Consider the following 131,219-nt stretch of genomic DNA (forward strand, 5'->3'; position numbering starts at 1 on the left):
TTTCTTATAATGAAAATTATGATTTTTATCAGTGATATGATCTTAAATGAAAAACTAAAGAAAACTGATTGCATGTTTAGAAATGTTATTGATGTTTTGCTATTTTTTCCACTGTTTGTTCCCAGAGAGAATCAATGAATATAAGGAGAAAAAAAAGATTAAATGTGCACTCTAGAGTTATAAAGGAGGTTTTTAAGTAAGTAGTGTCCTGAAGAAGTGGGAATATTTTTCAAGAATATTAAAGCTTTCCAAAATAAAATGCATAATAAATAGTTTTTATTTTAATTATAATGCTTATCGCCATTACAGAAGTGCCACAAAATATCCATGTATATATCCAACATAATTAAAAATATCCGATACAAGTCCCACCACTATCTATAAAGCTTCAAATTAACGTCACATTAAGCCCACAGTGAGTATATGTAAACCTATGGCCAGGACTGTACTTCACATAGGAAGATAAACAGAAATGGATATTGAATTGAGGAGTTGGGGAGTGAATTGGGAAGGGGCTGCCTGGTCTTTACAGACACAACACAGACTACTGAATGGGACTGATATTGTCTCGAGTTAGAGCCGGACAACAACACATGAGCTCCACTGGTACAAAGCTTAACATTCTCTGACTAATAAAAAGATACATGTAATAAAAATATAACCTCAGTGAGAAAAATTACACTTAATAATAAATATGGCAAGTAGATTTAATATGATAACGAGAGAAAGTAAAAGATATTACAAAAAGAGTATCAAAGTGTCTGAAATCATGTTATGTTTGGATGGAATGTATAAAGAACTACAGATTAAAAGTTAAAGGATGAAATGCGAACAGTTCACGCTATCAGCACCTCACAGTGACTTTAAGCTGTGCTGATTATGCTCAAACACTTTCAAACCGAAACTCATCCAAGGAGACAAAATATAGACACCGACGATTATAAATATCTTATTTTTGTGTACAGTGTGGGATGATTATTGGCTACGTGACATTTTCTTATCTAACAGATACCATATGCATGTGGTTTGATTATAACTAACATCACCAAATTCATCACAAAGTAACCAGTTTCCCTAATAGTGCAGAAAATGTCAAACTGACCCGAATCAACGAAGTTCAAGTACACCTGCGCTTCTTTACGCACAGGCATTTGTGGCTATTCTCATCCAACACATGTATGCACTTCTGTACAACACAAACACACGATATGCACACAGGCCTGTCACCACAAAGGCCCAACCTGATTGCACTACTTTCATCATCATTTTGGCTTTGAGCAGATGTTAACATACATGTCTAAGCTATGTATATATTAGTTTTCTTATCTCCTGCTGGAACCTATTAAATTATCTTTGAGGCTGGAAGATTTCAGCTCACTCGCCAAGTAACGTTTCATTGCTGGAGCGTACTTTGAGTCTTGAATCTATTGCTCAATCTCACACAAACACACTTTTTGGGCTGAGTGATAATATTTGACCTTTCTCATAAATTATCAGTTGAAACTCCCCTTTATCCACAAAAACAAGGAAATAAGCAAAAACTACACTAACAGTCTGTGTGCTGCTTTCAGCTACACTGATATCACATTTTGTAATGTTTTACCTGGAATGATTTGGATTGGAAGGTGTGAATATTTAATTAAATATTAAAACAATTAAAGAAAAGGGAAAAAAAAAATATTGCAAAAATACAAGTGCAGCGATTAAATTTGAAAAAAAAGATTTGCAAAACACAGTGACTAAATATCAGAGAAGTGTTTTTTTTTCTTTTTCTTTAGCCTTCATGCAGATGTACCATTCTTGGAGTGGATATTACAACTGCTTAATGGATTAAAGTAGTTGTACTGAGCTACTGGCAAGGCAGCGCTTATTTGTAAGCAAATATCAAAAAAGTAAAAGGAAGAAGACTCATGCCCATCATCGGAGTTATTTTTATAAAATATAGAAGAGCACTGCTCTGCAGGCATGCGCTGGGCAACGTGACTGACGAATAAAAAGGAACAGAAGTCAAAAGACTTCAAAAGCAATTTCAACTTCTCCCCCCAAGTCTTTAAATTTCCATGATCTTTTTCATTCTCTTCATCTTGATCTCTTGTTTCATCTTTTAATATTTCTCCACCCTTTGAAGTTGCTTTCACTATGAAAGAAAATCAAAATGAGGATTTCAGTGGCGTGTCCAGGCTGCCTTTTACTCGCGCTCCTTCAGGTGCTTGTAGGAAAGTGGTGTGACAGCAGCGATCTGGAAACAACACAAGACGACAGACTTTTACTTTGCGCTTTCAATCAGGAGCTGGAGACAACGGGAGAAAATTGAGCCATGTAACGAGCTTAAAACACCACAGAATCAACAGTGAGTGGCTACAAAACAATGAAGAAGGAAGCTACAGTGATTACAGCATCACCACCACCGATAGCTGACACACATTAGTAAAGAAAATCATCCCATTTCCCCCTCATGTCAGCTGATCTATTGAAGCTCAGATGGCAGATCACGACACATAGCTAGCACTGCTGTTGAGGTTTACCTGGATGCTTGTAGGAGGCCACCCTCTGCCAGCTACAGGGAGAATAAAAACCAGATTAAAAGTCAAACATTCTTACAAGAAGCAGTGTGCTACTGCTAGGCAGCCACTGGTGAACAGTGGCAGTGAAGTGTGACCAGGAGCATTATGCTCATGGGACAGACGGGTATCTAAATGTACAATGTCCTGTTAGGTTACTGACTGATTTTTTTTTTAACATTTTGTCTTTTACAATCTTCTAAGAAAATTATTGTGATTTTATGTAAGAGACCAAATCAGATTAGTGCAGAACTGGGATGAGGATGAAAAATTGCTTTGGACATTGGATATAACTGAAAAACGTTTCACGATATAAAGGTTTCACATCAGTCGATATCAATAATTATTGATTAGATTTTGTTTTAAACATCTGAAACTCTGCAAAACTGGTGGCGTAATCTTTTCAATGTTTTATCCACTTTCCTCTCTCGCGGCTGCACTCATTTTCTCCCTTCACTCCACACTGTTGTTTTAAAATTTTTACAGTTATGAAGCACGGAGGCGAAACCTTGAACTGCTGCTGCGCAAGTTACTCAACAGGTTGTTGCTAGGTAACCAAAGAGAGAGAGAGTGCGTTCATGCCACCAACTTTGCTCAGCTGGTTGTGAGAAGGTTAGTGGCTAAAGTCTGTCCTATGCCTACATCCCCCAGAATAATTTGTGGCTCTGGGTCAGAACTCAGTGAAATTATTGAATGTTCTATCAAATGTATTATTATCTACCAATATTGTTTATCACATCTATCCAAGTTTGGGACGTCGTCTCATAACACGAGCATCTCTCAAAACACGCCACAGCTATTTTCCTGACCTGTCTGGTGTCCATCAATGTCCTCTAACAAACCTCTGAAGACTTCACTGAACAGCTGAATCCTAACAGTAATTGGCTGAAATAGATTTCACTTTGAGGTATCAGAGTAAAAGGGGAGCAAATATTGTAATACAAGTTTCTGATTTTTATCGGTGTAATTAAAAACAGGGTTTCCTTCCAGTGTGTAATCATGCTTATCTTTGTGTTACATACAATCTTTAAAGACTTTAAAGTTTGTGACTGTAAAAAGACAAGATGTAAAATAATTCAGTTGGTAAAAATCCTTCAGCATGGCTCTATGAAAACACATTGAGGGACAAAGGAGTTTTCGGAAGTTTTCTCCATTTGTTTTATTTGTAATTTGGATGTCTGCACCATATAATTCAGCAACATTTAGGCTAGGTTTGCGTCAACTTCATGCACCAAACCCAAGGATAACAAGCACAAATGCATCCATTATTTACCAAACAAATAAGCAGATGGTGAATAACAGAGACGACCCAACCCAAAGAAACAAAGGCAACATTGCAAATGGCACATGAATGCCACAGGGCAGTGACCAGCCCTGTGGTTTGACACCAGGAGACAGGAAGGAAAAAGAAGGACAGCTCAGACTCCAAATCAGGAAAACAACTGACCGGAAGAAAGTAAATAAAGACGGAGACATAAGAAGCACATGCAAATAGAAATGTAAGCTTTGCATCGAAAGGAAGGCTGAAAGGAGCATGTGTCTGTGCAAAAATGTGAACCCAACTTTCCAATCATAGATGAAATACATGCATTATTTAACCATATCATAGAAAAGTTTTGGTCTAGAATGACAGAAATATAATAAGTGCCTCTCTTCAGCCAGCCTAATCCAGCTTACACAACACACACAAGAAGAAAAACACTTGGTCATTATTAAATATGGTTTATAGGCCATTTGGGTTTTGATTACCTTATTAGAACTTAGCATTAAAAATAAGATGGGCAGCGAGAGGGGTTTAAAATCAGACGTGAGTCCCTGATTAAGTTGAATGACCTAAAAGTGGGCTGGTACCTGTTTAAATGATAGTATTGGATTCATCTGAAAAGGTTCTCGTGAGCAGGGGCCTGTCTGTAGACTGGGGAGACTGGGGGTCCCCCGCACTGGACTTTTTCTAGAAGGGTGAGGCAGAACACACTGTTGACTTCACTACGCCGCCAGGCACAAACATGCTTCTCTTTCTCCGTATTCTCCTTCCTCTAGCACACTTACACACACACATATACATTCACAAGAGACTAAAAGAAGACAAATGGGCAATAAAAGTTAGTCTATGTGTCTTACTAGACAACTCTGGGCAAAAAAAAAAAAAAAAAAAAAAAACTTCAGTTAAACAATTTTGTAATGTATTTTTTTCATATAGTTGGATATTTTACAAAACAAAATTCATGAGACTAAACACAGAAAAAGCTGTGGGCTGTGGGTTGAGGATCCAAGATGAGGTTGTGGACTCGTGCCTCATGCAGTTGCATTTGGGTGCTTTGAGGTGCTGCAGTCACCCGACGGGACATGCAGAGGCAGCAGGCATTGGAGCAGCAAGGCAGCTGGGAGGAGACACTGAATAATAAAACTGGACAGACAAGGATGAAAGACTGACTGCACGCTCAGCACAGACTCCCTGTCCTACTCCACACTGCAGGAAGAGCTGGCAGCACACCACTCCTCCCAATTTAATAAATTATAACTAGATTAAGCCATTTGAGTCAATGTTTAAAACAGAGGCTTCCAAGACAGCTTGAGTAAATTAATATCAGGAAGGAGACAGTGGGAGAGGGAGGACACAGTGAGAAGGAAACAAGCACGTTTCCAAGCAAACAGAAAATCCTCAGAACGAGAATAAAGTTTAAATGTCAACAGAGAGAAAACAGGAGACCTCAGTCGCTCCATGAGAAGCTGTGAGTGCTAGCTGTCTGAGACAGCATGAAGATAGTAGAAGTCCCCGAGGACGGAAGGCGATGCTTCATCTTTGGGGAGGAAAGTACAGAAAGGAAGAGAAGGAAAAATAGGAAGGTGACAGGTAAGAATCTGTGAAAGCAGAGAAGTCAGATTGGAAACTAAAAAAAGTCAAGGTAAAATGGAGAACCAAGAACTTGAAAATTAGACTGGAAGAAAATCAGTTAATCATAGATGGAACAGTCCTACAAAATCAAGCAAATCTTACATTTTCAATGATGGTTTTTAAGAGTAAAAATGATAAAATACCCCAAAGACTCCAGCAAATGTAACCTGTTATTCCAGTGCAAACATAAGGCTCTCAGGATGGAAACTGGAAAGATTTGTGGACATTTACTTGGTTCAATCAATTACTATGAGTGACTCTTCTCTGCATTTTGAAGGTCAAAAAACTTTTAATAATGCTTTACCTCCTACAAAATTTCCAACAAATTCAAAATTACTCAATTTTCCAGGCTCAAATGTAGAAAGTACCTAATTTTTCAACAAATACAGTTTTTACTGCGAATAATTTCACAGAAACCCACTTTGAAAAAAAAAACACACAAACTAAGTTGATGGGTGCATTCTGCACAATTATGCAATCTAAAAATATATTAATTTAAAAAGATCTTCAAACAGTTTTTCATGCTTGATTTTGCTACATTGAAAAATACAGAAATGGAAAACTATCAGAGATTTCAAATCTGAAGTCTGATCTTGATACATGTGCAAAAAGTATTCGAAAATTTGAGCCTACTGAACTCGTAGCACTAAATGTTGAAATAGATGAATTGATTGTGTCCAGCAGGTGGTTATAAAACATCAGTAGATGTCAGCAACCAAAATATTACATCAGCAAAGCTGATGTAATATTTGGTTTTCTATCTTAAATTTTAAAACTGCAAGTAAGTTCTGTATTATGTTATGCATGTACTTTAGAGATAGCTAGTCATAACAGCTACATGTGAAACTTAGCATTAGCTGTAAATATCACTCATAAATCATCCTTCAAAAAGTTTTTCAAATGACTCAACTAGAAAATGTACCAACATAGCCCTGAGAGAACAAATTCATTTGCTAAAGTGAGCGTTGAAAGTACACAGAAAATGAAAATCTATGTGTGCGTACGTGCAGTTCAGCGTTACCTGTCGAGCGTGGGGTCCACGGGGCTTGCGGAGCACCACAAACAGGATCTCTGGCAGTAAACTGAGGAGGATGAGCAAGATGATGACGAGCCACGCTGACACAGAGCTCAGCATGTTGGCGAACACAAAGTACAAACGCTGGTGCTTCAGGAAAGGCCTGCAGAAGAATACACACTTCAGGTCACATTATTCGTTTCTGATAGCTGACTAAAGGTCGGCTGCAACAAACTTTTGCGTGAATTTTCTGACCATATGATTCCTCCCCAGAAGAAGCTGAAAAACACATAAAAAGCCAGGGAGCCCCATATTACAAAGTGGTTGATCCATGTCCAATGCCGTGTGTCCAGAGCCAGCTGTAAAAAACAAGAGAAAGTGATTAAAAACTACACAGAAAATACATGTTTACGCCACAAAATCCTAATTTCACTCTACTTTCAGTCTCTTGTTTGTGTTAAAGTTACAGCGTAGAACAGGGAATACATTTACCTTTAGCGTAACAGTGAAGACGAGGACAGTGAACACAATCGTTCCATATGACCAGTTTCCAAAAACCTGGATCCAAAAAAGACAAACAGGTTTTGGTGAGGAGACGGAGATTAATCGATCGGTTTGTCTCATTTATGTTCAGCAGTTGAGAGAAATCAAACCTGGCCGTTGTCCTGCAGAGCTGGGTTACTGAACAAAAACCGAACACCAAAGAAGAAGACTAATCCGTGGAAGACTCCAAGCGCAGTCCAATAAAGGAATAGCTTCCACCGCAACATTGCATTCTTAGCAATGTCTCTGAAATGAATTAAAAGGGAGAAAAAAAACATCATCCAGCCCCGCTATAGAAATTTACAAGAGTGAGTCCAGGGTATATTGTTTAGAGTTAATTAAGTAGCTTTTAAATACTTGTAAATATATCTTTCTAATTGTTTTTTTTTTTATTAGAAGCATTATAAAAGTGGAGCTGAGGGACAAAAACCAAACCTTTATTTTACAAAGGCTGAACTTAAAGCTCTACCCAAAGGTTTACAAGCATTCATCTGCATGAATATGAAGTTTTATTGTTAAATTTGAAAAGTTTTTCAGCATAAAATTAATGAATAGACAAGATAAAACTGCAGTGATTAAAAAAAAAAAAAAGAACTGGATGAACAAGTTTGAATCTTTGGCGTATTTTCTCAAATCCACTGCCAAAATTATATATTAAGGCTGAAATATACACACACTCCCACATCTTCTTAAATGTCCTATGTCAACCACATAACTTCTGTAGCCATCATCCAGACTCATCATATTTAACTACTCTTACTGGGAGAACTGGTAGAGTTAATTTAAATTGGTTGCTTTCCTGGCATGGAAAACACTTTCAAAGATGAACCAAACTTCAATAAAGTTCACTGCATGGTTACGAGAAAGGCTTTCATTTATACATTTATTCAGTCGTTAATAAACTCAGTAGTTAGGTATACTTAGTTAAGCTTGTCTGTATAATGGATTTGGGAAAATTGTTAAAGGCTGATTGTTTAATTTTACAAGACCAAGACTTTTAAAAGGTGCAATACCACCAACTTACCTGTAGAGGGTGGAGTGTTCCAAAAGAACCTCAATGCAAATGTGCTGCTCCAAAAGGCTGTAAGCCAGGATGGGCATAGAGGTGAAGCAGATGTTGTACATCGTCAGATAGGCTGCATCGTACAGGGGCTGGGGAGGACGGAGCAGGAGGAAGGGTTGAAGGGGAAGGACGCAGGAAGGAGGAGAAGGGGTGGGGTGACTGGGGATTAATATAAAGGAGTAGAAAAAAACTCAAAACATCTATATGTCTTAAAAGGAACCCATCCGAGGAAGCATGAATATTACTTTCAGGAACTTATAACAGATCTGTTTGTGGGTCACAAGAAAGAATAGCAGAGGAAGGATTGGGATGTATGAATTATTATTACTATTTCAACAGAGGTCAAAGGTCACAGGGCCAGTGGGGGTGGGGTAATTTGAGGGAAACGGTCTCAGCCACATTTTCAAACCTCATTGTTGAGAAAAAAACTCACTTGCTGGGAATATCCACAGAAGAACTGGTACAAAAACTGAGGTAAGATGAAGCAAAGATTCTGTGGAAAAATTGATAAGAAAAAGTTGTTCAAAGTTATGAGTAGTTTGATTTTAACTCAAACGTTTCTTGTTTTGTTATTTTTCGCAAAAAGTAACTGATAAATTCATGTTTTAAAGATAAATACAACAAGTCATTAGAACATTAAAAAGGCAGTTTTGGTTACCTTGTAAAAGAAGTACTGCACTAGGTGTGCAATGCGAACGTAGTAAAGATGTCCATGAGCCAACAAAAGTTTCTTGAGGTGTTTGAGTTTGGGTATAGCGTAATCACTGTTCTTCACTGCCTGCCGACCCTCTTTTCCTTTAATACCTGAAACACCAGGGCCAAACAAAGACAAAAATATTCAGAGGGTCAACGTAACCTGCACCAAATGATAGCAGTTCTCCACATTTACATTGATTTCTTACCAATGCCAACATGAGCTTCCAAGATCATGCTAACATCGTTTGCTCCATCACCAATGGAAAGAGTAATTGGGTTGCCTTTGGAGTTCTTCACCAGTTTAACAATCTACAGATGGGAATAAAACAGAGAGCTACATGTTGCCAAGCGTTTGCTGTAAAACTGATAAATCAAGTTTATTGAAATAACTGGATCTGACCTGAGCCTTCTGCAGAGGGGCCATGCGGCAGCAGAGAACAGCCGTGCAGTTCTGACAGATCTGCAGAAACAGGTTCTTGTATCTTCTGGAGTTTGGTTCAGAGGAAGAGCTGAGAACCATCGACAAAGAAGCTCCATCGATGATGAAACCGTAATCATGTCCGGCTACAGACCAACTCCTGCAACAAACAGCAGGGAAATAAGGAATGAGATACAACTTCTGATACAAAAACCTTTTGATAACTTTACACAAGCCAACTTCTTCACATTTTGTTGCTCCACTAACATAATATTCAAAGGGTTGCTATTTTTTTTCAGTGTTGCTGAGAAGATGCATCAAAGTGAAAATGGGAAAATTTGAAAAATGATTTTCACAAGCACTTTCCATCCAATCTGAGCTTGAGCTTCATTGCAAATAAAAATGGGACAAAATGCTAGTCTTTAGATGTGCGCAGCCGTCTTAAAACATGTATAACTGTATTAGTGACTCTGGATATAATCTCACTTTTGAGGTGTTTATTTGTAGAACATTTAAGAACTGCAAATCATTTTCCTTCCACTTAGCAGATTTGTGTTGGTCTGTCGCACAAAATCTCCATAAAACACATTGAATTTTGTGGTTGAAATGAGACAAAATGTGAAAACGTTTAAGGTCTTTCAGGATTTCTTGCAAGGAACTGAATAGGGGTTATAATTTTGTAAGATACCAACCTAGTAATTCCTAATTTCACGGGTGGGGCATCTTGAACAGCTTTCTTATGGTACTCAAGTAACAGGTCATGCAGCCTTTCCTCACGACTCCTTCCTCCATCCTCAAGCGTGCGCAACGTTAGCTCCAGCAGTTCTGTGTTTTTCTTAAACAATCCACAAGCGTAGCAGGTGGACTTAGCCGTCTCCATCTTGTCCCCCGTCAGAACCCAAACCTTCATGCCTGCTCCCTGCAAAGCTTCCATGGTCTGTGCTGCCTCATCCTGAAGCCTTTTGGGTAAAAAGAGACACATTAGAGGAGAATGAGCACAAAAAAGGAGTTACAGCTATTTATGTCAATTGTGCCCAACAAGTTGAGCTAAATTGATCAATCAATATTTTGGAAATTTTGTGTTATTAATGAAAATATGTAACATATAAAACCAATAATTTGTTTTAGCATCTTGAAATCTTAAGATTGTGAATCAGTAAATAACCACATGGTGGCAGTGTAAGATGATGGAGAGTTAGGGGCACAAGATAATGCTAAAGAAAATTTAACAGAAGGAATTCCTAACTGTAAGATTACAGAAGGGCACTTCTATTGAAAACTGTGTCAGTAGCTTTGGATTTTAAATGAGATCATTTGTAACTTATAAAACCTTTTAAAGTAAAATATGATCTGGATGACAGGACATGCATTTTAAAACGCGACTTCATCAGTGTTTGACTACAGTATGTGGAGTTAGCACCCACTGATCTTCCACAGCAGTAGCTCCTATTAAAATCATATCGGTCTCCACTCGGTTGTAAACAGCCATAAGCTTCTCCTCTCTGTCCTGGAGAGCCAGTCTAGCTTCTCTCAAGTCTGCATCCGCCCTGGCGTACTCCTGTGCGCTGAGATGTTTGTAGGCTACACACAATGTGCGATAGCCCTCCTGAAGAGAGAGAAAAAACAATGTTACCTCAGAAAACCTTGACATTGTTAGGAGAAGAAGCTACAACAGTTTCTTTTTCACTCACGGTTGCGTTGCGTTCCACATGCATGCGTATCGTCTCCACCTCCTCCTGCCTGACTTGAGGGAAAATAGAAGAATCTGCCCCCTTGCAGAAAAGCAATATTTCACCTGAACACAAACATAAACAATTACAGACATGGTGAATGTAGAAAATTAACAGTAAATCAAATAAAAATGCAGCAAATTAAAGTCTTCAGCTCACCTGTTTTGGATCTGACCATTACACTCATCCTCCTCCTCACAGGGTCAAAGTTTAACACATGAAGTAGTTCATACCTTCAAGTAACACAAAACTGAAATTAAGTTTAAAAAATACACAGGCATCAATTATGACTATCCAAATGTTACTGGCTTACGTTTCAACATCTTTATTCCTGTTAAGAATTTTCATGTTTTTACTTTCAAGGCCCAGAAACGTGAAGCCGTACCTGCAGATGAAGGTATGAAAATGTGCCATTTTTTAGTCATGCATTTGTGTGATTTGTGCTTTACTTTGACCTAAATTTTATGATTAAGTCTTAAAACTACTAAACATTCAAAGTATCTTAGAAAACATACATATTACACACCATCATTCAAGAGTTTCTCAATGCAGACATATAGTCGTTTTAGTGAATCACATGTGAAACTGCTGACTTGACAGTAAATAGTCACAAAACCATATTGTTTAAGACGCTGAGTGTTCAGAGTTCAGTATAAAAGCATATTAATGCAAAATTAGGAGGAAGGAAAACTTGTAACAGCAACAAATCCAACTCTGAAAGGATTGCGAAATGAAGCCCGGACAAGAATAATCCTTTGTTGTTCTTTGATCAGCTTAACTTTGTGTTTCATTAGCAGTCAATCATCTAAATTACTTGAAATTAACACTTGAAATCTTTATCTAATTTGCTGAGATGCAACATTACATGGAATTTGTTACTTTTTCTTCAAGAATTATTTATTAGTACAAAAACAACATCAACTCAAATTGATCATTTCACAACAGCTCATCTTTTTTTTTACCTCATAGCTCCCTTAACCAGAGCAATCTCATCGGGCGAGGAAGCTATGAAGCCCATTTCCTTCTGTGGCGGGTCCAGAAATGCCTGATCAACCCCTAAGCCATCGACCTGGTCAATTTGGTCAATCTGGTCAATCTGGTCTTGCCTATGCTTTGTAGACTCCTTTACCTGGACAGTGTGGCACAGACAGAGGGCACGAAGGAAAAGCTCCTCCCTCTCCTAACAACAAAACAAAAATACAACCCATTAAAGGAAACTAGAATCAAACAAGTTAGCTTACTTCAATACGATACGACTGAATTTACTTTTTACCAAAACAAATAATTATCAGGTGCTTCTTTACAGAGCAAATATTTTTCCCACTTCATGTTAACTGCATATGTCGACATGTCAGAGGCTACACCTGGGTGACCTATGAAGGGTCTTTCTGACCAATGAGCTATGTAATGATCATATGTTCATGCCCGCTTGACTTCTTGTACCAGATGGTGGGGCAACACAACACTCACCCTGCCAGCTTTCTGCTGGATTTTGTTTACAGGCCCATCTGTGACGCAAAACCCGTCCAACTCTGAGCTCCCGTCCCCATGCTTGTACTGGAAGCCGTCGATGCAGCACTCTATGAACTCCATGTTGTTCTGAGTGAGAGTGCCAGTCTTGTCTGTGAAGATGTACTCCACCTGCAGTAAACACCATGGAGAAAGCACAAAATATAAAACAATAAAAAATAACATTAGAAAAAGAATTGCACAGCATGTATCAAATTGGTAAGATGCAAATTCTTGTATTTATTTTAAATGCTAAGTGTAGCTGCTAAAAAAAAGCGCTTTTTGTGATGATCATATATAAAAAGAAAATGAATTGTGTTGCAAATCTACTGCTATGCATCTGTTCTTTTTCTTTTCTTTTTCACTGTAACAGGAGTCACTCATAATTCAAGTTAGATTTTTTTTTTCAAGTGTGCTAATTTTCTGAAATCTCTGCAACAAAAGTTGAGAAAACCCAAATGTTTTTATTTATTTATTAATTTAATAGAAATATTGATACAATATCCTCATGGGAATGCAATAAAGAATTTGACATGCTGCACAATATAATGTATTAATTACAAGGAAAAAATGCTTATTTGTTGACAAGCTACTCCATCCAAAGTACTAAATATTAGTCATTACAAATATAACCATAGATTAGACAGAATTGGTAAAAGTAAAAATAAATGAAAATAATGAGACTGAAGCTGTATAGTGCATTACCGCACTTGCTCTACATATTGCTGCACACTGCCAGTCTGCTGGCTGAAAGAGGAAACGTGCATATATAGTTTTTTCTGCTTACACAAATTTAAACCCAGTTATAATGTGTAAAGAAGTGAAACATAATCTATCAGTCCTGTTGTAGTAACATTGTTATAATGTTATATCTGGCAAGCTCCTACCTGCAGGTTCTACCAGAGCAGGTAGCCCTACTAATCGACAGTTTGTTTTACTCCTTGTGTTACTTTATTAAAAGCAAAGTAGCCAAAAGTAAAATTCTTTGCCCAACACGACTAGTAATAAATGTCTATCACATGTGTATTCTTTCATTTTACTTAAAAATGTATGTTTGGATAACAATGTTACAAGAAATGACATAAAAAGAAAAACGGTCAATCAAAAGTGTTATTTGAATGTGGCTTGCGGCCTGACCTGTCCCAACTCCTCATTAAGGTCGGATGTGTTGACCAGCGCCCCCTCTTGGATTTCAGGGTCGAAGAAATCTTTGTCCCATGTAATGAAAAAGGATCCCAAGAACTTTTGCATCTCCACCGTGACGTACATGGACACCGGAATGATGAAGTTGAAGAGCACCATGAAGGACAGGAAGTCTGTGAACATTTTTAGGTACTGTTGATAAAAAAAAAAAGAATAAATAAAAAGTTAAGATGAGACACATTTCAAAAACGTTAAAACTAACAACTTTTCTACGGTTGAAACTCTCGCATGTTAGATTTGATCAGTTACAAAACAAGATGATACAGATTAAAAAGTAGTGCATTTAGCTGCGATGTAAAATGCAAACAAAGATGTTGTGTTGAGTTGCAATTTTAATCCATAATGTTTTTATATGTTTGTGTTTTAAAAATATTAATCATAAATGTTTAATTCTTTATTAATCAACTTTTTTTTTATTATTGCAGCACTTTTAATATATATATTTTGCAAATGCAAATAATCACCATGTCCCACCACTATTTTTTTTTTACAACTACAATATTTCTATTTTAAAAGACTGATTTGTAACACTGCAAACAAAAATTCACAAACTATAGCATTGTTGTATTATTGGGAAACGGGAACAAGACAAACTAAATCCTGCCCCATTTTCAAGATAATGGCACCATGTTGGGTAACTTGTCTTTATAAAACTGACTTTATAAAACTGTGGGCCAATACCAATGACAAAAAATAAAATAAAATCGGCACCATTCAGTACAATGTCAAAGAAAAAAGTACAGTAACGGCACTTGATTTTTTTTTTTCATGAAGTTGACTTTGTGAAATTTTGATTGAACTGTGCTCGGTGTTGAGAACAGATTGTTTTTCAGCTGAAATCAGCTCCCCCACACAAAGGTTTATACAGCAAATAAGGACCAACCTTCACAGTTAACTAAAGAACAAATACAGACAGGAGGCTGTTGTGATATAGGCAAGCAGCAGCTAATTCACAAGTTTTCTTTGCGTCACAGCGTGTAAAACATTACAGATGGAGCAGTGGCCTAAAGGTAGAAGCAATCATCAGTAAATATTTAACATTACAGAGCTCAACAACATTGTATTAGGATTTGATGTTTCAAATTTGCATTTAGAAGTTGAAGTGAAACCAAAGCACCTGGTCAGGACATCTGCAGTCTAGAAAGTTTTATTTAACCACAGGGTTAATAAGAGTGACTAAACACAAATTTGAAGACTTTCCAGAAGGTTGCATTTAGGTGAAAATTACCCTGAAAAATATAAAGTTTCAGTTTAACATTTAATTTATTTCTTTAGCAAACAACTTGCCTTGCAAAATTACTCAACCGTTTAGCTTTTTTTTTCTCATTATAGCCCCAAACTGCAACACATTTTGTTTCGATTCCATGTGGTCGACACACACATCGTTTTCAAACTGTCTAAAACAATCTGTGTTTCCATCTTAGGCAATAATAATTTCTGTAAATGCAACTGAGTCATACAGACTTCTAAACCGAGTTGAAAAATAAACAATTTTGTTTTGTTTCACATAATATTTTTGTCTTTCAAAAGAAAGCTCATTTTCTTATACGACAGTGTACAAAATGTGAAACTATAACTATGTCACCTTGTTATAAAGAAACTAGTTATTGACAGGGCAGATCTACACAAATCCACTGTTAAGTTATAGCTTAAAACATAAACTATGTTTTATAAATCATTTTTGGTTGACCTTTTGTTGCAACAGTTTTAAAATCGTGTACAGACGTTTTTCACAACAGGGTTAACAGTACCTGATTAGTGTCCCTCTCCTTCTGCGTTTTCTCGTTGTACCACGGCTCATCGTGTTTGCTCTGCCACACATACTTAAGTGTCGTGCACACAAGCGCTTTGCTCACCAGGATGAAAAGGTAAACCAGAAGGAAGGCGTTGATAGACCTGAAATAACAGCATTAGTTACAACAAGCAGTAAACCAGACATGTTTAATCCCGTCTACAGTTCTCGCTACAGACATACTTCTCCACAGCGGAACGTTTTTGCGATTTTCCCTGGTAGTTGAGAGCCATTTTTGTCTCCATTCCAGTGTAAACTGCAACACCTTGAGAAGAAAAACAAGAGAGAAAAAAAAGGATCAGCTTTCAGCATAAAAGCCCACTGAGTGACACCACTTTCATTTCACTCACCACATATCTTCTGAGTGTTCTTCAAATTTGCTCCTTTCAGCAGCAGGTTTTCTGGGCCTAAAGATCTGCACAATCACATCAGTGGATTAAACACTTGTGTTGCAATTCAAGAGCTGTGGAATCCACACACTCCTCTACTCTGCAAATGGGAACCTGGCAGGGCATCTGGCATCTGTTCTAAAATACGCAGTGACAGCGGGGCTGCAGTCCAGGTTTACACCCGTCCCAGTGCTCTTCAGAAGGACACTGGAATTTGTTTGTGGCTATTACAAAGTAGTCAATGAGAAATGCCAGTGGGAGTGCTTTGGAAGCAGTGGCTAAACCCCTGCCAGCCTGTTTTAATGTTAATGCTTGTTTGCAATGAAGGATCAATAGAGAAGTGATTTGTTAGAGATGCAAAGGGAAACAAATGGGTGCTTAAGGAACCATGTTTTGATTTTGCCTCCATTTAAAGTGGATTGAGATTGCTGTGCAAGAGAGCTCTCACCTCACATCAGGCTCCTGACTGTTTCTGTAAATGTGCATACGGCCGACAAATCTGAAACAGAATAACAGATTTGTTATTCTGCTGAAACCAGATATTTAGATACACTGCATAGAAAGAGTGATGATCTTCTTCTCTCACTATCTGACATTAAATCGAACTAAATCTTTGCCAATTATCAGCACAATGAGAGAACATTTTTATGTATTTATTAAAATTTTATGTACACTAAATCTACAATGTCTATGAACAAATTGGGAAAACCCTACTGATGATGTCATGGACTGAGAAGCCACCCAGAAAGCAAGAAGACATAACTCTAAAAGCAATCTAGAAAGGTTAGCATTTGTAAAGGGACTCACGGACAAGAAACTTATGTTTGAGCAAAGCAGCATAAAACATGGAGCTGTTTTATGCTGCTTTTATTTACTTTGCCAGTCAATCGTGACCGGCAGAGTAAGAACTGCCAACTATGATTGAGTAAGGTTTCTCAGCATAAAATATGATTAGTTTCACCAGTTCTGTCAGGAGGAATGGGTCAAAATTCAAATAAATTATTGTGAGAAGCCTGTGGAAGGAAATTCTAAATAGTTGACCAAAGTCACATAGCGTAGAGCAATCGTTTCAAAGAAATCTCTAAAATGTTTTGTCAAATTTTGTGGTATTTAGAAAATAAAAATAGTGTTTGTTACCAATCTCAAACAGAAAGTTGAGCTTGAATTATTGTCAAATAGTGATAAAAAAGTTATATTTCTTTCCATAAAGAGCATAAAAATATCTGATTCCAGCTGTTGGTGTATCATCTTCATCTTATTGTTAGACATCAGGCTAGCATTTTCAAAAGACATCATAATCATGTAGTGTAGATCTGTTGAGGCCACCTGGTGACTGACTTACTTGTAAAGGTCAGGCTGAGGCTGTTCACACTCAATGGTGGCACTGAGATACTGCAGATCACTCTCTAGGTCTGCCACTGTGTAGTGTGTCTAGAAGATGGAACAAACAAACGCAGAGTAAGAACCGAAAACCAGTTCTGAGTAACGTCAGCCGGAGAAAGAGAGGGAGTTTAAAAAATACATGCTAAAATGCTGTGACAAATGAATATGAACATAGTAATGCAACAGATAGGAGAAGTATGTAATGACTCAATGATGTTACATTTGTAACTCTAAGACCTTCTGAAGATACAAGGTATATATATATATAGTGCAGTGAGATGCACTGAGTAGCAGTGCATCTCACTTTATGGTTGGACTCTCCATCCAGACTTGCTGTGGTAACAAAACATGTGCCATCATCTCGGCTGGACTGCAGCAGTATTAGATCACAGGGAAAGGTCTCATCTTCTTCTACTTCCACAATATCTCCAACCTGAAGGCACAAGACAACAAAAGACCCAACAACAATAAGCAAAACACCAAAATGAAATAGAATAACAGACAACATGCACAACGATGATTAATGTAAATAAAACAATAGACTGGATTGGAAATGCAATAGGAATCATAAATGTTGGAAAGAATCATAGATTTCACAGGGATTTAGCAAACTGTAAATATCAGTGACTTTGCATTTCCTGTGCTTAATATTCAGAGGCGTGTAAGTGTGAATGTTTGCAGGCAGTAGACCCATGCTTCATTATTACAAAGAATAGCAGAACATCTAAAATAAATTATTTCCTGGAAGTTTAATTTTAGCTTAGCTTGCTTACTGGAAAAAAAAACAGTAGTGTGACAGCTTGAGACCTGGGTATACCCGCATCTGAAGCCCAAGGTATAAACAATACCAGTTTGTCTTGAAACAAACATATAGGTTGCTTAACAAACAGAGCAAACCCAACTCTTCATATTGACATTAAATGAGAGCGAACAGCAACAGAAGACATATTGATATTGATCATCATCAGCCCTCTCACTTTAACTACTGCTCACTGCAAAAAGATTATTATTTTTATTCCTACTGATCCAAGTTAGGATGTGTGTGGAAAAAGTTACCTTTATTTTAGCACTCATTTTCCGTATCCTCCGGCCATCCTCTAGTACGGACACCCGGTACTCATTCACCTCACGGTCAGCCTTGTGCCGCAGCCAGTCCTCATATCCCTGTGGCAATGAGTCAAAAAAAAACTAAATTGGTTTATCTGCTGAGCAAACAGAAAATGTTAAACTTTCACTGACCCATTAATACCCACGAGACACTAAGAGCTGTGAGATCAATATAAAGTCACAAAATGTGGAAAAAGTGGCGTATGAACACAATTATGACCTCTGAACATGACAAAAGAACAATTTCTGTTAGGTGACTGGTTAATTGCCCAAAATAACTACTAAACAGCAGATCATGAAGATATACTAAGCCAGGTACAAAATAATGCACATTCTGCAGTCAAGCAAGAAATTAAATCTGGTTTATTCTTAAAATACAGTGATGAAAGTACCAGAGATACTGAGAGTAGAAAAAGAGTTCAATCCCTGCCAACACTGATCTCGAGCCAAAATGTGAGATTACAGGGAAAGGTGATGGGAGGAGAAAGTCTGGTTGATTAACATAGAGGAATAATGCCAGGGAGAGAATGAAGAGCGGGAGCAGAAATCACTTCAGTCGCAGTAATAAAGTTGGGCAGACCTCCTTGGAATCTCTCATCAAAACCTGGCTGAAAGTGCTCTGCTAATATGAGTGATTCCCTTTTATTTTTGCAGGGAAGTCCACTCATTATTGTCCATTTCAAAGTCCCAGCAGTGGAGCAACTAAAAAGCTGATCCTAAAACAATGCATCTGACCCTGGGATGTTGCAGCAACAGAGAGGACACTCCCCCTGATAATTTGTATCTTTGTAATAGCCTGGCTCGCTCATTCTTTCTCCCTTTACTCACACGGCCCAGGAGCCCATTTCATCTTCGCCCCAATCACCAGCAAAGCACATTAATACCGAACCCAAGAGAGAATTAGTTGAGTACTTTATACAAAAAAACAATGTGGGAGTTATAAAGACAACAGAATTTAATGTGTTATATGGAGAGTGGGGGGCATAATGCAGCAGAAGACAATGAGAAAATGAGGGCATTGCAATGGAGAGCTAATAACATTTCTGTTATCAGCACTGATCTGCCTCATTAGGCAGAGTATTACCTGTTTGACAGCAGTTACTGTGATGACAAAAAATAACGGTAGGCCACTAGTGACTGGGCTGGTGGGAGTGTCCACTATCACCTGCAGGGAAAGACAAAAAGGAAAACAGCGTGCAATTAAAGCTTTAATTATACATTCCTACTGTGGCGTGTTATTTCTATGGCAGGGACATTATGTGGTGATAGTTGAAAGGATCGGGTTAACCCTCTGAATTCAGGGTGTAATCCATTTCTCTAAGATGCTTACACCATACCACAAATTTAGCCATATGGACAAACATAAGGGAGACATTTATATTTTGGAGGGAAGCAAAATATGTTCTGGGCCAAAGAACTTTTAATCAAGAGAGCCTGGGACAGAGTGCTTAATCTGCAGACATGCCAACACTTTTGTGTCTCTGCCAAGGCATAGTAGAAGGCCAGCAAGGAGCTTTGTCAAATTCCCGTTACCTCGCCCTCCCACCCCCACCGAGCAATGTGGAGGGGAATACAATGTGTGCTTCCACTGAAGCTCTATGCATCTTATGAGTTTTGATCTGGTTATATCCCAACCAACCACTTCAAAAAAACTAAAGTCTAATGAGACAATCAGTTCTATGTACTCATGTGTCCCTATAAACCAACTAATGGATTTACTCTGGCATTCTTGATCCCGCATAATGCAGATTTGCCCCCTACGTCGTGCCACCTAAGTCTCCTTTCTGGTGGAACAGTCGGTTTCATTATGACAGGGAGCACAGACATGGCATACTCAACTAATTTATATTCTGGCAACAACAACTAGAAAGTTTTATGCTTCTGTGTTCCTCACTTGCATGAGCTAACACTGGAGCAACATTTCCAAATCAACAGGAATGCAAAACCACAATAAATACGCAGCAAGAAACCTGTTCACATGCACACGCAAGTAAAAACATTGTCAAGTCCAACAGAAATAACAAATAACTTGGGTATAAATTAATTTGACATACAGTGGTGCCAAATTTATAACAGCAGACCTCTTTGTTCAAAAAGAACTGAAGTAAATACTCATAAGTCATCCAGATGTGGTAGGTATATACAAAAACACTCCAAACTTATAGAAAGCAGTTTGAATGCATGAAAATGATACGCATGTATCTGCTTCAAGTGTCTGAAAGCTGCAAGTTACTGTAATCTGGTGGATTACTGAATTGAGTAACGCATTGTTTCCTCTAATCATTTCAGTTATGCACTGATTAACAAGCTCATACGTCACGTTCTGAAACATTATTGTGTTTAAAGCAGAAGCAAATGAAGCAATCTATACCCCCTTTTGAAATCCAACGTTTCTTCAGACCATTTTTAGCACCACCAAACTAACACAAACAAACAGGAACAACTCAAACAAATCTAAAAGAGTTTGAAAGAGGAGTACATCAAAAACATTTTCAGATGCCGGCTGCTGAAAATGTTCCTTCTTATGAGAAATTTTGTTGCAGCAGGATGAAGCACAGCACCCAAAATGTACAGTTTAAAGGCAGTTCTCCCAAATAATGAATTAATTTATGAATTGATTGCAAGCAATAAATTATCTCTGGCATTTACCAAGAGTAAATGCTTCTGATCTATAATGTTTAGGTCAGTTAAGTGTGGTTTAATGTCTGATGTCGAGAAAAAAGTGGTTATTTCTAGTCTTTTCACACAATATCAGTAAATAGAACTTATATAACAAGATGTGATGTTTTATAAAATAAGCTTCACTGATTCACACACAAAGCATTTTAGACATGCCAACAAACAAGTTTGCAAGACAATAAAGTAACCTAAAGCTTCAACAATGAAAAAATACCCCAATTTTCAATAACCCTTCACAATATTTAAATGTCAAATAAAAGTGGGAACAACCACAATCACAAGAACCAAAAAGAGGATACCGAGACGATGATGCATTCAGAAGGCCACACACAGCTCAGACTGAAGCTAAAGCATGCAAGGCAATCTTTAGACTGCACTTTGCATCTTTTAAAGCTATTTTTAAAGTACAGTACTTTGGTCAGGAGCAATAGTTTATAAATAACCTTTACTTGAACAATCTCGACACTACTTTGGTGCATCTCAAGTGTACAATAAAGGACTAAAAAAAGAAACTGTGGATGGTAGGGACTTTTTTTAGTGTCTGGATGTAAAAGTTAGATCTAAAAGAGTACTTTTATTCTCTTTTCGCAACAAAACTGTGAGAAGCTTGAGTTGACAAGCTTCTCACACTCAAAAGCATCATGAAAGCTTTAATAATTCAAACAGGAACAGAGGAAACAAGGCTGTGGTTGGTTTCCATTACATTCATTTGTTTGTTAATGCATGCAGGTTTTTGATTTAAAGGTTTTCTGCAGAGGGTTGTTCAGTCCTTGTTGTAGGGATAGACAGTCTGAACAAGTTGAAACTAAAAAAAATATCTTAAAGAAAAAGGTCTTGGAAAGAAAGACAATAAAACAAAGATTATTTTTAGTAAATAACACTGTAATGAGTAAACAGGTGTTGTAAGTTGTACATTATCAACAGTTTTCCTTGATGAGCTGGGCAGTAAAGCTAGAGCTAATAATCCTCAAGGTTGAATTTAAAGTCTGGACAATAATGAACAGCAATGGAGCCGAGTTGCTGCCACATTGTTGCTTACTGTTGAAATTAGGTTTCGCTTCCTTAAATCTCTCTTAACGACCTAAAATTCAGATACATAAATATCTGTGTATTTGAGGTAGAAGAAGTAATAAAGTACATGAGAAATGCTCCTTTTCAAGTTTCAAAGTATTATTAAAAAGTAAGCTTTTCCATTGTTGAACCATCTAACATGCAGAATGCCTTGCTCAATTTAACCCGGCCTGGCTTTCAGGCAGGTGTTTTAATTTAACAGCAGAATTTAACTGCAGTAATATGGAAAAACACTTTGCATTTAAAATAGCTTAATGGTGACGACCGTCACCACTCATGAGTGGATAATTCAATCCATTCATTGGTGTAATCAATTTTCCAAAAAATTGTTGTTCTTATTAGTTTTCACTGAACTCCAAAGATGAACAATGCATACTGTGATTTTCTGACTGTATTTTTGTAGCATTTTATAACTGTGTTCAGTGAAGAAATTATCGTTACACAACAAATGTTTAGTTATGTTTTTAACAAGTTTTGAATGAGTGGTGATGGTGACTGATGATAAAAAAAAATGTAAATTAATATGGAGTTGTCTAAACAGAAAATCCTGTGTTTGAGCTGTAATTGAATACAGTAGATGGAGGAACTCGTCTACACTTTCACTGGCTTGTTCATTATGCCAAGTATGTTTACATTTCATTTGAAGTGAGACAACTGCATGTGTTACTGCTGTGGGTAAAGAAAGACAAAGCTTTAGTTCAGTACACCTTTCTTTCTCCACACATTATCTTCCAAGATTGAGACATTGGCAGAACAGGTCAAGGAGGGAAACCCAGTTCTCTCCCTATTGACACTCCAGTCCATTCCGGGGGATCATAAGGCATTCACAGGTCAGAACAGGCTGTCCCTACAGTGGGTCTGCACCAATGAGTCCTGATAGGACATGTCTGGAAATCCTGATCAGATCGCCGAATAACCTCATCCAGTTTATTTAAATGAAGAGGAACAGCAGTTCTGCCCCAATAAGGAAAAAGATAAATCCACCTTACAGAAAAAAGTCAATTTCAGCCATTTGTATCCGGTATCTTGTTCTTTTGATATCTCAAGGAGGAAGGCGGAGCGCAAACATATCACTACATCAAGATGTTGTGCCATTTTCCATGTCACTGAGAAATTGTAATGCCAAACAAGAGCCCTTAAACTCTGGCTTAATTATTCCTGTTGAGTTCTGGTTTCACTCCAAGTTGCTACCTTTTAAAAATAAAATTGCACAATGGGTCTTGGAGTTTTACGTTAGACTTCCCCATCAAAATTTGCCCTCCATGATTAGAATTATAAAGAAATTGAGTTTGTATGTCTGTATTTTAGACCACAATGCAGGATTTATAACAATTAAAATGTACAAGGCTAAAACCTTCATTGTTGCACAAGGCTTGGTGAATTCCACAAAAATCTAAAAGTTTCGAGCATCATGGTTTCTTTCAAAGTTAACTTGGGCTGCAACAATCAACTGATAGGTGTGAAAACTATCACTCTGCTCTGTGTCAAACAATCCAAACCCTTTGATAAACCTTTTCACCAATTCTGGCGCTGCATCAAGAACTACTGAAGTAAAGGACAGCCAAACGTCCAAAGAAGACATGTACTATTCCTCTTCACCAAATATAAATAAAAATGGAGTGGGGTCAGATTTTAATGGTTGTTAGGATTTCTCTTTTATCTTTGGTAAAAGACCACGAGCCATTTCTTCCATCAGCACAAAACTAGCTTTTGTTTAGGTTATATTTACCCAGAATGGACTGCGCTGCAGTTCACATCCTGCTTTTGGAGCAGAGTCCGGTCCACTTGTCATTCTCATATGCATTCAAACCGCACCAGATTTCACTTCAACCAAACTGAGACAGAGGCTTTTAGGTGAACCAGAGTGTGATTGCACTTTCACATCTCCTCAAACAATCCGGACTTACTACGTAAACAAACTAAATTTGAATTGAAGCGGATGAAACGGGGCTAGTTTAAATGCACTCTACGAAAACTAAAATCTACACAAGTCTTTCAAATAGATCCTTAGGCCACACAGTCCTCAGTCGTCAAAAACGTTACGCACATCATGTTTCCTGCACAAAAAACACTTTCAGTTCTCCCACCACCTTTCTCCAATGCACCAAATGCAATGCCAGAAAATATATAAATAAGTAAAGTAAAACTCTGCAGTATGAGTGAACTGTGTACTCCTGCTGATATGCGGGTGTGATTTCAGAGCAGCAGAGCACAGCAGCACTTCATCTGATGCAGGAAATGTGTCAGGGTGAGCAACAGACAGCAGGTCTCCGGGGTCCCCATTTCTGTGCCGTGGGTCTTGATGTCCTCCTACCCCGGCACCCCCCGTTCCCTCCCGCTCTCCCGTTCTCATTTGCAGTTTCTGTCTCTCACAGTGCTCTATTCCTGTTCGACTGAACTCTCAGGCAAAGACACTCAGGGGCTATTTATAGAAGAGTGGTGCTTTTTTATCAGCCAGTGTCTATTTGTGTCGCTGTGAAGTACAGAGGGCTCCCTGGCTGCTGACGTCAGCAGTGCAGCGCTGCAGAGACATGGGGGGCTATGTGGGATAGAGACTGAAAAAGAACGACGGCAGCCCTGAAAAAAAAAGGGCATACAAAAGGTTGATGGAATGGAGTCGGGGGTTGGATGGCATTAATGTTAGGGTATTTGCATTACAGTCTCTCTCAGGGGATGTGAGACGGTTTATTTCTGTCAAAAAAAATTTAAGTGCGAATCAGCGGCACGACGTGTGTACCTGTTCCTCTCTGTCTAAAATCCCGGTGAAACAGAACCGAGGGCTCACCATAAGGAGCTTCCTGCAAATGACAGCTTTAGCAAAGAAGTGCCGATCATGCTTCAATAAACGCCGTTAACAATCCGGGGACACCCACTGACTCATATTTCCAGGGGGAAAAAAAGCAGAAATGTTCCTCCACTAATATTCTACATGTGGCAACATGCAACTGAAGAAAGCATTTACACACAGACATGTTGAGCACCCTTTACACCTGCTTTTTTTCCCACGAATTCGCCTGGGGAAAAAAAACAACTGCTTCAGATAAATTTGAAGCAAACTGACAAACTGAAAAGCATAAATCCAGAGGTGTTAAAGATGTTCAAAGGGTTGGGAGAATCTTTAATTATTTGGCTCAATTTAAGATAGTGAGAAATGTCAAAAACAGAATGATGATCTGCCTCTTTTGGCTACAGACCTGGACTGAAAGGAGCTGTCAGTTTCAGCACATTTATTCAGTATGACACCTGAAAAAGAAGATCCAGCTCCATGAGCAAGCCCAAATGAGAACCTGTCTACCTGTCCTTATAAAAGGAACCTGAACCGTCCTTTTGTTCAGGGATCAAGTGGGATCCCTTAAAGTTCTGATCCCACTTTAAGGGATCAGAAAAAAGACACTACAACTAACAAAGGAACAAAGGCAGATGCACTTCAGTTCTTGATACCACACAAGAGGAGAACAATAACAACTACACAAATAGATTCTTAGGTTAAAAGTTATTCAGAAACTGTTGTCACTAAAACTTCTAAATCAGAAGTTGCAACAGAATACCACCTGCAGGTAAGCGAATATATTTATAGATAGTAAACAGATTTTTATTTTCATTTTTCATTTGGCTCTCATATTAATATTTACTAAGAGCATTTACTTCTTGACACATATTTCTCTTAAAACACAAGACGTCAAAAATATCCAAGGTTAAACATACGTGCTGAATAGAAACATTTGTGTTTCTGAACCATTACAGAAGTACACATTTCACACATCTTGTAAAAGTAGGTGTTAGTGTTTATAGTTGCAACAACCTGATACTGCTTCACACCACTTCCTTGTGTAAATATACATTCTGCACCACAACTACAGTGTAACAGGATTCACTGAGTCCTTAAAGGCACAGAGTCACCCAGACACACACATGCAGTATGAAACCTTTTCATTGGTCACTGAAAGTTTGAACTTACCTGTACCAGGAAGATGATAAGGAAGTAAAAATTGGCAATTCTTCGAAATTGTTCAAACAGGTTCTTTGGTAGAAAATTCCAAACTGTATACTGCAAAAGAAAAACATAAATGCAAGTCAGATATTTTACTTATTGATTTAATTTTTTTAGTGTTTTTATTTCATATAGCTAAAATTTCAGCAGAATATTTGAACAGACTTAATTTGGTAAAAGAAAAACCAGCAAAGGAAAGTGACATTCAAAACATTGTGTGGTTATAAACCCTCTTGATGTAGTCATCAAGAAAATAAGACTCCCAAATAATATTCAGTTTTTAATTAAGAAATGTTGATATATAGATGTGTCTTATTTTTATTCATCTCTGGAAAAGAAAGAAAAGAAAATGTAATTGCAGAAATAAACAAAATATAAAATCTATTAGGACTGAAGGTTTGCCACACTCTTCACTTTCAGCTGTGTTGATGTTTTAAGGATCTCTTGCATGTAAAGCCTCTTCGTAACGACACACAGCTTCTCATTAAGATCAAACCTATTTCTCAGTCAGTAAAAAGTGTTACCAAAACAAACTAGAGAACTCCCAGCTATAAGAAAAATCAGCTTTTAGGAAAAAGAGTGATAAATGGAGAACAAAGGTGGGGTGCACCAAAGCTTCATGTCAGGGTTTTTCATGATTCTTTCTGCACTGAATTTCAACATTACAGGTACAGAGAACAGAACAGATCAGAACACATACTTCTGGCATGCAACCTGCCTTTAATGCCAAAGACATGCTCACAGAGGCATCGGCACTATGCCAAGGCAAGTCTGTCAGACATATCGTGGGAAACAATAAAAGCAATAAAAAGTTTGTCTAAGGTTTTTAATTGTGTTTTTAGCTGCTCTATGTGCTATATTTAAACTTTTAGCATTACTTTTAAACAACTTTGGCTCTGTAAAAGACATAACTGCAAAGCAGTGACATTTGAAATGATAAATTTCCATACATCTATGTATACGTTTCTTGTATGGGAGTCAGAGAAATAATTAGCTTTAGTCACTAGCTGGCCAAACAAAGACCTAGAAGGACATCACTGATTTTGATTTCTGATTTATGTCTTTTACTCTTCGATGTGGAGCGAACCACAGCATCAAGTTGTTTTTGCTCCTGTTTAAGTGGCCATGACCACTGATACCACTGGCCATAAAGAAACACATTTTATCTGCTTGACTTTCTGTGAACAAGTCTCAACAAGAAGCAACTGATCTGCAAAACAATGTAACACAAATGCTAACACATGCCTGCAAATACATCTACAACACACTTGCACAGAAACAACACGGAGGCACTGATTATATAGGAAAAAGTCTGCTTGGGGAGTGTTGGAATGCAGTGGCAGCAGAATGGCCCATCTCATTTTGCGAGAGAGAAAAGAGAGTAAAAGTAATGAGAAAAAAGGGGGGTTGGCAGCAGTGGGTGGGGGCTGAGTGTGGTGGTGCAGAAGCAAAAGCAAAAGAGGAAACGCATGTTTTGGTCACTGCAGAGTGCAAAACTAAAAAGATGATGGAGTGCAGAGGAAGCGGTGAACATAAACACTACAGCCGGAGTAATTAAAGGCCGTTTATCTTGACTTGCTGGCAGGAGCCAATTGATTGGCCCCTGTACACTGAAACCGTCTGCACCACCATAAATCCCATGACTGTCTCTCTCACGCAGACTTCTCCACCTCCCCATCCCTGTCACTGATGATGCTACAGAGCCAGTCAGCGATACCAGTCTAAGCTTGCTGTTGATACAGTAAAGGTAGAATATAGGTGGGTGGAGTCTAAGTATGTGGGAAAACAACCAATTTCCCACACTTCCAGTTCATTATAAGCATTGGAAATTGTGAAATTTTGTATTTCACTGCCAGTCAGTGCCCCCTTGACAGACAAATGATCCCCCTTGGTTGGGAGCAAAGACAACTGTGAGAACGATGAAAGATGGAGAGAGATGGAGGCGGAACACAGTCATGGGAATGCCTTAAGTTGGGTAAAGCACAATTCACAGTCAAGTACAGGAGAAAATAAATATGCTTGGTCTTGCAATGGCACTAAATGTCTTGAGCAACTTGAACAAGTCATTATAATTCACGTAGCATGGTAAAGAAGAGTCAGTTGTGGTGGAAAACAGGTTAAAAAATCTGTTAACCAGTGTATTATAATCTAAACGTACTACCTCCTAATGTGACTTTGAGCTGACAGTATTCTTTGCATCATAAAGGATCTTTGGCGCATTCAAACTAGAGCTATTTTCACGAAGGATCGGCTCTTGTAAGGTGAATGTTAATGCTAGTTCTGAGCAGGGCCAAAGTGTGTTTCTTACCTTAGAGGACACAATCTTGTTATCGCAAAACTTGGGCGGGATATAAGCCTCATTGGGGGGACAGGACTTATGGCCAACGTAGATCGTCCTGCTGTGAACTCGTCCCTCATCACCACCAAACTACAGGTAAAAGTAGGGGATACAGGGGAGGAGAGGAAAAGAAGCAAAACAGAAGAGAAGACATATTTATAATTGATAAGTTTAGGTACTGAATAAGCAATGTGAATAACAAAGTTCAGCTTGCTTGAAAAAAGTTACAGAATTGAGAAGTGCTTAACTTATTTTGAAAGCACTCTATTGGAAATCAGTTTGACACAAGCCAGGGGAGTATGACAAAGGACAGTGGGCCAAAAATACAATTTGTATGGGTGTTTAATTTATTTTCTCCCAACTGGTGACTTATCAATGCAAAGAGATATTAAACTGAGGAAGCCAGGCAAAACAATACTGCTTAGATGTATGAGTAGAGTTTCTTTTTCATGACGCAGCACATTTTATATTTCCATGATGCATGGATACGCTAACCTATCGACCTTTCAAAAAGTCCTTTAGGAGCTCCAAACATGCCATGCTCTCCACAGAAATAATTTACTGTTTTGATTGATTGATTACCAAAGCAAAGTGACCAGTATCCAGCTCTTACTACTGGCAGAAATGATTTATATATCTCACGTAATTGTTTTTTTGTTTTTTTTAAATGGCAGCATCAGATGTAATGACTTATTGCAGGAACAAGCTTAGTCATGTGCAATTTTAATTTAATTTCTATTTAATGGAAACACAGCAATTGTTACATTTGTGGGGGTTTTCAATATTAGTAGAATTTAGACAAAGATTTGCACACATTTTCAATGGAAACACAGCTTCTCTTACAGATAACACAATGAGCAGGATGTTTGACTTTGCTTGTACTTAAAAGCACACAGTGTATTTCAGCAACCAATATAAACTCAGTGACATCTTACAAAGTACAGGGGAAATCCATAAAACAGAAGTCACACCTAGCGCTTATTTCAGTGCAATATATTATTCATCACACCCTTTTGCAATATGCCTCCATGTTTTGCAAGCACACAGTTCTAGGTTGAAAACAAAGACAAAGTGAGCTTGAAAGAGGGCTTTATGTTTTCGTGTTTATCACATAACTTTGATCTAATGGTAGCCTGTGGTAACCTTCCAAGATTTTGGTGTATTATGCAAGTCTCAAAGCAAAAACAAGTTACATAAGCAGCCTCAAAAGAACATGAAAATTCTAATGAATCAAAGGAATCAATTCTTCTTTGTTAATCTGTAACCAAGCATAAGTTCTTAACTGCAAGAGAAAAGATCTGATTAGTTTCTAGCCATTAAATTAGCAATTCTGGGGAAACAAAGACAATTTACTGTAACTGCAGAGGAAATGGTGAATCTGCATCCTAATTCACAAATGAAAGCAGAGGGTCAAGTGTCGAGTATTTATCATTATTACACCATTTAACACAGAAAGGCAGCAGAATTAAACAAGTTTAGAAGCAAGGATTGAAATGTGATAAAGGTAAATGTGAAACAACATTTGAATAATGGGCACTTCGAGTCGTTAACTGTATTTGACTTTTGGAAGTCAGTAACAACCTGAGTTCGTTCCTCAGGTGACAGGTGAATTTAACTAGATGTTTATTTGCATACAGGCATGAACATTAAATGTGATTACAACCAACACAGGTGGCATTTAGCTTTTTATTGTCAAGGTCAGGGCTTAATCCATACTTTGGTAACATAATTGTGTTTGGTAAATAATAAATATAATCTTTTTTTATTCAGATTGTCCTTTCTAATCACTAAAACATAAAATGAATGAATGAAATGAGCTTTGGGATTTCTCACACAGGTAGTAGTGGGAATAACAAAAACTGCCACATTAATGCATTAAAACATATGCACAGCTCTGCAAAAATGTTTTATTGAACACAAAACCATATATTCAAATAGTTTGCATTTACTTTATCGCCTTTATATCTTTGCCTTTTGATAGCTTTAAGAAAGCGTCACAGTCAGAGGATAAAAGACAATCTCAAATAAAACAACATTTCAATAAACTTTTTCACAAATTATAAAAGAAAAGTGAAAAAAACGGTGTATTTTTTGCTTGTGAGCATATTGCTCCAGTGAAATGTAATCTGCTTAGACTGGGATCCACATTGTAACTCCTTCACTGACAAGTTGGAAAAAAAAAAACATTAAAATTAATGGGAGTGCACTTTCAGAAGACTTGTCATGTTTAGAATAAAAACTAAAGATGAAAGAATAAATTTAAATGGTAATTACTCAAACACATCCACTGTTGTGAAGGACTGAATCACTTTCAGCAGGATTAGCTTATTCATGCTGCAAACAATGTCCTTCTGTTCAACTCTGACAGTCAAAACATTATCCAAGTAGCTGCCACTCACATTTCTTAAATAATGATATCACTTCCAGCACAAGCTGTACTGTACAGCAACTTTTGTGTTTGAATTATCATTATTATTCTACTGGCAGGGGATCTGCAGCATGTGGGGTGAGAGGACAGATTACCATGAACATCTGATCCTGGACAAACGCCAGAGAAGGTGCGAATGGCGGCCACCTGGACTGCAGGCTGCACAAAGGCTGTTTCTGACATGAGGTTACATTAAAAAATATCCTCAAACACTTGGAAGAATAATTCATACACAATAAGGACACTGCCAATATGACCTCCACTAAAACAATTACTTAATTTTAATTCTAAGCCAAACAACATCAAATAAATCCAAATTAGTAAAGCTCATTTTAAGACAATTCCTCCTTTTTCTACAGATCAGGCTGGAGAAGAGAGCCAATATGGTTGCATAATGCAGCCATGTTCACACCTCAGTATGGATGTCAAGATTAACGTCCAACTAAGTATACTGTCGCTCCTTCAGCAGGACCGGATGGACCTGGCTGCCAGAAAAGAGGGAAGGAAAGAAGAAGTGTGAGGAAAAAAAGAAAATGTAACAAGATCTGACAACTCATGCATAACCAGCTTTGCTATGCAAAACGGCAACCAAGACCAGCTATACGGCTCACAGCTGATCCACTGATTGACTGGACTCGGATTTTATGAACTTTTGAATTTCTAGGGCTCATTAAGGGATGCACTGATATAATAAATATGGGCAGAGTGCTGTAACTAATATTAATAATGCTTTTATGGTTAACTGACATTTACCAGTAGTCTTCCTAACCTTTCCGCATCATTTCGACACACCCCCAATCCTGTAGCGCATCATCAAAACACAAACCACAACAAAGCAAAACAAATATTAGTTGTTATTATCAGCCCTGTTTAGCTTATGGGACCAAAATAGGGTGTAAAATGTCGGCTTTTACTAATATACAGCCTGTATCTCTACTTTTAGGGTGTTTTCACACCCTAAGACAGTCAGGTAGACTCGGTTAGATTGGGTAACAAAGTTGTGGGTGCCCAATCCAACCACTTGTTACAGTTTCAGGTAGTGCGGTTCACTTTCTCGCTACATTAAGTCAAAAGAACCAAGCCTTTGAAAAGTCTGTCCCCCCCTTGTTTTATTTGAGATTGCACCAACAACCAGTTGGTGCAATCTCAATAAGATGAAGACTACTGAAGAAGACACTCAGAGCAACTTCCTTCTTCACAAAATGTAAGATGAAGAGGCATCAGATTTAAGTGGTTGTAGGATTTCTTCTGTCTTTAGCAAGAAACGAAAAACCTTTTGTCCTGCTAGGGCTAAACCAGAATTTTTGTTGTGCTGATATTTACCCAGAATCCTTTGCATTATAGTTCACTTCCTGCTTTTGGAGCAGTTTAAAGTCGGCCTGCATTATGCATTCGAAATGCACCAGAGTTCACTTTAACTGAACCAAGACCTAGGTTTATAGGTGGACCTGAGGTTTTCTGGTCCGCATCAAAGTTGGATGCAGATCACTCTAAAGGAACCAAACTTTCAAAGCAAATATAATAGAGTTCACTAAAAGCTGACCAAACAGGACTGGAGTGTATGCATCCATAAGTTAATATAGCTACTAATAAAAGCCTAGAGAAGAATTCATCATTCACTGGGATATGATCTCCAAGCTTAAGCCTACAGTTTCAACTGTACTGCAGACTTACAGGTCAGGAAGCCAAAATCGGTAATTGGCTGGCCTTTACAAGTTTCAATTAGTCCTTAACACCTAACACTAAAAACCAAATAGAGCAAAAGCCATGCTAATGTGCTCTTGTTCTGAAGTTAAGAGTCTATCTAGTAGAGAGACTGCATTTAAGTGGATTGGGTCAGCTCCAGAGATGTACAACAACCTCCAGATACCCCCCATCTCCATTCTCCTTCAAAAAAAAAAAGATTTGGGTAGCAACCAACTGATGCTGAAAGCAGAAGAAAACGAGGTAGTACTTGTTGCAGTAGGCCGTTAGCGTTATGAGAAGAACCTTTCAACAGACATGTATTCAGTGGTGCATTAACTGTGAAATATAATGAAGGTCAAATGACAGGCCACACTTCATTTTTAAGCAAATACGTGAATCCAATACACATGTGAACACAAACTAGCTGAGAGACAAACATGAAATGCTAATGTAAGGGGAAAAGCTGCACTACTTTCTTCATATTTGCTTCATCGTCAAAGGTCAAACAGAGCCACTCGAAGCCAATGACATTAGCAAGTAAGAAAAAGAGTCAGCTGTCAGTATGTCAATATCAGACTGTAGATTCATTCTTAATGAAACAGCATCAGCATAGATCAATAAAGCAAGCATGAGCCAGAAAAATGGTGCATTAGAAAATTGACTGAGGTTGAAACTTTACATTGAGTTATGCTCTAAATTGAATTATGAACACATTGTGAAATGAGCAGGGAGCAAAGGGAAGAAGGAAAGATGCTCCACAGAGAGCTGGGAGAAAGCAAAGCTGCTCTGAGCTACTGCCAAACTCCTGGTGATGACTCCGGTCTGATGACACTGCGTCCTGTCGCACCATCTCTCTTTTTTCCCCTCACAATACCCATTCATTCAGTTACCAACCAATAACCGAGGGGAAAATGTCAAAGCTTTCACTGTTTAATTATCCATAACATGTGCAACTTTGATTAGGATTTATTAAATTCATTAACACGCCATCGGCTGACCTGCTCATGCATCCAAAAAAACAAAAATTACTGATGATAGATTACAGCAATTTATTGGGAAAACCTGATTTATGTGAAGATTTATATTATATTAAGGCAGTCAACAAAAAACCAGTGGTCCTAATAAACAGCATACTGTAGATTAACTACCACTGGTCAATTTTATCTCTGCATACATATCAAAATTAAATCTATATTTATTTTCCCACCATGTCACAACACAATTTACTGGCACATTTTGCACACCTTCTACATGATAGTTACAAACAGCTAAAGAGCACTGGAATAAAAACATCTAAATAATTTCAGAAACTTAATGACTGGAATAAAGTTCAATATGCAAACCTCAATCATATTAAACTGAAAATATTGTTGAACACTAACAGAGGCTTCCTAATTTCCCCGATTGGAAAAGAGTTGTCTAAGAAAAAAGAAATATGAGCATCACTACTTAATATTAGTTATAGATCCCACAAACTATTTGCTGGCCTGGGAGAAGAAGAAAAAACAGCCAAAGATAAAAGGATATTAAACCAATAAGTCTCAGTCCCTTTAGTCTCAACCTACAATCTCTTGAATGTTCATGTATGACTCCCTGAAGCTGGGAGTTTTTTTGATTCAATCTAGTTAATGTAGGAGATCTATAAATTTGATATCCGAGTCCCAAAATCTCCCCTGAGAAAGTTTAAGCACTCCTGTGCGATCTTAACAAACCAACCAACACAAGCGCAAAACACTGCATCTTATTGTCGCAGTTGTCATGTAAAGATGCACACAATTTGGTAATTACGGTCTTCAATTTGGCAGAAAACATTTTATTATGCTTTTTATAATTTGCATGTTTAATGTTTTGCTGAATGTCAAGATTTACATGGATTTGGCTCCTTCAGTTTACATGTTCTGGTTTAAAATTGACACAAAGATGTGCAGATGGAAAACAAGCTTAGTAGCAACAAGTGTGACAGTGGTATATCATCATTTAATCTGACACTTATAGATTTGCGGCCAACCAAAAATTGATTTTCGCAGCATTTTCTGACGAAAGTGCTGAATCAAATTGAAAATTGTAAGCCCAGAAGAATAGAATGGACCCAATTTTGCTCTCATCAGTCTTCTTTTGTGGTTTTGCAGTCGTGTGTTAAGGAAAAAAAAAAAACAGGCTTCAACAAAGTACAGAACCTACGCCATTAAGCGTCAAAGAAAACCACTCAGAAAAAAAAAACTACTTCAACACATTGAATTAGGAGGGAGCAGTGTAACGAACAGTCTGCACGGATAAACCCTCTTTATTCCCTGCACATGTACTTACAACACTGCAATGAGATGAGTCATTAATTATTAGGTCATGTTGCCATAGGAGCTTAGAATCTGTGCCATTCAATTCTATGCTAATATGAACCAGGCTGATAACGGATAAAAGGTGAGAGTAAATGACCGAGATCTTTTATGGTATACAATATCTGCTCCAGCTGCTCCAGGCTTTTTCATGATGATGCTCTCAGTTCGAGAGGATTTCTAACAGGTCAACTCTATCTGCTATTCAATGTGGCATGAGACAGTAATTTTTTAATCTTGTTGAACAGGAGGGACGTTTCACAAGGCAACGCCGATCTTTGATGCTGGATATAAAATGCAGGTAAATGTTTAATGGCGAGAAATTAAAAAATAAAAATGGGATCAAAGGTCCCAAAAATTTTGTTTTTATTCACAGGGAATTGTGCATTGTTTGGAGTCAGAGTACTGATGAATATTGCAGTCTTCCTTTGTTTCTCCCTAATGATCACTTCTTATTACTTTTAACTGTGGCTAAGTCATATGATAATATAACGAAGAGTGTGCTGACAAAATGCCTAATGAAATTTTCTGATTCTGCTCTGTGCTATTTCCACGCTCTTGTGAAGATGCATCACTTCTATTTCCTTCCTTTCACTGGATCTTCATATCAGTTTACGTGAAAAGTAGGTCAACGACAAACATTAAGACACACAAAGGTTTTTAAATTTACAGATTCAAAACTACAAAAGTTTCCATTATGCTGTTCCTACAATGAAAAGTCCTTTTCATGAGATGTCATAGAAAACGAGTTTTCTTCAGGTGACCCTCCCACACCTATTGCTGCAAACTGCAAGTGAACTGGCAGTAAGCAGACTTTATCAAATTTCGTTTGCTGTACAAGATATACTTAGGTAGTCAAAACATACCAACTTCAAACATTTCTGATTTGAGAAAACTAGCTTGCAGGGCATTTAGCCCAATTACTTAACTCATAAATTTCTTTATTTTGATCAAGTATGCAATATAAATATGTATGTTACGTAAAGAACACCATGACAAAAAAGTGCAATATTTTGTGCAAGAACAATGCAAGATTCCCAATTAAGAAGCTGTTGTTCCATAACTTACCTACCTTTAAGAATAAAAAAGTAATAAATGTTATAGTTTAAGAACTAAGCACAAATGTAACTAACAATGTTAAGTTATTTAGCTGTTTTCAGAGTAGTATTTGATTAACAGCGATTAGATGATGTTATGGATTTTGTCTACTTACCATGCGGTACTTGAATGGATGTTTTTCACTTTTTAAATTCAAAATAGTTTTTCAGTTAGTTTGATGGTATGGTAAAAAAGAAGGATTTTCAAAATTTCAACTGTCAAATTTTCATTTTTTTCCTAAATGTGATGCACTTTTGTCACATTGACGCACCAAATCATAAGTTTATTTACTAAAATAACTTGATTTATATTGGACCTCAGCAGGAACAGATTACATCTATTGTCTGGAGACAATCAAAAGTGAAAAAAGGAACTGCTGACAAAGACAGGAAGCATGAACAATAGCTCCATTATTCACCTGTAAATCGATCAAACAGTTAAGGCAGTCCTCTTCATATTTGACATTTGGAAAAAGGCTCAAAACTTTTTAAAAGTCCTATTATGCAAAAGATCTTCAAATAATACACAGTGACAGATGGTAAAAACAGTTATGATACATAAATATAATTTAATGGTATTACAAAAAGGATCAACGTCAATAAAACACCAAATATGAGATTTATAGTGCTACTATAACAATGTTTACCTTCATTCTGGATTCACCAACACCTGATCAGTGTATAAAAGCCACATATCAAAGCCAGCAATCCCTGCCGTCTGCTGTCTGCACACAGTGATGAATAACCTCACAGAGGAGCGACGGTCCAGCTTGAACTGAGAGCTGATCCGAAGGAGCTGTTGTGGATAGGCAAAGGCTCATTGTTCTTCTAGCATCTCTACAGCAGCACAAAACACAAAGTGTACAGTACCATGGGCTGGTACTGGCCTACATTAGAATATGTCCCTCGACAATGTGGAGGAGGGGAACTCATCGAGACTTCACACTGCAACTTGCTTGCTCAATCATTTGGCTGCCTCGAAATGCCACAGATATGTCGTAAATTATTTCTGCCGCACCTCGAGTTAGAAAGAAGTTTTGAAGAGTCAGATGACTACATGGTACAACCAACGGCAACAAGTGGAAATATGCACAACTTTAAGCTACAGTTGAAGCCAGAAGTTTACATACACCGAGAAAAAAAAAAACAGACATGCCATTTTATTCCTCTGTCTGAATTCGGTCAGGTACAATTAACAAGATTATTTCTATTTTCTAAATACCACAATAATAAAAGAGAGAGATCAGTCGTTTACATAAAGAATAATTAATATGTCTTTAAATAATGAAAGAAATTCTAGATGATCTTATGGCTTTGGAAACTTCTGATAGGTTAAATTACACATTGAGTAAAGTGGAGACACACCAATGTATTCCAACTAGATTTGTCAAAAATAATATTTCAACACAACTGAAACAATAATTTGCATTAAAATTAATACAAACTTTGCCCAAATGGTCACATTTCCTCCAACAACAAACATTCACCTACTGCGGTACGAATTAATTCAGAAAAATGTTAAATCGGCTGACAGCTCAGTCAGTTTCTACTTACTGAATCAACTACACAAACCAGTGCAACCTACCCTGGTGCTCTAGTTGATCTCTAAAAATATGCTTTCCATGAGGCAAGTCCATGTTTCTTTCAAAGTTCAATTCATTTATAAAATAACTTCCATAATATCTGTTGAGAGGGAGAAGATTATTGTTACTGAATTGCTGATTGCAGCTGAAAGAAACTCCGATCACGCTGGCATCTCAATAAAAAGACTCTAAATTGAAGGAAAAGTATTTTGAAATGTTCTTGCAGTTTTGAAATGCCGACATTTTAAAACCTTGATTTACCTTCACAGCAATATCCATACTTATACATGTTTCAAACTTTATTCACATGCAAGTTCAGAGATTTGTTATCCCAAAAAGTCCTACATGAATAGCTTTCACAGGCTATTTTCTAGAAACTCCAAACATGTTGTTTTAAGGTCATGAAAAATTAGACAACTTTACGCTGCAGCCTAGTAACACTTATCTATAATTAAAGAGAGTTTAAAGCGGTGTCGTCTTAAATGGAGTATGGCATTTCCAGGCAAGTGGACACAGTTTCTTCCCTCCATTTGTGTGTGTATGGGATAAACTCTGGCACTTAGACAAAGGTGCTTGATCTGGCCGCTGTTTTCATGTGGAGCCTGGGTTGAAACTTAACTTAACTGCACACTACAATAGCTTTCTCCTCCCACCGGTGGCTGGCATGGAGCCATGCAATACCAACAAGAAGGCAATTACAGTACATCCCACTGCTGACGTGCTTTAAAAATCTCCATCTCAGCTACAGCACTACTGATGACATTATCTTTAATAACGGGCTGTGCTACACTAGCTGTAATTGCTATTCAATTAATTATCCTTGGACACCACTTTGGAGGGCAACAAGACTATTGACAAAAATCAATGTGGCTTTTTTTTCCTTTCAATACTAAGGGTATGTGGTCGATTTTGGTCTTCTCAGCAAGAGTTTCCTCCAAAAAAAGTGTGACATCAAAAAATGAAATTTTTCGCTGTGACCAAGCTACAGTCCATGCTTGGCTGGGAATATATTGTATGGCTGTATAATTATATCGATTCTACGATATTTATTGCTTTTTTTCTGCCTTGGGAAGGCATCGATTTTTCATCCGCGGGTATCGATAAGTTAAACCATAGAGGTCCACAGGCTTGTACCATCTTTTTAACATGTCTGGTTTGTGACGACGTAGAAAGAAAGACCCTGCCTCCCTCAGTCTCACTTTCAACTTGTGCTTAAAGTGCACATTATAAACTACACATCAGTTTTTAAATTGTGTTAATAGGCCAAGTAAAACCGGAGTTATGCTAAAACAAGCAAACCATATTTTTCCGAATGTCAGACAAATGTCAAAAACCGGCTTTTCCGGTTATGTGAAAAGCTTCCAAATGTAAAAAAAACGATGACGATGGCAGATAGATCATTCTTATTAGCAACTGACAAAGAGTATGAGAGACTGAGTACGATGAGATCCTGGCAGTTTGAGAGGCAGATACTCAGAGATTCAAGCAGGGGAATAGCGGCGCTGCGCAGCTGCAAGGAGTCGATCACTGGGGACGAGGCAGAGCAGCTAGTAGTAAACAGCTTACAGCCACAGCTAACTCCAGGAGCCAGGTATGAAAGCCTTTTTCCTATAGTCCAAAAGATTAGTTTTATTCCAAAATGCAGCCATAGTATGTCCAAAAACAGAAGTGCAATCATTTGCATATCGAGAGTCTAAAGAGGCTGATAATCTCGCCACTCAGCTCCTGGATCACAGTTGAAACTTTGAGTTTTATGCCAAATCCACATAAATTAAATGACAGAAACTAATTTTCCCACTGCAACTGTTAGACTCTGTCCAATCAGAGTCAGGTATTGTATAGTCTGCTTTTAATCAGTTTTCATATCCAAATCTATGAAACACAAAATGTCACTAAAATCACTCACTCTGTCATTCTAAAATATTTCAGAAAATCGTAAAAGTGCATTGAATCATATTGTTTGCCAAATATTGTGACATATATCGTGATCAGAATATCGGATTATTGTATCGCTACAACCCTACTATTTTTCAGAGATAAACAGTGCAACATACACCGGGTGATTTTTTAAAAAGAAACATCTCAGTGTTCTCCATTCTTAAATCCAGACAATGTCTTCATTAGATTGTTTCATCACTAGAATGACGAAACGTCACAGTTGTTGACACCTCTATCCCATTTCAACATCCTGAGATGGTAAGAGAAATAGCTGCACACAGTCCAAACACACACAGCTCAAAATTCTCTTCACATCTCACTGCGAACCCTCCGACTAACGCTGAGGCTGGAGTCGGCAAAAGGGAATCTCTGGACGACTGTTTATACATATATGTATGATTTGGAGGACTTCTAAGTGCTACGAGTTTGAAGAAAATACAGACTGAGAAAAGGGTGGAGCAATGTGAGGGGAATTCAAAATAAATGAACTTAGCTGAATTATTTAGAGGTACAAACTGAGAATTCAATCTGGCTTCTGGTTGGAAGTAGAAACTGCCACAAAAATCCATCTTTGGTCACTTAACCAGAACTGCCCCACTCCTATGTTATTCACATATGAAAAAGTCTGTCCATTAGGCAGAAAAAGTGACAGAAGAGGTGCAAAAAGGCAAGGGTTTACCCCTCTGGTTTTCCACTTGCTTTTAAGTGAGTCAAGCAGGGCTTTGCAGTCTCCTCCACCATATTTCATCCGGTTTTTTCTTTACACCGCCTTCCTCACCACACTAAATATATTTATTATCCCGCTGCGTGTTGCAGATGAGCTCCTTTGGCTGCATTTCCATTATTGGACAGAGTGCAGGAGGCCAGACGGAGAACGGAGAGAAGAGAAAGAAATCACAGTAAGCAATTCTGTTCGCCAGCAGCAGGTTCACAAGATTGGCTGCAAGAATGATGGCGGAAAAACTGTGCATGGCTCTGATCAATACGCATTTTTCCTGATCAAACAGGCCGGATGAATCAAGCACCTCTACTTTCCAAGAATGGTTTGTGGCCCCACAAATAAGCTATTATGTGCTCAACCAAGAGACTCAATCAGGCTCGTTTCCAGTAACAAATAAGCATTTTTTAGCCCACTTTCATTTCTAAATTTGCTTAATTTTAGCCACAAAATTTAACCCGTCCTCTCCAAAATTACCTTCTCCTTTTTCAAAGCCACTTGTGAAGCTGCTTAAGATTAAAGTAAGGAACTGGTGACCTAAAACTGTCTTTTAAGATTTTCTGGTAGAGAGCAGGACTCATGATTCCAGTCCCAGAGCATCATACTACCACCACCAGGTGCGTCTGATGCCTGACGTTCTTTTTCTAAAATGTGGGTGAGTTTTACAATCGAAGTGACACAGATCTTCAAAAAAAGTTTTTCTTGTCTATCCAAAGGATTGTTTAATTGGTCTTAATTTAATGTTTTTATTGTTTGGTGAAGCATGAATACAATTTTCTGCTGTCCAGCTCTTCATAGTGAATGATAAACACAAAGTAGGTGAGGCCTGCAACCTACAATTTGAGCCATCCATGCACTTCTTAGAGTAATGTTAGGAGTAAAAAATGAGAAAAAAGTCACATTTTCTCAATGAGTGGAAAATGGCACTCATTGTGGTTTGCTGGAGTCCCAAAGCCTTAAAAATGGCTTTGTAATCTTTTCCAGGTGACAGATCTCAGTTAAAGCTTTTCCACCAGAGCGGTTCAAGGGCTTAACCAGAGTTTATAATTTAACAACCCGAGAACCCACTCGGAGTCGCGTGATTGTGTCATAAACACCTCATCCAGTAAATGTTTGTACCAAATCAAAATAACAGACATATACAAACTATAAGATAAAAACTTTGTTCATTAAATGGAAATTTGGTTTAGATAATTTGTAAGATGCCTCCAATAAAAACAGCCCATATAAAACATCATAAACATTGATTACAAAAAAACTTTTTATCAAAGATAGGACAACTAATAATATCTTATAACGTATAGGTTTTTATATTATTTTTGCAGTAATAATAGTGTGTTAAAATAAAGCAATTAGACTGTTTTACATTTGTTTAGTGAAAATATACTGTGAAATGGTGGTAACAGGAAAATCTTTTGCTGGTCTAACATAGTCAGTGTAATGGAGCCTCCAGTCTTTCATTAAACACAATCATCACCGGTTTATTTAGTTTGGTTGTTTACATAAAAACTGATCACTCTGAGAAAGTTTGTTCACATGTGCACCTCGCAGTGCGGCGCCACTCAGCAGGCCAGATGGTAAGAAATGAAAACAATCCTACCCCTACTGCTTTTCTGGCAACTGAGGTTGCAAGAAAGTAGCTAAGAGTTGTCCAAAAAAGAAAAAAAACACGTATTTTTGGATGTGGTAGATGTGGACGATCCTGCAGCTTGCTAGGGTTTTCTAGCAAGCCAGGGTGAAACTGAACTGAAAGAGAGGAGAAGCATACGCTGCAGGGAGACAGTGAGGGCTGACAGAACTACAGTGCAAGCAAAGTAGTTACCCATTGGCAAGCTTTGCTGTCATATTGCATCAATAAGATAAACTACAACATTAGTTGTAGTTATGTTTATTGTAGTATATTTGCTTTGCATACACGGCAAAAACCAGTATGTTAGCAAACATGCACACACATGCGTTACTCTTTAAAATGTAACTGGTGTCGTCCTTCCTAGCCTGAATGAAACGCATAAACTTTGAAATACAGGCCATTCTTCACACTTTTCCCACAAACACACACCTTGTGGTAAAACAACATAATTTAAATGCCAATCTCCTCAGCATGCATTTCAATCATTCTTGAAATGAATCATCTCTTTCCAAACAGATCTACTGTTTTACAGTGCAATAAAGTAACATAATTATCGGAATAAACAAAGTCCATCAATTGCAAATGTATGATGTGACCTAGATGTGGACATGGATGGTTGTGATTTAATTAACAAACAATTATCTTAATGTTCATTTATGACCTAATTATAAAGAAAATTATGAAGAGCCAAGTGCAGTACTCAGGCATGCACAGAAAAACCACTCAGATAAGATGGGTGCCATATGTAGGGTGTGTGAAACCAAACCACAATCTTCAATTTGCTGCACTATTGCATGTCTGAACCTGGATGTGCAAAACAGAGTGAACTTCATGCCTTCATCATAATTAATAAATATCCTTCACAAAACTTATATCAAACGGAGCTGGAGGACCAAACCCCCCCATAGCAGACACAGAGGAACACAAGAACAGCCAGATGCAAACGGACAAATACATTAAAGAAAACATTTTGTGTAAAAATAAAACTATTAATATAGACCCAGTTACATTTACTTTTCATAAGGAAACAGCACTTTTCACTTCTTCAGTTTAGAGCTGCAGGTGCTGCATGTACTTTGTGTCTTGTAAAATAAGCACGTTTCCACCACAGCTTACTACTGTTGATGTGAGGAGCAGCCATATTGAAAAGTAAAGTCTTACAAGTTATAACTGTCGGTAGTTTTTCACACTTTTTCAGTGGGATATCAGACTTGGAGTGGCGTTCCAGCTGATTTTTCTGACTGGAACGCAGCATATGTCTGCCCTAAGTAGCCTCATTTCTAGCATATCCACACAGATCTTTTTCTTTTCTTTGTGACAAATAATATAGACCAAAAGTTGGGCAATGACTGATTCAAACAGCAGCAGTCTATGCTCTTTCGCCACCATCACATCGCTGAATAATTTGTTTATGCAGCCCAAAAATCCATGTGATCTGCTGTGCAGTGAAAGAATGTGTGTGTTCGGTGGATCTCTTGTTCAGGACTTCAAAGAACATGTTTGGTTTCGTAGTTATGTTTTTGATAATCTTCACAGCTTCACACCGTATGAGACAAAGATTTGGAAAATGAACCCAAACTGGTGAGATTGGCTTCTCAAACCAACTATAAACTCTACAGATACCATAATGACTAGTTTATCTCCACAGTTTTACAATGACTAGTTTATTCCACGTTTTACAATGGAACTGGGAAGACATAAGGACAATTTCTGTGGGGACATTTTCTGCATTTCCTATTCTCACATGAACTCTATAATAAGAGTGTTTCTGCCTATAGCACACAAAAGGAAGGACATGATGCATGAACATACTGTACAGAAATAAACAATTGGTGGAAACAGCAGCTAAGACTTTTTGTGTTGGTTTAAACTATAGTTTATTATAAGATAACAGGGTGGATTAGTTTTACAACAATTAGATATGTTAGGGACATGTGCTTCAAAATTTATATGTTTCTACAATCCGTCCCTTTTCTATTAAATGCAAAATTGCCTCCATCATGTAACGTGTAGCACATTTTCTTGCTGTTGAGAATGTTTGTTACAGCTATAGGCATGTGTTAGTAGTTGTACTTGCCAATCAACAACAGTACTTAGAATAATCTGGAGGGCAAATGTTAAGAAGCAACATGATGATCCAATTTACTCCTGCACACAGAATTAGGCAAGAATAGGTATTCCAGACTTTACAAATAACTATTAAGTGGATTTTTTTATAGCACAATGTTCTTTTTTTTTACTGAAAACAAACATCAATTGTGTTTATGTCAGACAATTTCCTACCATTGTGCACAAGATGAAGGCACCTGAAGGCCAAAAAGGCCGAGTCCAACTTCAGCACTAAGGGTACAATATGGCCCGATTCACTAAAAATTGAAATATAAAGTAGAAACTTGATGCATAATTTCACTAAGCGAGTGAGTAGGAGGTGATTTAATATTTACTGTGCTGCAAAAAGAAATAGTGTTTTTATGTGAATGTTCTACAATCCAATGACTGAAGACTGGGGCTCCCACCAAGAATACTATCACATTTCCACCAGGCTCCACCTCTCACAGATCACACTGCTGCCTTCAAGGCCTTGAACGAACATCAAAGGAAGCTGTGGGTTTTTTTGCATTCCAGTCAAGAGCATTACAACCGCTGGAGCCTCCCTTCCTCTCAAGGAGCCCTGCACCACACATTCCCTCAGCCATGTTTCATGAAAAGCGTCAAGCAGGACACAAAAAGCTTCCTCTGTTTCATTCGGTTTCAGCAGTCACTCTCGATCTTTCTACCTCTTCGTGATGCTTGCGCACCTCCCGTGGGCAAGGGGAGGGTGCTGTGAATCAAGACGAAGAGAGTCTGAGATAACGGCACGGTGCGCATCAGTGACAGTGTAGCTGGCTGCTCTGCACAAAATATTATTTACAGCTCACACTGAGGAGAAATTACAGGAGCAATCCTCTTCAGAAGCCGGAAAATCAGCTGACCTGGCAACACTTAGAGTGGGGCTAGGAGGAGGGTCAGGCACTATAATTATTATATTGCCTCTCCTTCTTCACTGTCAGTATCTATACTGCTCACACAGCGTGCTCGGGGGTTCAGCCCACCGGTGACAACAAGTAACTGGTGCATTAGTGAATGATAAAGTGGCAGTAAAGGGGCTTTAGCATTCATAAACCCTGCAGATAGTTACCGACTTTCAGGAAGCATTCTAATGATTACCACAGGAGATAGAAATGGCTTTATGTTAATTAAATCTTTGTGTACATGATACTGTTGGCTTAAATAGGAAAAAAGTAATTAAGCGCCTATAACAAACCATTAGACGCAAACATAAAGTCATAATAGCAATAGCCTCTTTTTCCACTAAACCACTATCAGCCTTTAAAGTAGAATAATAATGTCTTGTAAATGATAATCTAGTTTAAATTGCAATGCAGTTGTTTTTAGAACTGCTACAAATTCTATGATCTGTGTCTCATAATTATCAAATCTAAATATGAAATATGCTGAGCTACAGCAGAGAAAAATCTGCAAGAAGTCAAAGAAATGTAGATGTAGTGTTAAAAACACAATGGTTTCAATTGGTTCAATTACAGACATCTTATAAGTTTAAGTAATTTACTTAAGTCTCTGCAGCCTAAAATGGAGTCGATGGTTTTGCTATTGCTTGTGGTTTATTTCACAAATAGTTACGATAAAGAAGAAAAAAATACCCTTTATGTGCAATTGATCAACTTTGTACTCCAATTTTGATTTTCTTAGAAAATAAAACAAAACACAGTTATTTGAATTTACTGTTTGTCAACGTGTAGAAAACATAGATAAAAAAATTCACTGTAAAATTAGCCTATTGCAATTTTCTTTTAAATAATTGGATGTAATTTTACAAACGGGTTTTCCAAACAGATGAATTGCTTATCCACACAGTGTCTAAAACATCAATCTATAAAGTGTTTTCCAGATTGTAAAATATTTAAATTTACCAACAAGTGAAAACTAGATGAAACCCCAAATACATGCAAAATCTGAAAACTACATTTAAAAAAGAGGTACACTTTCTTTTCATTACGAGTGTGCAAATACACCTACACAGATTATGAAAGATCTGCATGAAAGAGCACATAAAGAAAACTTACATGTAGTGGGTGAGAAGCTCTGCAGAGCATCATAAAACCTGTGCTGCCGTCTGGACACAGATATGAAGTTTTTAAAACAAAACGCAAAACACAACATGTGAGGGTACAATCATTTCTCCACTGGTTTCTACATCAGGCTATGTGAGCTCCTGAACAGCTGTCAGACACTGACAACTCCCTGATAACCCTCCACTCTTCCCACTTTGTTCTGTGGAAATTATGCTAGGTGTGGCAGCCTTTTGCAAATCAGGTCATTTGCATCACTGCTATGCATGGGTAGCAAACTCCACCCATAACAAATCCCCCTTTTCTGTCCTTAGCCTACTTTGCAAATAAATATATGAAGTTATTATTTGTTATCAAACAAATGCTACACTTGGAAGGGAATTATATGTTAAAGGCTGGTTGAATGGACACTCATATACTCTAATAAAACAGAAATATTGATACTTATGCAGAGTGGTGCTGGAAACGTGATCATGGAGAAAAAGGACAAAGACAAATATGGGTTCATATGTACTGATAACAATATTGCAATACTGAACATCACCACAGCTCAATGTTTTCTTAAAATCTTGCAGCCTAAACGTAAATACACAGGTATAGTCCTCTCAATTTCCGGCACAAACTTTTCATTAAAACTAATGAAAGCCAACTTATATCAAAGTGTAACATTCACTCTTTAAAATGGAGAAAATTCCACCTGGCATGCTTCACTTTGGGGATTGATAATCTTTGGGAGCAGTGATTGTCTGCAGGTCTTATATCATCTAACATGGTATTAATTTGTTGTCTCCTTCTGCCTTCCTGTTTGTCGTTTTAGCTGCTCTCTCTTCTTTCTTTGCCTGTTTTATTTTCTCTGCTACATCTCTCTGACTTCATAACACATGGGTTTATGAAAGCTATTGAGGAATAAATGGTACTACAGTTTTACTTTGGTTGAAGACATTTATTTATGTTCCTTCTTTCTCTACTTTTTCTGTAATCGTCCTTCTCAGTTGTCTCCTGTCCATGACAACAACTTTGTTGGCAAAAAAAATATTTTACAAAAGTAGGCAAATTGTGATAGATAAGTTAAAGTATTCACATTTCTATTTTATTGCCTTTTTCATCAACTCTTTTGGTTGCCTTTATTTGTTCTTTCTCACTCCCTTGCATCATTTCTTTCCAAAAATAATTGTTTGTGCAATAAATTAGCCAGATGCTTCATTGCGACTATGGAGGACTGATCCTGCCAAAATTGGCAATAAAACTAGGAATAAGTAAAGAGCTTGATAATGCAATTAAAGCAGCAAGTATTGCATCCAAAAAATGAAAACTTTCCCAACTTAGAAGCTGACTCTGAATTTCCACCCATCAAGCTTCTTTTCCCAACACTTCCCCCCTTTATGACTTTACCTGCTATAAAGAAAGAGGTCAGAAGGAAAAACAAAAGAGAAGAAAGGAAACAAAAACTACAAATTAATAAATAAACAGAGAAAGTGGAAGGAGAAAAAAATCACGGTGGAAATAAATCAATATATAAATGAAATAAGTGACTAAATCAAAAACATTTTGACTATAAAATACAGGAAGTTAGCTCAGGTAAGAAACGTCTATCAGTTGTAGCCTGTCACCTGGATGTGTGTGTGGCTGCTGTTTGTTTCTGTAACTTATTCACCTTTTTTGCTTTACTTTATCCTTCCACTAAACTTTCCTTTCATGTGTCTGGATGCAACCCTCTGACTACCCGTTTTATTGAGCAATAACCTGTTGTGGCTGACATTCTTGTGGATTGACTGTCAGCAGAGTAACTGTCAAGTCAGGAGTTTTCTTTGTGATTTCGTTGGCCTTACAATAACATTTCTGGAACATTAAAAATCTAATCAAGCTAGAGTTAAATTGACCAGATATCCTTCTGATAGTAAGGACTTAATTTGCTACAAGTTTCTTTTTCTTAATTTAATCACTGAAATAAATTAACTTGTTTAAGTTGGTTGTGGATGCACATTTTTAGGTGAAGAAGCTGCGCTATCTTGCGTCACCTGCTGCCTGAGTTAAATGGTCCTTTACTTTAGTATGTGCTGTTTAATGGAAAGCCTCCAGGGAGAACTAAAATCCCTGAAATAAAAGTAAAACCAAGTTCTTGAGAGAGAAACTTTTCAGAGCCAGATGAGCCCCTTCAGGAGGTCCAAACGAAACCAAAGCACATGGCGCCGGAGAGAATGTCCACTCGTGACCTGAGTGGACGGACTTCACTTTAGTTGTGCTGCAAAATTCCTGGCAGATGAAAGGAAAATCGCATAAAAGCTGCCTGGTTGAGAGCCTGCAACAGTGTTTGCTGTAAAAACAAGCAGGACGCGTTGTGCCATTGTGGCGCGTTTTAACGAGCCTCTACAGCTGGAAGTCCAGTCTGAGCTTCCTGCCCTTCCAGATTTTATCTCTGGAGTTCAATACATCTGGGTGTCATGAGCGAATGATGTGTGCGTAATAATGATGTCAATCACACATACCAAGCGGTTCAGTCTCCTCCGAAGCATCCTCTTGTTTCCTGTCCGCACTCCTCTGATTCAACAGACTGGGCTCCGCTTCAGCTCCTCCGGGGAATAACTTTACATGTATATATGTTAGTTCCTGCGCTAGCTCCTTGGCTATCTACTCTCTCCTCTAACGTTAGTTCTAGCTATATGGAAGGCTGGAGCGATGCTACATGGTTTCCATTTTGTTTGGTTTCTGTATCTTCGCACCATTCGCATTCTCTCCGCCGCGCTGACTGTTTTCCGCGTTGCGGTGGACTAGTCGCGCTCTCCGCGGCTCGGGGCTGAAACAGTCGCTGGCATTTCGCTCCGTGCCCTGTTGCTGCTTGGACAAATCATTTGTCGCTCCCCGGGGTTGGCCTCGCTGCTGACCCGAAAGCTGCCCGCCGACGCGGTGTTGCAACAACTAACTTATCGTGTCGGTCCCCTGAGCGCAGGTCTCCTCTCCTCCTGTCAAACAATTTTCACTCAGCAGCAACCCACGGACGTTCCCTCGTTTGCAAGCTCCACCCGGCGAAGGTGCGGTGACTAAAGCGCGCACTGCATTCTGGGTGATGTAGTCCACACTCAGGATTTCCTAAAGCAACTTTTGGCTCCTGTGGCTCTAAAAAAAACTAAATAAGAAATGTGTCAGGGATGGTTTTAGCAATATTTCTGCACAAAATATCTGAAACAGAAAGACTACAGTAATGTACAAAGCTTCAAACTATGTGTTTTATATTTTAAAGTGGGCAGTGTATCTTTATTTTCTTTACCATAGTGACTGAAAATACAAATGCAAATTATTTGTTTCCCCTTTAAAAAGATTAGATTATTTGTTTTCTAAAGTCTGAAAATAGAAATCCATTTTAGTTTAGCTTCCTCAGTTGTAAAAATAAATATTTTATTCAGTAGAAGTTGACAAAATCTTTTACGGCTCTATCCAGTTTTTATTTGGTTGCATTGGGGACAAAAGTGGACCTGAAATTAAATGTTCGCAGACAAATTAAATAAAAAAAAGCAACAAGAATTAATCAAAAAGGATAATAACATGAAGCAGTGTTATTTGAAAAAATAAATATAAATTCTCAAATTGATCAATAAAAGTCAAACTCAAAATGCTGAATGTTTTATTGTTCTAAAAGTATTTCCCAAATGCCTGAAACAGTGGGAAGAATTTGAATACATCTTATTTATTTTTAATTAACATTGTACATTGTACCCCAAATTATTTACACATGGCATAGCAAATTTAGGACTGAATTAATATTTTTGTGTTACCAACATGTTTCCTCTGACTGGAAGTTTTTGGATGTCCTGCCTTCTCAACTTGAAATACTTGGAGCTCATTTCCAAAGATGAAAAGCAAAAAGCTGGTCAGCAATCGAAGGGTTTGCAGTCATCCCAATATGGATTTTTCTCACTCATTATTAAGAAGGATACATTTTGATATACCATTTTTTTAAGACATCAAATTAGAGATTTTTTTTTAACTTAAAGCTTTTTTTTTGTGAGAGTATTTGGAAACCACAATCTGTCTTTTTCAGTTGACTTTTGAGTGGGATGGTTTTGTTTCCACTGAGAGCCTTTCAGAGATCAGTTTTCACTCATATCGAGGACAAAAAGTACAATGACTCAACATTGCCATGCTGTTTATGACTGTATGTCCAGTAATTGTTTGAAAAGATGAATAAGGCATCTTAAAGCGTCTGGAAATAGTATCCAAGCCTGAACTGAACTTAGGTTCTTAGTTTTGCTTTGTAAATCACGTGGTGTCTAATTTGCATCCACAGGTGTCAGAGAACTCAGATGCTCTGAAAGAGCCTATTAGAAACTTAGAAAGCCATGACGTCATCCTCCGGACTTTCCCGAATAGCTTCAAGGCGCAGTAATCTTTCGTGTTGACGAAGAAATTCTTACATATAGCAAAAACAAATGATGTTTCTAATTATAGCTGATCTAAAACAGAAAACTTTTAGTTTGATTTAATGACAAATTAAACTAAACCAATATCTGTTTTTTCAATTGTATGTCTCAAATTCATTGTATGTATTTTAACTAATTAGACATTTCCAGGCACATTCAACCAACAAACTAAATGAAAATTACTGAAGCAATTCCAAATTCCAAACATTTGTTCTAAAACAGTTTTGAACCTGTTTATATTTAAAATACCTTTTACACGTGGTGCTAATTTGAAAAGTACTATTCAATACTTTTTTACGCTATCAATAATTTGAGGCGATTCTTACAGGAAATTGCATGAAATACCACATAATGGTGTTTCTGTATTAAAAATTAATACAAAGTTAAGTTTTTTCTACATCAAGTTGATTTGATTGTTGCTCTTGTACGAAAATTGTATGAAAATTATTTAAGTATATATTTTTCAAAACTTTAAGTGCCGAAAATATATACGGAGGGGAAAAGCAGCTCCAAAAATGGACTTATTGCATAACGAGGAAACGTTACGTCACGCTACATCCGCTGAACTATCTACACTGTAAGGCTAAACTATATCCCCATCTAGTGGACAGAAAAGGCATTGCACTCACCTGTTGGTAGAGTCAATATTGTTTCAAAAATTCCTGTTTTAGGAGACTGGCAGATTGTCACAATGTTACTACAGGGGGACAGCTAACTCTTGAAAAATAGAAGCTTGCAGTCAATCAGTTTTTAATCACCAATTTATCTATAAATGAGCACAGTTTTACACAGAATGGCATGGGCATTGTTTCATCCCAAACCCTGAGAAAAGCAGTCTTGTTTTGTTTTTTATCTGCTTACTTCAACAAACAATTAGTTAGACTGAGTTTATTTATTTATTTTAAATCAAGAAACAGTCATAGTTCTAGATTTTAAGTTTCACACAAATATTCTCGTAGTTACAAGGTGATGTTTGGCCAACAGGTCTCAGAAAATCCTATACATCTCTTCTTTAACCCGACCTGCCTACATTTCTTTTAAAAAATAAACTACATTTTTCTTTGTTTTTTAACTTAGAAAACCTTGTATGAGGTTTTCTAAGTTAACTAAAGATTAATATTAATTGAATGTAGAACAAAATAGACATAGACATATGTATATTTTGATGGTATAAAATGTTTTAAATGTAAGAAGTATTGATGATCTTCTAAAGCACATTGCAGCTCCACACACATGCTCCTGAAGAGTTATCCAACTATTTATTCATTTTTTTTAAACAGATGAAAGTTTGTTTCATTGCACATAATGTAACAAAATGAAGAGATTCAAACTGGTGATGGGGAATCCCATTAAGTCCTATGTCAAAGAGTTTGACGTAACTTTTTCACAGCCAAAACTGAAATAGTAATAATAAATTTAACACAATAATTTAAAAAAAAGTAAAGCAAACATTATGTAAATTATTTTATTTGAAACTTTTTTCATCACAGGAGAAAAAAGGTCATTTCCACTTACAAAACTGGTAATACACTAATAAAAAGGAAACGTCAAAAATATTTTTTTGCTGTGTGTAAATGTATAATTTGGTTTTTCTTTGCAGATAAATTATGTGAAATGGTTGTAGCTCAAGATGTCCACATGGTGGCACTCCTGGAACATCTATGAGAAGTCACACACTTGTTGCACTGAGGTTAGGACCAAAAGAAAAGGGCTGATTTTTCCATACTTAGTTTTATTATTATTATTATTATTATTATTATTATTATTATTATTATTATTATTATTATTATTATTATTATTTAAAGCTAAATATGACTGTGGAATGTGGAGTAAATGGAAGATTTCCCTGAACAGAGTGTAGCTACATAAATGATGAAGTTTACAACACCGAGCTTGTGAGTTTGTAGATAAATCTCAGTAATTCAGTTTGATTAATCTTTGCATGGAAAATGACTGAATGTAATCTGTTATACTGAAAGATTGGAAATATATTTTGACCTGGTCATGTTAGATTTTTATGTTAGAAACTTTGAATAATACAGTTTTTTTTATTATTTATAAAAGACACCACGTTTCTGATGAATTAAATAAAAGGCAAAATCTAGTTTTTCATAAACAGTCTGATTCATTTGAACATTCATATTCTGAAACAACTGAGCAAACAAGCTTTTATCTCACTCTGTGATTTTAAGTGAGGCTAAAATTATTTTCACTTGCTAAATGAAATTTAAAAATGTGTATTTTTTTTTTTAGTTCCTTTGGAAATTCAAACCTTCACATAGACAAGGCTAATCCTTCCTTTAAAGTTCTTCAAGGTTAATGAACAGCATTTGAGTTAATTGGAGACAGACTTGTTGATATATCATGCACACCTCAAACACAGCTGCTTCCGTCTTTGACATGAAAAAAAAAAAGAAATCCAGTAAGATATCAGTAACTGTGGATTCTTGGAAGCATGGGCCAACCTTGGTTACAATTTCCATATGTTAGAAGATGTTGCATTCATTTGATGAATCCCTAATACAAGTAAAAACACAACTGGATTGTCATGTCATCAAATGGATCAGGAAGGAATCTGCATGTACGTCACTTTCTGTATCTGAGATATTAATATCAACGAAACACAAAACAAAAGCAAAAGACTGCGGAGATGTTGACTGATTCAAAATAGAAAAACAGTCTGCAGATCCACTCAGAAACCAAGACTATAAAGTTTAGAGGGACGTACCAGAATTTGGCTATAAAGGTGATTGCTGCATTTGAAAGTAAGACATTTACCATCCTGAGAATATCGTCCTGACTGAAATAAGAGCAGTAGAATAAATTTGTGACTGCAGGAGGTACTGGTGCTCTTTACAAACTGGACGGCATTGTGACGACAAAACATAATTCAGAAGTGCTAAAGAAACATCTAAAGACATCCTCCAAAAAGTTACAGCTTGAGAGCAAACATGTCTTCCTAGTAGATAGTGACTGCAAACAAACTGCTAGATTTGTTAAAAAGTGGTTTCTGGATCATTAGGTCAAAGTTCAAGAGTAGACACCACAAAAACTTTAATCTCAGTTCCATACAAAATGAATAAATAGACAAATAAATAAAGTGAAATGTTGAGAAAAGATGTTTGTAAGCAATGAAACCTAAAGACCTGACCTCTCTGGAGAAATGGGTCAAAACTCCAACTTGTCTGAAGGCCAAAATTCAAATCTACTGTGAGAAAATGTATGAGACGTTCCTCAAAATGTTTTAAATGCAATTTTAACCAATACAAAGAAAATGTAAACCTTACAAAAAATATCTTTAAGAAATTCTTTCTCTTGTAATTTTGAGGTTTGGTAAGAACTTGAAAAAATGCAGTTTATTTAAGTCAAGAGAGCAAAAGTTACAGTTTTTACAGAGTGCAAGTAAATATCTGGAAAGTAAAGGTGTTTCAAACAGCTGATCTCAGACAGATTTACCGCTCCAATGTTCAGACCAGCGCAGAATCTGGTTCTGTTTGCTCATTTTCTGTGTTTTATCACTAAATCAAAGCACAAATCTTTTCTCCAGGTTTGATGATGATTCTGTTGAAGCAATAATCTAAAACAAGGGCAGAGAAATGAAATGGTGTTCCAACAATATGACAAAAAGGAGGTGAGAATCAGCGTCTTGAACAAAAACTTAGTCCTATATTGGAACACTTCACATTCAATTTCTTGAAGATGATAAAAGAAGTAGCATTTCTCAGCAGGTCTTTTTTTGTTATTGGACCAACTTGCCAGGCCCAAAAGGCAGCTTAGAATCAAGTAACAACTGCTATACCTAACCATGTGGAAATTTTTTATTTATTTAATCATTGTTGCTTTATTTCATTGCATGGCTTTTTTTATGTTTTCTTGGGAAATGTCCAAATAATGCCTATTTTTATCATCATGCATTGCAGAGACAAATTAGCCTTTCAAATCAAGATGTAAATTGTTTTCTTCATTCTATGAAATAATTCTAGAAACTATGAGTTTCAGTCAGTATCCCCTTCTCAACATATGTCCCACACAAAGTTCAGAGACAGCAACAGGCTGCGTTTTCTTTTTGGCGAGGACTTCTGGATGTAACGTACAGGAGCTGCCCGGGTTGTTGGGCATTCCTCTAGTGGTTCTAGGCCCGGTTGTCTCATTCGTAGATCTGAATTCAAACTGACAGCCCCTGCAGAGGAGTCGGGAGACTTCCCCAGCCATCTGTCTTAAAGTGGCCCCCCTCTTCTCTCCCTCCACACATCCCTCATTCCCACACTGGGTCTTTGTCAGCAGTTCCTGTCCCTGGACTAGGCGTGGCGTGCGCTGAGGCCAGGGCGACCGTGGGTGCTTTCAGAGGCACCTGCAGATGGGACAAAGGGCCAAGGGTGCTGGGGCTGAAGACAGATTGATGCTTTGTGCACTGAGGATGGAGAGAGCCCGAGTGGGAGAGAGGGGGGATAGTTAGCTGAGAAGTTTTCAGGGAGAGGATTTTAGGGGGAACAGGGGCGAAGGAGGGGGGAGGTCTGTCACTCTGGTCTGTGTGAGTCCAAGCTTTGGAGGACCCGGGAGAGATTGACAGCTTTTGTGGACTGCATCCCTGCACAATGGTTGCGCTTTAATGGGTGGTAAAGCAGGAGCAGGGCTTTGGAGAAGGTCCGGAGGGGAGGCGTTTTTCGGTCGTGGTTGTGATGGTGGCGGCGCGGGGAGGCTCAGAGATGGGGCGCAAAGGCTTTACTGCTTTGCTTGGTGGAGACCAATTCATGGGTATTCAGTCCAAGGCTCGTTATTCACTGAATGCATCCAGTGGAGGAATGCAGTAGCATCAATTAGAATGTGTTAGCAGATAGCAAAGCAGAGAAGAAAAACCTTTCTTTCCCTTTTGCTTGCAGGACAACACGGTCCCACTATAGGAGGTGTCAGAGCCACAAAGCCTTTTTTTGGGTCTCTCTCCATTACACTACCACCGCAATATGTAAGGTGGGGACTCTTTTGATTTAAATTAAGTGGAAAAAACACTAAACCCCATTTTTATTCAGCAAGGATAATGGTGTTATACTCTATAAAGGTCTTTAACTACTTATGTGTGGCTTAAAATCTTCCCCGGCTCCCTTTTCACTCCACCTCAGTGTCTTATTCTCATTGGGGGCATTATATTTATTCAGTGGTGGAGGGTCAAAGACAGACTGTTAAACAAAGTTGCTTGTAGCCTTAACTGCCGCATCACTTCTAATTGTGTATCAGTGGGTCAGCGGTTTGTTGTGTTGTCCCGCAGTAAGAAAGGAAGAGCGGATATGAATTTAAACAGTGTCTTGTAAGGTTTTGTCTGGAGTGGGCACAGGCTGCCACTTCAGACGCAGAGGGCCTTTTAGAGGACAATTTTCTTTAACTTTTAGGACAGTGATATAAAAGAAGAGGACGGAGAGGAAAACTGTTTGAAGGTGATCACATCACGTTGTGGCTGATGCATCATTCGCACATGCAGTTCAAACTCATGATAGCGCATTTCGATTAATATTTTTTAAAAGATGACTTGATAAAACATTCATATGTTTTACATTTTGTGTTTTTATTACATTGGGCTACATTATACTTACACAATTTAAAGTATGTAATGTATTTTGGATCAAATGAGTAATGGGAGATTCTTCCTCTCTGCAGCTGGTAGACTCTATGACACTCACTGCTCCCAATAAATTTAATAAGTGTTAACATACATGTTGTATCTGCGCAACCTTACTACTGCACTGTTTCTATTGTCACTAATTATAAATAGACTGTCATTGAATGCTCAAAGAGACATGCACATTTTGAACATTTTTCATTTCACAATTTCATTTGCACATTCATCTGAACAGTGCACAGTGTTTATGTTGAAAATTTGTTCTTACTGTACATTATTTTATTTTATATAATAAATTCCCTTCTCACCCACCGCGGGTGGTTCTTATCCTCTGAACTCGGGTCCTCTACCAGAGGCCTGGGAGCTTGAGGGTCCTGCGCAGTATCTTGGCTGTGCCAAGGACTGCACATTTCTGGACTGAGATGTCTGATGTTGTTCCTGGGATCTGTTGTAGCCACTGCTCCAGTTTGGGGGTTACTGCCCCGAGGGCCCCGATGACCACAGGCACCACTGTGGTCTTCACTTTCCAGGCCCTCTCCAGTTCTTCCCTGAGGCCCTGGTATTTCTCAGTTTCTCGTGCTCCTTTTTCCTGATGTTGCAATCACTTGGTATTGCTACATCTACCACAACGGCTTTCCTCTGATGTTTATCCACTACGACAATGTCTGGTTGGTTCGCCATTACCATTCTGTCTGTCTGGATCTGGAAGTCCCACAGGATCTTAGCTCTGGTGTTCTCCACCACCTTTGGGGGTGTTTCCCACTTTGATCTCGGGGTTTCCAGTCCATATTCTGCACAGATGTTTGTGTACACTATGCCTGCCACTTGGTTATGTCGTTCCATGTACGCTTTCCCTGCCAGTATCTTGCACCCTGCTGTGATGTGCTGGACTGTCTCAGGGGCCTCCTTGCACAACCTACACTTGGGTCTTGTCTGGTGTGGTATATATATATATATATATATATATATATATATATATATATAGACATATATATATAGACATATATATATATAGACATATTATTGTGGTAACAGCATCATACTGTCGGAAGGAAAACTGGTCAGAGCTAAATACAAATACATTTTTTTGTTAGAGGCTGCAAGAGGCTTGCTGAGTTTCTCCTTGCAGCAGGACAACAGCACAAAACATACAGAAATTTAAATCAACAGGACTCCATCAAATGGACTTTGATCTATTTTGTAAAGAAGAACTGGCAAAATGTCAATCTGTGGAAACAATGTCCGTCTATCCAAAGCTGCTGGAGACACACGCTGAATTACTTAATAAGACATTAATTAATATGGGATGAGAATCTAAATAAAACACATAGAAGTTTGCGATTTTAACATGGCAACGTGTGAAGAAGTTGCAAAGATATAAATGCTGCTGTATGGCACTAAGTAGTATTTGTCTCTAAGTTTAATTGTGAGAAATTTCCACAACCAGCATCACTTTGGAGAAGGTTTCTCTTCTCTGACAAACTTGCACAAACTGATTTTCACATTTACCATCCATGCACTCTGCATCCATTTAGACTCAGATTTCTGAGCTTTCACCACAAGAAGACACAGATGGCACGCGCGCTGAAATGAAATTGTGAATTTTTGTTCTCCTTTGGTTTAATGAGAACTAACTGGAAGGAACCTCTCATAGAAAGGTGTGGATTTCAATGTGAGCAATTATGGTTCATTTGAAGCCAAATGAGCCAAATTTGCATCCGCTGAAAAGACAACCAGAGTTAAACTGTATGAAAAGTGCAGTAAATTGGGGCAAACATCGCAACATGCAGAAATGCATCTCCGCTGTAATTGTGTAATTGTAGAAGAGCTTTAAATGCACAGCCCAATTAAACTTGCTTCTTCTGCAAGGCAAAGAATTGGCAGGTTATTATGCAGGAAAGTATCAGCATGGTTAAATAGCTGCCTCCTTCGTGGGTGGGGATGGAGGGTGAGATCATTTGCAGCAAAATGGAATATCTGATCAAATATGGACAGATGTCTTCATACATGTCGAGCGGCAGTGAATTGGATTGGAAGAGGCAAGATGGATGGATGGCCTCCTCTAAGAGATAGAGCTTCCTGCCCTGAGTACTGAGGGGGCACAAGAGGAAGAGGGTGAGAGAGGGGGAAGGTTAGGCTCTCAATGGGGGGAGACATTTCCCTGAAACACCAGTTGATGGGTTTCTCCCACAAAGGGTGGAGTGACGCAGCCTGCACTGCTGCATAACAGCCTGGTCTCTGTCTGGATTAGGCCCTGCATCACACAAAAGAGAGCTCAAGTAAACGGTTCATGAATGTTGATTAATTGATGCCATTTTCTTACAGCGTGCCACGGAGTTTCAGAGTGCAGGGAGCTCAAACGCTCAAAATGTAAACTGTACTTTAGAAATATGCAAATCCAAAATGCTTATGAAAGATCGTGAACTGGCATGACTTTGATTCATAACTTTGGTGGAAATTCCTCGAGCTTTTTCCACTTTGATAAGAATGATGCTTTGTGGGTAAAAAGTTCAAAAAGCTCCAGCTTTCTTTGGCGTCTTTGACTTCCAGCAGTGCCTGTCAGATGTGCCCAGCTGGCATGGAGAGCAGCTCAGGTGGCGGAGGCAGCGATGAGGTTCCCACGATGGGGTTTAGGGGTACAGGTGTCCTGGGAGAGTGAGGGTGGCCCACGGCGCGGAGGGGGGAAGCACTGGCCCATAGCCCACCTCAATGGAAGGATCCCAGGGGCCAGCTCAATAGCCTGGGTTCCACTTGATGGAGAGAGAAAGGAGCGTTTCAGCCGCTGCCCAGCAGGAAAGATCTGGTTGTGGGAGACCTCTTTCAGGACTTACTGTTTGTCTGAAGGCTGTCACAGCAGATGAGTACTCAGCAAACAGCGTGAACAAGGATTTGAACCAGAAAACCAACAGAGCCTTGACAATATTGTGATTGGGCCTTGTCTCTTTAGAGGGGGCTGAAAGCCGAATTGAGAGTGGTAACAAGTGCACATTCAGCTCCGGACGGGGATGCCTTTGGGTTGTGTTTTATGGTTTTGTGGCCTGTATTTGGTGGATAAAGCAAAATCATGTTAATCTCTCTTTTCAGCAGCTTAAAAGCAAAAGGAGTGAACCTGTGGCACTTTAATGGTCCAACCAAAGTCTTACAAAGTCATTCTTCAGTCAAACTTGAATAAGACCTCTGTAATCTCTCGTCCCAAAACAATGGGGCATTTTAATTATGTAAATATGAGACAAGAGAATAAAACAGGAATGTTTTAAACTTTTTTTCATCCCAAGCTGTACAGCTCGGCAGCTTGCAGTATCCATGATGCAGTTGAGAGGGGACATAAAACTGAAGAGGATTTCATGCACATTTTGGAGATATGCATACAATTACTTTATTCAAACCAACTTTGTAAATTATTGAAACTTTCATAGCTACCTTTGCTCCTTATTTTGTCCAAAAGGAGTTTGAAATTCAAGGAAATTGCCCTAATGAAAGCAACCGTTCAGATTTTGACTAACTTTCTTTCTTCATTCAAGCACCTGTTTATTCTCACTTGTTTGACTTTGGAAGCTATTTTTCAAGATGTCTTCTCTGTTAATGTCCATCAATCTCCTCTTGAGGAATTGGCGAAATCCAGCCAAACTTAAAACAAACCAATTATATGCTTCGGTTTTGTTTCCCATCTGACTTTGTATACTTTTATTGACCTATTTATCTGTCCGATGGTGAGTGAAAAGAGGGCACAACAAAGAGCGATGTTGTCTTTTGGAGGAGTTTGGGCTAACTCGCGAGGTTTCTGAAGAGAGAGGGACTTGTGATGGAATGGGCCGGGAAGGACTGTGACTTCTCCATTGAGAGCAGAGGGGCACGCTGGATTAGCTTGATTTGCCTGTGAATGGGCACTTTCCATTATTCTTGTTAGGGAGCTGTCACATCGAATTGAGAAAGTGAAAACCTCCCTTTATCAACCTTTTCCAAGTGAAACTGAGCAGGCAATCAATAACTGAATTCAGACCCAGGAGAAAGTCAAGCAGAATGATATGGGACTGCTATAAAGGGGGGATTTGTCATATTGCTAATGTGGAAAATGGATAACTGATGTAAATTTGGCTCCAAATGCTTTTGAGCACAAAAGATGAAAAAAAGGAAAATATAGTATTTAGGGCATAACGGGACAAAAATAGTTTATCAAATTACTTCTGCAAATGTCACAACTAGCAGAAATACAGATAAAAGCATTGATATTTAAAAACCAACAATATTATAATCAAAATTGAACTTTAAAATAACAAAAAAAGCAACAAAAAAAAACAAAAAAAAAGAACTTATTTCAGACATTTAGATTTCAAACCTAAATGTTTTTATTTGAATAAAAATCGTTTATAATAGTTTTACATTCTATCCTGCATCAACCAAACAATGTTACAAGGCTAAACAAATCAAGAGCGGCTTGTGTTTTATTGTATAAATGGAACCATATTGTTTTGGAGTTTCATTATATTGACCTTATTGTGCCATTGTGCTTGTTCTGACACCATGATAATGCCTGAATACAGAGGGAATTATGCCCTGTATAAATAGATCCCATAGTCAAAGATCGCCTCAATTATCCCTCTACACATTGACAACATGAACAGAATAAAAACTAAAGCTTCAGACCAAGCTGGTCTCAAGGCGCTCTTCAAACATTGTTCGGCCCATTGTTGGAGGGGTAGAGGAACATCATCAGCATCAATAGCAGGAGAGAGAAGTGTTATATTCATCTGATACATTAACCTGTTTTATGCAATGCAATGAATTGAAGGAGGAAAACATACATGCAACTAAAATGTTTATTTTACTCCACTTTACTTCTGCTTACAGACATGCATAACGATTAATTTCTGCATTAACCTATTCATGGTGTATGTGGGCCTGGAAACAGGATGAATGGATGTACCTATTAAAAAACAGTTTAACTGTGTTCTTTTACATAGGAAAGAACATATTTTATTCTCAAGCTCTTTCGGCACATTCACACTATCAATCAACAAATTGCCTCATATTGCAGCTCCCCGTTTTTTCCGCTGGATGAAGAAAATTAATCGGATCATTTGCCCTCATCAATCAAACCGGTAATTGATGTCTTAATCATTATACACTTAAGTGAGCACCTTCGTTCAAAGCACACAGACAGGCTTCCGAGCAAGGAGGATGAAGCATTAAGGAGGATTTCAAACTCATTTTATTGTTTTTTTAATTATTATTAAAGTGTTGAATATGTCGACTTTCCCTCATTTAAAAAGATACTGAGAAAACATTTTAAATGGAACAGATTTCGCTTCTCGCGGACACAAAATTCACTCTGAAATAATGACATAATGGTTTTGTTGAGTGTGCGAACTCCAGCTATGTGAGGTTGTTATCATCATAATTGTCATCCATCCATCATCTGTGCACAGTGAGTTGATAATAGCCAATGAAAAATGACTCATGGCTGTAATGAGTGTCTCACCTCTTAGCTTTAAGCAGGTTCACAGCCCTCCACGGAGCACCAATTCTCCATTTATTCCACTTCACTGTCTATATTTCACCTCATATATATTCCTTCCCTTAATTTTTCATATAAGAAAAAAAAGTTTCTAATAATGCACAAGCATTGCTAATATTAGTAAAACACTGAAGGCCTGGGTGATTTAAGAGTCAGCTTTCATGCAAACATACTCTGTATGTTACAGATTGAAGCAGAATCCTTAATTGACTCACAGAATACTTTAATTACGACTGTTTCCAACTTTCCTGCGATGCAACACAATATAAGCCAGCAAGGAAGAAAGAAAAAAAATCCTCCCAGTATCAGCCCTGGAGTGCAGCTGCGACGCAATTATCATCAAGCGCCCCTGCATCTGTGTACAAACAATCTCACAGCTGCTGCCATTGATACTGTACATGCAAAAGAGAACAGGTTGACCCCCCGGTCTCCAGCGCTGCCTTGGAGATCAGTGACCCTCTCATTTGGGAGGAATTTGTGACACCTACAAACCACTCAACCTGTGTGCAGTTTTAAAAGAGCTGGCACCGGTGATTTACCACAATATTTGCAGCTCTTTGTTGCTACAGTACAAGAACATTAGCGGGTTTATGTTTGGAAGAATGACGGTAATTACACGGTTCCTACGGAGGAGCAGATCTTAGGTGCCAAAACCTGTCCGTGCAACATGCTGCAATCGCACAGGAGTCATTTAGAAAATATCTTTGAAATGTGGAGAAGTGAGAAAAACAGTAAGTGTGAATAGAAACACATTTAAAACTCAGTGTTCATTTCCTTCAAAAGGGCTGTTCAGACCTTTCAGATCTGGGAATTTGTTTGTTTCCCAACTTGTTGGAGAAAGATGTCATTTACTCTGTGTGTTTGACAAAAGATGAAGAGACAGTAAGAGAACAAAACATGCCAGTCAGGTTGTTCCCCTGTTTTAAATAATGCTTAGCTTAGTTAAGTAGAGTTTTAAACAACTTAAACTAAAACATATCCTCCACAAAAAAAAAACATCTTTATTTATCTCTGTTCACAAATTACTCTTTGATGTATTTTTTAAATTTCTTAAAATTGGAGTTTTGTGGTGTCCAAGCCAAAACATTTACTTTGTTGTCCATGAACCATAATTTTTAGCTAATGTGTTGCAATGATGAAGTTAATTTGAAGACCCATTAATTTCAAAGCTCTAACTTTGGAATAAAGTTATTTCCACATGATTTATTTTTCTTGAAGCCATTTATTTTGTGAAGTACACAAAACCATTTGCAGTAAAACACACACTCAAGTTATTATGGCCTAATATTTTAATTCTAGTTTTGCCAAACTACAAATTATAAATGGACTTGAGCACAAAGATCTTGATTTTTTTGGCGATACCTCTTCTGGTCTGCCTTACTTGTTCTATACTCGGAGAAACGGCTTCTTCTTCCCTGAGGAATATTTAAGCAGATGCACATGCAGGGCTTTTTCACTGTGGATAAATGACACTCTAACCAGTTACACCAAGCATCTTCACAAGGTCATGTGCTTTTGTTCTGAGGTTGATTTGCACATTTTGCACTAAATCTCTCTTTTTCTCTGGGACACAGAAACTGTCTCCTCTTTGGACGGTGTGATGCCTGGAGATTCATGTGATACAACAGTTTGAATGGATGAATGTGGCGTCTCTGGACAGCTGTTGATTTCCTACAATTTTCACTTTACAGTGTTTCCTTAAAACATGTCCACAAATGTGCCTCTAATCTTCTGAATTAGATTGAAGTGAGGTAGATTTTTTTTTTCAAAAGTCAGAGCCAGGAAAGAAATCACTGTAGAAGTTTACAGAAGCATAATATTATTATTAAATTTAAAGGCTTTACAGTTTTGTTTGAACAAAGAAAACATTCTTGGTTTGAGTGAAAGTCAGTCAGTTAGTATACTTGAACTAGACCATTTGTTGCTTTGTCCATTACAGTAGAAAATTATTTACTTTTACAATCAAAATGGTGTAAAAAAAAAAAAAACCCGACAAAACTTCGGTCTTGAAACAAAAATACTTCCTGCATTGTGAACATTATTTTTCACTTTTGATGGAATCTGAATTCTGAGCTGCCAATTAATCAGATGTTTATGTCTTCAAATTGATAAAACTGATTTTTGGTGGACAGTCACTTGAGACCCACAACATAAAATTTGGTTGAAATAAACTTTTCTGCTTGTCTTCAACAGCTAATAAAAACATTGACTGCTGCTCGTAATAGACCTTGTTTTTATTTGAGATTATTGTATGTTTACACTTTTACAACAAGCAAAAAAATTATAAAAATTTAAATGTTAAACAACTCCTGCTTCTACTCTAACTTCTCAATGGTCAATGTTCCTGACTGTGTCAATCTTATTTTCATTTATTTATTGGTTTGTTTAATTAATTCACAGTTAAACGTGAACATGCCACATGTTGACATAAACAAATGCTTTCAATGAAAAGAAGTTTGAAGAAAAAAAATCTTGTACTTCTTCTTTGAAAAGTCAATTATCTACACAATAAGCAACTAAGAATCAAGAAATGCAAAACAGGCAATATTTATAAAAATTAAAAAAAAAAAAAAGAACAAAAACCATCTTGATATGGTACTCGACTGAATCAACGTGCTTTGTGCCTGTTACAGTGCAGTCAGTTAATATACACAAATAAATCACATTATTTAAACATATTCAGTCTGAGTCATTTCAAACTGTTAAAAAGTTTCAACAATGTTTCAATTTTGCCTTTACACTTCCAGGCATTTCTTTATTTTCTCACCAGGTTTACAGGCGTATTAAAAAACATTTAATCACTGCTGCGGCATTCTTTGTTCACCGCCAGGGTGGGCAAATGTGTGTCCAAGATGGATGAATGTGTGTGACCAAGAATGCGAGTGGGCCAGTGAGAGTGCTTGAGCCGTGAGGGGAGCGCTGTGGGACAGAAGAGAGACGGTGGATGACTTTATGACACGAAGGGGACGCGATCAGGGGCAGAAACACAGAGCGGAGAGGGTCTGCCCAAGCTGTCAGCTCTGAGGGGCTGCTGGAAGGCTCAGCGGGAGCCCAGCGTGGCCCCCGGGATGCCTTGTCACCACGGCAAGGCCCTGGAATGCGCCGGCACACAATGAGCTCCCGGGGCTTAGAGGGCACTCCGATTTGATAACCACATTAAAGTCCTAGCAACATCTGTTGGGGCGCAGGAGAAAGGCCTACTGGCAAGCTTTAACCCCCGAAACTGGAATCATTAACCCTCACCCCTGTGAGAGAAGGGGGACAACAGCCCCCTATTTGTCAGCAGCTCTGCACAAGGACCATGGGGGCTAATATTTTACCATAAACAGCGTGAGAAGAGAAGCAGCCCTGGGCATCAGGAGGAGTGCTTCCAAAACACACATTTCCAGGAAAATACTGTCTTATTTCTTTAAAATTTTGTTAAAAATACTCTTGTATACTTCTGTTTGTGTATAAGTCACTGAACGGCTTAGCACCAAAAATACATGAAAGACCTTATGTTGTTGTATCAACCATCCAGACCTGTCAAGTCTTCTGGTTCTGGTTTGGTCTCCAGAACCAGAACCAAATAGGGAGAAGTGGCATTCAGCTTCTTTGCAGCACAAATCTGGAGCTAACTGCAATAAAATGGCAACACAGCTGAAACACTAAGTTTCTTTAAATGGGGGAAAAATCATTTTTAGAGGTGCTGTTGATTCGTAGTGAATGAATCACTGATATACACATTTGGTGTATAATGATGACAAAATGACAAAATGTTGTTTTGGTGACACTATGATGTTTTTATGACGTAAAGCACTTCAAACTGCCTATTTGCTGACATACAAATCACTGACTGGACTTATTTCAATCAACTAATAAAATATTTGCCTCATCTCTTGAAATAAGGCCTTCAGAAAATGTTGCTGCTTTATAAAGTGGATAAAAAGTAAAGTTTTCATTCTGTCATCATTTTGTTTCTTTAAAATGTTGTCATAATTTAATAGCACTGCAAAAACAGAAAATCTTACTCAGCATTTTTGTCTAGTTTCTATTGTAAATATCTTAGTACACTTGAAATAAGACCAAACAATTTTAACTTTTCATCAAAATGCAGGACCTAGTTTTAAGTAAATTATTTTTCAATATTAATTTTTAAAAAACAACTGGTTTCACTGGCAGATTATTTCACTCATAACATGGAAGGAAATCTCATTTTGTACGTGAAACTTGAACTTTTTCATCAACAAAAGGAATTATTTACTTAAAACAAACTGATAAATTGCTGAAAGTTACTTGTAAATTAATTTTGTCTTATTTAAAGTGTATAAATATATTTGTTTTTGAACAAGTCAAAAATAGTTGGAAATATTTTTTGTTTTTGCACATATAATTTAAGGGCTTAAGGGGAGAAAAGGCAAAGTTGATGGAGGATGGAGAAATAACAGGTGTCCTGTCACAAAGAGGCGTCTCAGGCTGCAGGATGCTCTGTGTTTCATGGGTCAGCCCCAAGCCCATCCACATCCACAGGTTTCAAAGCAAAGGGCACTTCTCAGTAATGAATAATTAAGAAAACAAAAGGCCCCCCCACTCACCGCCCCCACGCCCCGGCCCTTTCTGAAGGGTTGAGAGCTCAGGAGAGGAGATGGAAACGTCGGAGGGCCTGATGCAACCAGACCAGATGTGACGAGGAGAGCTGAGGTTTTTGGCCCCTGCTCTTCATAAAAAACATCAACCTAAATGTGTTCCCTGGAGATGAGGGCCTGCAGGAGGTGGCCCAGCGTGCGGGGTCTTCAAGTACCTCCACACAAGTAATTCCATTCACTGCACCTCATTACACGGGCAATTAAGTGCTGGGGTGGAGGAGGGAGGAAGGGCGCAGGGGCGATGGCAGGGAGTATGTATGTGCGCATGTTTGAATGTAAGTGTATGAGGGGGGATGTTTACTGGCCCATCGTTGGGTTTAAGGATCAAAACCCCCTACCGACGATCTCATTCCCCATCATCTGGCGTCGTCTTTGCCCACCGGCCCCCTCCCCTCTCCTTCACCTGGGCTGAATCTCCGTGGACACCTGCCTCTCCTAATGAAGATCCATGTCTTCATTTCCATTTCTGGAGTCATATCAGAGGCTGCCAAGCACAAAACAGGCCTGTTTCCTCAGAGGCCTGGAGAGCCGGATAGAATGACACCGCTAAGTGCTCTGGCAGAGCAGGGCAGCTGCAGAGCCTGAAAATGGGATTTGGTTGAGGGTTCTGAAGTGGGGCGCTCGGATGGAGAGAATCCGATGTTTGGATTGGCCACAATGCCAGCCGTGTGCTACCTCAGCAGCTCCTTGGTACTAATGAGGCTTACTGCAGGGGTGGGAAGAGGGGAGGAGAGGGTGCGAGGAGGTGGAGATAAGGAGAAAACAGGAGTGCACCACACACCTACCTCCCACACCTCCTTCATCTCCTTATATATGCTAACTCCTGAGGACAAACACCAAAGATCCTCTCTTTGACACAGAAACGTATTCACTGGCTCATAATCACTTAAAGGTGTCAAGACTCATGTATTCTCCACAGCCCCTGGTTTGCTCTGTCTTGGTAAAAGCTCGTTTGCAGGGCAGCTGACAGAACTTCAAAAGTTTACAAATTATATGAAAACAACTATAGAAAGGAATCATGTATTATAGATGTAGTATTAATAGTAGGATAAGCTAACTTTAGCCCTTCAACATTCTCACTTGTGTGACCACAAACCGCCCTGCAACAGACTGGCGACCAGTTCAGGATGTACCCTGAATGGATGGATGGATGGATGGATCCTTTCTCTTCATAGAAGTAGAGCTGTGAAGAGAGGAAACTAATTCATGAATTTAAATTTATTGACAGATATCAGAGTCAAGACTGCAGAGAAACTTTTCATTGCATTTTCCACTGCAAGTCTTTTTGCAGCATGTCTCTATAAGACCATTCTTCTCTGCAAAACAACTCAAACGTACATAGATTTAAGCAAAACAATTATAAGTTTGTCAGTCGTGTTACAGATTCTTAGTTGGGATCTGTGGAAATAAGCAACAACCTTGAAAATGAACCCTTCCATTGTAACTTTGGCGACATGTTTAGAGTTACTGAACCTTAGTCTCAGCCTCAACAGATTTTGTTCAAGGTTTCTTTACATTTAGCTGCTTCCATCTTACCTGCCATTGGCCTTGCTGAAGAAAACTGTCACCATAGCAAGATGCGTGGAATGGGATGGGTCGGGTGTGGGGATGGGTCATAGGGAAGACGAGCTGATAAGAGCCTGGGAGAAAGAGACTCGGCTAAATGGTGCAGTCTTTAGGAAATGGGCTTTTTTTCCCCCGGAGACAACTTTGGGTCCCCAAAATGGAACCTGGAACAAAAAAGACTGGGTAGAAAGATAGAAACTAGAAAGCAGGGAAAGAGATGAAGAGGAGGAAGAGAGATGAGTTGAGGGTAAGGAAAAGTGGGGTTGAAAGAACAAGATGAAGAGTGAATTCTGTAATTCTGTTGGATGATTGAAGGTTTGCATTGCACCAAAACCTTCAAGATAATAATTTTATCTCGAAAGTTTCAGAGATAAAGAATTAGATATTGTTTTATTAAGTAATGAACCTGCATTCGTTTACAAAACTGCATTGGAGATTTTCTATTTGTAGGCAAACTCAAGTTCTTGTTTTCCTTCAGTTTGATACTTTTTGCTACTTTTCTATATATTCCACTATATATCCCACTTCAGACCTATAACATGATCACTAAGAACAAAAACACAATTTTTCTGCAAAATAAAAACCATCTAAAAGTCACCAAAACAATTTATAAACTACACATTTTTCATAATTTAAAACATGATTTTAAGTTCTTCCATTGCCACCATGTGTTCCCCCTCCCTGGTGCAGAGACCATGTGTGTCTTTCAATACAGTGGTTAAGGCTGGTCTTGTTAACATGTTCTAGCTCACTGACTCCTCTCAGCACCCCGGGGGAAGGACGCGGAGCCGAGCCAGGTGAGGAAGAGCAAGAAAGGAAAAACAAACAAGGTGACACCTTAGTCAGATCACAGCTGCCTGCTCCAGCAACACACTGCCCAGAAAATACAGTCAAATTTAACCCAAAATGTTTATTGAAAAGAAGGACCAAGGCAATAGTTTAGTAGAAAAGCAAGTTTCATTGAGATTTTTAATAATAACAATAGTTCATTTGGATAGACCCTTTATAAACAAGTGTTACAAAGTCGTTAACATTCAAAAAAACCTACTAAAAGAGAATTATAGATACAAAACAAATCAAAAAGTTAACATCTAATCAATTAAAATACATAAAAACTGAAGACAAAATTAAATAATAAAATTACAAAAGAACTTCAAATATTAAAGGCCTTATTATAAAGGTTAATTTTAACCAATGATCTTGGACTTTCTCTACAAACTGGAGTTCAGACCTAATGCATTTAATCACAGTAATACTGACTGGCCAAATGCTTTTCAAATGTAAAAAGAAATTTACATCTCTGGAACAAAATAAGAGCCCACTTCAGTGAATCCCACTGAAAACTCCTGGTTTTTCCACCAAATATTTATTCCTGAACTCTTCCTGAGTTAAAACATTAGTTTTGTTGTTTCTAACTGAATATGAACTTGTTTTTTTTTTGCATTATTTGAGGTCTGAAAGCTCTGGCACTTTTTCTCTATTTTGACCATTTCTCATTTCCTGCAAATAAAAACTAAATTTTTGCTTGGGATTTCAGAGACATGTTGTCAGTAGTTCATGTTTTTTTACTCAAACATTTACCTAATCTCAGAGAAACCCATCATTTTAAGTAGTCTCTTAATTTTTTCCCTGAGCTGAATATATGTAAATCTAAATGTGCATTTTAAAACTCTAACTGCACATATACACTCAGAGGCACAAATGTGAAGAACCAGGTCATTGATGAACCGTAAAGGTTACCTGTTTGTGGGTACATGGGGCGGAGCCTAAAATGGAGGGAAGGGGTTTTAGGTAAAGATTGTGTTTGGTGTCATTTTTCAGGCCCCTCTGCACTCACCTGGAACAGAGCACTTCCCCTCCCCGAGTCTTATCAGTTCCCAGAGGAAATACCTGCTGCAGGTAAACACGACCCTTCGACCCCGCTTCCATCCACTCTGAGCGGACCGACCTCCATGTCTAGGAGCGCTTCAGAGTCCAAATGCAGGGATTAGCTCTGCGACAACCTCCAACACCCAGCTTAGAGACTTATGTCTGTGTTCAGACCAGGTCTGGTGACATCCTATTGGCCCCCTGCCCCAACCACCTCAGATGTTGTTCTTCATGCACGAGTGAGGAAACTTTTATACCGGCTCCACCCCAACCCATCCTCCAGCCCCTCATCCCTCTGTCTCAAATTTAATCTTATCTACATATCAGCAGGTGTAACTGAATATCCCTGTTATCAACCACGGTCTGCTCAGCTCTGTTTAGCATTGTCAGAGGAGTGATTTATTCAGGAGGAAACCAAATTAAATACTACATCATGTGTCAGAGGAATGGCTGTTTGTGATGGAAGTTGGCTTCATTAGAGTGTGAGGAATATGATAAACTTTCAAAGTGAACACATTAAAGAATGGTTGTAATTAAAGCAGAGATGTACTCTACTTTTAATGACTTTAGAGTATAATTAATTCTCCTCCAGTATCTCTAACAGATTTTTCTAATAAATGTGTGGGTGGGGATTTATATTTAATTACTTCCCTATGAAATTTGAAATAAGGGTTGATCTATGAAATTTGACAGTTGCGACGGGACAAACGCCTCTCCCTCATCATTTTACGTATGACAAGCATGCAGAACGTGCAGAGAGGCATTTGGACCCTTGCGAGTCAACATAGTTTAATGCAGTGATCAGAAAGGCTGGCAGAAATAGGATTGATAATTGTATAAATACAAATACTTTCAATTCTATGTTTTGACATAACTAAAATGATCTGGACATTGCAAGCTTCAGAAAGTACTAAACATTTTACAATATCAGTATTTATGAAACAAAAATGAATTTAAAATGATTCTGGAAAAGAGAATAACTCTTTGCTGTTTCTACAGAGTTGGGAAGGGGTTGTCTGGACCATACAGGTGAGTGTTAATATAGAAACTATTGATCAGACCTGAAATCTGGGCATAATGAGGGATTCAGACCAGAACATTCAGAAACATAAAAGACGATTACAAAATTAACCTTCTATCATCTGAGGAATATTTCCAGGATAGAAGGACTAATTACTTCACAACGCTGCAGCTGGCGTTCTCACTAAAACCAGGAAGATAGAGCACGTCACCCCAGTTCTAAAATCCTGATACTATTTCACTGCAGCTCAGAAAACAGACTAAAATTACTTTTTTTAGTTTATAAATCACTGAACAGTTTAGCACCAAAATACATAAAAGGTTTGTTTACCAACTTACATTTCATGTTTAAACTATTAAAATAAGGAAGTATAATTGATTTTAGAGGGGGTCTCAAGTATATGGGGCATAATAATTTAATAATGTGATGTTATCAGCAAGGAAAGGGGAAGAAGATGAGTTTGGGACTTTTGTTGATGCCACTAAGAAAAGGTTTGTGGTTTGTGCTAACAGATCAAATTTTATCCGACTCCTCTTTAACCAGCCAACCAAGATTGACTGGCGGCTCACCAGCACTACTGTAACCTGGTTACTTCCTCCCCAGTGGCTCTCCAACACGCCCCGCCAGTCCAGCCCCAGCCCCTCCTCCAATGTCACCTGAGCCACACAGGTAAATGCTTGACTTTATTTGATGGATGCGGTTTCCCACGGTGACAGTGATGTATGCAGGTACATCGTCCCCTCCCCCTGTATAGTGCAGGCTCGTACTGGACTGGTGATTTCAAGATGATAACCTCCTTGGCGCACCTATTTGCCGGCAGAGGCGAGGGAAACCGGAGAGGACAAGACATCCTGTGTGAAGTACCCGAGTGAACGGCTCATCAGGCTGAAACAAAGGGACCTCCTGTCTGAAAGACACAAACAAACCTGTTAAAATAATACATTTAGGTCATGAATGGCTCTTAATTAGTCTCTCATTTCTTTATATTTTGGCTCCTAGAAAGGAGCTGATAGATTTCCTGTGCTGTTCAGTGATGCAACGGAGTGCAATGAGGTGGGCAGAGCATTTTTACTCTGGTAAAAGTTAAAAAAAAGTGTTTGGTAAAATGTCCTTTCAAATACTGAGTAACTGATCAAATGATCAATTATTTATTATTTGAAAAATGCATAATCAGATGGACCTAAACTTACAGTGGACATTTTGGAATTGAACAAAAATTACAATAATTCATGTAAAAACAAAGACAAAAATGTGGCAAAATAATACTTTTCCAAATCAGTTTCTTTCAATATAAAACTTCTGAACCGTTAAAAACTGCAGGCGGCTAAAACACGTTCTTCATTCAGTGGATGGAAAATCCAGAAATTTTACTCAAGAGTAGCAAAACTTCACAATAAAATTACTCAAGTATAAAATACAGCACAGTACTAATCCACCTAAAAGTACATTTAAAATAAGATTACTGAAGTAAACATAACTGAGTAAGTATAATTAGTTACTGCTGCTAAACAGACTCTGCAACGAACAAACCTGGAATAGAGAAAAGTAAGAGGCATTTCTCATTGTTCTGAGCTTCAGCAGCATCCTGCTCTCTCATATATAAGTTTATGACACAAGTCAAGGCATCTCTGACCTTTAGGGCTACTTTATTCATCCTGTCTGTCTGCTGATGGGACAGTAAACAAAAGTCAGGAATTGAAAAGAGAAAAGAAGTCATAAATTTGCTTAAATTTATTTGAAAAGTTGCACTTTTAAGTTCATTTTTAGACCACATTTGATTATGCGTGGCTTAAAGAAGAAACAATTCTGAGCTAAATAATATAAGAGCTGTCCTTTTCTTTCTTTGGAGCTTGCAGTCTCAAAACTCCAGCTTAGTTAACAGAAACACAACAACAACACGGTTTTGGTTCCCACTTGATACAAACTCCATGTATCTCCGCCTCTCTCCTCCTCATCATTAGCAGAAAGCCTCACATTAGAGATAAGCAGCGACAATGGCTGGTGTGAAGGCCTGGATCTGAGTTGTTTTTATCTCTCACTTCATCTGCAGCCTGTGGCGTCTCTGTCAGAGGATGTTGTTTGACCAAGTCAAACATTCAAACATCCTGTGGCATCGTCCTGCCTCGGTGTCTCACACACTTAGACACAATCCACGTTTTATGGTCCTTCACACTTTGCTGAGGTCTGGCCAATGTGGACAGTTCACAGGGTTGGGAGCACTGTCAGGCTATTTATTACTGTTATTTGGAATAAACAAATTACTTTTATTTATCGATATATGCTTTATTCCCAAAATCTTTTCAAAAGAAAGTCCTCCAGTTTTTGATATGCCTTGTCAGCAGATGAAAGGTACATGAATGCAATTGTAAAAACAAAGAATAGTTTTTATCCTGATCATTGGCAAAAATCATCCTCCAAACATTCATGTCTAGATTTCTGATTACTGATGTTTTAAAGCTGGCAGAACTCAGTACCATCATTAATTACTGTTAAGCTACATTTGAAAATAAGATATCAAACAAGATTTGATGAACAAACATCAAATCTTTGAAAATATTTCATCAATTAGTTTTGCATTTGCAATGCTTTGTTTTTTGCTTTTGAAGAAAAAAATATGTGGTTTATTGGGTAAGGAAAATCAATTATAGCCAGAAGGTATTCCCACAGTACTACACTGCCACCACTATGTTTCACTGTGGGAATGAGGGCATTCAGTGTTGTGTGCAGCAATATTTTTGTTACCACAAAGAGCATTTCACATGCAGGATCTGCTGCTATTGCTCTATAATTGTGTAAAACAATAATAATAAATTATAAACCCTTAGGCTTGGGATGTCCAAAGTGAGGCACGAGGACCATTTATGGTCCTTTAACAGATTTGTTTTGGCCTCCAAATGCAGTTCAAGTATTACACCAATTTGTTTATTAAACTTTATAATTTTTAATTAGGGTAAAATAATTTTCTTGCAATGAACTGCAAGTGAAACACAAAGTATTTATACAGAAACATTTACTGAAAAACCAAATTTACTGCACCCTAATCAGCTTTCATTTCATTTATAAAACTCAGCTATTGCATTTTGAAAGAAAGTTCCCCAAATCCTGTTTTAATAACTGGGAATAAATTTGTTTAGCCAGGCCTGAAAGAATTTGAAAAGTAAATCCTTTATAAGTTTCGGCTCTACACTGGGTCCTTTTTATACAAAAAATAAACCTTTTCAAAAAATAAACCAATTCAGGTGACTTTATTTGGTTGATTTTATAATTGTTTTTACATTTTCTTGGCCCATTAATACTTTTGACTCAACGATTTTGGCCCACATGACAAAAAGTCTGGACACCCCTCACCTAGGTAGATGAAAAAGACTTAATCTGAGAGCAAACAAATTATTATGTTGGTTATCTATTAAGTTCAAATGCAAAGTCAGGCCAGTTTCTGGCAACTTTCATTTGAGTTTCTCCAAAAATGCTTACACGACGACACTCGCTCACACGTTTCCACACACACACATCTCCTGCGTGAAGGGAGGAAGCCCCAGAGCAAGCAGGTTAATATCAGGAGCACTTGACAACAATGGTGTGTTATGAGGTGCTGCAGTGGTAATAAGGTCTTTGTTGGGACTTTAAAGCACAACCACATCACATCATCACTCATACTGGGCGACCAGTCGCTAGTAGGCATGGCAACCGGGACTTGGCTGAAACCAGAAGCAAGACCAGAATCTCAATGCACACACACACACACACACACACACACACACACACACCACGCACACACGCACACACCCACACACCCACGCACACACACACGCACACACACACCACACACCACGCACACGCACACACACACACACGCGCACACACACACACACCCACCCACGCACACGCACACACACACACGCGCACACACACACACACCACACACACACACACACACACACACACACACACACACACACACACGCACACACGCACACACACACACACACACACACGCACACACGCACACACACACACACACACACACACACACACACGCACACACACACACACACGCACACCCACGCACACACCCACACACACACACCGCAATGTTCTGCTGGGAGGAAAAAGTTCAGAATCAGCCACACTGACCACAGACTAGAACCTTAAATTTATTAAGTGAAAATAATATGTATTTTGCAAATAAAACTTCTCAAGAGGTCAGTTTAAAAGAGTTGCAATTTAAATTTTACGTCAGAATATTTGAAATGGCAGCATAAATTCAGGCTTTGGCCGTAACAATCTGCATTTACTCAATTATATTTGTGTAACTTTTTGGAAGAAAACATCATTTTAAGAGTTTTTTTTTTTTTTGCAATGCTGTACTTTTTACCTTTACTTGAGTTATTTTGCTATGAGGCATTGCTACTCTTACTTGAGTCAAATTGCTGTATTCTCTTCCCACCGTGAGAAAATTGTCTGACTAAAAAACAAGCCTGTTTGAACCAAAAATTTACCAGACACAAATAAACGCTTGTTTTTTGTTGAAGTACATACAAATGATTTTCATTTTGCGTTTTAAAATACCAAAATTTCTACATAACTTTATATTTGGTCCTTTTGATTATGTAATTTTTAAACACGTCTCAGCAAACTCAATATTGGGAGAGAAAAAAAAACATGCTGAAAACCATTTAGCATGTATAAATTAGTCATACATGCTAAAGCTATGGCTAAGTGCATGCGAAACATTTAGCATGTACTTAGCTGAATGAGTAACTTGAGTAGTCTTTTCATCAAATACATTTTCATACTTACTTGAGTAACTTCCTGGGTTACAACTGTTTACTTCTACTTGAGTAAAAATATGTGAAAGTAGTGCTACTTTGACTTGAGTACAATTTCTGGGTAGCTACTCTATCCGCCTCTGCTTCACTTCAGTTTGGATGAATCAGGCTGAAGGGACGGTCCAGTCGGACAGGAAATGGAATCAGCTATCCCACGCTGAGTATGTGAATAGATAGATTAGGAGTGGACAGTGTGGAGCGCAGAGCAGAGTTATGCAGCGGTGTGAGCGCTTCCTCCTGCGGGTTGCTGGGAGTGTTGGGTCAGTGCGGAGCGGTCAGCAGCTGCTGCCTGGCCTAGGTCCCACAGTTCCCAGGCTGGGGGGATTGACAGGCCAGTAATAAAATCAGGCGCCCTGGTTGGGCTGTGTGCGGCCCATTGTTCCCCCAGCAAGGCCCACGGCTGCTGTTTACTTTCTCCCATATGCATTATTCAACGGCACAGGAGCTCCCGGAGAAAGGGGCCCTATTCAGGGATCCTCTTGCCCTTGTTTTGTTTTGCTAATTTTCAATTAAAATAAACCATCTCTTGCCAGTGCCATGGCTGAGTGGGGAAACAGAGTGGGACACTGTCCCTGCCATTTGGGCCGTCTGAGAAGATTAGACAGAACGTGTAAGCAGGAATAAAGTGGGATATATCATTTATTTTGTCAGTGATATGTTTGTTGTGGAAAGATTTAAATGGAGATAATGAATAAGGTTGCTGTTAGAGATTAGAGCGTATGCTTTCCCCTTCTGTTCTTTTTTATAACTTGCTGTCTGGTGTGACCTAATTTCCTATAAAAAAAACAAACAAAACACAAACAGTTTGATTTTCAAACAGTAAACTGGTGGACACGTCTGTGGGTTGAAGCAGGTTATAAATCTCATCCTTGAGGTGGCAACAGGAGGATTCCCATATGGTAAGAGAAAGTCTGAACTGATCACAAAGACAATGACTCTTCAATAATGACTCCCAGAGGTCATTAAATGAAGCCGGCCAGGGCAAGCTGGACTAATCAATAAGTCCAGTGATAGCTCTCTCTTTGGCTGGCTTATTATTCTCACAGGAGGGGGCAGAGCCATCGTCAGAGAGCGGGGACAGATGCAGGGACAGTGGGGAGTTAAAGATTCACCACACATCTGTCACTTCATCCAGAGCGGCGGCTCAAAGGCGGCCTGCCTGCCTCATGCCAAACCTACCTGTGGCTTAGGTCTGCCATATGTCTTCTCTGAGCTTTCTGCTGGCCTCAAATCCCCAAAGGTCCCACTGATATTTTGCCTTAACAGCATAAATAGTTTTCTAAACCTCCAACCATGCACTTACACACAAACACCTGCCACAGTTTTCTGCAAAAGCATCCACAAATTAACTTTTTTTCATAATTTGCAACTGAAAAGTTCAGTATTTATTTTGAGGTTTTTAGGCAATAGACTAACATAAACAAGTCCAAAATATTGATATATGGTTTTCTAATTTATTACATAAAAATCTGAACAGTGAATATCATTAATAATTGCTCCAAAGCCAGGTGAGTTTCCTCAGATAGAAGAGTTTGCACCTGACTGCATTGTAAAGTAACAAACTTTGAATCTTTCTTCATTGGATTAAACTGAGTAACATTCTGTACAGCTGGTAGAAACAGGACTGTCACATCTATATAATAAAATGTTTACCTTTGTTTTTATTTTTTTTTAAAAGCCTACAATTTGAGTTTGGATTCAGAGCATTTGTGGAGATTTATTTTCATGACTTGTCTGTGATTTTTAAATAGATTATGTGGGTAGATTTGTTTAAACTTCGATCAAAGTTTTGCTGATGCAGATCTTATTCTATAGGATGTGTTTTCTCGATTTAATGCCATTCATGAAAGATACATAATTCAAATGTTAAATTTGAATGGCAGGCAAGACATAGACTTTCTTCATTTTAATTTGTATGCCAACAAGGGAATTGCACAACACCCTTTTATGTTTATAGATCCCTGTTCCTGGTAAAATCAGATTAATTTGTTTGTGTCATTGAAATATTGGATTCTTATTTTATTGCTGATTGGGTCACAATGTCAATTATTATTGTGTATTTAATGAAATAGTTTATTTTTGTGGCCCTGAATACTTGAATAACTGGATGATTTTGATCCTTGGGGTGCAGAGTTTAAACCCCCCTGATCAGAATCTCTCTTTTGCATTTTTGCCTGTATGTTTGGAGTGACTGTGCTGCATGTAAACCTCCATCTAGTCTCAGTATTTGCAGACTGTTAACATGTTTTCTAGCTAGATTGTTCATCCTTTCTGCCAACAATTATGCTCAGCTTCTCTGTCCCTGCAACAGACATGCTTAGCCGCAGTATGACGATGACTCACTGTGTTTTCAAGGTTAGCGATGGAATAGAATCAGATCCGAACGGAGACTGGAAACTAAATTAAATCAGCTGAGGCAATATGAGGAAAAAGAAGCACAGAAGGAAGCTATTTTTGAGAGAAACAAGCTGACTTGTAACTTATTGGGAGGTGATTAGTGACAAGGAAGCCAGGTGAGCACAATGAACAGAATGCAGAGCAGCTGGGTGAGGACCTGAGAGAAAATTGAAGTGTTTCCATAAAAAATATGTGCAAATCTTTGTCTGTATTCTGCTAAGACACAATTTTGCAGTTGCAGTGTTTTTTTAAAATGAGAAATTAACTTGAAATCATATGTGAATAAGCTTGTTCCTGCGATAAGTCGCAAAATATCATGAGAGGAACGAATGTAGACAATGGCATTAGATATTTCCATAATTCAGCCATGAGCTGAGCTCATTATCAATCAGCCATCAGAGGAAGATGTCGCCGCTCACAAGCCCTTGTGAGCGGCTGTGTATGCAAGGATTTTGGAAAAATTGTAGTTGTCGATTTTAAAGCAGAACTATGGATTGAACACATTTGAATGACAGATGCTTTTTTACAAATTGTGCGATGCTGTGAGAGCTCAGGTGGAGCCAGCTGCACATTGCAAGCCAGTGACAAATCTTTCTATTTAAAATTCAATTCAGTACATAAAAATCTGAAAAGCAGATCCAAGAGTCAGCTCCCTAATACTCACTTCTGCTACCAATTAAATGTTGATAAATACCCAGTTAACAGCATTCTGTCACAGCCTATTGCAGAAGCCAATAAATAGTGCATACGGTACATGTACTGTCATATTCAACACCATCAGCTGATGATTTACTTCAGTCTATAATAAAAAGAAATAATTTCTCTTTGGCTTGCCATCTTAGCCCATTAGTGCCTGGTGAGTGGGGATGTGAATGTGGAGGGCCTCTTGGCATGGCTGGACGCACTATATTCCCCTGCTGGGTGCAGGTGAGCACTCAATGCAGTCCTCAGCACCTGCCCTCTTTGTTCCCCTTGTTGATGGCTTTACGGCGTGAAGGGGATCCGTCTGTCTGGCTCTCGTAAAGGCAGCAGCGCGAGGCCCAGTGAAAGCCATGCCGCTGCCATGGCATTGTGTGGGGCCTGCCTGGGACCCCACCAGTTCACTTCCTATGAAGAATTTAACAAATATTACAAAAAAACTGCAGATACACAGATTTACACTTTGACATATAGACAAATGCAGGTTAAAAATGTACATAACAGATGACTGACTTTGAAAAATGTAATGAATGTGGACTTTTAAGATATTTCCCAATAGAAGCAGCATTAAGTTTCTATGCACCACAAATTGGGAACAAACTTCCTGATTTGTAAGTTTGTTTCCATTATAAACCAGACAAAACTCTGATTTTCTTTAAATTTAGACTAAAAACCCACCTGTTTAGAGTTACTTTAGTACTACAATAAATTAAACAATGACCACATTCTGATGTGTAATGGTGGCACTAGGAAAAATGTAATGCTTGAATTTTTTGTGTGTGTTTTTTATGATGTAAAGAACTTATTACAAAAATATACTACACAAAAAACGTGATTAATTAAACAATATTTCATCTGCAATGCCACAATAAATTAGAAATAAAAAACTTTATCACTCAGTAACACACATTATATAGATCAATTACACAAAGATGGATGCTTCAAAGTCTATTATGATTTTCAAGTTACAGGTAATAAAAACATAACTTTTACAATTAGAATATTACATCATATACAAACGACAAAAGTCATTTTAAAAGTGGAAATGTTAGCTTAATGAAAAGCATGTTTGATTCTTGGTTAAAGTACTTATAATCTGACAAACAAAACTCGTTGGGGCAATTGAGGAAATTAGTATTCTGAATACTATGTATGATTTTATTTTCAAAGTGAAAGCCCTTTTACTGACTTGATATTTAATTTCTGCTCAGAATTATAGCAAACATAGACAGATGAATGTTTCACATTCAGGCACTTGAAAATTACACTCAAGCACAAATATTGTCCTGATATTTTTCCTGATTTGTTTTTCAGTGATTACACACGGAATAAGTTGTGCTGCTCTTCAAGCTCAAGAGCATTTCAAAAGTCAAATGATGTTTGACTTCGGTTTATGTTTTGTGAAGAGAAAAAAAGAAGAGAATCATGAAAGAGACTTAAAATAAACCACTATTGTGTATTCATTGAGACAAATGAAACTGATAAACCATTTAAAAACTGTAAAGCAAAATTTATCTTTGATTTTATGCCTCTGTGGCAGCTACAGATACTGTAAAGTCATCAGCAGCCCTGCTGAATTTCTGTGTCTAGTAATTATGTTTATTTTGTCTGATGATCAGCTGGACTCAGCAGATGGTTACAGGTTCTGACTGATCTACGTTTGAATTGTCAGGATTTATTAACATTTACTAGCTTTACTACCGGAGGAGTAACTGAGGAACAGGCCTACTCACGGAACCGCCTGCTGCTGCATGTTTCCAAAACTCATCCATACCAGGTGATGATGATAGATTGACTCAAATTAGGATCTTTTAAAGACTCATTGTTGAAGTATGTTTCAGTAGTTCATAAATATTTTTGACAACTCTTCCTACTTTTCTTTCTGTTGAGTTAGCAGTAAAATATGTTGAAAATGTTTCAGTTGTTGGACCTGTAGCTCTCGTTATAACATAGGCTAGTGGAACCCATAATACAATAAACTTCAATTACAGAAGAATTCATTTTTATCTTTGGGCAAAACACATGCAGCATCATATTTGGCATTCCCCAACATATAAATGTTACGTTCAACACAGGTTTTTAGCATATTTTTCATATCTGGTCTTCAACTTGTGGCCTCAAGCACCTTTAAATCATGCTAGGATATGTACCTTTCATTGTTTGAGTGCAAGTGTAAGACTACTGCTAAGATGTATAATCCAAACAGAAGTCTCTTACATCTTTTTAACCCAAATTATCATGCTGCTTATCATGGAGACACAGGACAATCAACCATAAACATGAAAACATACCTATGATTAATGGTTCAGTAGCGAATTCGCATAACAGTCGTGTTTGGACTGTGGGAGGAAGCTGGAGTACCAGGGAGAACATGCAAACTCCAATCAGAGAGCCCTCAGAACTGGATTCAAATGGCTTTTTGCTTCAACACAATAACGCTACCAACTGTGGCAAACCCCCAAATGAAAAATGTTCACTGTTGGCTGAATATTTTTCAGCCAACAGTGTGTAGAGATCAATTAAATGTGTTTAAAAGCCTAGATCTAACTAGACAAATTAGTTTGGAAAGGAAACTCTAATTACAATTTCTTTTGTTGTCTGCTCTTTAAATTTTCCTGCTGGAACATTTGTGTGTGATTACTTTGAGCCCTGAATTACTCAGCATTTTTTCTTTTTCGCAAATGCTCGAAATCCAGTTGAAAAATTCATAAAAACACTTTCTGATAACATATAACCAATTACGATTAGGTCACAGTTTTGCATTAAAGCCTTTACAAATACTGAGCACCAAATCCGATAAAGTGGGTCAATGCATAGTGGAGGTCAATGATCGCACTGAAATAAGCCTGACATTAATGTTTAATTTATATGATTTTCCAGGATATAAAATCTTACTGATAAGCTAAAGCAAATTAAGTGGCTGAAAAGAGGGTCATGAGCAGCTTGGTATTTAAGATCCAGCCTTTGAGTGGGAGCATCTTAGAAACCAATTACCAGACAAGAAATAGATCATTATTTTTTCTTAGAGGGTTGTGGGGTGTGTGGGGTTGGGGCAAAGGTGGTTGCTAAAAGGAAAGAGGGCTTTCTAGATTGAGGAGAGAAACCACAATAAAGACATAATCATCTACCCTCAACTTTTCCTATCCAACTTTCAGATTTTAATTTGCCGTCTGTGAAGTGGTACCTAATTTACTTTCGCCTCATCCCTTCAATGCACCATTGTTGCCGGCGCTGAGATTCAGAGCTTCCTCTCTTAGCTCACCTCGGCGTGAAATTGGTTTAATGAAGCTGAAAGGTATGGAGCTCTCACAACACTGTGGATTCCTGTGACACTGCTTGATCCACCCACCCCTCCTCTCCACGCCAGCCCCAGCTTCAACGCGGCTCCCCGCGCACTCGCTCATATTATGCTGCGATTCATAACACAGCCACAAAAGATCCCTATCTCATGCATTACATCAGAGCATATTTCTGCCCCTCTGAGACTCCAGAAACTCGGGCAAATACTGATATGGAAAAAAACAGTGGCTTATGTGGCGTGTTTTCAGGCACTTCCTGCATTCGAAATTAATCTTTCACATGGAATAGTTTGTGTGTGTGTGTAAAAGTGAAAGAGAAAGAATAACTGAAATAAGACGCCAACAAATCAGAGAAACCAGAGATATTCGGCAGAATATAATCAGAGAGTAACCTCACCTGTTTTTCCCACCTCTTCCAATCTGACCCTGTGAAAGGTGCTCTCGTGTTACCTGTCATCCTGGGTGTGTCTTCTAATGGGAATGGGAAGGAAGTCCTGTGGGATTATGGTGTGTGTTAGTTACATTAATATGATCCCCTCAACTCATATCGCTTACTTCTACTCGCCCTCCTTTAGGACAATCGAATGGAAATGCATCCGTAACCAAATATTCCAGCTTCTACCACTTCTTTCTGAACTGAGACCCAGTTTGGAGCTGATTTCTACCTAAAAAAATGCATAAAGAGGGGGGGAAAGAAGGTCACATTCAAGTTTAAAGGGCATGAGGCAGGTAGAATTTTAAAAGTGAACTTCGATGTAATAGAAGGGGAAGGACATAGCGCTCCAGTTACAACTGAGTTTTTCACATTTTGCCCTGGTACAATCACAAACAGACCAACACAAAGTAGAACATAATTATGAAGTGGAAGGAAAAAGATTCATCTCTTAGGTCTGGCCTTTACAAGAGACAAAAAGAAAGGGAGACATTCTGTTTGCAGTCTGATGTAAATCACATGGAGGAGAAAAAACAAAGTGAAAAAAAATTACCTTGTCACAAGAAACACAACTCTAACAACTTGCATCATTCCCACAGTGAAACATGGTGGTGGCAGCGTCGTACAGCAGGGAAAGGAAAGTGGATCAGAATAAGTTGGAGCTAAATGTAGCTCAATTCTGGAAAATTACAGGTGACAAAAGTGTAACTATATAAGTTTTACATCAGATCAACAGCCTGAAACAAACAGCCGGCGCTCTAATGTTATGTAAAATTAATTCATATGGTCCAGTCAAAGTTCAGGCCTAAATCCAGTAAAGAATCTGTAGTAAGGCCTAACAGCTCGTCAACTAATACGACCCATCATCTAATCATCCGTCAACTAATTCATATTTCACAAAGAAAAATGAGCAAAAATATCTCAATGTGTAAAACTGGTTTGGACAAAAAAAGATGTGAAATTGTAATTTAAGAAAAGCAGGATTCTCCCATCTCATTATCTTCATAGGGATTGAAAACAAACACATTATTGCTTGGAAAAATATTTGCAAAATACTTTTACTTATTCTTCTATTTAACAATTATCTGCCCCTTTGTGTGGATCTTCTGCATAAAATTTCAGTAAAGTGATAAGGTAACAATGAGAAAGCATTCAGGGAGTATGGATACTGAAGGAAGGTACAATATTTTCTTGCAGAACAGGTTCAGCAGTTTTTAATTTTGTCCTGCAACAATAAAATATACTGGTTCTGAAATATTTTTAGAGGTTCTAATCATCTCTACGATTTTGAAGAGGAAATGAGTAAAATACCTTAGCAATATGATTGCTCCAGAGTTTAGTACAAAAATATCCTTGGCATGATAAAAAAAGGAATTTCATTCATTTCCTGAGCGGAAGATTGAAACCTGGCAATTTAATTGTAGTTACGACCTTCATTTTGAGTAGAAATTGGACTGAAAGTAGGTTGGAATGATGAAATACTCACTTTTTAATAAATAACTGAACAGTTCAATTAATATATTAAAAAAACCAATTGAGACTAACTGTTTTACACATATTTAAATCTACTTACAAACCAGTTCAACACCTCTTTTTTTTTTTTTTTTTTTTTTGCCTGTAAGCTGCTGGTAACTTCAATTTCCTGAGGGAGTCGCCCCAAGGGATCAATAAAGTACAAGTCTAAGTCTAAGTCATTTAATTGCATAACAATCTTAATATCTGAAATCATGCAAAACAAAGAGATCACCTAAACTGATTGCACATTGCAGAGTAACACTTTTATAAGCAGGAGATGAAAGGAAAGAAAGAGGATGAGCAGATTTAAAGACTTTAAGGAACGGAGGACAGGGACAGGTCTGCTGCACAAAGGTCCCTTTACACTGTAATGACACGGCCATTAGGCTGAGCACTTTCGCCTCTGACACTCAGGCCAGCAGCACTGCTCTGCTCAGCTGTTTGTCTTTCAAATGGCATTGTGGGTGAGGCCTCTAGTGTATGCACAATGTGCCTGTTACAACTTTCCATTCACCGTGGGATTCTGAGACCCACAAAGGAACGTCAAATTATCATCCTGCGATTTTGTGCAATTTTGAATGAGCAACCGTCATCTAGACAGAGTTGGCAAATGATTTCTTCTAGACTCGCTCTTGTTTCCTGTGATTTCAGAAACAACATGAAGGTGGTTATGCATAACAGCAGCCAAGTGAGAGATTTCTGCTCAGTTGTGCTTTTTTTTTTCTTTGTTCTGAAGTAAAATATCTTATCTGCAGGGGATTCAGATGAGAAAATGACAGCCACAGGGGTGCTATCTTTTACTGGTAATTACTCAATTACATGTAAACACTGTTGCAGGAGAAACAGTACAGTGGAGTGGGTCACACACACTGCTGAATGATCCACAAGAATCTGGAATCTCAAAGAAAAGAACCCTTTGAAAATGGAAAAACTAAGATAAATAGAAAATTAAATAATGCACATCCTGATATTTTTGAAAATGAAAGTACAAATTAATATTATTAAATCAAATCTGATCCCCTAACCTCACTATTTTTTATGTCAAACTGAGGACAGCCTCTTTAATCCACTCACATTAACAGTGACAGTACTGCTGTGCAACCACTAGTGGGCGCTATCAAACAGAAAGGGACCCAAGGAATCCCCTGCAGGCTCCAATCTGATGGGGGGAAAAAAGTCTTGTTTGAACAGTGTTGGGAACCAACAGTGATTTTATGGGTTTGTTTAAAGACACAGGTTAAGTCTTTGGACAGCCAGGTAGTTAAACAGATGACTGTAAAGAGGCTTGGTGTTAGGTTACATTGATGCAGGCTAAAAGGATGAGTCTGTAAACATTCAGGCAGCCCTGACAGAGCAGATGAGATATAACACGTGTCCCGAAATACTGAGCTGTCACCCAACTGACTCAGGGAAGAAGAGGAGACAGATTAGAGGTTTTTAACCCCTCTGGTTTGAATTCTTTCTATTTTAAGTGTCTGCCTCCTTCTGCTGCATCCTACCTGCAGCATGAAACCACACACTTAAACATACATGTCATCAGGGATGGAAGCTACATATGGTGAAGCACGCTTGTGGTCAGGGGCTTTCCCTGTGGTCCCACTCTGACCACAGTTACACACACGTTGAGTAAAACCCTTCTTCCCCACCGGAGCGGCCCTGCAGCCCTTCCAACCATCACCTGAGACAGCCTGCCATGAGGAATTAGAGGGAAGGAAGGAGGTTTCCTGAAGATTTACAGGCTTTAAGTTCCCAATACCATCACTCTGAAAGAGCAGCAGGCCCTGCGGCTATTAGTAACAACAGCAGCCGCCTCCAACCGAGATAACAACACAACGGCTCCCAACGGATGGAATACCTTTTAGGGTTTTGCACACCTGATAGTCCGATAGACACAATTTGTTTGCAACATTTGTTACACTTTCAGCTGGTGCAGTTTGGTTTCACACTGCACTGAGTCAAACAAACCAAACCCTAAGAAAAACCTGTTCCCTCCATCGCCTGTGGTGGTGCTGCTCCAAGAACCATGGAAGGAAACAACATAAAAACCTCTAAAGGAGACATGAGAGCTTCTTCCTTCTTCATGAAATATAAACAAAGATGGAGTAGCATCAGATTTTACTGAATGTAGGAGTTCTTATTTGAGCCTTAACTCCCGTTAGAGCATTTGTTTTGGTTGTATTCACCCAGAATGCCCAGAGCTGGAGTTTGGTTCCTGCTTTTGGAGCATTCTCCAGTCCACTTGCATCCACATATTTATTTGAACCATACTAGAGTTCACTTCAATCAAAACAAGAACAAGGCTTTTAGAACAAGAACAAGAGTCAGAAAATCCTGTTATATTAATAATACAATTGCCTTCCACAAATTAACTGCAAAGAGCCACACTTTCGGATTCAAGGTGTAACCACTCCTGAACGCGGTCTGACCTGAAGAATCGAGAACTCCCTTAAACACAACCTGTCTGACAACTTGAAGTAGTTTCACAGGAGAGTTTCAAGGTTAAAACATAAAGGCCCATTTCATATTTGCCAACAAACATCTTGAAGATTTTGTGAGAAATTATTTTGGGAAAATATTCTGTGCATTAATTACAGGGTATGGACCTGTTACTTTGAAGCTAACCTAGTATTTCCAAAAGCTACACACCATAGTGAAACATGGTGGTTGTTGTGTTATGGTCTGGGGTCAAGTTGCTTCTTTTGTACCTGGATGACTTGCAAGTACTAATGGAACCAATAGAGTTAGACCATTAGTTTGTGATGTGGACCTGAAGCGCTCTTCGGTTATTCAACAAGACAACAATCTGACACACACCAACAAGTCGAGCTCTAAGTGCTTAAAAAATAAAAATATAGGATTTGAAGAGGCCTATTCAAAGCCAAAATATAAATCTAAGATATGATGTTACAAAATTTTGGTCAAAAGCCCTTCACAGTAAATAAAAATAATTATTGCCAGTCTTTGGCAAACAATTGAAAAACAGTTGTTGCTGCCAAGAGTAGAAAGGCTAATTATTAGCTTCAGGGGGAAAGTTAATTTGGTTGGGATAAATTCATCATTTAATAAAAGGTTTTAGTTTTTACTCAAGTAATTTATGAACATGTAAAAAAGTCAAAACAGGAAACGTCTGTAAGGGGCCAGTACTCAGTTTGCAAGACTGTGCACTGTTGGTATAGATCATACCTGACTGGAGAAGCGAATTACAGATTATATTTTACCTGTTAGAAGATGGCAAATTGGCAGCTACTTACAAAGCCATCCTCAAAGTTGATGGAAAGGAAAATTGGGAAAAGATATTTGTTTTACTCTCTTTGTGGATATTTCTGCGCAACATAACTCCAAATTATTATTGGAAAATCTGCCTATTTGTGGAATTTTTACTAAAATATTTGAAACAAAAAATCCAGCTTGGGAAGCTGAAATGCCTAGGAGCAATGACACTCGACATGACATTTGCATGATTGGCTGAACCTTCCAATGCAGAGATAAGGACGACTAAAACAAGCTTGTGCATTTTCCACATTTATTGCAGTATATTTGGTGTTTGAACTATTAAAACAGGCAGTTAGATGCATTTTTATTGGAGTCTTAGGTGTCCGTGGATGTCAACTATTTGTGGGCAGTTGTGGTCCTTTACCCCCACGAATACCAGAAATCCACCGTACCCTATAAAAGTGAAAGAAATGGTAGTGAACTGTTGACAGGGTCACTGGCACACAAGGCTCTTTGAAGCAGGTTAGAAGAAAATGCTGTCCACTGCTCTTGTTTGTTTTCTGAAAGCACCAAATGGACATCAGACTATCAGATGCTTCAGGGGATGTTAATTTGGTTGGGAAAAATTCATCCCAATTTAAAGCTGAATGCAGCTTCATTCAGACCAGAATGAAGCTGCATAAGGCTCTTGGAGCAATATGCAGAACTAAAAGACCTATGTTATGTAAAATTCACTTTTTGGAGATTTGCATCATGTTATAATGTTATTCCCTCATCAAAAAGGTACTTGAAATCTTGCCATGATTTTGTCATGCATGTTTGAGAAATCCTTTAATCTCCATAGCAATCATTCAGCTGTGCAAAACTCCTGGTTGGACCTTGCTCTGCCTTTCAGGCACAGTTCCTCCTCAGAGATGTAGTTTTCCAACTTCCAAGCTTCCATCTCACAGACAACATCACCCCCATGTCTACACCAGTCAGCTCCTTCAGACTAGCCAGCAACAATTAGCAAACACCAAGTAGAACTGTACAGCTGCTGATGATTATATGAGCTACTTCGCAGTCCAAACTTGCTAAAGGGGAAGAGTGATGTTGTGATAACTTCCTGAAGGTGGACTTTCGTTTTTAGAGACCCAATTTTAAGACATTCAATTGCAAAGTCAAATTTCTTCTCAGTCATATTTGTATTTTTTTTTCAAACAATTGAAGGTCATATTTTTATCTGATTGTGCTATAAAATGGTATTATACACTGGAAAATACAAAATACTGCCCTTTTAAGTTTCTTCAATGTCACTTACATGGTACCAGGAAGGAGTGTGATAATTTGGGCAACGTTCCAGCACTGTCCTGTTGCAAAAAATTTGCATCCTTCCATAACAACTGATCACTTTGACTGCTTTCAAGAAGAAAATCCGCCATAATGCAAGACAAAAATGGTTTGAAAAGCAAAACATTGACTTAGTTTTCCTCTGGATGTGCTTAATAAATAAGTTTGATCAGTGGGCATCCCAGCAGATCGCTTCTGGATACCAAAGCACAATTTCAGGGCTATAAATGAGTCCATGCTGAAGAAAGTCAAGTGAAGTTTTAGCAGCAAAAATCAGGCCAACATAATGTCATGTCTAATGTATCTGTCATGCTGGTTATTGTTTCATAAACAGCTTATGCAAACTCTTAAAAGCTGAAAATTTTCACGATTAAAAACAACAGAGATGCAAAAACTCACACAGGTATGAGTAGTTTTTGATCAAAATCATTGCATTTACACAATGTTCTATCAGGTTCATGAAAGGGTTAAATTAAAGGGTTAGTTTTTGCAAAACATAAACGACCTACTGCAGTGTGGCACATTGGAAAAAGGAAACGAACAAGCATTTCTGCCAAGTACTTGAGGCACAATCTGAAGTATTTAGTAATATGGCTGAACTTTCTGTGTTCTTTTTTTTTTTTTTTTTTTTTTTTTTTTGACAGACCTCATGTGACAACCTTCTGTGGCCACTCCTCATTCCAGTTAGCTTCTCCCCGGATCAGCCAGGTAAACAGTAGGCAGCTTAATCTCCCTGTCAGCCTTCGTTTGCTTCCACTTTCTACCACTGTATTCCACTTGTTTTTTTTAATATAAAGACTGTTAAATATCTCTCCTTTTCTTCTACTTCCTCAAAACGATGAAAGTAGCTGATATGACACAGCCATGAGTGTTTTTGTGAGACGAATGGACAGTTTTTAACTGCGCTGTGCCTTGATAAAAGGCGTCATGGTCGGCCAAACGCATGCACATAACCTGACTCATGCGCATGTCATGAAAATAACCACAGGATTAAACTCTCCACTGAATTACATGGCAACTGACAGCTCAAAATCGTCAACACTTAACCTTTGATGGTCTGACTTTATTACTAAATGTTATTTTAAGCATTTAAGAACTGGTTTATTGACATTTGGAGTTTTGATCTAAGAAGAAATAAATATCTGGATGTGAACTAACATCTTGGACTCATTCAGAGCAGAATGAAGCTGCATAAAAAGACCGTTGGATACAAAGAATCCAAATGCATAATTTTTACATATCTAGCAGAGGGGCCCTATGTTCAGTAGATGGGCTTACACCCTGAGCAGGTATGTGCTATGCAATTACAAGACTAGCTCAGAGCGTGCAATTATCAGTCGGTGCTGTAGCATTAAGTGCGGGGGCAGCGGTGAAAACAACTGTAAAGAGAGGCGGTGAGTTTCAGGTGTCGAGATTTACCTCACCTGAATAATTTTTCTCCCTTATAATCTAGCCGAATGTCCTCAGCAATGAGGGCAGACCCACTGCATGTCCTGGGCAGCAGTGGGTGTGACCCGGCATGGGAGAATGTGTGTAGGTGTGTTTACCGTTTTAAAAATAGGGCATGCCTGACAGACAACCGACAAATCAAAAGTGTATGTTTATGTTGTCTCTCTCAAGAGAGAGAGACCATGTGAATGTTGCTCTGATCGTCACTGAGTCTGCACATGTGGTATGAAGCCGCGCGACAGCGTCGTCATCAGAGATAGACAGGGCGCAGAACTGATAAGCTCGTCAAAGACTGATTGCATATTTCTGAGGAGGTGCACGTGAGTTCAGTGCTTTTCCAATGTGAAAAAACACCAGTAGTAGATTCACCTTCATCCCAACTTGCATATATGGAAGAGTGTGTGAGTGTTTGCATATATGCGTGTGTGTACAGCCATGTCTGCAGGGTGAGGTGGAGGCCAAGGCTTTGGCAGCAGGTCTGGCACGTATTTCAGGCCCAAACCTGCATGGAAGACAGGGGAAAAATCTAAAGAGGCAGAAAGCAAATAGGTGTGAGACTATCTGCCTTCATGTGACAAGCTTCACTTATTCCTCACCATCATTATAAGCTCCTCACGCTGTTGAAGCAGCTTAACACTGTCTCTGGATTTATTTTACAGTCATTACAGGAGCAAATCAGCAACGAACAAAACATGTTTTAACTTCATGCAATCAGAATACACAAACTTTAATCTCCAGTTAAATCTTTGCACACCTTAATTTGTTGTTTGTATCTTGCTGGGTGGTCACAGTTTCCACTTGTTACACTTATATTATGTTCTCTCTCTCTTGTTTTGAGTTAAGATTTATATCTGTACCTCTCCTCCACCACCTTGCAGGCAGCAGGCATGTGGGGCATACTTGTTTTTGCTTCACCATGTCAGCCAGGCGCATCGTGGCTGATGAATTCATTGTATTTCAGTAGTCACGCATTCCAGGAATGCGTTTAAAGTCTATTTGCGGTGCTCATATACTTTGTCTCTCCTGCAGCTGTCCACACAGTTTGGCTTTTTTATTTTGATTTCAGCTTCCTGAGGTTTAGTTGGTTTGGGTGTCACTTTATTAAACATTATTGGAATAGGAAGTACGTAGATCCTTTATTTAAGCAAAGGAAAGTTGCCTTTCTGTTGCAATTAAGATAGAGCCACAAAAAACTGTGTGGAATTAAGCAGAAGCCCTCAGTGCATGAAATTATATCCTGTGGCTTTAATATGATGACATATTGCTTATGCACTACAATGCTTTTGTAGTTGCACTATTGTTGTTGTGTTTTGACTGTAGGTAAATGTTACTGTCAAACTTTTTTTTTCATGTATTCTTTCATTAGTCCCTAAAATCATAAAAATCAGGAAACCTCTGTCAATATATTTTGAAACAAATTAATTGCTGATTGAAAAGTTTACATACTCTCACCATGAGCATAAATCAATTAATAGTTCAGCAAATTAATTCAAGAAGTAAAATCATACATATTTAACATAAATAAGATGCTATATTTCAAGTGTTTATTTCTGGAGCTTTTAATGATTATGGTTTACAGTTAATCAAAACTCAAAATACCTCTCAAGAACAGTGATATTATTATCTTTAAAGCAGCTACTGATGCTTTAGAATGCATTAGCGGGTATCAGCTGGAAACTGAAATGAGAATCTCAATAAAGCTTATGATTTTAAATGAAGTTGAATTATAGTTGATTTTAGAAATAAATGGAATACTGATCAACATATGTCATCATCAAGTATGTTGAACAAATTAAAATGGTTATTTTTACATGTTTGGCTAATCTTTAGAAGCTGCTGTTGTTGCTGTACTGAACTGCAACACCAGCAGCTTAGTACAATTACGTTTGCATTTTACAAATGAAATTCAGCACTGTTTTTCTATATTGGATCTGTATCTGCTGATACTAAACCTCAGATATCGGTATCGGAAGTGAAAAAATTGGCTCGGTGCAAATTCAGGAAACAAATTAAAATAATCTCTACCACATCTGGTTGACAAATATCCAACCAAACATACCAAAAGCTTGTTGATATCTGAAAATTGTGTCTCTGCATCTTGCTGTGGATATTTATGAAAATATTCCTGAGGGTGCATGCACATTATTGAGACTATATGTATATTTCTGACCCTGTGTGGTTTCAGGAAACTTTTAAATAAAATTCAAACAATTTCACCCAATTCATGTTGCTTCATGTGGGATCATTACAGTCTGAACAAAAATAACATTTCAAATAATTTACACAGTTTTACATAACGTAGACTGGTAAACTATTTCAAGAAGCTTCATTTAAAAAAGAAGCAAATGCTTAAAGCAACCATTGCTTATAGATAAATGTGGTTCAGGAAAACACCAGCTTAATTAAGAAACCTGAGAAAAGAATAATAAAGACTGAATAAATGTATTCAGAGTGACATGCCACCATCTTCACCAGCTGGACTTGTGGCTCCTCAATTTGGTTTATTTACAACAACAGGCATTATGAGTTGCATTTTAAATCTAGCTAAGAATCCACTGAGGTTACTGGTAGATAAAAGGATTTCCTTTCTAATATCCAGCTAATGCCTACACCTATACAGAAACACTACTGAAGAGAGGATGTGTCCCCCGAGGCAGAAAGTAAATCAATGTCCATTGTGACCATGGCATAAAAGTGGCATTACGGAGTGTATCAACTCCATAACCTCAAAGGAAATCTCTATTAAGCGGCTATAAAAGAACGCCTTTGCTCTCTATTGCTTTTGGGCCAGTTATGGAAAGAAAGAATGGATTAAGAGAGAAAACAGACAGAAGAAAAGTGGAGAGCACACAGGTGAAGTCCTATGGCGGTGGAGGTTTGCTCAGCTGTGCCGTATTCTTTTCTGCGCCCCACCCTGCAACCAAAGACTGGGATATCTTTCCATTTCACTCTCCCCCACCCTCCCTTACTCGCTATGTTTCTCTCTCGCTTTCATATTTGCACAGGTGAGAGGACAGCCGTCCAATGAGTGTGGGTGGGAGACCTGAAAGTCAGGTTTTCCTGGCTGCCTGGTGGAAGGAGTTTACCTTCAGACTGGTGCAAAGACAGAGATTTGATCACAGGGGCCCAGCCAGTCTTTTGTCTGGACAGACAGCAAACATACAAACATGAAAAAATAAGCAAATCAGAGCTCATTAGTTGCGAAACACAGTGAAAGATTAACATACAGCAGGAGAGCTGCATGATGTTAATATAAGATGCAGAAAAAAGACACAGGTGGAGTTATACTGGAGTCATAATGGGTGGAGAGGTTTTGCCACCAAGGCCAAAAGTTCAGAACAAAGAAAGGTAACTCAAGCCACCATGTGACAGAGTCTCACGTGTTCCCATCTCTGTCCTACCAGCTCGGGTCTCTGGCTCATCCAGGCCTCTTGGGAGATGAGGTCCCTACACGCAAACACCCTCCTAACCCCATTTTGATTATCAACTTTTTGAGCCCTTTGCCCCGCCTTCCTATACTAAACGCACGCTATAAGCAAACACATACATAATGCATCAACTCCATGAGTGAATTCAGCAAACACAGGAGTGCAGGCTTAATCCTGAGAAACTCCACGTTGCCTCGTAATCGCAAGCAAACAAGGATTTGCACAAGTCCAAGAAGATGAGCCAATTGCGCAAATCAGAGCGGTGCCTTTCTTTTATCACGCTACAATCTCAAAGGTTTACTCCAGGCCTGTCAAACATAAAAAGAAAATGTAATGTAGCCAAAGCAGCCAGAGGAACAAGTTGTAAATCATCATAATTATCATAACGCCCTAGTCAAGAGAGTGTTGCTCAGATGCTAGAGGTGGGATTATCTGACATATGTACACCTGAGGGCATTCTCTCCCTTCTCCTCCTCTGCTTGTGAAATTCCACCGAGGGAAATTTATCTGATTCATATCTTCTTCAGTGAAACCTGAATCATTATTGAATAACAGAAAAAATACAGTTCAAGTTTCATTTCAACAGCCAATACGGTTGAGCCAAATATTTATTTACTCTTCTCAATGACTGATATTAAACCATAATAAAAATATATATATATATATTTATGTTTTCTAAATGTTAAGATAATGACAAAGTGCACTGCTTAAAGAATTTGTTTTATTACTCTTTTTATTCAGAATCTTACATACAGTAAAATTACTGTGCTTATATATATATATATATATATATATATATATATTATATATATATATATATATATATATATATATATATATATATATATATATATATATATATATATATAGGATGCATCTTTTTAGAAACAGATTATTTTTTAAACTCGGTTGTTTTTCTTTTTTAAAAATAATTACTATTTTTGTGTTACAGTTTCAGGATTTCCAGCGATCCTCTGAATATAAAGCATCAAATAAAAGTTACGCAAATGATGCTCCCTTTGTGTTGTTGAATAAACACACCTGTGCTAGCGCTGTTTCTGTGAGAGCAATTCGGTTTGACTAACTGTAAATGCTGAACATGCAAAGGCATTATATTTGCATTAAAAAGGTTTTAAAAGACAAAACAAAGGGTCTCAGATGTCTGAGGCTTGCATCAAGTATCTGGAAGTAATCCCAAAGATTAAACTAAGGAACATCATTATACTCAAAACAAACAAAAAAAATACTTTTTCATCCAGTTTATGTGTTGCTGTCAGACCAGACATTTAAATTACCAGTCTATTAAAGACTTATTTATTCAGTTTACTTCCAAGATGTCACTGATTAAATGAGTTAAAGTTTAAGTCTAAAGTTAAAGTACAGTATATGCTTGATTTAGGAACAAATTTTTGTGTGTTCTGTTTTTGTCATTCAATGCATTTTGAAGTGCTTTGTTGCTGAAATGTGCAATACAGATACATTAGATCTGACTTGACTAATAGTCAAAAAAGATTAGTCTTTGTACATTAATGCTGTATAAATAAGTTGAAATTAATTGAAGACTGAAGAAAACTATAGACCTTAAAAGTTTTGGTATCTTTCTGCAATTAGAGACTTGTCACAAAACTAAAGTTGACTTTAGTTTTGTAATGCTTCTATTGCTGAAGGTGCAGAGCCTGAAATAGCCATGATGTCATCAGGATAAGATGACGCATTACAATGAATATCTTTATAATGACGGGATAAGAATTTTAGAAACTCAGAATTTCCTCATTCTTTGAAAAGCGGTTTGGAGACACCTGTTTGGCGCCGCAATAAACTTTCAGACAATAATTTTAAATATTTCTTCTTAAATATTTAGTGATTCCCTCAGCGGGGAATCACTATGATTGTAATTTTTTTACAAAGTACAACTTCAATGAACAGAACAGAATAGAGTAGACGAGGATAGAATATTTATTATTGCCTCACAGTATTCTGGTGTAGTATAAGGCATGTAGTATGAGTCACAAAAAGTGTTTACATGTGTATATATAAAGATTAAGAAAAAAATATAAAGAAAAAAATAATAATATATTATCACCTAGAAATAATGTGAAGTTAGAAATATTCAAGGGATGTCCATCTGAGTAGGATTACTTCTTTTTTTTTTATCTAACATAATATACTTTTATGTTTGTGCATTAAAAGTCCATCAATAAACCAAAAACAAATGATTCTGTTACAGTAATAGTGCTTTATAACTAATGTAGAGTCACTAGATATGTCATGAAACTGTAACAAACATAAGTTTCTACCCTAACTTGTTTTGGTTAAAGTGGTAATAATATGAGAACAATGTCATAATTAAATAAGAATAAAGTTATACTATTATAATTTTAGACTACATCCTCACACAACTTTATTCTCACAATTTTATATTCCTCCATAATTCCAAGGTTGCATTTTTATTGTTTTGAGTGTGAGATCAGACTACAGCATAAAAAGATAAAACAGCTAGAGATGCCAATGTCCTATGCATGCTCTGTTCCTAGGCTACTATTGTACTGGACAAAAAAAACAACAAAAGTATTTAAATAAATGACCTAAAATACATTTGAAAACAAATCTTTACTGTCTACACAGAATTGGACTGACAAGTCTCACATGCTCTTCTTTCAAATGGAAATGTGTTAAAAATCTCTCACATTTATGTATATAATTTTTTATTATTTTTGTGATAGTTATTATAAGACTACAACAAAAAAAACCTGTGTTACAAAAGTTAATATTTGCAGTTCCTATGCTTCTTTGAAAGTAAAAATCATCCACCAAGTTGACTTTTCCTCTGCATTTTTGAGCCTCCCAGGAGCTTTGGATGTGGAAGTGTGAATGCTAACAAGGCCCAATCTGTATGCCACATAAGAAAAAACAATTCATGCTAATCTGGCGCCACAGACAGGAGTCCAGTTAGGCCAATCAGGAGAAGAATCATCTGGAGTGGAGAGGTCTCACAGAAGCCCAGATCAGGACCCTGATTGCAGTGGGGTGAATTACATCTCGAGAACGATGATGGCTGCCTGGGTCAGCGCTGATGGAGAGATTCTAACTGCACCAGCACAGACAGCTTCAACTCACCTGATGCACTGATGTGCATAAATGCATGACTTTAAATCACAAATGGGGGCATATTCACCAACAACATCGGCAAACCTAAAAAAAAGTTGTGATAGTCAAAAATGACAATCCTCGCCCTTCAAAGCCTGCCCTCAAGGCTGACATTTGACCCTTCACACAACAAGTAAATCAAAACAATTCAGCAAGCTACTTCCTATAAACTCAGCGCAGATAAAACAGGAAAGTATCTTTGCCCTGCAGCAACGCATGTAAATGTGTCGGGAAAGGCTGATCTCTGCATGAATGAAGGGAGACAGAGTGGAGGAGTCTTTACTAAGAGTGATTTATTCATCTATGTGCCACAGAAACAAAAAACTTTACCAAAATTTAACCATGTGATCATCCTTTATTGTTCTTGCTCCCCACTAGCTGTGTTTTTGACACATAAAAGAAAACTATGAATAAAGTGGCATGAAAGCAAATAATAAAATACTCTGTTTAGACTTCACATTGTTTTTTGGAGGGAATAACACAAGTTATTTTTTCATCATTTGGTGGAAAATGGATCATTTGCTCCCTGGTTCAGTGGTTCTAATGGCAGAGATTAACTGGGAATGAACTGGGGATCTCCAGCCCGGGTTCTTGGTTCTTAGTGAACTAAACTTTGGTAATTCTAGAGATATGAACTGAGCATCAGGATTCTGTATAAAATTAAAAACATTACAGGTATTTTTGCTATAACCTGGTTCCATCCACCACTTCTTTAAAGAAAAAGAAAAGGTTATAGAAAATGTTATGCACTGTGGCTGTATAAATAAATACGTATAATAAGTCAAGATAAGCTCAATAATTTCTATTCTGAGTATTGTTTAAAGAGACATTGTTATGGTTCATAATGCGTTGTTTGTTTTTAATTCCCATTTCACTTGTTGTTTTTGGTTGTTGTGTTTTATTTTGGTCATTTAAAATATCTTCCACTCAAGTGTTGTGTGATTAAAGTGAATTAGCTTGTAATCATGTGCCATTACCAATATATTAGTTGAAAATTATCTCTAAACAACAATATTATTATTTATAGCAATAATTTGGGGGACAATTTATCAACCAGCAAACTTTGTCATTCTTTGAACTCTTGAATGATGAAAAAAGTTACAACAGTACAATTTTCCTTTGCGATTAATGAAGTATTTTTGAATTTGATTAAACTGTATTGAATTATGACCCTAAAGAAGGTCAAAAGAACATACGAAGCCTGACCGGTGTAGAGAGACTGAAGATAAATCCTTTCATAAAATGGGGGGTGAAGAGGTGAGTTTATGGGATACTTTAAAGAGTTAGAGTTTATTAGACTGCCGGTAAAAACACTGCAGCAGCAGCAAATTATCAGATTAGATGTGCTTCTACTTGCAGTGGAATTAATAGCTAATTCAAGCTTAGTTTCCCTCACTTAAAGGTGACTGCCATGTTGCCCCAGGTTGTTTATGGGAGAGCCTCTCAGTGACATGCGATGGTACACAGGCGAGACTACTCCGAGCTTCTGGAATAGACAGGCAAGAACAAGCACACGCATGTGCCCCCTGTTCTGTCATGCTGACACGCTAAAAACACAGACGCAAAGCCACATGGATGGTCCGGGTCATGTAACCGTGAAGGGATCTGTGCAAAACGAATGCTGGACATCACTGAGGAGAGATTTACTTGTTCATAGGGAAAAGTTTGCAATGTTTTTCAGGACATATCGCACAATCCTGGCAGTGACACATTTCAGGACAACCCTGACTAACGAGCGACTGGAAACCATGACTACGGTTTCCAAATGGATCCTGTTTTGGTTCTTCAGGGCATGACTCATAACACCTAACCCAACACTTAATAGTTTGAAGGTTTTATTGTCGTCTGTTCTCTTTTTTTTTTTACGCTACTGGGAACATGAGAGCTGCTTCCAGTAAGAGTGTGCACTGTACACCCAGAAGCTAATGAAGGCAACGGGGGAAGTGGGGAAGATTTTTAGGGTGCCTACAGTTTTGGGGACAGAGTGGGTCTATTTAGCCCCCAGGAGATTTCCCCCTCTCTTCTTCCACCCCCATCGCCCTCTCCTTCTCCCCTCTCTTCCCCCTGGCTTTGTGTGCCTTGAGCCCACTCCTCCCCCTTTTGTCACCCGGGCATTCCGCTTTGGTTAGCACACACAATGGCCGCTCAGTGCTCACCCTCCTGACACTGCATTCTGCCTGTGCACTAGGGAGTGGGCACGGGAGGGAGAGGAAAAGGGTTCCAGGGGGGAAGGTTAAAGGATGACAGCAACTCACCCCATGTGACCAAAATGCCATCAAGTACAAACCACCGCCCCCTGCTCTACGCCTCTTTCAAAGACCTGCGTCCAACTTCACCCATCCATACAGATGGGCAGTAAAAGTAGAGCCAGTGGGCCTGTTGGCACAGCGAAAAACAAAAACCTCGACCTCACCAGCCAGACAAATGAACAGGTGTCTCTTATGGCTGACTGGCAATTCATTGGCTCGCTTTTCCTGCCCGAGCAGCTACATGTGTGTTCCCTTCTTTTCGCTGCTGCTGGGCACACATCCTAAGAGGAATTTTAAGACCTGGCTTCAGATCATTTTTGTCTGAGAAATAATCCCCCCTACATCGTCAACGGTAAGCGTGGATCTGGCATACTTACAGAGCCAAGCATTGCTGCTTTGTTTACCAGAGATTAGGTACTCTTCCTGGCCTGCAGCAGTTTGCCCTGCCTTTATAATGACTCCTTTTATTTTGACATGTAATGGAATAAAGTATTTTGCAAAGAGATGCATGTACAAAACCTGATAAAGGGACGCCTCTACATTTCTGAAGTAATTGAAAGAGAAATGCCCAAAGCAAATAAGCAGTATTGCCATTTAACTGAAGCTGAAGATCTTGTGTGACTTTGCACAGATTTAAAATTCAATTCCAGTATAAGGAAGCAACTAGTTGTGTGTGTGTGGGGGTGTGTGTGTGAGAGTGTGCGGAGGTGCGCATGTGTGTGGCAGAAGCTTAGAGGCAGGTGGGGGGTTAGTTTGGGTTTCAAAGACCCTGGTTGTTCGCCCATATTTCACACCACGGTGACATCTTAAAGCCTAGACAGGCCTGGTTGCTTCACCCTCTCTTTCACTTTCTGAGAAATAAAAGGGGGGAATTGGGATGTGAGGGAGGGGGCACTGAAATATATGCAAATGGTTCCCCAGAGGGGATACGAATTTTATGGGTTTAGAATGTAGTTCAGCCAACCTGAATAATCAAATGTGGGAACAAAAAATCAAGCCCCCATCATCCCACCATCACAGCTCCATATACATCCAGATTAAACACATACCACCTCCCTGCAACTTTAAGGCCTCATCTCCGTTCCCTCCTGCCAGGCCTTCACATAAGAAGAGCACAGCGCATCCAAACTCTTATTAGGATCTCCTCACGGGGCAAGGCTCAGGGAGGAAAAAAATTACAGGGGCTGGGGGTGAGGATGAAGAGGAAGAAGAAGAAGAAGAGGAGGAGGAGGGGAGTGAGGAAACGAGAAGAGGGGCTAGTGTACCTGATCAGGCAGAACTGCCGGCTTCTGATTACGACACCATTTTCTCAGCGGGCTTCTCAGCCTCATCCTGCTTCTGTGAATATGGAGCACAGGGCCAGCCAATCCCCACAGCGCTTGCTCTCGTCTAATGGCAGAATTAAGACCGTTTAGAGTGATTTCCTCTGCCTTCATGACTGCTCCCTGAAAGAGCTGAATCTTTTTTCCTTTTGCGAACATTTACAATGTGGGGGGTCTGGCATGCAACTGGTGAGAGAAAAGTTCTACATGACTGAACGTAACATTACAACAGGTGGGGAAATGAAAAGAAACTCTGCAGAACATTTTAACTATATCGACACATCCTTAAAAAACATTTATTTATCTTTGCTATGTTTTTTTCTTTCTTTTGTTTTCTAGCAGACTTAGCGGATTTTATAACTAGCACCAGATAGAGCGCTTTGCAAAATTGTTCCGTATTTTGTCATGCTAGAATCTCCAACCTCAATGTGACACATAATTGAGAAGAGGAAATAAAAAAGACTGTTGCTTTCTTTATGCGTAAGGATTAAAAATATAAATTGTGGCACATATTTGCATTTAGCCCGTCGGAGTCAATACTTTTGCACAACCACTTTGGCTGCAGCTAGATATGCAAGGCTTTTGAGGTACATCTGACAGCTTTGCACTTCTAGAAAGAGAAAATTCTGCCTATTACTCTACAAAATAGCTCAAGCTTAGTCAGAGAAAAGTCATTGGAAAATGTGGTCAACAAATTTGGAAAATTGAAATGAATGCAATGAGGCACAGGTATAACTAAATATGAGAAATAGTATAAATAATCCAAAAGAGACTTGCTCAAGGAGTCTGAATGTTCATTAAATATATAGTAGTAACACTGTTTGGAATATGGAGAATCAAAATATTTTGCCATCCTTCACTGTAAAATGACTCAAGATGAGTCAGATTGGAGAAAATAATTACACACCCAAGACCTTTAATTTGGCTCTGGCTGCATGTTTAGAGTCATTGTCCTGCTGGAATGAGAAGCTCTCTCCCAGTTTCAACTCTTTGAAAACATCTGCTAGGTTTTCTTCCTTCCGTCATTTTTATCAGCTCTGACCAATACTGTCAAATTTAAGAAAAGCAATGATAAAGCTCTTCATTCAACACATGTCATCCGGCTGACATGTCGATCTCTGCACCTACTCCAGATTTGCCATGTATCTGTGGTTTGCAGTTGTGCCAAACTGTTTCCATCTTTGGATGATGAACTGAACTACACACTTGGAAATCTTCCAAGTTTGGAAGATTGTTTTATAACCAAACTCTACTTTGAACTTCTTTCTGGTATCATGCCATAACTTTCAGAGATTTATTTGAAAAAAGGATGCAAATGTGAAGTTCCACTATTTTACATTGGTTTATTATGTGGAATCTCAATTCATTAAAGTCTGAATTTAATGGCATTTTATACCTTTAATGGGATATAAATATTTTATTAAGTAATGACAATATTGAATATCCTATCAATTGTTAAAAGTTTTCAAACTTTTGATTCACTCATTGTTTTGATTTTCAGATTTTTTAAATAAATATTTGATCCTCAGGACTTTCAGTTTTGTTTGGCAATGGTTGTAAAATATTCGAGGAAGCAAAGGAGAAACTGAAACCAAACCTAACTGGGAACGGTAAACAAAACATTTTAATAGTGGCAGAACTAGTCTACAACAGTTCCACAGAGGTTGCAGAAACATAAATGGTTTAAAACGAGACAATTATTTGATTTTGAGTGTCATGCACATTTTAATTGTTTCCCCATTCTGAAGTGTTTCTTAAACTTAAGAAAAACAAAAACATATCAACTTTTGTTCTGCAAATTTGCAGATATTACATTTAATCCATTCTAAGAGAAGAGGTTAAAGGGGAGGTTTCATGCCAAATTTCTTCCCAGAGCACCCTTCCCCTGCACCTACACCACTCGGCTCCTCCAGACTAGCTGCAGCAATTAGCAAACACCTGGTGGAACTCTTAGTCTGTTGAGCTTATCATGTAAACTATTTCTTAGTGCAAGAACGTCTGTAATCGGGATAATGACCGAACATTGTGATGATGTGCTGAAGGAGGAGCATCAGAAGGAGTAGGAGCTTCTTAAAGAGACAAAGGCCAATTTCAAAGTATTACATTGCAAAGTTAAATTTCTTTTAACTTAAGATTGACATATAAAATATTTTTAAAACAACTGAAAGTTACTTGATTATGCTTTAAAATTGCACTATGTTCCAGGGAAATACGTAACACCATTCTTTAACATTTAGCAGACATGAAGCCTTCACAAAATAGAATCAATTTGCTCATTTTACATATATGAGGCCCCTTTAATAGTCTGAAAGCATGAGCCATTATTATCAGACTGATTCACAATGACACAACCCCAAACAAAGTGTAAATCTGCTTAAATTTGCTCTTACTATGTCAAACGGCATCATGTCAAGACCATCACTCTGAATATTAAATGGCACCATATTAAACAGCCACAGTTTGAACCTGTTGCTTTTGTGTTTCCCATGCTGTCTAATGATCCCCCTCCCCTACTTTTCCTTCTAACCTCCAGTAGACAAATCCTTCAGCTTTATTGCCCAGACTCAAGGGCTGCAGGTGCACAGGCCACAAAAGGGAATACAGGGGAGCAGTGGAGGAGGAGGGGGTGGGATGGGAAAGAGAATGGTCAGTCGGAAGATAAGAGGGAAAGGAACAGAGCACCCTACCCTGGTTTAACCTCTACCACCATCCATCCTTCCCTCTGACCCCAACAAAGTCCTCTATTTCCCCTGCGACATCTCTGTTTTGCGCTGCCAAATTCAAGACGAGAGCAAAGTGATTGGTGCTGCCAGGCCTGCAGGAGAGTGTGTGGCCGGAGACAGGAGAGGCAAGCTGGCCATGTGGCGGGAGCGGCACTTTTCTTCAGAGGCACCAGAGGAGCAGTAATGACTTAGCACTACAGCTGTGCCTACTGAGGCTTACCAAACTTTCCCTTAGAGTGGCCCCACAACCAAATCGGAACACGTTTGTCTTCTGGTCGCTGCTTCTGCTGAGAAAATAAGAACCCATGGTGGACAAAGTTTTTACAAACACTGAAACTTTCGCAAGAAATAAATAAACTCCTAGTAAATGGTCAAACAGCAGGTATATCTTTTAGGACCAAATGGGAATGAACATAAATTCCTTTTTTTTTTTTTGTTTCTATGACATACCAAGAGGATTCACAGCAAAGTTATCAATGTGTGAATTTGTTCACAAACATCACAAGGTGACTATGAAACCATTCAAGAGTTGAGCAGATGCATGGGGAAAAATTTTTATGTGGATGTAACATAAATTTCAAAATCTGAACAGAAACAAAAATGCTATAATTATTTTTGTACCTAAAGAGGAATGATCAAGACTCAGCACACAATTTAAGTCGTTACAACTAAAAACTAATAATCAGGCCAGAAATCTGGGTGAAGTGACTTAAACATTCAGAGACACACAAAGACGATTACAAAGTCGTTCTCCTATCACTTAAAGAACATTTCCAGGATTAAATGACTCACTCATGCGTTTATCTTGCTTTAGCTGCATTGATTACTGCAGCAGTGTATTTACAGTTCTCCTTAAAAAAAAATCAATCAGCTGCTTCAAAAATCAATCAGCTGCTTCAAAAATCAATCAGCTGCTTCAAAAATCAATCAGCTGCAGCTGATCCAGAATATTACTGTTTGTATTCTCACTAAAACCAGGAAGATGGACCACATCACCCCAGTTCTGAAGTCTGGATCACTGTAGCTCATGGAATAAATTTTAAAATACTGTTGTTAGTTTATAAATTACAGAATGGCTTAGCACCAAAACACATTAAAGACCTTTTGTTGTTGTTGTATCAACCTTTAAAACTTTTCAGGTCTTCTGAATTAGTAACACCTGTTGCTGAAAATGTGCTAACCAAATAAAATTGCTCTGCCTTACTGGTAGTTTGTAAATGTTGCTGCCGGATTTTTAAAGACCTGTGTATCAGTAAATGCACTGGAGGTTTCTTTCTACTAAACGGGAGTTCTACTTTCTGATGTCACAATATGCACATTCAACATAACAGGAGTGAATCTCAGGAACAGTTTAAAATTAAGACTCAGGGAGATAGAATCTGAAAGAGCAATTTTAACTCCTCAACAATCAAAGTTACTCTGACATTCAAGTAAATAATTGTAATTGTCATACTATGGGCAGTGGTTGGGTTTGGGTTCCACCTAATTCTAAATGTGACTAAAACAGCAAGAAATCACATACAAGATAAAAGGAATACAAGGGTTCATATTCTCCCATATAATGCAATAATGTCCTTGCACAGACAATCAAAATCAACAAATGGTGTCATTATGAGGGAAATGTTTTGATCATTATGTATCATGTAACATGAATCAGGGTTCTACGTAACAATCAACATGTGTCTTCCAGCATTAAACTGCTTGTTAAAAAATGTGTTTGCTATTTATGCATTTTCTTGATTATGTTTGAGTTGATGAAGTATATATTCAGTGTTGGAAATGTTTTGGAGTTTTATATTTTGGTCTCAGAAAGGTTGTGTTTTCTAGGATGTGTTTTTTATGTTAATTTCAATTTTCACATTGTGGTTTTTAATACTTTTGTTTGACTTTTTTATTTGTTGTTGCTGTTTTTGAGATATGAAGATACTTTGTCATTGCCCACTTGTGATTTAAGTAATGTATAATTTGGTTGTAGCCGATTTGGCACCTTTGCCATAGTAGAGTTTCCTGGGTACAATAAGGAGCTTAATAAAAATTAGGAGAATAATTTTTATAATTTCCCACACTTAATAACAGTAAACTAAGAATCAGAGGCAAATTAAATGGAGATAGTGTGTTTTTACCTTTCAGGGAGAAATTACTTGTGGGATTTTTTTGTGGTCTTAAGTAGTATTTTACAAATAGGAACTAACTAATGGGATATTATTTAGGGACATGGATGTGAAATGATTTGTCAACATAAAAGTAACAAACAAAAATGAACTTGCCTATAATGCATAACACAGTTATGTTGTGTATAAAGTCATAGGATTACAATTTTATTTCTGTAATATTATAACTTTATTCTTGAAATAATGTGACTTTATTGTCATATTATTTCCATTTTCTTCTCATAAGATTTTACTCTCATGATATGACTTTATTATTGTAATATTATGGTTTTTATTTTGATTATTTTATTTTATTTTTTTCATAGTGAGACCCTAATACTCCATTGAAGATTTAAACTAAACTAGTTTTTTTATTTTTTTTTATTTTAGCACATATTCCCTCAGGCTGGAAGTGATATTTCCACTTTTGTGTGATGCAGTTAGTGTCCTGAGCGCTAAAAGATCATCTGTGGAGTGTTTTAAATATTAGGGTAATGGCAAAGAGGCCTTCCAACATCACGTGGGTGAACGTTATCACCAGGCATAAATTCTCAGAATACCAGTGAAAATTTTTGGTCAGCACTTAAAAAGAAGTGAAAATGTTTCATTGATCAATGAGAAAAGAATAAATAATTTTTCACAGACGTCAATTTTTTTTTCTGCAAAATTGACGCACCTTCGGATTGTTTTACCTTTTGAGCATTGCCCGTCTCATTTCTTATCAGAGACAGACATCGGTGTTGAACAAAAATAATTTTGAATATACACCTGCCAGTGGTATGAATCATTATGTGATTAACATCAGAGCACAAAACTTACTTGTTGGGAATTCCCACCGCTACAGGGCTGCTGCTGCTGACCTCTTGGCGGCCTTCCTGACTCAAGTCTATCTTGTCTTTTCAATAGTTTGGGTGAGCCGTTGTCCCTTCTGTCCGACAGCTTCTCCAGTTTTTAATGGCAGTTTTCATTGTGCCAATGGAATATAAATAATGTGACCCTTCTGCTGATAGATAACCTTTGCACAATTACATCCTTCTGAGTCTTGTTTTCTCTATGCAAACTTAAACTTTAGCAGAAGAATGCAGATGGACAAAAGTCAGGAAAGTCAAAATTAAACTTTAGCAGAAGAATGCAGATGGACAAAAGTCAGGAAAGTCAAAAGTTAATAGGTGCATTTCTCACAGTATTTATTTTGTTTTTGCTGTAATTTCAATCCTTGTCTAATTTTTAGAAAGTAAATAGCAGCAACTTTACAATTAAACTTTTGCTCTGATGAAATTAAGTTTGTTTTCATCCAGCTAAATCAGGACAATGGATCCTAAGACAAAAAAATTGGCTTAAAAAATTATTTGCCAAATGTTTTTTTGTTGTTGTTGTTTTGCCTAAATCTCTTTTGAAAAGAAAAAAATGACTTAGGCCTTCAGCTTAGGACAGTGATGATATTGCATGGTACATCTTTGTGCATCTCAATTTTCCCATCACCTGTTGACTAAAAAAAAATCCCTCTCTTTGCATGAATAGTAGAGCAGAGTGCATCCAATCCAGCTGGTTCTCTGTCATACATACACAAACACTCAAACCTGCCTATGTTACTCGAGCTTCAGAGCTGGGAACACACCCTGGGGGACAGGAATAACAGGCCACTCAAGAGTACTAGGACATCTGAGACACAGTGGCACCATACTAACATGATGACTCTTTAACGTCTCCTTTATTTCCATCCTAAGACTCCTCCGACTCCCCAGCAGCTACTGTTTACACCAAGCACAAGTCAAGAGCGAAAGCAGAAAATGGACTTTCTTAATTCTGAGTGGCTGAAGTCCACTAGAAAGCCAGAGAGGAAGATCTCTTGTGTGGCAAGAGCCTCATATTGAATAAGGACTGAAATTTACATGACAACTTAGGAAAAATGCTTTTTCATTACTCATTCATCCCCTAAATCAGTTTGCTCCCCCACTCTTTACCTCTGCCTGAGCTATTAAATCACCATCTTGACCCCGAGACCTGGAGCCGCAACCATAAAGAGCCCCCTGTGGGTCAGAGGCCTGATTGTAACATTTGAATATGAAATAAGACTGGAAACAGCCCCATGCACTGAGGCACAGGCTGACCCCCAAGAGGGAGAGGCCTTCCTCAGCAGCCTCAGGCCCGGAGGCTCCTTCTCTTCTCTCCGAGAGGATTTACTTGGACTTGAGAAGAAGAGCGAGGCAGAGAGAGGAGAGAGAGGGGCTGAAGTTGGGAGAGGTGGTGGAGGGGATGAGAGGCCGACAGAGAGGAGAAAAAGAGAGGGCAGACATTTGAATAAGACAAGAAGCAAGTAGTGTTTGCATGACAAAGGAGCCCGCCATCTCCCCTGATTGGTGTCACAGTGCGGCACTAAAGCCATGCAGGCCCCCCGGGGTGGAGTGATGTGTGGACCTCAGGCATGTTTATGCACCCAAGGTGTGATATCGAGGAGGGATGAGGGGCGTCGTCAAGTTTCAGGCATAAGAAGTTTGTGCGCATATCCTTGAAAAGGAGGTGAAGGTTTAAAGAATTTTGAACTCTTCAAACTTTGATTTACTGTGAAGAAGTTATGCTATACTGTCATTGTATTGGGATATTTTGTTTAAATAGGAGGTAGATTGCAATAATTCTTCCTCAACGTCTTAGAAATTAACCATTTCATCACACAATTTCGTTACTCTAAGTTGCAGGAGAGTTTTTGTACCTGGAAATAGGTTTTGCACTTTTGCAAGCATTCAAAAACTTCATTTGGGAACAATGTTAACAGCTTGATTTAACTGTTTTTACATAAATACCAAAGGTTGTCAAACTTCCTGTTCAAAGGTCCAAATCAGGTTTCTGGATAAGATTCAAGGTTTAGAAAAACAGTAATGAGCAAATCTCTCATCACTCTTTAAATCTCACATAGCAAAAGAAATAAGACTTTTTGCATGCAGTTAATTCATTGTGACAATAACCTTCTCTTTTTTCGTTACACAAAAGCTTAATGAGGGTTAATTTTACAAGAATCTAAGCCGGCCAGTTGAAAGTCTAATACAGAGAACAATACTCCAATAAAAATGTAATGTCAAAATTGTTTCATGGATAATTTTAGCACAATAAATAATGATCACCTGAACTTCAGTTATACTTTTATCCTAAGCATCACAGTGTTTATGGACATGCATTTGTTGTCTTTTTTCAACATGCTTTTTAAAAAAACACAAATGGCAGAAATTCTCTAAAAGATGCTCTGACCTACAAACAATATCCACATATGTGAAGTATCACAACTCAGAGGAAGATTTTCACCAGAGGTTTCTGCAGGGCATTTAATGTAATGACTTCTAGACAGAATAATGAGAGTTACATTTTGTTTCCTGTTTCCGTCTCTTCTAAGAAAACACAAACTTTCCTAAAGAATCATAGACGTCAGATTCAAACATGACATGTTGCGTGTAAAAAAGTATCAACTCAATCAAATAAAAACTGTTTCAATGTCAGCTTTAGATTTAAACTATTTAATTAATGATGCATGGTCTTTAATTGTGAGGCTGTGTTTTACCTAACTGATTCAATAATCCTCTTTGGGAAAATATAATGCTTTTGTTTGGTGTGTTCGACAGTAACCAATGAGGTTCTGGACTCTAACAGGGGATCAAATGAGTTTTAAAAACTGCTATACCCTTCTAACGACGCTTCATTTAAAACATATATCAATTAACTCTGAAGAACTATCTGACTCATAAAAGGGCAACAAAAAGTCTTCAGTAAATGCAAATTTCTTACACATGGAGATGATTTTTCTGCAGTCATGCTAGGCTGACATCAACTTGCTTCCTCAAGGTTTTGATAGAACCTATTGATTATTTGGTGTATTACATGTTTTCTGTGAGTTATTATTGTTATTTTATGTCTTTTTAAAGGAGCTGACAATACTCACAAATGTAAATAAAAAACCCATGTAGGCATACAAACAGGGAAAGAAGCTCTTCCACTTCTTAATAAATAAATAAATCCTTATTAATACACAGCATCATTTTTCTCCAGATGTGCTCAGATTCTCCCTCTTTGGTTTTAAGGCTAAAAATGTTTTTCTCCATAACAGATTTATCCAATTATGTTGATCCATTCCTTTAATTTTGAACAATCCGTTTTTGGCTAATTTCTGGTTTTAAGCATCTTGTTTGTAATTCTTGCAAATAAAAATGCACTAGGTGTGGATTTAACTTAAATAAAATGTTGTTCTGCTTTTTCCTTAACAGAGTTCTAATTAATTTGTTTTAATTTGCGTCAATGCAATGCTGTAATAACTAGTGAAGAGTCTTGTTGCAATAGCAGCATTTGGGATCAGGATCAAAATCTGAACTTTGAGATTTTTGTTACTGTTTAAATCCGTTTTGCCATCATTGAAGAAAGAGAATGTTAAAATCTTTTTGATCTGTTGCCATTTCCATGGTTTTCCATTATAAATTAAGTGATTTTAATTTTAGAAATCTTAGCTAAAGTTATGAGAAATAATACAGGAAGAGAATGATTACAATTATCCATTAATAACACTATCTTGCTTGAGCCTCCTTATCTTTGACAGTTCAATTTGTCTTTTAACTTGTTCTCTACCTGTCTTGTTTTCAATCTGAATGTTAGGTGTGAAGTTCAGCACCATCGTTTTCTCCTCCTGCTGTGCAGTCAGAGTCGTAAGCTACTGCAGGTGGATTGCTGGCTCCAAGACGTCCTCTCCGTCCATCTCCCTCTTTCTTCGTAAACCTTGAAAGCACAAAAACAGAGATGACTGGGGATCACAGGAACAGGCAAATCCAGGGGATATGAGGTGGATTTCACAGCTCAATAAGTTTGGACAATTTGTTTACAATCCTCTTTATTGCAGATCCCCTGGGAGGAGATGTGTGTGTGCGTGTGAGTGTGTGTAGAAACACTTTTTCTCTCTGAGATTTTGCAACACAGAATGGTAGAAACAGGATGCAAAATCAGTGTATTAATAAAAATATGAGGTCACAATATGGAGGAAAATTAAGGAACTGTGAATGAGAATTAGTGAGTTTATAATACACACACACACACTGAACCCCCAGTGTACAAAGCCTCCACAGGCTCATCTGGACACCGCCGCTGGCCCTTGGGGACACACCTCCAAGAGAGATGGCCCGACTAACTCTCCATGGCAACTAATCAATAAGTGACAGAGTCAGTCACGACTGACCCGTAGCCGAGCGTCTTCCACCTCCCCCCACGTTCCCAGGGATACGATCCCCAAAAAACACACACACACGCACGCGCACACGCCTACACACGCATTCAGGCAAAAGTTCAAAAAAGTGCCTCAACCTTCGCCAAAAGCATTAATCTTCTCTCAGATTCAAACGCAGACTCAAACTTTTTTTTCTCAAGTCACAAAGCGTATTTTCATTAAACTGGCATCAGATGTAGGTACGTGTTGCAGAATGAACAGTAAGATGTGATCAGAGGGTTTCTGATGGACTACGGTCACCACACATGGCCATTGTTTATCTGTCAATCCGTGTTCCCTTTCACTGTCCTCAGCATACACTAATCAATATCTGTGGCCTAGATGAGAGGCCTAATCTTCCCTCTTGCAGCCCCCCTAAGTCTTGGCCCCCCTCAGCTCTGCATTGTCTAACAAAGGTCCCATACACTCCTCATAAGGCCTAAAGAACAGCACATACACCAGCTCACATACACTTGGCCCAATTTTTACAGGACACCCTGGGAGGGTAAAATAAAAATCTATATCTTAGCAAATTTCAAGCAGCTCTACATGCTCCAGTGTTCATAGACAAACATGCAGTGCAGAAAAAGACCATCTGCAGCAGATAGAGGTTTCACACTACAGTGAGTCAATCGGTTTCACATCAAAACCAAATGTTTCCATCTATTTGTCATCACAACTTACTCGCAAAGAAGTCGCTTAATCCTGCTGCGAACTACCAATGCGTGCGCTTTTGTGGTTTTCTGCAACCACAATTACAAGCAAAAACAGGTTCAAGAAAAGCTCAATGATCTCTAACCGAAGAAAATGTCAGAGGAACCAGAGAAAGAAAGAAAAAATAAATCACATTCGTCCTGTTTCAAGTCGTTCGTGCAATTTGTATTTGCTCTATTTGGGACAAAAGCCACGGTAATCCTGACTCATATTTGACAAGTCTCATATTCACACACACCTGCTGTGGCAAAGTAAACACGCCTTCAGAGTCAAACACCTTAATGGATGACCTTTGCATTAAAAGCTGAGCTGGGATAAACCCGAAGGCAGGCACTGCTGACTCGGAATAAACCATAGACGTGCCCATTCTGGGCGTGATTGATGAGGAGAAGCCACATCATAGCCAAGTTGAATGCAGCATGTTCAGTCTGTACATGGGTCGAACAACAAAATAGCCATCATTTAAACCAAATGTTACATTAAAATAAAGATTACTTCATAGTTCCTTGAAAGTGTTTAGTTTGTGTCATTGTTCGAGGGTTATTTTGAAGTTTTAATTAAATTGAAAATGTGGTGTCATAATTTTTCTCACTACAGTTTAACATTTGATAAAAATCTGAAATAACTTCCAAAAGGATTAATTTAACGTTCTGACATTTTGTTACCGTGAACTATAACCTGATTCATTTCGGATTTTAAGAGCAACACAATTTATAACTTTAATTTGCAGGAATTAAACATTCTTTTCATTCGGGCTATATTTTTGTATTGAAAATATTTTTTAATAGTCTGATGTAATATTTTAATTTGAAATGTCATGTTTCCATTACCTGTAAGCGGAAAATCATCATAATTAACAGAAATACAGGCTTTCAAATATCCATCTGTGGGTGATCAATTATGTGTTCAACTTAGTGATACACTAGAGAAATAAAAAAACTTTTAAATAATATTTTAACTTATCAAATGGTTTTATAAATATCAGTACATATTCAGTTATCACTCGCAAAGGGAAATTAATGTTGCTATAATTTATTTAACACCTCAAAGAATCTGCATTGCAACGAATCTGAAGTGTTTGACTGAAGACACTTTGTTATTGTGTCGCTGTTTTGTAGAGTAACCAATACAGACATTAATATCAGAGTCCTACTTCTCCACGATGGAAATGCACATTAAAACATCTGGAAGAATATTTTTAGTTTAGTAGTTGTTTACTACTTTAGCAAGTTATTTAACTAGCAAACTGTTTTCATTTTAAGAAATTAAAAACAATACTTCCGTTTATTAGGTTTATCAAACATTATCCTTGAGAAACAGTTTTGTAGTGTATTAAAGCTCATCAAATATGAGTCCTACATGTTTGTGCCTTTCTTTCTGAGCCTTCAGTAGCTGTCCTCCTTGATCTTTGCCCGCTGAAACCTGCTGGTTTCAGAGGGAATTGTGTGGCTCAGCCTGAAACCACCACTCCAAATTGCTCCAGGTCAGCCTGCAGCTCTTCAGAGGTTTTTTCTTGCTTTAGTTCAATCAGTTCCAACCAAAACTTTAAGGTCTAACTCAAGAATTTGAATGTTTTGATGACTTTTAAACTTTTTAGCATTGCAAAGTTTGAAAAAATAACAAGTTTAAGAAACATTTTTGAGTTTTTTTGTCTCCCACATTCTTGCTTTTATTGTCAGTGTGGAAAAGTGAATCTATTGTTAAATTGAACACTGAGTGTGAAGAGCCTGTTGTTTTAGTAGTTAGTTAATTTTATTTGTCTCTCTGCATACATTAACTTTAGTTTAGTCTTCAGCGCCTGCAAGGCTTTTATCCAACTATTTCACTTTCTACTGAGACAAGAACAAGTAGCTTGCAGCTGGGCGGATGCGTTTTCTTGAAGAGCGGCATGCTTGTCTTTGAAGCATTTCCCACTCAACATTCTTTGTGGTTGTGTCAGTGACTCTGATCTATCCACAGTTATCATTAATGAGACATTAACATCACGCAACAAGCCTCATGGGTGCCTACATAGGTTCAGACAAGGACCTGAATCTCAGATGTTCTTAGAGCTACAAAGACGGTCAGATGTGATTTTTCTAGTGTCTCTGCTGAGTGCTGCCAGTGAATGAAGAGCGATGGAGAGGACGGTGCGGTGAAGAGGGATGGTTCTTAGTGGGTCAGCCCAAAAGCCCTGACCCCAGGAGGATTTGATGCCATTTTCCCACGCAGGGAGTCGACCTGAGAGGAGCTCGTTAACAACATCTGCCCTATTTCAGGGAGATTAACCCCCGTCCCCAACCCCCGTACCTCAACAGCCTTGTCCACTCACACACCACTCTGCTGTCAATCCAAGAACCTCAAACAGGTTATGGACAGGCCCTCCCATATTCAAGGATACCAGCCAAAAAAAAAAACTCCACTGCAATCTGAATCCATCACAGGAATCCTGACCCGCAGTGAGGCGTTCATCCGTTACACCCAAACCACACCAATTTCTGATCTGCGCATCAGGGGAGTTGCTAGATCGCAGACTGCGATTAAATCGAAGGTTTGAGGGTGGAAGGCGTGCACTGGCTACAGAGTTGCCCAGCCGGTCGGTGCAGGTGAATAAGTAATGTCAGAAACGTCAGCCAGATTTGTGTAATGAGTTTTTCCATTCATCACACTGACGTCAACTGGGACACTTGGCGCACACTTCTTGTGCTTTTACCACCCCCACCCCCGCACCCCCCTATGTACTCGCACAAGATGTGCAACTGGCGGGACATGTTCTGACATAATTTGAGGAGAGAGTGTGAAAAACAGGGCTGACTGATCAACGTGGCCCATGGCGAGAGCCCTTCGTGTGACAGGTAGACACATAGTGGTAAAATCCGCTGGGAATCTCCTGAATCCGTGTACTACAGGGCTATAATTAGGTTAGTTTTTGGAGAGGGGGTTAAACAAACAGGGGCTGTGAGGTCATAGGCAGATGGAAGTGGGATATGCCTGCACTTGCTGAGTGGGCACAGAGCTCCACAGGACAGGGGAGAGAGGCCCTCTGGGCACTCTGCATGTGGGAGAATGAGGGATGGGGTGCTTTTAAGCCACATTCAGATCAACTAGCTGCCAGAATATTCAAACACAATCCATACATATTCACACTTTACCCCTAAACATCATCTTTAACGCCTAATCTAGTGTTGGAGGGAAACAGGATTTCTCTGCACATTTCAAACAGAAACTTCAACTTTTATCCTAAATTGATCCCCAATGTCTCAGTGTAGAGTGGATTGCTTTCCTGAAGTTTGATAACTGACCACTAACCTTTGCTCTGTCCACACACTTCTGAGGAGCAGCGGCAGAAAAGCTGCTTAATTTCAGCAACAAAAAAAGGGAGTTTGAGAGTGCGATTAGGTGACGGGTGGCTGCTGGCACGCTAGAGTGACTTAAACCCTGTCAGTGAATGCAGGGAGGTCTGGATAATCTTTCCCTCCACAAAGGTACGTGGGGTCTAATCCGGGCTGCTGCACTGAGCTATATGGATCCAGTTCTGCAGGGAGTGTGGGAAGGCCGGCAGGGCCATGCTGTTTCGGCCCTCTTTGTAATGGCAGATTATTTATCCTTAGGTACACTCCAACAGCAGGCTGGCCCATTCTTCCATGCACCTGTGTATAATAGTAGCACAGCAGCAAAGAGTGTGGCTATAGTTATAGATGCTGTGCAAGCTTAGAGCACTCTGATAATTAAACTAAATTAAGCATAAATTACAGGATGTTACAGCCATACCTAGTTTTATGGAATGTTCCTCTTATTCATGTATTAAACTTATAATTAATAATTCTGCATGATAATTAACTTTTTTCATCAAAATATTTTATGCTGTACAAATACCTAAAAGGTGTCTTCATTGTAGTGTAGCTGAGATAAATTGCAGAAACTTTTCAAAACTATTTCTACTGCAATGCTTTATATTAGAAGACTGAAGACACTTGTTTTTATTTTCTGTATCTCAAATGATTATATATATTTCTCTTAAAATATTAAAATAACTTTCTAATAGCTCTAGAGGGCCAATCAGTGCACAATAAAGCACTAAAGGTCAGCTTTTGTGTCTGACAGACGCTGCATTTTGACTGAAAAATGGTTAAATTTGAGGAGAAGCAAAAGTTGTTAACAGCAGCAGCTTTTTGGAAAATAAAATTTTAATAAAGATGAAGGATCTGTAGCTTGTGAATGAAGTACTGTGAATAAATAACTTTTTTCAGTTTTTAGAAATAAAAAAACAACAACAACAAAGAGTTAAATTAGTATTTTTCTTTTAAAAAAATTATAAAACTTTCTCATTTTGGAAAACCAAATTATTTGCTCCACTTTTTATGTCATATTTGTTATAATTGTGAACTCTACAGATTTTTAACAATAAATTGTGTGAGATTGCCCTTTAATATGTTTAGTTTATGTACACTTAAAAATATATAATATTTAAACACAACAGCATTTTTATATCTATTCGTATTTGTTATAAAGCCAGTTAATTCAATTTTAAACTTCTCCTTATTTTGCACACAACACACTGAGTCAAAAAATTACGTTTCGTAAAAATTTATTCAGCTTTTAAGAATAGAGGATGGTCTTAAAATATGTAGAAACGTCAGTTTAAATAAACCTTTTTCGTTCAGGATAAATGGGTAAACATGACACATGTCAAAAAAAAAAAAACCCATCACTGAACAAAACAAATTTACAAAAAACAAAAATTCAAAAAAAAAAAAAAGTTCTTGAATAGTTTCACGGGCTGCACAAGCTAGAGAAGGAAAAACAGAAATCTTTCTATAAATAAAACTTGCGTTTGCGACCGGCACAGTCTTTTATTTAAACCTAGTTCATGTTGGGAAGGAAATAAAAATAAAAACAGAAAGGGATTATGAAGGTTGTGAACACAGTGGAGACGACTGACATTCTACAAATTAAGTGTAAACATTTATGAACAGACTGTCCATCCAGCTTTTTTTTTCTGAAATACGCCAGCCCCTACACGAGGCCACATGCCTTTTCAAAGAGAGAAAATATGGCATTTATTTAAAATATAGAAGTCCAATTCTTCTACACAGATTGATTGCTTCTACTTGTGATGAAAAGCCTCGGCGGAGCTGGGCTCAGCGTTCAGTTTGGGTCCATTTAAAGTTCATCAAACGGACAGGATTTTCAGATAAAACTGTTCTTGAACGATTCTGCTGAACGTTCTTTCTGCAGCAATCAAAAGAAGTTCAAGTATCCGAAGTACATTTTTTAAAAGTCTTTTTTTACCATTATTATTCTTACTATTTATCATTCAGATGTGGGTGAGAGGTAGCGTCCCGTTGACGCCAGTCCCTGCGGTCTGATAGTGTGGATGGACGCTGTGCAACCGGCTGCTCTGCAGGGAGGAATGCTCCGCGCTGTCCCCGCCGGGGGGCAGGTACATGCTGATCATGTCCCTCAGGTCCCCCAAGCACGCCCGCTGAGAGTGGGACGTGATGGCCGGCGGCGGCGAGCTCGGCTCCGTCTTACACACGGACGCCATGGAGCTCAGCCCCATGGCGCTGGTGGTCTGTTGCGTGTACGCCGGGGACATGCTGTAGGTGGACGCCGCGTTCATGTAGGTCTGCGCCGAGGACATCATCGGGTACTGAAGGCCGGCCATCTCGTACCGGTGCATCTGCTGGATCTGGGGGCTGTTCATGCTGTGATGCTGAGGGTAGGCCAGCTGGTCCTGCATCAGGGAGTACGCGCTGTTTGTCCAGCCGTTCATGTGCGCGTAACCGTCCATCCGCTGGCCCACCGACACCGAGTTGTTGACGGCGTTGGATCCAGGCGCCAGCAGTCCTCCGGGCAGAGAATACTTGTCTTTCTTGAGCAAGGTCTTGGTCTTCCTGCGGGGCCGGTATTTATAATCCGGGTGCTCCTTCATGTGCATCGCCCGTAGACGCTTGGCCTCGTCAATGAACGGCCTTTTTTCGGAGTCAGTCAGAAGTTTCCAGTCAGCACCGAGCCGCTTGCTGATTTCAGAGTTGTGCATTTTGGGGTTTTCTTGAGCCATCTTCCTCCGCTGACCCCTGGACCAGACCATGAAGGCGTTCATCGGCCGCTTCACCCGCTCCTGGTCGCTGGCGCTGTTGTTCTTTGCGCCCGGCGCCGAGCCCGAGTTGGACTGCGGGAGCGGGGTCTTGATCTCGGTTTCCATCATGTTATACATTCAGGCGACTTTTAACGATCACTCACACGCACATGGAAAAAAAATGGATTAAAAGTTCACAAACCCTCGCCAAAGAAAAGTCAAAGAGACGCCAAAAAGTTCTGCCTGAAGCGACGAATGTGTGTGCAGGTGCGTCTCTGGTTTGTGTCCGCTCAGAGCAGCTCCGTTCCTCTCGCCTCTCAAACACAAGTCTGCAAACTTGTTCTCCAAGCTCGTGTGTTAATAGGCCCATGAGGCCGAACCATGTGATGTGGCTTGACTGGCTGATAATAAGAGGCAGCGGACCAATCAGCGCGCAGCTCCAACCGGAGAGCGGATCCGTGCGTTTTGGGTTGGAGGAGGAGGAAGGAGGAGAAGATTTAAAACTGGAGCGCACTTCAGCAACAAGAGCGCAGAAATTTCAGCATTTAGAGGCTGAGGATAGAGAATGCAGAGGGGGAAATGAAGGGATTTGTTTTCGTGTTCATTTTGGTTTTATTCTAGAGAAAATAATGATGTGGAAATCTTTATTTAGGGCAGCATTATTAGTCGTTGTAGTTTTTATTTCTGAAGATTAGTGTTATGAAACGAAGAGTAAATTTGTGGTGATTTAAATATAAATAAAGTTTGGAATTGGAAATTTTAGCCCTACTGGGATAAATTTGTTGAAGGTTTAAATTAATAATAAAATGATATAAAAGTCAAAAGAAAAGCGAGAAAATAATATTAAGTCTACAAACTGAATTCAAATAAATATTTTAAATGTTTTACCCAATTAAAAATTTCTTTCTGAAATTCAATCAGGTCCATTTATTTATTTCAACAATAGTTTCAATGGATTCATATTTATTTTGTTTTAGACTAATTTAAATTAAATTTACTCATTAAATTTAGACACCATATTGAGTTGATCTGGAATGTTTAAAACGAGCCTTTTTCAATGTTTTAGATCAGAGTTGTGCTATTTTTTGGTTTTGTTTGTTTTGTTTTTTGTTGATTTTGCTTTGGATCATGTATAATTTTCTGTCAACATATTCAAGCTTCGTGAGGATAAAATTATCTAACTTTTTTTTAAAGCATGTATAATGATTTTAAAGTTTCATTCACGAAAGTCACTTTTTATTCAGTTCCACTATTTAAATAGAAAATCTTTTCATGAAATATAGATTAAATGAATGTTAATTCGCACTGGCATGACTGTGCTGCGTTCAGGGACCTTTTTTTGGAACTTTAATACATGAACGACCTCTTGTGGATGAGAAGGGCTCTTTCTTTTTTGGTCCCATGAGGAAAAGTTTAGTTTAAACCTTGTGAACTGCTGTTTGCAGTCTTGTTTTGCCACACAACAATCAGCGCAGAGAGCCCTCCCTTATCGCTTCTTTATTTGCATGCGTGTCGCCTTTACAAACGACCCTCAGCCACTGAATCCAAACTAAAGTGCGAACATTTCACACCTGCTAATGAACCATCGACCATCGAGAGTGAACTTATTGACACCTGAGTATCTGCGGGAGCGCTTCTGCAGATTGAGTTTCGGGTGAAATCGCCTCCTGGGGGTTTTCCAGACCAAAATGCAGCTACTGTTGGGCCCTCCGCGGCCAGGCGGCACGGGGAATGCGCATAGAGCAAATTAAATGCACGGTTTTGCTTTTGTTTCTTTTTTTAAATTGTGATCAAACAAAGACTAAAGCCCAGGCGCCTCCCTGACTCAAACTGAAATCGATTTCATTTTCATTAACAAACAAAAACACGCAAAAGTTCATTTTCTGTTCTGCCTAAATTGTGAAATTAAATCTCGTTAAACAATTTTGCAAGATCTACTGAAATAAGACAAAACTAAATCAGAATCATGCACCAATGGTTTTGCAAAAAAAAAAAAAAAAAAAAAAAAAAAAAAAAAAAAGGGAAAAATGATTCTGTTGCCAAATTGTGGGGATAGATCCCACTTTATTCGTCTTGAGTCATAGTCGTAAATCCGCTCAAAAAGAGACATCACCGCACGGATCCCATTTTCCCGTTCAATGGGGCGTGACAAACAGCGCGGGAGCAATAAAACTAACGTCCAATTAGTCGCCATCTAATTCTCAGGGACCGGTTATTTGTTTATCTGCGCAAATCTCAATACTGATCCGCTTGTAATCTCCTTATGGAAATTGACCGGTAGCAAAGAGAGAGAGAGAGAGAGAGAGAGAGAGAGAGAGAGAGAGAGAGAGAGAGAGAGAGACCCAGTCAGGAGTAACCCGGAGTTTGATAATGAGGCCCTCTGTGCAGCTAATTTCCTAATTAAGGAACGGAGGGACCACCAGCACAGTCTGCTCCGATTCAGGCTCAACAAGCCCTGACAGCCCTCAGGGGTCCCTCAGGTCTCTCAGGTCTCTCCTGCTCAGTGTTGGGAAATGTGTGGAAGTCTTGACTTAAACCTCAGTCCTGGTTAAAACTTGTATTTCCTCTTTTTTTTTTTCAAATTCAAAATCGAGCGCACAAAGCGTAAAATCAACACTTTACCCTAAAGTAAATCAGTCGCAAATATATGTTTTTTAAGGTTAGTTAGTAGCCTATGTTATTAAATACACATTTAAGTAATACACATTTACTATCAATTATTTTAACTTATTTGCAACTTGACAACAAAGTTATTCATTATTTTAGACTTTTTATGCTCGAAAATCATCTCTTAAAAATACATTAAATATCTGTAATTTTTTGCTTTTGTTTATTTGGAGGTTTTATTTATATGTTGCACGTTTTATTAACATATATTACAATAAAATAACCTCGCACACACTCTAAATATTAGCCAATTTTCACATCGACAATAATCATAGTTTTCTACATTTTTGTGTGTCTGGAATCAGTAACTTTTTTCGTGTTTTGTTTTCAGCTCGGTGACCGGCGGACGAAGCCCCTTTGAGAAACAGTAATTAACAAAGAATGGCTTTTCAATTACAGTCACAATGGAGACTGTCTCATTAAGATTTGCATGATTTTTTTTTTTTGAGGTGAGGGGGGCGGGAATGCAAATGAAGATGCAATTTACGCACGGTCTGCTGTTCCCTTTGTGCGGCGTGAATAGCTGCGTCCTCCCAGTTCAGCTCAGGTAAAAATAATATTCACGGGTCATTTAAAGGAATAAAAGTGTTGGTCTTATCGTCTCTTTGTCGCACAAAGCTGCGCTGGTATTCCTAATGATAATTGGACTCATCTGACCAGTAAGAGCTGCAGTTGGTCATATAAAAATGATGCATTTTAATGTTCATGATGTTTAATGCTGTAATCTGTAACGCAGAATCGCTGAGCATTTTAACTCTGCTCCCAACCACGTGTAATATCCCCTCTATGAGTTTTGATTTCTGCAGCAGGTAGAATACCCGGATGATGTTCTTGGAAATTAAGACATTGATGATGTGATAAAGTCAACAGGTACTTATTGTCAGATCTGGAGTAAATTATTCTATTTTATATCATCAAAGCTTTAAAAGTCAAAGCATTTATCAAACTGTTTGTGTCTTTAATTAGAGGATAATAATTATTCCATAAAGATTTAATTTTTAATGTCTTGATCAAGTGTGCTCCTTTTTGTATCATCTCATCCAGTTAAATATCAATGAACACAAAATGTGGCTTCATTATATCTGGCCAAATATTTTTAAGATCTTCTAGGAAAATGGGTCCAAACTTTGGGGTTGAGACCCCAGTGGGAGCCGTGAAACACCAGGTGAGGGGTCTGTAAAAATTTATTTTAAATGTCACATCTGAAATCTGAGATTTAAAAAATTATATAATGCTTTGGGTGACTGCTTTTGTCCTAATACTTTGGTTTGATCAGCTTTTTGTAGCTTTTGTATGTCGAACACTGAAAGAAAAGTTACGTGTCAGATTCACCCTGGATGAGTTTTCTGTTGCTTGATCGTCTGTGCCAGTGGGAAGTAGGCATTCCCTTGTGTTGTGCTTTGTGTAAACAGTGTAAGAAAATGTGCCAATGCATTGTGGCTTTTTAATGATACTGAAGGAAAAAGGCATCTGATTCACAGCTATTCACTTTTAAAGATAGATTTCCTTATTTTAAGGGATCTTATGTGATCAATTTTAGTTCATAATCTAAAATACTTAAACCAGTAGAACAGATTTAACTTAAATGAATTATTCTGACCTGACAAGTATTTATTTTTTTTATCAATTGAGATTAAGATAGTTTTAATCTACATTTTGCATGCATAAATATTAAACTGGGTTAGATTTTGTGAGTACTGATTTTCTGATTGAATGTAAAAGTTGAAATTTGTAAACAGTGCTGCTATCTTTGCCAGGTCCCTCTTGAAAAATAGATTTTATATCTCAGTGAGTTTTTTTTTTTATCTGGTTAAATAAATCTTATTATTACAAAACATAACTACAATATTATCAATGCTTCAAAATTAATTTTATTCACATGTATAAATAAATACACATTAGATATGTAGAAAATTACATAACTTTTTCAGTCTCTGTTTCATTATCTATGCAAGTACTTAATAAATGACTTTATTATAATGCTGAATTACAAGACAGTAATAAATCAGAAAACCATCAAAATTTAATTTAATTTAGTGACTTAATTAAAAAATATATAAAACATGTATTCTATAAATTAATTATTCAAAGTTACTTTTTCACCAATCTCTTATATTTCAAGAATTTATTTCCTTTATGGTGATCATGCAATAGAAACTGTTCATTTTTGGGAATTAAGATATCAGACCAATAAAATGGACATTTAATGACAAAATGTTGACCAAGTGAAAAGTGTTTCCATTTACTATAGAGTACAACCATTCTACACTTGGTTGAGGCTCCTTTTGCATGAATTAGTGCATTGATACAGTACATCTGTCTGTGGTGGATATTGCAGTTCTGATATTTGATCAAACTCTTGAATTGGACTTACTTCAAAATCCTCTAAAGCAAAGATCTCAAAGCAACAACTTTTAGATGTATTCCTGCACCAAAGGCACCTGAATCCAATGGCTCTCCCTCCACAGGGTCCAGCTTTTTAAAAACCTCATTATTTGACTCTGGTATGTTGAAGCAGAAAAGTTGCAAGACACTCGCTCTCATGGTCTGGAGTTTGAAACTTGTGCTCTAAATTCTGCAGTTATCTCTGCTGCTTAAAATATGGTTATTTTAACCATATTTTTTTCTTCCACTCAACTTTTCTTCAATATGTTTTGATAGATGAATGACCAGTTTCTTTAAATATTACTATTTATAGCTTATTATCTATGTAGAGAGTTTCAGTGACTTTCTCCTGGTCAACTGTCCTATCAGCATTATTGTCTATGCATAAGCCGTAACAATAAATTCCTATATATGAAGGAAATTTTTTATATTGGTCTTTCTTAATATTCAAATTATTCAAACATTTGTTGTAAAAAATATTTACAAATATATTATTCTGCATCTTATGATCTAAATAATAAAAGCTTATTTTTTTCTTTTGAATTATTGAAATAAATGAACCTTTTGATGATACCTTACCTATGGATCAGAATCTGTACATCTTTTAAATAACTGGTAGTAAAATGAAGATTTTTTTTTCAATGTCTAACATGAAAAGTGAACTTATAAAGTTGATTAAAATGCATAAATTCACCTTATGCCTGAGGAAAGAAGGCTATTGTCCCCAGCTGTTGGTCCATCTGAAGTACTGCAGGTTCAGTCATCAACAGAAGGAGCTGTCACTCCAACCTTCAAACATAAAAGCAAAACACACACTCAGAAGACAGATGCATTGATTTTTTTTTTTTTTCAGATTAAGTGTAGTGTGCACATCTGCCTGGAGGACTAATGGAGCAGACTGCATTCGTCCCTCAGCAGTAAGAAATTAATTTGTGCTTCGTTTGCGGTGGTGGCCCAGAAGTGTCATCCCCCGCACTCAAACGCTCACCTTGTACCACTATGAGGAATGCGAGCGTCTTACTTATCGACCTCTTCCCATCTGAAACAACACACAAGAAAGCTGCTTCAAACTCCAGCTTCTTTTATTTTCCCTCCCACAGCAGCCAAGCATGTCCTTCCTCATTATGTTCCTGTGTGTGAGGCCAAGGCCGCTGACACAGACCCAGTGTAATCTCTTTAACCCGCCACTGTCGCGAGCAGACAAGGCGTGACCACCCAGCGCCGCGCTCTATCTCACTCAGCCGAGAGGGGAACACAGTTTTCTCACCTCATCACCTTTGGCTCATAGCTGCTTATCATTTTAGGGATGCACATTTCAAACACAGTCGATCACACACACACAGACCCGGGGTTAATCGCTGCGACAAGGCCACTTTAGATAATCATGTGCAGCAGGGTGAAAATCCATTCTTACTGACCCTCCAGTTCCCATAATTGTCAAAAAGCTTTTTTTTTTTTCCCCCTGTGATTATTGGCTAATGAAGCCAAATGAAATTATATCACAAAAGAGGAAATCACTGGAGACATTTTTTGTCATATAGAAACAATGATTACTGACTCTTTGCTTTACAGATTAGGGGAAACATATTCAAACATTTGGTATATGATGCGTTAAATGAAAACTAAAACATTAAATTACAGTAAATTATAAGACCCTGTCCACTAGAAGCTAATTTTAATTCACCTTAAATTAAGCAGAAAATTCCAGAAAATGTGTTTTTGCCTCAGAGCCACTGGGTTAAGACACTTTTGAGCACCACACGACTTCCTTGTTTGTCCCTCTGGCCAGAACTTGATGCTCTATTCTGGGCACTTTGCTTCCAAGATTTTTACAACAAACTGCATCTTGTGAGAAAAAAAAAATATTTTAAATGTTCTGCTCTTTTTTTATGTTTTAAACAAAAGGGAACAGAAATAAAATTGTATTTTGTGTACTATTTGATAGATTTTAGGACTTTGTGGTCCTGCATCTATTATAGTTTCTCAAATAAAAAGCATATTGATTGTATGTCTTAAATGACACACAGCAGAAATCCGCTTGAAAACAGCTGACCCATATTTTACGTTTGTATTAAAATAGATACAAATACACACATTCTCCATAAACGCTTTCATATTTAAATAACTTTTTTGACTCAGCTAAATGCAATAAATAATAAGTTAAAATGTAATAATATTTAAATATTTAGTTAAAGTATTGAAGAAGTTATTCATCAGATGAGAAATGCAATTTTTATTAAGATATGTTGAAAAAAAATTTGTTTTTAAATTCAAAATAAAACATGGCAACCATATAATAGACAGAATTTTAGCAAGATCAAACTCTTTTTATCATTTGTTGATTTATTTAAATTCGTCTTTAAGGTCCAGGAAATGTTTTGCAGCTTAGATACAAGCTGAAGAAATTACTAAATTCCTTTTAATTATGACAATTGTAACAGGTTTTATTTATTTTCTACACAGCTAGTAAATTTGTCGACCTGTTTAGTTCGAGTTTCTCCTTTTGGGAGCGAGGAGCTGCAAAGATTGCTTACATGTTTGGCCAGCCCTGGTCTAGTGCCTGAAAAGTGAATGGCATTATCAACACCTCTATTTGATGATTACTTTAGGTACAGTTATTCCCCTGGCCAGTTAATTACAACACTCATTATTCCCTCATGTATCGGCCGAATCGTTGCCATGTTCAGTGTTTTTACTAAAACAAAGGAAACTTTCTCAGTTTTTTGTTTTGGGGAAAGTGCTGAATTGTCATGTTTTGCTTTGCACCGTGCCCGAGCAAGCGGCCCTCTTTTGTTTTAGCCATAATTGAGATCCCACTAATCTAGCTTCTTCTTCCCTTTTTTTAAATGAAACACTCCCTTTGTCAGGGCTTCATTAGTTTAAGATAATATTGTTAGAATCCACAATTAATTTGCAGTGTAACTGTAATTAATTAAATGCACCCAATTTTGTAATATGATTAATGCCGCCAAGTTTGTTATCTGTATTCTCCTACAGAATGAAAATGTAACAGCAGCAGAGCTGCTGAGCATTAATTGCAGAGGATGAGAGCCTTTGGGAAGCAATATTATAGGAGGTAATTTATTAAACCCCTAAATAAGAAACAAACAAGCATAAATTGATATATAAATCATGAATAACGTAATGTGCAATCTAGTTCTGATTTGAGACAAAATGACTAATCTCTGCTCCATGCCAAGCACTTGATAAAGTAGATAGTGGTCATAAATTCAGTCACAGTCAAGGTCTCATTAAAACCGGCTTAATTTAATTAAGAGTTAGCCATCGCCCTCTAAATATATTAATTACCTTGAGCATGACGAGATAAGTGTGGCGATTACTGCGCGTTTCATTAAAGCAAGTCTTCTGGGAGGAGAGCAAACTAAGGTGGAAAGCTGGCTGTGTTGACAAGATAATGGATGGGCTGGACTGAGATGAATTTGGTCACCTTGCTTCTGGTTGAGCGCAAAGAGGTGAGGCAGAGGACAACACTGCATAAAATTTTTTTTTTTTTTACTTAACTAAATTCTGTATATTATTATTATTATTATTATTATTATTATTAGTGGTTGTTTTTTTAAAAAAAAATACTGTATCTGAAAATAAAGATAAATCAGAAAACTCATCATGCTTTGCAAAGTTCATGATTGCAAAGAGAAAATCAAACAATTTTCCTGGAGAGAATGTTAAGGAAAAAAAGTCATAATTTTCTTTGTATGCCAAGACTTATTTTAGTAACTTGATTTGTTCTTATAATTCTACTAAATTAAATTAAATATTTTCCCTTCTTGGCAGAACACTTAAAACATAAGAAAAAAACAGAATTGGAATCTCTAACAAAACATTTCTTCCTCCTTTCTGTGCAGCCCTAAAACAGTCCATTGTGTCAGATTCGTCTTACATCAAAATTTATTTCTCGCCAACACCTAGGAGCTAGATTGTCGTGCCGCCTGTTTGCGCTCGCACAAAGACGCCCCCGACAAATACGGAGCAGAAGTGTGCCGAGGGGTGCAGAAGCAACGGCTCATTGCCCCACAGACTGATATGTCAATGAAACATACAAGACGCTGCCGGTTGCAATGGGGAGATTTCCAGCCTCTGCTCCTCTCCTGGCTGACAGCAGGACAAAGAGCCTAAGCTACTATTATCTGGAAGCAAGCCTCTCATTCCTGCTTTCATCCTTTTCTTTAAGAGTACAAACATAGATATGGAGCTCTGCTTAAAGTCACTGATGCATCCAGCCTGGATGAGCCTTAAGCTGTGGAGTCAGGTTGGATATTGTTGAAATGTCAGAAGGGTTGTAAGTGACGAGGCTTACTTTAGGTTTAGTTGCACAGTTTCTGATCACGATCACAATAAACAGGCCAAGCATGAAAAATACATTATTTCTACATGTGAAGCACTGCAACAACTTCACAAATTCAGTACATGAACTCAGAGAACACAAAGCTCCCCAACGCCGCCGTCTTCCTGAACGCCCCCTCCCTCTTCTCTCCTTTCCTTCCCACTAACCTCCTCCCACTCTGACCAGAAAAAAATCCAGGAAACTCACCGAGCTCTCACTGGTCCCAAGGCTGCTGCTGCTTCTGTCTTTCAGTTCCGCTGCTGGTTCCACCTTCAATAGTCGACTGTCAGAAGGGCCAGAAGCAGGACTCTATGGACAGAAAGATGGCAAGCTCAGAGTCGAGCCTCGGCCTTTCAAACGGCATCACCGAGGCGCAGAGGAGAAATATGAAACGTTGCGAGTGTTGGGCAGTCACTTCTTTGGGCCGTGCACACTGCAGCTGAGCTCTCCCTGCTCTGGGACCCATCTCTTTCAGCCAAGATTGCTTCATACAAAAGTTGACAATGCACCACTGAAAGCCATTGTTGATATTCAACATTTTTTAAATAGCTGAGCAGAATAGACAACATGGCAGGCTGCAAAACTTGGCAAGGAAACTGACCTGGAGCTGCCCGTTTGAAAGGGTTGCCTCACTGGGTGAGAGAAGAGAGAGGTATTGTATTAAAAAAAAAATTGAGGTAGGGAGAGTTGGTGTGAAAGAGTCGGAAAAAAACAAAACGTCTCCCATCCCTGGAAAGTGGAGCATTTCGCTTTATGTGCAGCAGGAAGAAGACAATTACTTTTCACAGTCACAAGCATATATGCATTACCAAGAGGGAGCAGAACAATGAACTCCAGGCAATCCAATCCATTTTAAAGCAGGAAATTACGTTTTTGGCTCTTCATAAGTAAATCTCAGCATGTAAGAGGTAAATCTTAGTGCCAGCACAACGTAACCAGTAGTTCCAGCATTTATTTTCACCCAGCTTTGCTCTGGGTTGGCTAAGATTCAGTGGAATGTCTTGCAGAGAGCCGTCGATCTCTCTAATGTTGCATGGATGGGAATGATGCTGCCTGACGCAGGCGATGGTGTTCTGTTTCCATCATTGTTGAGCTGACAGCGCCGCAGATTGATATGGACATTTAAGACGCCTTTAACTGCACATATGTCAGAGCATCACAGTGCCGCTCGTGCCTGGGGAGATATTAATACATCTGATGTACGTGTGTGTGTGTGTGTGTGTGTGTGTGTGTGTGTGTGTGTGTGTGTGTGTGTGTGTGTGTGTGTGTGTGTGTGTGGGTGTGTGTGTGTGTGTGTGTGTGTGTGGTGGGCCTGAGGCAGGTCCCAGTGTTACTTTCTATGCACCCTTGTGTCTTATAGTGAAAGCAGGATGGGAGGAGCAGAATGTGAGTGATTAATGTGTGAATTTACTTAATTTAATTTAATTTATAACAAGACATTTTTTCTTTGTTCCAAGTGAAATAATCTGCCAATGTATCGAGTTCTTCTTGCAATTATTTACTTAAAACATCTCCCTACAGCTTGCATTTGCCACTCTGAAAATATATTCCAATGCATTAAGATCATTGGATTCTCTAAAAAGCAGCTCAAAACTCCTGTTTTCACATTTGCTTTTACTTAATTTCAGTTTATTTGATTTCTTTTGACATGTTTTATTTCATGTTTTATTATAAAGCACTCCATCTTCTTTTACTTGCATATAAAACTTCCCCCCTAAAACTACGTAAATCCCACAGAGTTTCATAATGGGAACATTGTGTTCTTGTGCAGAGTTAGTTTTTTTTCCATGGAAGTCATTTTGAGATGATGAATGTTAAATGTTTAATCCTTGAAGCCTGGTCATTTTACAGCTAAACCCTGAATTCAAATTTCCCTGCAAATTTAAACTTTATGGTATTATATTTACTTACTCAGAAATGTTTTCTAACAAACATCTGAGTTTTTTACAGAACAGCTGCATTTATACTAAAGGTAATTTACACACAAGTTGATTCTGTTAAGTAATTAAATTACTTCTTCAGCCCTTTGATTCAGGTGTGTTGGACTTGTAAGACGTCAAAACGTCCTAACTCCAGTCCTAAGTGAGGACTGGAGTTTGACATCCCTGCTCTAGAGTTGGTGCAATGGTTTCTGATTTTTATTTATAAAAATGGTTTAAAATCAACAATGTGGCCTTTTTGTGCCACCTCATCAGAGTTTGTGGTTTTTATGAGTCAAAATTTGTTTCTGAAGATCTGTAGATTCAATCATTCACAAACAAAAAACACATTTTAATATTACATTTATATCAAAACCTGAAAGGTAAAAGTGATATAAAAAATGTGTTTACATTAATAAAACTTTGAGGGTTGTGGTTATAAATCGTCAAATTCAAAATAATTGTTTTATTTAGACAAACTATTAGATAGTCAAGTCAAGAACTTGTGTACAAATTTAAAAAACTTGTACACAACTTGTAACAAACTTGTACACAATTTGTCATTTTCCAAAAAAACCTTTTGGAAAATGACAAATAGAAAATCAAATGCTTTCTTTGATCATTTTGGATTCATATATTTATTAAAAACATTGCTCATTCTCCCTAAAGTACAGCAAAAGTATTTTTCTCCTTTTGAGTCAGACATAAATCTCAATATATTGAGACTTTAAAAAAAAAATCACTAACAAAGAGAGCAGGCATGACATCAGAACTCAAATCGGGGCAGAGAAATAACGCCTAATGGCTAATCTGCAGAACATCTGCATAACTTCTTTGTTTCTTCTTGCAACTGGAACAAAGAGTGAAAAAAAAAACATTCTAAGCTTTTCCTCCTCTATAAAACGCTCTAGTGTGTTTTTGCATGCATGACTGTGTGTGAAGAGAGAGAAACTGGACCTCTCTGGCCCTTTGACAGGGGCAGGCTTGGAGTTGGAGCTGTGTAATTACACAGATCAGGGTGAAATCACAGCTCTGAGAGCGGAGGCAGGGCTAATCTTACAGGTGAGTCAGACGCAGCAAGGCAGAGGTACAGGGGGAACCTGTGGCGTCTGTACTGGAAGTCCACGTCAGCGTGTCCCATCACACACTATTAGCTGCCATCAAAGCTCTAATTTTACTCTAGCATTACACCCCTCTCTCTGCGTCCCCCTCCCTCCCCTGCTGGTCTGGATGGTGCAGCCTGGTGGGAAAACGACATTCAATCCACTGTCCGCCCCATTCAGGCCAAATTGGCAAATGACAGCTCTCCGCCTCTCAGATTGCTGGAAGAGAAAAGGCGCTTTTACCGGCGCTCACCCTGAGCCTCGGAGGGGCCGTCGGGGTGGGCAGGGATTAGAGGAAGGGGCGAGCGGCGAGGAAGAGCGGGGTACCAGGGAGGCCGAGGAGTGGACCGAGGTGGGTTAACAGCTTCCCTTGTCCTCCTCGCTGGTGACGATGTGGGACAGAGAACGGAGAAAAGAAAGAGAAGAATGCCTACTCAGCAGATCAAAGAAACTTCCCTGTGACCGACAAGAAAAGTTGACCTGAATTCACTAACCGCCCAATTTTTAGCAAACCGGAACCAGAAACCAGCGCTTGACCTCATGTGGGTCAACAGCGACAAGCAGACAGAGGTAAATCCTACAGAGGCGTGCAGACACTGGTGTGGATGAATCCATTCCTCTTGGTTTATTCTACTTCAGGGACGTCCAAACTACATCGGCCAAAATAGTATCGTCAGAAGTAACCTGACCAAATAAAAAAATAAAATCACGCAAATAAAGTAGTGGGATTTGTTGGTTTTTGGGGGGTTTATTTGTTGTAAATCCAAACTTAAAATTTAAGCATAAAGAGCTACTGGTTGAGGGTAGCCATATTGTCTTTCTATCTTCACAAGAGATTTGCATTGATTTCTTCCACCATATTGAATTTTAATATATAAAAGATATATATTTTTGGCTGTATTATCGTTATTCATTCTATGAGTGAACTATGCTTTTAGAAACACATTTTTTATGGAGTGGATAAACAAAAGTGTTGTGTGCCACTATACATACACCCTATGGAGTGTTGGTAAGTGGTGTGTTTGAGAGTTAGCTGCTGATTTTAAAGGTTTGCTGTATTAAAAAAAGACATCTAGTTTCCAAATTCTTTTGGGCTTGCCTGATCAAATTCATTCTACGTTACAAAAACAGGATGCGGGTCACTTTATTTCAAAACATTTGCCACATTTAGCCAAGTTTGTTAAATTAAAAAAGTTGACTTGGGTGCAGCTTGTCAGCTTTTCAGTAAAAGACTCTGAAAGAAGATTATTTTACTTAATACAAAAGTCTGTTTTGTGTTGTGTTTAGCATTTTCCAGCAATAATTTTGCCCTGATTAATAATAAATTAAATTTGGATACAAATTTACATTTTTCTTGAACTTCAGTTGGCGGCCACAAAGGGCCCCCACGCCACACATTGGACACCCCTGTTCTAGATGTAAGTAACAAGCAGTGCCATCTTTAAAAAAAGAAAAAAAAAAACACATACAGCTGTAAAACTCGTGCACAGACAAACAACAAGGGTCTTTCAGCAATATTTCAGCATGACTCAGAGGGAAAACACACTAACTGGCTGTCCTGCTGAATGGTACTCTTACTGCTAATTAAGTGCTAATGGCAGTTCCCCCTGCAGAGAATACTAATTAATGCTCCATTCTTCTGCAGGCTGAGCGCGCACTCCACCACGGCCTAATGAGGCGAGGCAGGTACGTCTTCTCCCAGGCCAGGCTAATAAGCACAACACAGTGGGCTCTCACTAGAGAGGGCCATACCAGGGGGGCCGCTTCCTGTTCCCTACTCTTAAGGGACCCCCCGAAAACATTTCACAATGAGCCATGGAAGTAATGAAAGGAAAGTAAGAAAATGGGCCAGCTTATGTCTGTCTGGTTTCAAAGTTTTACTCTGTACTTGGGTAGCTATGTTAACATGGAGCAAATTAATCTATCAAGAGAAAAATGTGTTAAACTACTTATGTATTCCTCTAACGGGCATTTAGTAAAGATGTTTTCTTTATACATGACATAGAAATGCATATAGGTTGGAATATTGTGATTATTTTATGTATAACCAGCAAAAACTTT

At 38.2% G+C, this 131,219-nt stretch overlaps 2 protein-coding genes and 1 long non-coding RNA gene across 7 annotated transcripts; all 3 read right to left on the bottom strand.

Moving 5' to 3' along the window:
- Window positions 1-268: 268 nt before the first annotated feature.
- LOC129360432 (phospholipid-transporting ATPase IG-like) lies at window positions 269-48,930 on the bottom strand. Of its 5 annotated transcripts, none has more exons than XM_055030645.1 (31): window positions 48,414-48,930; window positions 28,355-28,474; window positions 26,014-26,103; window positions 19,390-19,470; window positions 18,255-18,362; window positions 17,503-17,631; window positions 17,158-17,246; window positions 16,264-16,314; window positions 15,777-15,841; window positions 15,610-15,691; window positions 15,386-15,530; window positions 13,569-13,766; window positions 12,393-12,563; window positions 11,885-12,102; window positions 11,236-11,307; window positions 11,082-11,155; window positions 10,884-10,987; window positions 10,617-10,798; window positions 9,885-10,151; window positions 9,175-9,352; window positions 8,981-9,083; window positions 8,737-8,882; window positions 8,512-8,571; window positions 8,040-8,167; window positions 7,126-7,261; window positions 6,965-7,030; window positions 6,728-6,831; window positions 6,479-6,635; window positions 4,413-4,512; window positions 2,526-2,557; window positions 269-2,239 (listed from the first exon to the last, which is right to left on the bottom strand). In XM_055030645.1, exons 1-29 carry the CDS (start codon window positions 48,438-48,440, stop codon window positions 4,417-4,419), a joined length of 3,447 nt encoding a protein of 1,148 aa, XP_054886620.1. In that variant the 5' UTR covers window positions 48,441-48,930; the 3' UTR covers window positions 269-2,239; window positions 2,526-2,557; window positions 4,413-4,416. The 5 variants fall into 5 exon arrangements, with proteins under 5 accessions (XP_054886620.1, XP_054886622.1, XP_054886621.1 ...); XM_055030647.1 differs by lacking the exon at window positions 4,413-4,512 and adding an exon at window positions 5,272-5,362; XM_055030646.1 differs by lacking the exon at window positions 2,526-2,557.
- Window positions 48,931-109,346: 60,416 nt separating this feature from the next.
- Window positions 109,347-126,574, bottom strand: LOC129360727 (uncharacterized). The gene is made up of 3 exons (XR_008606088.1): window positions 126,344-126,574; window positions 122,486-122,580; window positions 109,347-109,483 (listed from the first exon to the last, which is right to left on the bottom strand). It is a non-coding gene; the product is annotated as an uncharacterized LOC129360727 (long non-coding RNA).
- On the bottom strand, window positions 115,229-117,455 carry LOC129360726 (transcription factor Sox-3). Its single transcript, XM_055031107.1, has one exon. It carries the CDS (start codon window positions 116,875-116,877, stop codon window positions 115,975-115,977), a length of 903 nt encoding a protein of 300 aa, XP_054887082.1. The 5' UTR covers window positions 116,878-117,455; the 3' UTR covers window positions 115,229-115,974.
- Window positions 126,575-131,219: the final 4,645 nt, after the last annotated feature.

Source organism: Poeciliopsis prolifica, unplaced genomic scaffold (assembly GCF_027474105.1).
Source record: "Poeciliopsis prolifica strain line A6 unplaced genomic scaffold, Auburn_PproV2 SCAFFOLD006, whole genome shotgun sequence".
Lineage (NCBI taxonomy): Eukaryota > Metazoa > Chordata > Actinopteri > Cyprinodontiformes > Poeciliidae > Poeciliopsis > Poeciliopsis prolifica.

Excerpts from the sequence above, each read along its gene's own strand:
- LOC129360432 (XM_055030646.1), bottom strand. The coding sequence starts at position 48,440 with ATGCTTCGGAGGAGACTGAACCGCTTG. Across the intron at positions 12,564-13,568 it reads TTAATGAGGAGTTGGGACAG|GTGGAGTACATCTTCACAGA; the intron begins GTCAGGCCGCAA and ends TGTTTACTGCAG. Across the intron at positions 6,832-6,964 it reads TCTTCACTGTTACGCTAAAG|CTGGCTCTGGACACACGGCA; the intron begins GTAAATGTATTC and ends TGTTTTTTACAG.
- LOC129360726 (XM_055031107.1), bottom strand. The coding sequence starts at position 116,877 with ATGTATAACATGATGGAAACCGAGATCAAGACCCCGCTCCCGCAGTCC.